This window comes from Leptopilina heterotoma, unplaced genomic scaffold (genome assembly GCF_015476425.1).
Source record: "Leptopilina heterotoma isolate Lh14 unplaced genomic scaffold, ASM1547642v1 Lhet_82, whole genome shotgun sequence".
Lineage (NCBI taxonomy): Eukaryota > Metazoa > Arthropoda > Insecta > Hymenoptera > Figitidae > Leptopilina > Leptopilina heterotoma.
The window spans coordinates 115,187-259,365 of record NW_025111187.1 but is presented as its reverse complement, the minus strand read 5'-3'; the positions used below and the strand labels follow the sequence as shown (position 1 = coordinate 259,365).

At 23.2% G+C, this 144,179-nt stretch overlaps 15 protein-coding genes across 18 annotated transcripts in view; 6 read left to right on the top strand and 9 right to left on the bottom strand.

Moving 5' to 3' along the window:
• Positions 1 to 12,824, bottom strand: part of LOC122511444 (DNA ligase 1-like) — a 29,912-nt gene extending 17,088 nt beyond the window's left edge. Inside the window, exon 1 of the mRNA XM_043626658.1 lies at positions 12,773 to 12,824. Coding sequence (XP_043482593.1) covers positions 12,773 to 12,824 — 52 coding nt within the window. The remainder of the gene's footprint in view (positions 1 to 12,772) is intronic.
• Positions 12,825 to 30,691: 17,867 nt separating this feature from the next.
• On the bottom strand, positions 30,692 to 33,176 carry LOC122511433 (mucin-5AC-like). Its single transcript, XM_043626644.1, has 4 exons — positions 33,047 to 33,176; positions 32,924 to 32,971; positions 31,336 to 32,853; positions 30,692 to 31,177 (listed from the first exon to the last, which is right to left on the bottom strand). The coding sequence occupies exons 1-4, from the start codon at positions 33,096 to 33,098 to the stop codon at positions 31,104 to 31,106; spliced, it is 1,692 nt and encodes a 563-aa protein (XP_043482579.1). The 5' UTR covers positions 33,099 to 33,176; the 3' UTR covers positions 30,692 to 31,103.
• Positions 33,177 to 35,413: 2,237 nt separating this feature from the next.
• On the bottom strand, positions 35,414 to 40,127 carry LOC122511427 (keratin, type I cytoskeletal 9-like). The gene is made up of 18 exons (XM_043626637.1): positions 39,967 to 40,127; positions 39,739 to 39,854; positions 39,596 to 39,640; positions 39,444 to 39,494; positions 39,212 to 39,268; positions 39,043 to 39,105; positions 38,842 to 38,898; positions 38,623 to 38,685; positions 38,410 to 38,466; positions 38,262 to 38,324; positions 38,118 to 38,180; positions 37,994 to 38,038; positions 37,748 to 37,801; positions 37,388 to 37,438; positions 37,240 to 37,284; positions 36,987 to 37,022; positions 36,609 to 36,650; positions 35,414 to 36,168 (listed from the first exon to the last, which is right to left on the bottom strand). The coding sequence occupies exons 1-18, from the start codon at positions 40,013 to 40,015 to the stop codon at positions 35,542 to 35,544; spliced, it is 1,584 nt and encodes a 527-aa protein (XP_043482572.1). The 5' UTR covers positions 40,016 to 40,127; the 3' UTR covers positions 35,414 to 35,541.
• A 2,585-nt stretch (positions 40,128 to 42,712) lies between these two features.
• On the bottom strand, positions 42,713 to 44,679 carry LOC122511426. Its single transcript, XM_043626636.1, has 5 exons — positions 44,540 to 44,679; positions 44,288 to 44,437; positions 43,243 to 43,389; positions 42,977 to 43,092; positions 42,713 to 42,854 (listed from the first exon to the last, which is right to left on the bottom strand). Exons 1-4 carry the CDS (start codon positions 44,594 to 44,596, stop codon positions 42,997 to 42,999), a joined length of 450 nt encoding a protein of 149 aa, XP_043482571.1. The 5' UTR covers positions 44,597 to 44,679; the 3' UTR covers positions 42,713 to 42,854; positions 42,977 to 42,996.
• Positions 44,680 to 58,906: 14,227 nt separating this feature from the next.
• Positions 58,907 to 61,757, top strand: LOC122511443. The gene is made up of 3 exons (XM_043626657.1): positions 58,907 to 59,058; positions 61,061 to 61,253; positions 61,503 to 61,757. Exons 1-3 carry the CDS (start codon positions 58,986 to 58,988, stop codon positions 61,561 to 61,563), a joined length of 327 nt encoding a protein of 108 aa, XP_043482592.1. The 5' UTR covers positions 58,907 to 58,985; the 3' UTR covers positions 61,564 to 61,757.
• Positions 61,758 to 63,482: 1,725 nt separating this feature from the next.
• Positions 63,483 to 70,104, bottom strand: LOC122511428 (caspase-1-like). Its single transcript, XM_043626638.1, has 4 exons — positions 69,894 to 70,104; positions 69,033 to 69,292; positions 67,962 to 68,267; positions 63,483 to 65,170 (listed from the first exon to the last, which is right to left on the bottom strand). Exons 1-4 carry the CDS (start codon positions 69,974 to 69,976, stop codon positions 64,914 to 64,916), a joined length of 906 nt encoding a protein of 301 aa, XP_043482573.1. The 5' UTR covers positions 69,977 to 70,104; the 3' UTR covers positions 63,483 to 64,913.
• A 295-nt stretch (positions 70,105 to 70,399) lies between these two features.
• On the top strand, positions 70,400 to 75,761 carry LOC122511410 (ER membrane protein complex subunit 2-B-like). Its single transcript, XM_043626612.1, has 7 exons — positions 70,400 to 70,737; positions 71,050 to 71,163; positions 71,494 to 71,644; positions 74,430 to 74,573; positions 74,742 to 74,898; positions 74,987 to 75,082; positions 75,190 to 75,761. The coding sequence occupies exons 1-7, from the start codon at positions 70,704 to 70,706 to the stop codon at positions 75,364 to 75,366; spliced, it is 873 nt and encodes a 290-aa protein (XP_043482547.1). The 5' UTR covers positions 70,400 to 70,703; the 3' UTR covers positions 75,367 to 75,761.
• A 152-nt stretch (positions 75,762 to 75,913) lies between these two features.
• Positions 75,914 to 85,536, bottom strand: LOC122511411 (ADP-ribosylation factor-like protein 13B). 3 transcript variants are annotated; one of them, XM_043626615.1, is made up of 9 exons: positions 85,460 to 85,536; positions 78,852 to 79,083; positions 78,703 to 78,770; positions 78,557 to 78,627; positions 78,344 to 78,477; positions 78,127 to 78,242; positions 77,788 to 77,952; positions 77,428 to 77,590; positions 75,914 to 76,145 (listed from the first exon to the last, which is right to left on the bottom strand). In XM_043626615.1, the coding sequence occupies exons 3-9, from the start codon at positions 78,759 to 78,761 to the stop codon at positions 76,119 to 76,121; spliced, it is 735 nt and encodes a 244-aa protein (XP_043482550.1). In that variant the 5' UTR covers positions 78,762 to 78,770; positions 78,852 to 79,083; positions 85,460 to 85,536; the 3' UTR covers positions 75,914 to 76,118. The 3 variants fall into 3 exon arrangements, with proteins under 3 accessions (XP_043482550.1, XP_043482549.1, XP_043482548.1); XM_043626614.1 differs by lacking the exon at positions 85,460 to 85,536 and adding an exon at positions 83,044 to 83,150; XM_043626613.1 differs by lacking the exon at positions 85,460 to 85,536 and adding an exon at positions 80,490 to 80,672.
• Positions 80,772 to 94,079, top strand: LOC122511409 (probable E3 ubiquitin-protein ligase MGRN1). Its single transcript, XM_043626611.1, has 9 exons — positions 80,772 to 81,016; positions 81,380 to 81,498; positions 87,501 to 87,763; positions 87,947 to 88,088; positions 89,386 to 89,589; positions 89,823 to 90,086; positions 90,273 to 90,448; positions 90,809 to 91,097; positions 93,496 to 94,079. Exons 1-9 carry the CDS (start codon positions 80,929 to 80,931, stop codon positions 93,676 to 93,678), a joined length of 1,728 nt encoding a protein of 575 aa, XP_043482546.1. The 5' UTR covers positions 80,772 to 80,928; the 3' UTR covers positions 93,679 to 94,079.
• Positions 94,080 to 94,275: 196 nt separating this feature from the next.
• Positions 94,276 to 97,849, bottom strand: LOC122511413 (60S ribosomal protein L10-like). The gene is made up of 3 exons (XM_043626616.1): positions 97,599 to 97,849; positions 97,011 to 97,316; positions 94,276 to 95,106 (listed from the first exon to the last, which is right to left on the bottom strand). The coding sequence occupies exons 1-3, from the start codon at positions 97,619 to 97,621 to the stop codon at positions 94,779 to 94,781; spliced, it is 657 nt and encodes a 218-aa protein (XP_043482551.1). The 5' UTR covers positions 97,622 to 97,849; the 3' UTR covers positions 94,276 to 94,778.
• A 1,543-nt stretch (positions 97,850 to 99,392) lies between these two features.
• LOC122511432 (60S ribosomal protein L10) lies at positions 99,393 to 101,168 on the bottom strand. Its single transcript, XM_043626642.1, has 4 exons — positions 101,046 to 101,168; positions 100,657 to 100,686; positions 100,018 to 100,323; positions 99,393 to 99,793 (listed from the first exon to the last, which is right to left on the bottom strand). The coding sequence occupies exons 2-4, from the start codon at positions 100,677 to 100,679 to the stop codon at positions 99,466 to 99,468; spliced, it is 657 nt and encodes a 218-aa protein (XP_043482577.1). The 5' UTR covers positions 100,680 to 100,686; positions 101,046 to 101,168; the 3' UTR covers positions 99,393 to 99,465.
• Positions 101,169 to 101,285: 117 nt separating this feature from the next.
• On the top strand, positions 101,286 to 108,701 carry LOC122511424 (aspartate--tRNA ligase, mitochondrial). The gene is made up of 10 exons (XM_043626634.1): positions 101,286 to 101,713; positions 102,621 to 102,872; positions 103,184 to 103,552; positions 103,730 to 103,906; positions 104,738 to 104,917; positions 105,293 to 105,382; positions 105,712 to 105,927; positions 106,208 to 106,414; positions 106,539 to 106,722; positions 108,424 to 108,701. Exons 1-10 carry the CDS (start codon positions 101,618 to 101,620, stop codon positions 108,570 to 108,572), a joined length of 1,920 nt encoding a protein of 639 aa, XP_043482569.1. The 5' UTR covers positions 101,286 to 101,617; the 3' UTR covers positions 108,573 to 108,701.
• A 4,860-nt stretch (positions 108,702 to 113,561) lies between these two features.
• LOC122511425 (WD repeat-containing protein 82) lies at positions 113,562 to 121,081 on the bottom strand. The gene is made up of 2 exons (XM_043626635.1): positions 119,951 to 121,081; positions 113,562 to 113,908 (listed from the first exon to the last, which is right to left on the bottom strand). Exons 1-2 carry the CDS (start codon positions 120,729 to 120,731, stop codon positions 113,739 to 113,741), a joined length of 951 nt encoding a protein of 316 aa, XP_043482570.1. The 5' UTR covers positions 120,732 to 121,081; the 3' UTR covers positions 113,562 to 113,738.
• A 1,229-nt stretch (positions 121,082 to 122,310) lies between these two features.
• LOC122511429 lies at positions 122,311 to 133,494 on the top strand. The gene is made up of 9 exons (XM_043626639.1): positions 122,311 to 122,618; positions 123,205 to 123,439; positions 123,706 to 123,936; positions 124,003 to 124,097; positions 124,170 to 124,239; positions 124,403 to 124,573; positions 127,473 to 128,750; positions 128,889 to 129,115; positions 133,016 to 133,494. Exons 1-9 carry the CDS (start codon positions 122,611 to 122,613, stop codon positions 133,188 to 133,190), a joined length of 2,490 nt encoding a protein of 829 aa, XP_043482574.1. The 5' UTR covers positions 122,311 to 122,610; the 3' UTR covers positions 133,191 to 133,494.
• Positions 133,495 to 135,800: 2,306 nt separating this feature from the next.
• LOC122511431 lies at positions 135,801 to 142,982 on the top strand. Of its 2 annotated transcripts, XM_043626641.1 has the most exons (3): positions 135,801 to 135,955; positions 141,123 to 142,104; positions 142,190 to 142,982. In XM_043626641.1, exons 2-3 carry the CDS (start codon positions 141,199 to 141,201, stop codon positions 142,226 to 142,228), a joined length of 945 nt encoding a protein of 314 aa, XP_043482576.1. In that variant the 5' UTR covers positions 135,801 to 135,955; positions 141,123 to 141,198; the 3' UTR covers positions 142,229 to 142,982. The 2 variants fall into 2 exon arrangements, with proteins under 2 accessions (XP_043482576.1, XP_043482575.1); XM_043626640.1 differs by having other exon boundaries at positions 141,123 to 142,982.
• The last annotated feature ends 1,197 nt before the right edge of the window (positions 142,983 to 144,179 follow it).

Below are 144,179 nucleotides of genomic sequence, written 5' to 3'. Positions count from 1 at the left end.
ATTCAATTCTTTTAAAAAATAAAATTTTTCACATAAATTCAATTATTGAAAAAAAATTTAATAAAATTCTTCGTCAGATTTGAATTTTTTAATGAAATTTCTCGACAAATTTTAAATATTTTCGAAAAAGTTTTAAAAAATTCTGAGAAATTCAGTTATTTAAAAAAAATTGAAAAAATTCTTCACAAGAAGTTAATTATTTTTATTAATAATATTTTTCTCCGCAATTCAATTATTGTCACAAATAAAATTCTTTACAGGAATTCAATTCTTGGACAAATTTTTTAATAAAATTCGTTGCAAGAATTCAATTATTTTCATAGATAATGCAACTTTTATCGCAGAATTTCAATTATTTTTTATAGAATTTTAAATAAAATAATAGAAAATTGCATTTATTCTTAAAATTATTTTTTTTTAAATTCGCCGAAAGAATTCAATTATTTTTATGGATTTTGATAAAATTCTTCATAAAAATTCAATTTTAAGGAATAAATTCAGTTACTTAATAAATTATTTATTTTTGTTTTTAAATAATTGAATTCTCGTAAAATTTCCTAATAAAAATTTATTTAAAAATGAATTTCAGTTAAAAGTTCCAAATTAAAATTGAATATTGTAAGCAGTGCTGCCAGATTAGAAGATATTTCTTCAAATCTGAAGAAAAATTAAAGGAATCTGCAATATTTGAAGAATTTGAAGAAATATTGTAAAAACTTGAAGATTTTTTGAAAATTTTGAGAACGTTGTGAAAATATCAAGTAATAGTGAAAATATTTATAAACATTTGAATGATATAAAAATATAAATTGTTCCATTTATTATTTTGCAAATTAAAAATTTTTATATTTTCAAATATAAACATTTTTTGAATAATTTCAGATTCAAAATTTAAAAAATTTACTTATCATTATTATTATTACTTATTTTAATAAAAATTTTTGATAAAAATTAAGTTATTTTCAAAAATTTTTTTAAAAAATACTTTGGAAGAATTTAATTATTTTTATATACAGTAAAATTCATCATAGAAATTCAATTATTTTCGAAACAATTTTAATAAAATTTCACGAAAGAATGTAATTATTTAAAAATTTTTTTATAAAATTCTTGTTAAGAATTAAATTGTTTTCAATAATTTTAATAACATTCATTGGAAGAATGTGATTCTTTTGATAAATAATAATATTTTTAGCAAGAATTCAATTATTTTGAATACAATTTTAATTGAATTTTCTTGAAAGAATTCAATTATATAAAATTAATTCAATTATTATAAAATTCTTCAAATGACTTTAATTAAATTACTTTAATGAAACTTTGGTGGCAACCCTGTTTTTTTTATTAAAATAGAAGATATCGAAAATAATTGAATTTCATAAATGTGAAAATAATTGAATTGTTTGAAAGAATTTTTATTAAAATTTGTTGAATTGTTTCTAAGAATTTTACTTAATTTTTTAAGAATATTTTTCTTAATCCAACTATTAGAGAATTTAAAGTAGTGCAAATTTGTCAAACACAGGAAAAAAGTATTTTTTATTGTCACAAATCTAAAAAAAAAGTATCCAAATAATAAATCGTAAAAAAAAGTAGCAAATAGTAGATTTTAGTATAGATGAGTACGATGCCTGTGATTAAAATAAAAATTATTTGATACAAGTAAATATTTATTTGAATTATCAGCAAATAATTATTTAAATACAAAGTAATCTGCTATTTGAATGAAATAAATATTTGCATACTTATTCATAAGTTATATGGATGGCAACAAATTGCCAAACGCAGTTTTCCTTGAACATTGCAAAAGAAACGAGCAATTCGGATATTTTCTTGAAAAGAGTGTCAGCTACAAAAGGAGGAATACAGATTTTGCGTTTGTATTCATTGAGTCTAGATTACATAATCCCATAAAAGAGGCCTTCATGCGGACAATTTCTTAAGGGGGCGCGAAAGTGTTTTAAAAGAAGGAGAAGAAGAAGAAGAAGCCAGACAAAACTCACTCATCGTGATTTAATGATTTAACCTCCGGTATACATAGTACAATTTTACAACGTTCCTTCTTAACGACTGTAATATATTTACACGTGTATTTACGACTGTCCTCTGTTGCCCCTTTTAAGCCACGACATGCTTCAAATCCAAAGATTAATCACTATTTCAAATTTTATTTAAATCACGTTCAAAAATTTATTTAAATATTTTTTTTTCTCTCTAAAATTAAGAAAAAAAAAAATTCTCAGAAAGAATCCAACAAAACATTTGAATTAAAATTGATCTTTGTTTTCTGAGAATTTTTATTTTCCCAGTTATGGTAATTATACCCTTATGAGCATATATATTTTAAACTGTAAAATTTGGCAAAGACAAATATTGAGCCGAAGAGTAATAAAAGTTCTTGTTCAGTAGCACAAAGTAACAAATATTATCACGATGTTAAAAAATGTTAAAAAAAAACTATTTCCCACTTTTACGATTTATTTATTACCGCACATATTTTTTCTTTTTAACCCCTACAATTCAATTTTTTTTTCTACGTATTTCTATAACTTTGATGATTTTTAACTATATCTGTAAAATATATTCAAATATAAAAACATATATAATTAACACATAACGAAATCGAAGAATATAAAATTCAACAAAAATATTATTTTACAACCTCATTATGAATTTTGTCTTTTTTTATTATCCCTTTTTTTGGACTAACCTTCGGAACGTTTCTATTAGAAACGAAAAACGGAAATTATTCCCAAAATTTTAATAACATTAAAAATACACATGAATCTGTCAACTATTAAAAATTACTATACAGATTATCATGTCAAAGGTGCGCGTTCCGAGTGAGAGAAAAATTTTTGACAAGTTATATTTTTATCTATAATTTTGAAAATATTATCCAAGAATTTAAAAATGAAAAAACTGTGTATTATGCAAAATATATATTTATGTAGAAAGAAGGAATTTAATTCCCCTTTTTTAGCCTATCGTAAATTTTGGGAAACCGCACGATGGCGGTTTGAAGAAACTTGTATAAGATTCTTCGTTAAAAATACCTTTTGCTTCTTTTGACACTCCCACGAATCAAGAACTTGTCTGGTCTTAAAAAAAAAAATTTAGAAGAAGGAAAAAAAATTAAATCCCACCCAGTTTGTCTTTTCTTCCACCATTTTATATTTATGTTAAAAAGAAAGAAGATAAAGAGGAACAAGATTTTTCAGTTTCTATTATCAAGAGTACAAATCACTTTAGTTCAGAGTGTGCTTAAATTTTTTAATGTTCTCGTATATAATAGACTGAAATATAATCGAGAGAAAAAAATTACAAGAACCATTTGAGGAATTAACTACACTGAAAAAAAATGTATTTGATTCAAATAACCGATTAATTCACTATTATCAATTAAATATTTAATTGAATCAAATAATATTTATTCGAGTCAATTAAATGGTTCAATTCATATTTGCTTCAAATACTGAAATTATTGGTTCAAATACCATTTAATTGAGTCCAATAAATATTATTTGATACAAGTAAATATTTAATTGATAATAGTCAATTAATCGGTTATTTGAATCAATTAAATTTTTTTTTTCATGATTTATAAAATAATATTAGAAAGTAGAAAATTTTTAAAAAATTATGATTAGAAAATGAAAAATATACCCCTTTTGTTTATTATAAATGCTTTCTTCTATAACAAATTTCGTTTCACTGATGATCTAAATTATACAAATTTTTCTCCTTGTTATTTATAAAAAATAGAAAATTGTTAAAAAATTATGATTAAGAAATAGAAAATAAACAATGTTGTTCACAAACTCATTTTTTTATGTTGGAAAAAAAATTACATATTCCCGTTTCTTAATTTTTTTTGTAGAAAATTTTCAATCTTCATAAGGAAATAATTTACATCATTTCTATTTTTTAATTACAATTTTTTTTTTAATAAAATTCAAAATTTTTCAAAAATAAGAGAAAGAAATGTTTATAAATTCAATTTGTAAATTACAAATTTTAATTAAAAATGAAATTGAAAATTTTTGAATTTTTAGAAAATAGAGAAAAAATTTTACTCAAAAAAATGTTCTATTACATTTATTTACGAATTTCTTTAATTGTCAAATTATTCAAAACCGTCAATAACTTCTTTTTTAAATAAATATTTAATTATTATTATTTTTCCATAGGAATAAAGATTTTCAAAATAATTTTAAATTCAAATCTTTTTGAAATTAAACAACTTTAAAAATATTGTTATAAAACATGAAGATATCGATTACTCTGGAGTGATCGATTTCTTCATTTTTTATAATAATTAAAGATGATAGAGAGATAAATTATTTATTGAATAATAACTTAGAATAATTTATTGAATAATTGAAATTAAATTCTTTTAAAGAATTTTATTACCAAATTTTTAAATAATTTTTAAGAATAGTTACATTTTTCAACAGGGTGTCTATAATATTTTCGTTCAACAAAATTCCCGCTTTTTTCCTGATTTTTTTCTCATCAAATTTAAATTTATTTGATTTCGAATATAAATAAATCTACTTTCCAAATTTTTTATTAGAATTTTTATCAATAATTAAATTCTTTTGACAAGTTTCTTTAAATTTTTTGTAAATAATGTTTTATAATAGTTTTAATTAAAAAATTTGGAAAATAATTGAATTAAACAAAGAATTTAAAAATTTTTAAAAAATAATTTTGTTTGTTCATAGCTATAATTGAAAATTTGATTAATTCAATTTTATTAAAATGTATCGATACTAATTGAATTTCTGCAAATAATTTTAGTATTTATAAAAGTAATTGAATTCTTCTATATAATGTTATTACATATTTATGAAAATAATTAAATATTTGAGTAGAATTTTATTAGAATTTTTGAAAATATTTTAATTATGGAGAACAATTTAATTATTTATAAAGATAATTTAAATTTTGAGAAGAATTTAAAAAAATTTCTAAACATAATTATAAATTTCTGCGAAGAATTTTACTGCTTTTGAAAATAATTGAAGAATTTTTTAGAATTTTATGGAAAATTTGTGAAAATAATTGAATTTTTGTGAAGAATTTTTTTTTAAAATAATATTCAAAAGAATTTAGTAATTCTGAAGAATTTTGCTATTTATGGAAATAATTGAATTCTTGAGAAGAATTTTTTTACAGTTTCCAGAAATATAATTGAATTCTTTCTTTCGCCGAATTTTCATAAAATTTTTAAGAATAATTACATTTTTCGAGGAATTCGATTAAAATTGTATTAAAAATAATTGAAATTCTGCAATCAGTTAATACTATTTATGAAAATAATTGAATATATTGCGAAGAAATTTTTTAAAATAAATTTATAATTACGGTGACTAACTTCCCTTGATTATTTTCGAAACATTTAAATAAAATTCTTTAAAAGAAGTTAATTATTTTTAATAGAATGTAAAGAAATTTCATTTATTTCAAAAATTTTCAATTATTTGTTTATAAAAATTCAATTATCTTGAAACAACAGAATTGAAAAATTTAAAAAATCTTATTTTTCAGAATTTTCAAAAAAAACTTTGCGAAAATTCAATTTTATTAAAAAATTTTAAGTGTGTATCTTTTTTCAAATTAACTAATACAAATTTTTATTATTAATCTCCGCACAAAGAAACATGAATACAGTAGAATATGAGTCTTTATAAAATTCAATTATTTATCAATTATTAAATTAAAATACTTTGAAAATTCAATTTGTTAAAAAATCTATGAAATTCTTTTATAAATTTTATTATTTTCAGTTGAATTTCACAAAATTTCTATTAATTCGATAATTTTTTGTTAAATATATTTATACATACTATATTTGAATCAGTGACTGATTTTTTTTCTATCAAATTAATTATTTTCAACTAATTCAAATTTAGAGAACAGTATAAAATTGTTTAAAAGAGAATTGATATTCTGCGATGGGTTTTATTATATTTATGAAAATAATTGAATTATTGAAAAAATTTTTATAAATTTGTAAATAATTGAATTCCAGTAAAATTTTTATTATTTCTAAAAATAATTAAATGTTTGCGTACAATTTTATTAAAATATTTTTTAATTAATTGATTTATTTTTGGGTAGTTTAATTAAAATAGTAGGGGTATTAAAAATTATTGAAATAAGATATAATATATACGATTTTGTCTGCATTTTATGGTATTTTTTCTATTGTTACATACAATATTATAAGAATGAAGCTGTAAAATATAGAAAAAAGAGAAATATGAGTTGAGAACAAAAAAAAACGAGGGGGAAACAAAAACATATTGAAGAAGATGAGAATAAAAAAGAAATTTAAGGTGTCCGACACTATATCCGAAATAAGAAAGAAGGCGAGCAGTAAAAAAGAAGTGTAAAAATTGAGGCGCGAGACAAGGCTGCAGTAAAATTGACGTGTGTTATATATATAAGACGTCAAGAAAATACCGCGAGAGAAAAGATAATTGTGTAAGTGGGTACCACTCGTGGTTATTCCTCTTATTAAGGAAGAGGAATATGAGCTTCTTTAACTACTTTAATCATCTCTCTAACAACTGAGGGTGAAACGCACGTATACACATTATATGCATACCTTTACGAAAAAATAAATCTTTTTTTCACCTTCACCATATTTTCGAATATTCAAAAAAAAAAATCGACTTCAAGGACCAAAGAAAGTCCCTTCAAAGTATGGAATAAAAAAATCTAAAAAGTTATTTTAAAATAATTTTTGAAAACGTTCTTTGAGAATTTTTAAATCTATTTATTTACAATTCAATTTTGCGAAATTTCATCGATTATTCGGAAATTTTTCAATTAAATATATATTAGAAAATAAAAACTTCAAAATAATTAAAAAAAAAAAAACATTTAATAAAACTTTTTGAAAAAAATTAATTGTACAGAATTGTTTATTAAAAGTATCTTGACAAATTTTAATAAGATTTTTAAAAATAATTTCTCGTTTCTTAAAAAATTATTAAAATTGTATTAAAAACAATTGAATCTCTCCAAAGAATTTTATTAGAGTTTTTGAAATAATTCAAATCTCTGAAATTTTTATTATTTATGAAAATAATTAAATGTTTGCCTAGAATTTTATTAAAATTTTTTTTAAATAATTAAATTACTTTTAAGAATTTTTATTAAAATAGTAGATAATGAAAATCATTGAATTGAGCAAGATTTTTTAATATAATTGAAATTAGGACAAGAATTTTATTCACATTTTTGAAAATAATTGAACTTTGAAGAAGAATTTTGTTATTTATAAAAATAATTGTGATTTTAACGATTTTTTTTAAATTTTGAAAATAATTGAAATTTTGATAAGATTTTTATTAAAATTTTTGAAAATAATTAAATTTCGGAGAAAAATTTTATTATTTAAAAAGATAATTGAAATTTTGACTAGAATTTTTGTAAATTTTTTAAAACAATTGAATTTCAGCGAAGAATTTTATTATAAAATTATTTTAAAAAATAATTGAAATTAAAACAAGAATTTTATTCACATTTTTGAAAATAATTGAACTTTGAAGAAGAATTTTGTTATTTATAAAAATAATTGTGATTTTAACGATTTTTTTTAAATTTTGAAAATAATTGAAATTTTGATAAGAATTTTATTTTAAATTTTGAAAATAATTAAATTTCGGAGAAAAATTTTATTATTTATAAAAATTATTGAAACTTTGACTACAGTTTTTGTAAATTTTTTAAAACAATTGAATTTCAGCGAAGAATTTTATTAAAATTATTTTGAAAAAAATTGAATTGTTGCAAAGAATTGCAATAAAATTTTTGAAAATAATTTAATTCTTTGAAGAAATTCAATTAAAAATTTTTTTTTTAAATAATACTTAAATTCTAACAAATAAATATTGTAGCAAAGATTTAAAAAAAATTAAATTTCTTTGATGAATTTTAATGAAATTTTTAAGAATAATTACATTTTTTGAGGAATTTCATTAAAATTGTATTAAAAATAATTAAAAGTCTGCGATGAGTTTTATTTATTTATGAAAATAATTGAATTTCAAAAAAGAATTTTATTATTTATGAAAACAATTGAATTCTTTTGGAAAATTTTAATAAAGTAGTAGATATATTAAAAATCATTGAACTTTGAGAAGTTTTTGAAAATAATTGAAATTTTGACCACAATTTTATTAAAATTTTTGAAAATAATTGAATTTCGAAGAAAATTTTATTATTTATAAAGATTATTGAAACTTTGACTAGAATTTTTGTAAATTTTTTAAAACAATTGAATTTCAACGAAGAATTTTATTAAAATTATTTTGAAAAAAATTGAATTGTTACAAAGAATTACACTAAAAGTTTTGATAACAATTTAATTCCTTGAATTCAATTAAAAATGTTTTAAAAATAACACTTAAATTCTAATAAATAAATTGTAGCAAAGGTTTTTCAAATAATTTAATTTCTTTGATGAATTTTAATAAAATTTTAAAGGATAATTACATTTTTCGAGGAATTTCATTAAAATTGTATTAAAAATAATTGAAAATCTGCGATGAGTTTTATTTATTTATGAAAATAATTGAATTTCGAAAAAGAATTTTATTATTTATGAAAATAATTAAATCTTTGTAAAAAAATGTTATTATTTATAAAAATAATTTGTAAATAATTGAATTCCTGTTAAATTTTTATTATTTATGAAAACAATTAAATGTTTGTGTAGAATTTTATTAAAATTTTTGTTTTAAATAATAATTGATTTCTTTTGGAAAATTTTTATTAAACGCTGTATAAAGAAAGGTAAGAATTTAGTACCAATTTTGGTATACTAAATCGTAATTTGTTTTAATTTTAATCCCGAAATCAGCTTTAATTTAGAAACTTTTTTTTAACAGTGAAGTATATATATATATATTAATATATATATTAAAAATCATTGAATTGAGGAAAGTTTTTGAAATTTTGCCAAGAATTTTATTAAAATTTTTGAAAATAATTGAATTTCTAAGAAGAATTTTACTACTTTTGAAAATAGTCGAATTTTTGTAATGTAATTACTTCAAAATTATTAAAAAGAATTATTAAAATTTTTCAAAAATCTACGTTCTTTACTATTTCTAATGAAATTCATTCAAAATTGAAATTTTGCAAAATTCCAAATTAAAACCTTTTGAAGTTCATGCGAAAATTGTAAACGCAACTCTTTTAAAATTGAATTAATTTTGAAATGTTTAAGTAAAATTATAGATTTCAAGAATAAACACATAATAACTTTAGAAAACAACAATTTTCCAGGATTTCAATCAAATTTCCCCGACTTTTCCAGGTTTTTTAAGGTTTATAAAATTCCCTGAAATTTCCAGGTTTTTCAGGTTTCCAGGTTGCGTGATGACAACCCTGAAAATCTATATATATACTTTTTGAAACAACTCTTTCATCACTTTCACTGATTTTCCATAGTAAGTGACACAAATATCTATTTTTGCATTGAAATTGAAGTTTTAACATTTTTTTAATTCGATCGTAAGGAACACAATAATGGAAAATGGACCCTCTCTTAAATAATATCCTCTTTACAGGCTACCGCAATGTCTATGTCAACCACTTGCTGCTAGGTTGTCGGTTGTCGTATAACTCAAGAGGTGCTTTCATGATGTTGATTGCACTTCTGTGCGCAGCTATACGGTTATATGGCTACAACAATAATTGAATACATCAACGAGTTACCGCATTGTCATGTCTTTCTTACCCTGAATTATATGCGCAGGCCGCACTTTTTTTCTCCCTTCTGACTCTCCACTTAAGAACGCGCACGTGAACATGTATATAATTTTGTTGTAAAACGTATATATACGCGCACAAAAACGTATACACCGCACAAAACAATATACAATTTCACATAATGAAATTACAGTAAACGAAATTTTTTTTCATTATATACGAAATGTGTTTCACGGTGAAAATTCTAGGTTACATTTTTGTTTGCATTAAAGATTTATTTTTCATTATTTCACATTAAAAACACTTTTTCAAATACTTTTTCACTGAAAGACTCTATGTGTTTTAAAAAGTATTCTAAATTCAATTATTTTCAATATCTATACTATTTTCATAAAATTTCGCAAAAAAATTAATTATTTAAAAAAAAAATTGATAAAATTCATCCACAATTCAATTATTTTCATAAATAATAAAATTTCCACGTGAATTCAATTAATTTAGAATAGAAATTCAATTATTTAAAAAAAACATTTTTTTAATAAAATTCTAATCAATAATTCAATTAATTTTATAAATAATAAAACTCATAGAAGAATTTTCATTATTTACTATTTTAAATTAATTAATAGAAAAATTCAATTATTTTCAAAAATAACAAAATTTTTCACAGAAATTCAATTCTTTTTAAACATTTTAATAAAATTTTTCGCAGTAATTCAATAATTTTTGAAAATTTTAATAAAATTCTTAGCAAAAATTCAATTATTTTCATAAATAATGAAATTGATCGGAGAATTTCAATTATTTTTAATACAAATTTATAGGAATTGCTCAAAAACTTAAAGTAATTATATTCTTAAAAATTTAATTTCAATTCCTCGAAAAAATCAATTATTTAAAAAAAATGTTTTTTTTTTAATTCTTTGGTAGAATTCAATTATTTACAGAAATATTAGAATTTTTCATAGGGATTCAATTATTTTTAATTATATTTAAAAAAAGTTGTTCGAAAGAAATCAATTATTTCAAATACAATTTCAATTAAATTTTTTTGAAATAATTCAATTATTCTTTTAGATTTTAATAAAATTCTTCCGAAGAATTCAACTATTTACAGGTAAATAATTCTTTAAAAGAATTTAATTATATCGATAAATAACAAAATTTTTTACCAATAATACATAATAGTGCATCAATAGTATTATTTTTAATAAATATTAATTCATTATTTTTTTCACATGGAAATAAACATTTTCAAAAAATTGAAATTATTATATAATATTATAATTATTATTATAATTATTAGAGAACAAAAGTTCAGAAACAGAAATAAAATAATAAACAGAATAAATGCATAGATTAGTTAAAAAATTTCGACAATAACTTCTTTACTATTTTATTATTATAAATTATTATTATATTTGAACCTATTATATGAATATTGTTACTATAACTTCTTTAAAATTATTTTTAGAATTTCATTTCAATTTTTCGAAATTTCAATTATTTGGAAATTCTTCAATTTAATATATATTAGAAAATAAAAAATTCAAATAAGTTCAAAAGGATTGGAGTTAAAATATTTTTAAAAAATTTCTTCTACAGAATTATTACCTAATTGAAAGTTTAAAAAATTTAGGTTTCAAAAATTTCAATTTTAAACCATTTCAAGAATTCAATTATTTCCAAAGAATTGAAATTATTTGTAACTCCTCCGAAATTCAATTATTTTTTAGAGTTTTTAACTTAAATTTCTCTCTAAATCAATTATTTTTAATAATTAAATAATTAATAGTTAAATATACGCGTTAAAATATTCAATTAATTTCAAAAGAATTGAAATTAAAATTTTTAAAAGAAATTAGTTTAACAGAATTCAAATAAGTATTAATTTAAATAAGTATTAAAAGTTCAAATTTTGAAAGATTTCAATGTGAAACTTTTACGAAAATTCAATTATTTCTTAACAATAAGTATTTGTAACTCCTCCAAAATTAAATTATTTTTTAGAATTGTTAACTTAAAATAATTTTCTAAATCAATTACTTTTAATAATTAAATAAATATTTTAAAAAATTCAACTACTTTCAAAAGAATTTGAATTAAAATTTTTCGAAAGACTAGGATTTTCGAAATTTCTATCTAAATTTATTCAAATTTGCTAAAATTTTAAATTTAAATCTTTTAAAATTGAATTATTTTTGAAATTTTTAAGTTAAATTATTCACTAAATAATTTTTTAAGTAACAATGGTTTGATAACTCTTCAATAATTAAATTATTTGAAATAAATGTTTGTCAAAAATAAAAACAATTTAAGTTTTTTATTATTCTCTAAATTTTGAATTAGTTAAATTAAAAATAACTAATTTGATAGCAAAAAGTCAGTCACTGATTCAAATACTAATTAATATTTCACTAATGAGGTATAGTTGATAATAACTAATTATAAATTAAATTCACTTTTAAGTTTTGTAAAAATAACATAAATTTTTGGTAATTAATTCAGTTAGTAAAATTTTGCTATATATATTTATTTACTAACAATTAGTAATTGTCTACTAATATTTAATTCTTTTTTTACTAATTTATGAAGCAAAAATTCAGCCATGGTTTTACTAATTAAAGATTATTTTTAACTGCGATTTAGATTTAGACTTTTAGAGAGTAAAATTCTTGGTAGTTTCAAAGTTTTAAGGCAAATCCCTTGACTTGTAGCAACCCTGTTTTAATTTCATTGTAAGATATATTTTGAACAAAGCAACTTTTACTGTAAAAATAGTAAAAATTGCCAAAAATGGGCAAAAGTTTCTGTCAGTGTAACTTTTACTTTGAAAATAGTAAAAGTTGCCTGGTTCCTTTTCCCCGTGCAGCAATAAATAAGACATAAATAAGTAATACAGAAATAAATAATGCAGAAATAAATAATAAAAAAATAAACATAATTGATAAGAAATTTGCAATAAAAAGGATACAAATTCTTTTTATAAAAAAAAAAGAAACATGTATAAACGAATAAATTCTTTTATAATGCCTCTCACGTAAGGAGATACGACTCCATGCAGCGACAGTAGCATTTATGGCCGTTGCCATCGTGAATATTTATGCGTCGACCATCATTGTCTACATAATAGTGGGACTGGCAAAAGGGAGGAATATAAGATGAAAAAGAAAAAGAACTGGACCCAATCCCCGTAGGCCAACCAAGACAGAAAATATAATAATGGCCAGTTGATATACCATATACCTCTCTCACCTTTTTTTCAAACTTGAACCAAAGTGATACGCCCATAATTTGGTCGAAGAAAACGAAACAAAAAAAAAAAAGAAAAAAAAATGAAAAAGGAATGATACCCTTGAATGTGGCATCTTGATGTGCTGTTAAAAAACCAAGATCCTAAATCACATTTGACTTTGGTAATGGGATTTCTCTAGTTGAGAGAGAGAGAATACACTCTCATCCTCTTCTCATCGACTTCCTCTGAGAAATAAAAAGCTCTATTCGATAGTAAATTTACCTCTATCTCAAATGCCTATCTTTCTCTTCTCTCTGCATGATTTTTTTTAGAACGAATACTCTTTAACCCACAAAAAAAAATACCTGACTCAATCTATTCTTTCTACTTTTCAAATTTAATCATTTTTTATTTTATTTTCTATAAGCGTGGAGTTATTTTTCCCAAGGATACTATGGCTTCAAAACAATTAATTTCGTTTACGTTTTCATTTGCACAATTTAGAGAAACACTTATCGAAAAATGTGGTCTATACGAAACCATATTTATAATTTCTTTAAATAAATGCGCGAATATAAATTTTATCAGGGACCCTTACGTAAGTTTAGTTTCTTTGTCTCACCAAGAAACTAAATTAAAAATTAAATAAATATTTAAATAAATAATATTATTATTAGAGGTGTGCAAAAAGCTCGAATAGCATGGTCGAGCTCGAGCCGGGCTCGAGTTTTAGTTACTCAAAAATATTTGAGTGCTCGAAAAATTCAAGTGCTCAAAATTATTTTAGGTTTAATACTGCACGTGTCGGATGGAATTTGGTTCAAGTTCGGATTGATTCTGCTCAGCTCTGCTAGAAAAACGAAAAGCTTGAAATACTCGATCGAGCTTTTTGCACAACTCTAATAAAAAATTTAATTTATTGCAAAATATAAACTGAATTTAGTTTCGTGTCAACTAAAAACTAAATTAATAAATTGACTTTAGTTTCGTGTCGACTTGAAACGAAACTAAAAAAATTGAATTTATTTTAGTGCAGATCGAAAATAAGTGTCTGAGAAACTAAAATATTTAGTTTCGATTGAAAAATCACGCAGCAAAACACAAAATATTTAAATAAATAATATTATTTTCGGACTTTACTTTCAAGTCAACACCAAACTAAACTAATTTGATTAATTTAGTTTTGGGACGACACGAAACTAAATTGAACGTAAATTTTTAATTTAGTTTCGCTTCAGAATCGGTCTCTGAATTTTATATGAACTTTTGGTATCTAATTTATTCAATTTGGTATCCATATTTGGTATCACTTTGAGTCAATTTGGTACTAGTTTGACTCAATTTGGTATTAGTTTGATTCAATATACCAATTTGATTCAATTCGATTTTATTTGATCCAAATTTCTACTTTCTATTTCGTAAAGATTTAATTAAATTTGGTATCAATTTGATGTAAGTTTGATTAAATTCAGTAATAGTTGGATTCAATTTGGTATCAGTTTGGTACAACTTGATTTCAATTTGGTGTCAATTAGATTAAATTAATTTCATTTGATTAACATTTTTTCTATTTATTTGGTACCAATTGAATTCAATTTGATATGAAGTTGGTACCAGTTTGACTCAATTTCGTATTAGATTGACTCAATTTGATTCAGTTTGATTTTATTTGATCTAAATTTTTACTTTATATTTCGTAAGGATTTAATTAAATTTGGTACAAGTTTAATTAAATTTGGTAACAGTTTGATACAACTTGATATCAATTTGATTGAATTTGCTATCAATTAGATTAAATTTATTTTCATTTGGTCAAAATTTTTACTATCTATTTGGCAACAATTTAATTCAATTTGGTATGAAGTTAGTATCACTTTGAGTCAATTTGGTATCAGTATGATTCAACTTGATTCTATTTCGTATCAATTTAATTAATCTAGTTTCATTTGATCAAAATTTTTACTTTCTGCTTGGTACCTGATTTAATTGAATTTGGTATCAATTTGGTAAATTTAATTAAATTGATGCCAAATTAAATCGAAATAGTACCAATTTGATTCAGTTTGATTTCATTTGATCCAAATTTTTACTTTCTATTTGGTAAAAATTTAATTAAATTTGGTATCAGTTTGGTACAACTTGATATCAATTTGATTCAATTTGGTATCAATTTAATTAATCCAGTTTCACTTCATCAACATTTTTACTATCTACTTGGTACCGATTGAATTTAATTTGGCATCAATTTGGTAAATTTAATCAAATTGATGCCAAATTAAATCGTACTGGTACCAATTTGATTCAGTTTGACTTTATTTGATCCAAATTTTTACTTTCTATTTGGTAAAGATTTAATTAAAATTGGTGACAGTTTGATTAAAAACAGTAACAGTTTGATTAAATTTGGTACAAGTTTAATTAAATTTGGTACCAGTTTGATACAACTTGATATCAATTTGATTGAATTTGGTATCAATTAGATTAAATTTAGTTTCATTTGATCAAAATTTTTACTATCTATTTGGTACCAATTATTTAATTCAAGTTTTTATGAAATTGGTACCAGTTTGACTAAATTTAGTATTAGATTGACTTAATTTGGTAACAGTTTGATTCCATTTGGTATCAATTTAATTGAATTTGGTATCAATTAAATTAAATTTAGTTTCATTTAATCCAAATTTTTACTATCTATTTGGTACCAATTTAATTCAAGGTTTTATGAAGTTCGTATCAGTTTGATTCAATTTGGTATTAAATTGATTCAATTTAGTACCAGTTTGATTTAATTTGGTATTAATTTGGTGTTTCATTTAATCCAGATATTTACTCTCTATTTGGTAAAGATTATTTAATCAAATTTGGTATTAATTTAGTATCAGTTTGATTAAATTGAGTAACAGTTTGATTCAATTTGGTACCAGTTTGATACACCTTGATATAAATTGATTCAATTTGGTGTTAATTAGATTAAATTTAGTTTCATTTAATAAAAATTTTTACTATGTATTTGGTACCAATTAAATTCAATTTGTTATGAAGTTGGTACCAGTTTGACTGAATTTGGTATTAGATTGACTCAATTTGGTACCAGTTTGATTCCATTTGGTACCAATTGAATTCAATTTGGTATGAAGTTGGTGTCAGTTTGATTCAATTTGGTACCAGTTTGATTAAATTTGGTACCAGTTTGATACAACTTAATATCAATTTGATTTAATTTGGTATCAATTAGATTAAATTTAGTTTTATTTGATCCAAATTTATACTATCTATTTGGTACCAATTTAATTCAAGTTTTTATAAAGTTGGTATCAGTTTGATTTAATTTTTTTATCTTTAAAATGAGAAATACTATATTCTTTAAAAAAAAAAAAAATTGCTGTATACCCAAACTCATAAAACAAACGCAAACACGTCTCTTTTATGGAAGATAATATATTTAAATCTTAATTTGATGAAATATGTGTCTCATCGAGTTGAAATAATGACGATTCTTTAGATGTAAGATTTGTGTGTGTTATTGTGCACACACAACAATTAAGTGACTAACATTTATGCCTTTCATAATTGCCTTCGTTAAACGAAGAGAGTGACCGAGGAATTAACTTGGTGGTAATAACTATGCGGCTATTTATTAACACGTGAAACCAGTCGCTCCCCACACGAGAGTCATTGAATCTTTTAACTTCTACTTTTTAACAAATATAAAACATTATTCCAATATATTGATTACAAATTTTATTTTACTGAATTTAAAGGAAATGTGATTTGTATATTAAATATTTTCTATTTATTTTATTCTAATTCTATATTCTGTAAATATTTTTAAAACAACCAAAAATTTGGTTAAACAACCAAATAAAAACACTGCTATAAAATTAACCAAACATTATGATTCAACCAAAAATTTGCTTCAGATGATTAAATTCTTTCTTCGAACGCAAAATTTTTTAAACTGTACCAAATTATTTAAATCAAATAAATATTTTTTTAGATTGAACAAATTTTTTTTACAGAAGTTAAAAATTGAATAATAATAATAATAATTCTACAACAAAATAAAATATTTGATTTAAATAACAATTTTTTTCTGTGAGTATACACTACAAATTTTTTTCAATTCAATTTTTCACTTTTATAATTTTGCAATTATAACGAATAGCAGATTTTTGGGAATGATATATATCAGAGATATTATAGTCGTACCAAAAGCATAGATATATTTCTTTAATTTTTTTTTTTTATTATTTGCAGCAAAACCGCGCAATGAAACCAAGACGCAATAAATTCCGGTGGTTTGCGAGCATGTTGGTCGAATGAGAAAAGAGATGGTCCTATGTCAGTGGCTGCACAAACAGAGTCTGTCTGGTCAACTGTATACAATAATAATTGTTTTTATGGCCCTCCTACAACCTCGAACTCGAAGGGTGTCCAAAAAGAGAAATCTCGCGTTCTTCTTCTTTGCTTCTTCTATTTTTTTTACTTCATATATTATATATATATATATATATATATATGTATTCACTTGTATTCTCTAAATGTTTTCAATATTATTCTGAGAAAAAATTCCAAACTCATCTTTTAAAAAGAAAAAAAAATGACCCACTTGTTCGATTTCTCTATTCCTCACAATTTTACGAATTATTAGAAAAGTATAAATTTTTTAAGAGCAGGTTTAAAAAAATAGTTTAAAAATTTTTTTAAATGTTTAAAAATGATGTCGGAAAAAAAACTTTTATTGAAGGTTTAAATAAAATAAGATTAAAGGTTTGCACCAAAGATAAATAGACATAATAATAAATAAATGATTAATTTGTAAATTATTTTTTGCCATAAATTATGAATCACGAATTAATTTTCTGAAAAAATAAAATAGTTTATTAGATTTTTATTAAATTATTTTGGCCGATTTTTTCAAAATGTAGGAGTGCAGTCTGGGTCTGAGAGACCCTTTCCTCTATATAGTTTAAGTATTAAGTATTTCTAAGTATTTTTATAAGATATAATTTTTATCAAGTACTCTCTAAATTTGAAATAGAAAAAATGTTTACTAATTTGAATTAGTGACTAATTTCATGCTTTTGAATTAGTATATTTTATTAATAAATTAATTAATCTTTTATTAAAAAATAAGTAGAAGTTATTATTTATTAAGAAAATTTATTAATTCACAATTAAAAAGTCAGTCACTATTTTCAAATTAGTAAACATTTTCACAAATTCAAATTTAGAGAGTAAATTAAAATTTTAAGTTTATGTATATTTTAGTCAAATGTGACGCGCTTTGAAGAAAGGAACCTAAAAAGCAAATCTTTTTAAGGTTATGTTTGTGTTATTTTTACAACTTTTGTTTAATTCAGTTATAGTTTTTGTTTAATTCTCTAAAATTAAAATCAGTTTCTATTAATTATTTTATTTGAAATGAAGAGAGAAACTTAAACATCGGTATGATTTTTATTTAGAGTTGATCCCCTTGATGTATTTTTATTCTAGAAAATACAAACATAACCTAAAATATTTTCCTTCTTAGGTATACATTTCATTGGAGCCCATGTCCCATATTCTGAAAATTATTAGTACTTCTATTAATATTATTTAAAATCCTCCCCCCTGATTGTAATTACCCCAAAATTCCTTGTGGTAAATTTAACCACTTGAGATAAAACAAGAATATTATAAAGAATTGAATACTTTTTAAATAAATGTTTCTTGTACAATTTTGTCTTGTAAGAGAAAAGGGTCATAATAAACCGAGGACAGGCGCTGCGAGCGTTATTGATTTCTTTGTGGGGTGGAACTCGATTCAATAACCTCAGTTTCGCGATACACATATATATGCGTGTATGCGGAATATTTGTATGTACTTCAATAACAATACGCGATATTACTCGATATTAAGCGCTAATAAAAATTAATATAAAGGGAATATTATAATTATTCCTTAATTGTCATCACCCATATATATAAAATTTTTTTTCGTCAATATTTCTAGGCACACGTAAAATTATTTAATGTCCATTATAAAAAGAACATTTGCTTATGCATGCGAACAACAAGGAGTCTGGAGGATAGTAAAAAGGACTCCTATATAGCACTTCTAGAGTGCTATACAGATATATGTCCCTCCATAATACTACTCTTATGCAAAATTCGTACATTCCATATTTTGCAAAATGTGCAAAATAAGAAATGCAATTTTTGCAAAAATAGAAAAAAAAAATTTATAAAGGATAATATCTTTTCTATTAAAAATTAAAATGCGGAACATTACATATAAGCATTACATATGCCAAATTTGATTGAATTCTGAATTTTGTAAATATCATCAAATGATATAATTATATAACAAGCGAACAAGAGTTTTTACCTTCTTATTGAAAAATAAATTTCTTTTTTGTTATAATTTTTTGACAAAAAATTTACCTTTTCTTATTTCCATTTGTTGTTTTAAAAACATCATTATTTAAAAACTTTATAATAATTATAAAAAACAAAATACAATAGATCAATTCCAAGTGAAACGATCAAGTAAAAATTTTAATTTTCTGATAATATATAGCTTAAAAGTCTGATGTAAATGTTTTTCTATATAAAAGTAATAAAATACTAAAATATTAACTTTTATAAAAATTAATTGTGAAAATTATGGGGATTGCAGTTATGCCGTTTTCAGCGAAATTGTTAATAATTTCAAATCAGTATAATTATAATTTCGACAAAATTTACTGAAAAAATCTCAGCTTTCCAATAAAAATGACAAAAAAAATAAGAGAAGGTGTAGTTTCTGTAAAACTTGAAAAATAAGGTTTGTTTTTGAAAAAAGTGGTTAAATAATTTTTTTCAAATAGCAAATTAAAATAGAAAGAAACAAAATTTCTTTGTGAAAAAATTATTAAAAAAATAGAATTTATCTTTCAAGAGAAGTTCAAAACTCGTCCCTTCGTGATATACATATATGTATACATGTTGGATATTTACAAAATTCATTATCACATATTCGTATGGCAAACATTCATTTCTTTCAAAACTAGTTTGAATGAAATGAAATTTTTCTTTATTGTTTTGCCGAAAGTACTGATAATATTTAAGTAAATATCAATAAAATTGTTAAACTAATTTTAAACTGAACTTTTAAAATTTTTTAACGTTTCTATAAAAAAACTTTTTACTCTCTAAATCGAAATAAGTGAACAATAAACCACAAATTCACATTAGTATAGGAATATTCAACGAACTTTTAGTAAAACATTCTCTCTAAATTTGAATCAGTTAAAAATAACTGCGATTTAGAAGCAAAAAGTCATTTACTAATTTAAATAGTAATATTTCTACTGACAATTAGTTAAAAATAAATTATTGTCAGTCAAAAATAACTGATGTTTCAGTAAATTTTTTTTTGACTTATTCAATTGGTCAAGATTAAATAATTTTACACTTATTTTTTACTGAAAATCAGTTATTTTTAACTAATTCAGAAGCAAAAAGTCAGTCACTGATTGTCAGTTAAAACTATGATTTTTGATTGATTCAAATTAAGAGAGAATGATATAAGTTGTTCTAATTGTTTTTTACTAAAATTTTATTGATAAAAAAAGACTGAAAATTAGAAATAATTCCTGCTATCAATATGAATTATTAATGACTCAATTTTCACTAATTTAGATTAAGAGATAAAAATAAAAAATTAATAAAAAAATTGTTTCTATAAATTTTTTTGCTGTGGCTATAAGTCTATGAGTGTGATATAATAACAATTTTAAAAATGTTGGTATAATTTGAAATTCTCAGACTCTGACATCTGTGAGCGCATATCATAACATTTAGAGCTTGCTGAGGGTAAGGAAGTTTATTTCTATCCATTGCCGGATGAAAAGAAGTCAACCGGTAACACTGTATTTCCAGAAACTAGAAGACTATAAATTGGAAAATGCGGTAGTAACTCACGTTATAACATTACCTATTCACTATCACTAAAAGTTCTCCATGATATATTCTATACAGCATTAATTTGAAAATTAATTAATTTTTTTAATGAATTAGCAAAATACAAAATTTTTGTTCTTTTAATTTTTTTAATTGATTTTCTTCAAAGTTTTCTATACAGTTTGTTAATTTTTACAACATTAAAGAAGTTTCTTGGAATTAAAAATTAATCAGCAAACTAGACAACTGTTTTTCGAGCGTTTTTAGGTCAAAGTCATAACTATCTGAAAAATATCTTGCCCTTGAAAATCCCATGAAAGCTAGTGATTAAATTTGTTTTTTAAAATGTACCTTAAAGATTTTTAAAGCATTTTGCCATTCAAAGCAATTTTCAGATTCTTGAAAAAAATTATAAGCAAAAAATAACTAAGAGAATTGTTTTCAGATCATTTTCAAATCAAAAGCGACTAGTGCCAAAATATTTGTGCTAATGGAAAAATGGGCCTAAAAATTATTCATTTATAATTTAAAAATAGAGAAGATTATTTTTTTCGTTTTTTTATCCTTGAAATATCAGAAAAAAAGTGTAAATATTTTATTCTTATATAGCTCGATAGACTTTTGAGCAGAGAAAATAAAAGAATGAAAAAGGGGTTGGTTTGTAAGAAAGGTATATACTTCTATATATATATATATATATATATATATATATATATATATATATATATATATATATATATATATATATATATATATATATATATATATATATATATATATATATATATATATATATATATGTATATACATGTCGTATATATTGAGCAGTCCAATGAGAAGTTTTAGAGTCTGCTCAGCTCTACACTGCCAGTTATTACCATCCATAAAGTTTTACGAACCGAAAATATCAAGCATTACTCCTATAGGATATTCTACACGTACATTTTTTATGTATTTTAAGTTTTCTTTGACTTTCGAAAAGAACAGCAATATCTTAAATATAATTTCACTCAGGGATTATAAAAAAGAAGAGAACTTCGTTGAAGAATCGGATTTTATGTAAAAATGACAACCTTTGTCAATTTGTAGTACTTTAATTAATGTATAATAAGTAAAAAGTTAAGTGAAAATAAGTTAAGGGGGGGTATAGTTAATTCGGTAAAAAAACGCATGTTTTTTAAAAATTTTTTTAGCGATACCCGCAAAAAGATTATTTATTTTATCGCTTTGCATATAATATTGAAAAAAGTCCAGTCAAAAGTCCAATGAAAAGTCTAGTGAAAAGTACAGTAAAAAGTCCAGTTAAAAGTTAAGTAAAAAGTCCAGTAAAAAGTACAATAAAAAGTTTAGAAAAAAGTCCAGTAAAAAGTACAGTAAAAAGTCCAGTGAAAAGTCCAGTGAAAAGTCCAGTAAAAAGTCCAGTAAAAAGTTAAGTAAAAAGGACAGTAAAAAGTACAGTAAAAAGTCCAGTAAAAAGTCCAGTAAAAAGTAAAAATTAATAACTAAATTATTAAAAATAATTAAATTAAATTTACTTTAATAAGGTAAATGTACCAATTTGTCGAGAATGGTTTCAGTTGTCGGGATAGCAGACTTTGTATTTCATTTAAACATTATATCACATTGTAAATGTAGTAAGTAATAAATAATTATTTTAGTGTGCGTTATAAATGTAACGCACAAGTAATATTTATATTACATTAACAATCAAATGAGACATTTTAGAAAAAATATATATTGGTTATCGCCATGTTAACTTTGACAAATGGGACACCCTAGCTAATTTTTGTAATTGCCATATTTTAAATTTAAAATTAAATTGAATAAAGTATTAATTAAATTAATTAATAAAATAATTAATTTTTATTCATTTTAGTCTGCTTTTATTAATTTGAAAATGTAAACATACGAAATTTTTGTAAAATTAGAAGCTTAGTTTATACAGAAAACAAATAAATATTACATAATATTTAATTGATTTTTGTCCATGGCTTTTACACCCCTAAGACCTGGTTTTCTAATAAGTCTAACAACTCTTAAATTTAGTTTAATTTCCAAAAATTAACATTGTTTATATTTTAAGTATAGTTTTCTCCTTATGTACAAACATTTACATTTATTACACGTTTATTTTACCTGGTTGTAATACGTTCGAAAAGTTGTTCAAATTTTTATACTCAGAGCAACTCAAAATTTAAAATTACAATAAAAACTATATTACTATAGGTGCAACATTCAAACTATAATCAAAAGTTGCGTATTACCTAATTGTACTTATAATCTAAATGGCTGATAAATCGGTTTAAGTTTTTAGATAAAAGTCAAATGGCTTTTTCACCCCGTTCTACTCTCTTTATTATATTTATTTTAATTAATAAATTAATTAATATAATATGTTATGTTACAATTCAAGTAAAAAGTACAGTTAAAAGTCCAGTAAAAAGTTCAGAAAAAAGTCCAGTTAAAAGTTAAGTAAAAAGTCGAGTTAAAAGTCCAGTTAAAAAGTCCAGTAAAAAGTCCAGTTAAAAGTTAAGTAAAAAGTCCAGTAAAAAGTACAGTAAAAAGTCCAGTAAAAAGTCCAGTTAAAAGTTAAGTAAAAAGTCCAGTAAAAAGTCCAGTTAAAAGTTAAGTATAAAGTCCAGTAAAAAGTCCAGTAAAAAGTCCAGTTAAAAGTTAAGTAAAAAGTCCAGTAAAAAGTCCAGTAAAAAGTCCAGTAAAAAGTCTAGTAAAAAGTACAGTAAAAAGTTAAGTAAAAAGTCCAGTAAAAAGTAAAAATTAATAAATAAATTATTAAAATTAATTTAATTCAATTTACTTTATTAGGGTAAATGTGCCGATTGTAGAGAATTGTTCCAGTTGTCGAGTTAGCAGACTTTGTATTTTTTTTAAACATTGTATTACATTGTAAATGTTATAATTAACAAATAATTATTTTCGTGTGCGTTATAAATGTAACGCACAATATATATTCATATTACATTAACAAACAAATGATACATTTTAGACAATATTTATTGGTTATCATTATGGCAACTTTGGCAAATAGGACACCCACTGTATTTGGTATAATAAACATATTTTAAACTTAAAATTAAATTGAATAATGTATTAATTAAATTAATTAGTAAAATAATTAATTTTTATTAATATTACGCTGCTATTATTAATTTGAAAATGTAAACATGCGAAATTTTTGTAAAATTAGAAGGTAAGTTTATGCAGAAAACAATTGAATTTCACATAATATTAATTTGATTTTTGTTAATGGCTTTAACACCCCCAAGACTTGTTTTTCTAAAGTCTAACAACTCTTCAATTTAGTTTAATTTCCAAAAATTAACATTGTATATATTTTAAGTATAGTTTTCTCCATATGTACAAACATTTACATTTATTACACGTTTATTTTACCTGGTTGTAATACGTTCGAAAAGTTGTTCAAAATTTTATACTCAGGGCAACTCAAAATTTAAAATTACAATAAAAACTATATTACTATATGTGCAACATTCAAACTATAATCAAAAGTTGCGTATTACCTAATTGTACTTATAATCTAAAGGCTGATAAATCGGTATAAGTTTTTAAATAAAAGTCAAATGGCTTTTTTGGACCTTGGCTTCTTCACCCCGTTCTACTCTCTTTATTATATTTATTTTAATTAATAAATTAATTAATGTAATATGTTAAGTTACAAGTTAAGTTACAAGTTAAGTAAAAAGTACAGTAAAAAGTCCAGTAAAAAGTCTAGTAAAAAGTCCAGTTAAAAGTTAAGTAAAAAGTCTAGTAGAAAGTCCAGTCAAAAGTTAAGTAAAAAGTCCAGTAAAAAGTCCAGTTAAAAGTCCAGTAAAAAGTCCAGTTAAAAGTTAAGTAAAAAGTCCAGTAAAAAGTCCAGTTAAAAGTCCAGTAAAAAGTCTAGTAAAAAGTCCAGTTAAAAGTTAAGTAAAAAGTACAGTAAAAAGTCCAGTCAAAAGTCCACTCAAAAGTCCAGTCAAAAGTTAAGTAAAGAGTCCAGTAAAAAGTCCAGTAAAAAGTTAAGTAAAAAGTCCAGTTGAAAATCCAGTTAAAAGTCCAGTAAAAAGTCCAGTAAAAAGTCCAGTTAAAAGTAAAGTAAAAAGTCCAGTTAAGAGTTAAGTAAAAAGTCCAGTAAAAAGTCCAGTTAAAAGTTAAGTGAAAAGTCCAGTGAAAAGTCCAGTAAAAAGTCCAGTTAAAAGTCCAGTAAAAAGTCCAGTTAAAAGTTAAGTAAAAAGTCCAGTAAAAAGTCCAGTTAAAAGTCCAGTAAAAAGTCTAGTAAAAAGTCCAGTTAAAAGTTAAGTAAAAAGTCTAGTAAAAAGTCCAGTTAAAAGTAGAGTAAAAAGTCCAGTAAAAAGTCCAGTTAAAAGTCCAGTAAAAAGTCTAGTAAAAAGTCCAGTTAAAAGTTAAGTAAAAAGTACAGTAAAAAGTCCAGTCAAAAGTCCAGTCAAAAGTCCAGTCAAAAGTTAAGTAAAGAGTCCAGTAAAAAGTCCAGTAAAAAGTTAAGTAAAAAGTCCAGTTGAAAATCCAGTTAAAAGTCCAGTAAAAAGTCCAGTAAAAAGTCCAGTTAAAAGTAAAGTAAAAAGTCCAGTTAAGAGTTAAGTAAAAAGTACAGTAAAAAGTCCAGTCAAAAGTCCACTCAAAAGTCCAGTCAAAAGTTAAGTAAAGAGTCCAGTAAAAAGTCCAGTTAAGAGTTAAGTAAAAAGTACAGTAAAAAGTCCAGTTAAAAGTCCAGTAAAAAGTCTAGTAAAAAGTCCAGTTAAAAGTTAAGTAAAAAGTACAGTAAAAAGTCCAGTCAAAAGTCCAGTCAAAAGTCCAGTCAAAAGTTAAGTAAAAAGTCTAGTAAAAAGTCCAGTAAAAAGTTAAGTAAAGAGTCCAGTTGAAAATCCAGTTAAAAGTCCAGTAAAAAGTCCAGTAAAAAGTCCAGTTAAAAGTAAAGTAAAAAGTCCAGTTAAGAGTTAAGTAAAAAGTCCAGTAAAAAGTCCAGTTAAAAGTCCAGTAAAAAGTCTAGTAAAAAGTCCAGTTAAAAGTTAAGTAAAAAGTACAGTAAAAAGTCCAGTCAAAAGTCCAGTCAAAAGTTAAGTAAAAAGTCTAGTAAAAAGTCCAGTAAAAAGTTAAGTAAAGAGTCCAGTTGAAAATCCAGTTAAAAGTCCAGTAAAAAGTCCAGTAAAAAGTCCAGTTAAAAGTAAAGTAAAAAGTCCAGTTAAGAGTTAAGTAAAAAGTCCAGTTAAAAGTTAAGTAAAAAGTCCAGTGAAAAGTCCAGTAAAAAGTCTAGTAAAAAGTACAGTAAAAAGTTAAGTAAAAAGTCCAGTAAAAAGTAAAAATTAATAAATAAATTATTAAAATTAATTTAATTTAATTTACTTTATTAGGGTAAATGTGCCGATTGTAGAGAATTGTTCCAGTTGTCGAGTTAGCAGACTTTGTATTTTTTTTAAACATTGTATCACATTGTAAATGTTATAATTAACAAATAATTATTTTCGTGTGCGTGTAAAATTAGAAGGTAAGTTTATGCAGAAAACAATTGAATTTCACATAATATTAATTTGATTTTTGTTAATGGCTTTAACACCCCCAAGACTTGTTTTTCTAAAGTCTAACAACTCTTCAATTTAGTTTAATTTCCAAAAATTAACATTGTATATATTTTAAGTATAGTTTTCTCCATATGTACAAACATTTACATTTATTACACGTTTATTTTACCTGGTTGTAATACGTTCGAAAAGTTGTTCAAAATTTTATACTCAGGGCAACTCAAAATTTAAAATTACAATAAAAACTATATTACTATATGTGCAACATTCAAACTATAATCAAAAATTGCGTATTACCTAATTGTACTTATAATCTAAAGGCTGATAAATCGGTATAAGTTTTTAAATAAAAGTCAAATGGCTTTTTTGGACCTTGGCTTCTTCACCCCGTTCTACTCTCTTTATTATATTTATTTTAATTAATAAATTAATTAATGTAATATGTTAAGTTACAAGTTAAGTTACAAGTTAAGTAAAAAGTACAGTAAAAAGTCCAGTAAAAAGTCTAGTAAAAAGTCTAGTTAAAAGTTAAGTAAAAAGTCTAGTAAAAAGTCCAGTTAAAAGTTCCATAAAAAGTCCAGTTAAAAGTTAAGTAAAAAGTCCAGTAAAAAGTCCAGTAAAAGGTCCAGTAAAAAGTCCAGTTAAAAGTTAAGTAAAGAATCCAGTAAAAAGTCCAGTAAAAAGTATAGTAAAAAGTCCAGTTAAAAGTTAAGTAAAAAATCCAGTAAAAAGTCCAGTTAAAAGTTAAGTAAAAAGTCCAGTAAAAAGTCCAGTAAAAAGTCCAGTAAAAAGTCCAGTTAAAAGTTAAGTGAAAAGTCTAGTAAAAAGTCTAGTAAAAAGTCCAGTAAAAAGTCCAGTTAAAAGTTAAGTAAAAAGTCCAGTTAAAAGTTAAGTAAAAAATCCAGTAAAAAGTCCAGTAAAAAGTATAGTAAAAAGTCCAGTTAAAAGTTAAGTCAAAAGTCCAGTAAAAAGTATAGTAAAAAGTCCAGTCAAAAGTTAAGTAGAAAGTCCAGTAAAAAGTCCAGTAAAAATACAGTAAAAAGTCCAGTAAAAAGTACAGTAAAAAGTTTAGTAAAAAGGGTCAGTCCATTATATTTCACCTGAAGTCGTTGCGGCCTATTTTTAAAAAAATCTCATAATTTGTAAAAATAATGTTTAATATCCATAAAATTCATTTTTGAAAATTATTTTATAAAATTTTTTGAATTTAACTTAGAATTATAATTTTTAAGTTGAGTTGCACAGAAAAAAGGTTTGATTGACAGTTTTGAAAATTTAATATAAAAGCATGGAAATACTTTAGATAATGCAAATTTCTTGATTGATATTTGCTAAAAATGAGCTAATTTACTTGTATAAATAGATTATTATGTAAACATACCCAAAATAATAGATAAAAATTTATTTTAAAATTTACCTATGAAATGTCAAAAGTCTCTACATTTTAATAACATTTTTCTAAAAAGTTTATAAATATAAAAAAATTTATTACTATTTAATGTAGAGTATTTTCAATGTACTTTCATAATATGTGCTAACTTTTTAATTTTATAATATATAAATATGAAAAATTTTACCTTTAATATTGAGTGTTTCATGATTTTCAGTGATTTTAATCACTTATTTCTTCTCAGGTGCAAGACTAAAAAATACAATTTTTGTCTTAATATTTAAGTTTGACCTTCTTTTCCACTCTATTAAATTTTGGTGATGGAGATCGAGCTACTTTTCAGTTTAAATTTAGTTTAAAAAATCTGCTGAAAAAACGAATTTGTTGGTTAAAATGCAAGTAGATTTTTGCATGACTATTGAGATAGCCAACTTCAGTGTTATAAAATTACTTGCATTTTAACCAACAAATTCGTTTTTTCAGCAGATTTTTTAAACTAAATTTAAACTGAAAAGTAGCTCGTTCTCCATCACCAAAATTTAATAGAGTGGAAAAGAAGGTCAAACTTGAATATTAAGACAAAAATTGTATTTTTTAGTCTTGCACCTGAGAAGAAATAAGTGATTAAAATCACTGAAAATCATGAAACACTCAATATTAAAGGTAAAATTTTTCATATTTATATATTATAAAATTAAAAAGTTAGCACATATTATGAAAGTACATTGAAAATACTTTACATTAAATAGTAATAAATTTTTTTATATTTATAAACTTTTTAGAAAAATGTTATTAAAATGTAGTGACTTTTGACATTTCATAGGTAAATTTTAAAATCAATTTTTATCTATTATTTTGGGTATGTTTACATAATAATCTATTTATACAAGTAAATTAGCTCATTTTTAGCAAATATAAATCAAGAAATTTGCATTATCTAAAGTATTTCCATGCTGTTATATTAAATTTTCATAACTGTCAATCTAACCTTTTTTCTGTGCAACTCAACTTAAAAATTATAATTCTAAGTTAAATTCAAAACATTTTATAAAATAATTGTTAAAAATGAATTTTATGGATATTAAACATCATTTTTACAAATTATGAGATTTTATAAAAAATAGGCCGCAACGACTTTAGATGAAATATAATGGACTGACCCAAAAGTACAGTAAAAAGTCCAGTGAAAAGTCCAGTAAAAATTACAGTAAAATGTTTAGTAAAAAGTTAATTAAAAAGTCCAGTAAAATGTACAGTAAAAAGTCCAGCAATAAGTTAGGTAAAAAGTCTAGTGAAAAGTACAGTAAAAAGTTTAGTAAAAAGTACAGTAAAAAGTCCAGCAAAAAGTTAAGTAAAAAGTCCAGTTAAAAGTTAAGTAAAAAGTCAAGTAAAAAGTACAGTAAAAAATTTAGTAAAAAGTTATATAAAAAGTTAAGTAAAATGTTAAGTACTCAGTTAAGTAAAAAAGTTAAGTAAAATGTTGACTAAAAAGTGAAGTAAATATCTCCCGTTCTATTTAATATTTTTTATATCTGTAAATTTATAAACCTAACACCCTACCGAGTTTTTTTATTAAATTCGATTTTCGCGTGTTTTAAATTTCTTATAAATCTTAACTCAAATTTCCTAAGTTGTTACAAATACAAAATGTCTATTTTTCATAAAAATATAATTTTTGTATAAAAATATTTCTTTTTTATAAAATACAACTTTTTCTTGCATAATCTTTCAATTTATACTTTATCAGATGATTTTAACTGACTATAAACGATTTTTTAAAAAATTTTAATTTACTTATCTTTATATTTTTTCTAACGTTAGGGAGTAACTGGGGTGTCCAGACACCCCAGACGTATTTTAACGGGAGTTAGAGCTCTTCCTAGAGCAAAACTTTTGGCGGCACTACACACAGGAAAAAAAAAGTCTGACTCCGTTTACACCTTAAATTCAGCCCATGTATTTCACATAAGTCTGTCCTTGTTTAACGGGGCTGACTCCGTTTACATCATAAATTCAGCCTCAAAAAGAGGCTGAAAGTAAAACTTTTTTTTTAGTGTGCAGGTGTCAGCAGATAGAGGTTCAAAGTAAATTATCAACGGGTTTTGAGCGTAAAAAAATTATTAGTTATGCCAAGGGAATACCTTGAATTTTGCTTTTGGTGTCCAGACACCCCAGTTACTCCTTCTAGGGTTAATACAATAAAAAAAATTGAACAGAAAAAAGATACATTGAATATAGCTGTGAATTTTTAGAGACTCCTCTTATAATGTAATAAATGTTCACCTTTTAAGTGCAGAAGATTTTAAGCAGCCATAAATATTAAAATCGCTTTAAAGTGATACCATTGTCAGGCAGTAATTTCGAGAGAGAGATTGATAGTTTAAAATCGTTTTTTAAGTTTCAGGGGTCAATTCACAATGTGTAGGCAGTGTAATTTATAGGATAAGTATTTCTTAAGAAAGTGTTATCCAAAGCTACCGACAGACATAGATTTACTGTAAAGTAAAAATTTAACAAGCTTCTCCACACCTAAAACTGAACTTTTTTACGATCTACAAATTGCATCGTTAGGACAGCATGAAATATGTGTATATATATAGTTACATCTACCATAATATCCAAGTTTAAAACTAAAGGTCAAATTTGATTTTCAATTAACTTTTGTAATAGTATTTAATTTCAATTTCTTACAATATAAATTTATTATCATAAATACGGACTAAAATATTTTAGTTAAATATATATACTACGAATATACTACCTATATATACTACGAAATTATATTGTTTCATTGTTTTTACAATTTGTGGTTTTGAATAGAAATGATGGATTCAGTTAAAAATAAACACAGAAATATACGACTTTCCGCAATTTATTTAGTTTTACGATTTCTATAATTTTTACTTTTAGATCACTTTTATCTGAAACCTTTTACATTAGAATAATGTTTGGTTGAACTTTAGCCTTGATAGTATAATTTTAAATCCTACAACAAACAATCTTGCTTTAAAATAGCTTAAAAATTTGTTACATTTCAATCACTACAATTTTAAGATATAAACGTTTTCAGACTCCTTTTTTTTGTATGATTTTTCTTCTTACTTCTTCATAAATTTTTAAGGATAAATATTAATATTCAAAAATTAGAAAAACAATTTAACTGAATGGAAAAATTATTTAACATTATTATTTAAAAATAATTTTTTTTCTGTAAAGATAATTCTAAAAAATAATATTGTTTACTTTTATCATATCGTAAGCACGATTTTTAGGTGCGCGAGTATTCACGACACTTCTTGCAATAATAATCCTGCAATTTATCAGCATCCTTAGCTAAGATTCCTTTAAATAAATTAAATATCAATTAGAAATGATTAGAAAATATTTATCCTAAAAATCTAGTATTAGATAAAATTAAAGAAGCAAAAGTATATTTAAGCATAAGAAGATAAGATAACATTTTTACAAAGTTTTTAACTGAATTGCATCAATTCAGTTACCTTCTGAAACTTTTGTTTTTGCTGTAAGAGTAGTGGTACCGGCTGCAGATGATTTCGTTGTTGCTGAATTAATTGCTGTTACTATATTTCCACTTCCAATTTTTGCTGTGACCGAAGTAGTTTCTGTACGTAATATTGGGGTGCTGGTTGTACCAGAAATATCAGTTTGCTTTGTAGATAACAAAAATTTTCCAGTAGTACTTGGTAAATATGGATCAGTTGTAATTGTTTTACCTGAAGAAGACTTGGTTGTTGCTCTATTGCTTGATATTATTGTATTCCCACTTCCTGTTCTTGTTGCAAATGTAAGAATTTCTGTACCTTTTGTTGTGAGTCGACTAGTGCCAGAAATACCAGTCTGTTTTGTAGATAACAAAACTTTTCCTGTAGTACTTGGTGAATATGGTACATTTTTAATTGTTTCATCTGAAGAAGATTTGGTTGTTGCTCTATTACTTGATGTTATTGTATTCCCACTTCCTGATCTTGTACCTAACATAGTACTTTCTGCACTTAATGTCGTAAACCCAGTAGTACCAGAATTACCAACGAGCCTTGTAGATGACAATACTTTTTCAGTGGTACTTTGTGTGTATGGTACTATAGTTATTGCTTCACTCGAAGAAGGTTTTGTCATAAGCACTGTATTTGTTGTTTTTATTGTATTCCCACTTCCTGTTTTTGTTGCAAACGTAGTAGTTTCTGCAACTTTTGTTGTGAGTACACTAGTGCTAGAAATACCAGTCTGCTTTGTAGATAACAAAACTCTTCCAGTAGTACTTGGTGAATATGGCACTGCAGTAATTATTACACCTGAAGATGATTTCGTTCTTGCTCTATTAGTTGATGTTATTGCATTCCAACTACCTGTTCTTGTTGCAAATGTAGTAATTTCTGCACCTTTTGTTGCAAGCCCACTAGTACCAGAAATACCAGTCAGCTTTGTAGATATCAAAACTTTTTCAGTAGTACTTGGTGAATAAGGCATTGTTGTAAATATTTCACCTGAAGATGATTTTGTTGTTGCTTTATTAGTTGCTGTTATTGTATTCCTACTTCCTGTTTTTGTTGCAAACGTAGTAGTTCCTGCACCTTTTGTTGTGAGTCCACTAGTGCTAGAAATACCATTCTGCTTTGTAGATAACAAAACTCTTCCCGTAGTACTTGGTGAATTTGGTACTGTAGTAATTGTTTCACTCGTTGAAGATTTTGTCATCAACTCTGCATTTGTTGTTTTTATAATATTCCCACTTTCTGCTCTTGTTGCGAACGAAGCAGTACCTGCACTTAATGTTGTAATCCTACTAGTAGCAGAATTACCAACCTGCTTTGTAGTCAATACAACTTTTTCAGTAGTGCTTGGAATCTCTGTTGTACTTTTGACTATACCATTTCTTGTCACATAAGAAGAAAATGCAGCACTTATTCCAGGAAGTGTTGTAGATTTTTTATAAGTTTTCAGTTGAGTACCAGTAGCTTTTTCTGTTTTCTGATTATTTTCTGTCGTTTCGTCTACATCTAAAAATTACTATTTATTAATTACCAAAGAACAATATAAAAATAAATAAAATATGTTTTTCTTATTTACATTTACAAATGCACGTTGTTGCTCTTTCTGTTGTAGGTGCAGCTTTAACTGAAAATTTTTAAGTTACTTAATATATAAGTTTAGCAAAATTAAAGTTTCTAAAAAGAGACAAATGTTTCTCACCATATGAAGTAATTACTAACAATTGGAATGAAAATATAATAATAATATGCATATTTATTGATAAAAATATATTTTATCTAAAATAAATTGCTATTTTAACACTTATCACAACTTAAAATAAAGTAGTAACTGTTGCATTTTGAGCTTATTATATCAAGTTTTTCATGAATGTAATCACAATTTTTTATTGAATTTATTATCAAATTTATGCAGTTTCTTTTCTTACCTTTGAAAGTTTATTTCTATGAAAACAATGAAGAAAATAATTCTATTCATTAGTAAAAACGTTCACAGCTTTTGTTATAAATTGTTTTACGTGTTAAAAAGTAACTTTTTTGACAATAGGCAAAGATAAAAGCAAAATTTTTATAAATACTTACTGTTTCATTAAATTATTTTAACACGATGGGATCTTTTGCAAACTAATAGTCTCTGTATATCCTAATATTATTATGATATTAAACAAAATGTTAACGCGTTACGAAGAAAAGTACTCTCTAAATCTGAATTAGTAGTTTTCTACTAATGAAATAGTGCGGATTCGTTTACCAATTGATTTAGTAACAGTTTTTACTAATTTATAGTAGTTTTTTTACTAATTATTAGTAGAAAATTTACTAATTTGAATTAGTAAAAAATAGTTCTACTAATTGAATTAGTAATTTTCTATTAGCAATTAGTAAAAAACTACTAAAAATTAGTAAAAAAACTACTAAAAATTAGTAAAAAATGTTACTAATTCAAATTGGTAAACGAATCCGCAATAATTCAGATTTAGAGAGTAGAAGGAAAAAATCGAGATTACGTTTGTAATTTTTTAAATGAAAATACACTAAGGCGATCAACTCTCAATATAAACGACTGATATTCAAGAGATCATTACATCTAAAAAAAACTTGTTGCTTCCTCATAAAGGAAGCTTTGTATTAGCAAAATTTTGGATTTTCATTTTTTGACATATTTATAAATTTTTTTTTATTATGCCTAATACTTTAGTACTTTATATATGCACAGGAACTCCCCGTATAAATGTTTTAAATAAATAAATAAAAAGTTCTATGTAATTTCAGCTCAGAAGTCCAAAAAACGTATTTAAAAAAATTGTCCGGATGTGTGTGTGTGTGTGTGTGTACTAACATTACATTTACCTCAATATCTCAGAACCAGAAAGAGCTAAAGGCTTCAATTTTTTTAATTGTAGGTCTCCTCGAAGGACATAAAATGAGAGTATTTTCAGCCCGGTTCATGAAGTTTAACTAATTTTTTTTGCATTTTTAATTTTTCAAAAAAACGTTTTTTGACCATAACTTTAAAAAAATGTTAGGACACCTATAAATGTTTTTCTTTAGTTTTGTAGAGTTTTTCAGACGCATCTTTTGAGGCATCACTGAACATTTTTCGTCCATATTATCCGTAGATATTAAACTTTTAAAAATCTAAATTTTTGGAAAACAAGACTTTTTTGAAAATTTTGTTGAAAAATGTAAAAATAATTTTTAAAGTATCATTTCCAACCTGTAGAGCATTAAAAAACGCTTCGATTGACCTATTTGTCAACTTGATTCGACCAGAAATGACAAAATTATTGGTATTTTAAAAATAAAAAAAAAATTGTCGAAAATAACATTTTAAAAATTTTTTTATTTAAGAGTTTTTCTTTAACTATTACTTAACGAATTATTTGTTTTTAATCCATATTACTTATAACAAAAGAAATATAAACAATTATAGAATAATGACAATTAAAAAAAATAATTAACTTTTAATGAAATTGGCTGAATACCAATTGACGAAAATATAAAACATTCTATATTATTTATTTCTATTATTATTATCTCTATGAGGAAGCAAAGTTTTCATGAAATGAACACAACGAGATTTACGAAAAAAATCGTACAACTTGGCAGCGGTTTTTTGGTTTTAAATTAAATACAAAAACTTTTAATTAAGATAAATATAACAGAATCATATATAACCTTAAAATGATTTGCTTTTAAGGTACCTTTTTTAGAGCGAGTCACAGATTGAAATAATGTTTCATTTTATAGTAATTATTATCTTCTATCTATTTAATTAGTGGGACAAAGATAAAAATAAACACAGAATAAATAATTTTAGAAATTGTTGCTTCATTTTTATTGTTGGCAAGATGCATTAATTGGTAGAAGATTCGCAAAAGGCAGCAATAAACGGAGGTTCGAGTCCTCGCAGATGCACAGTGCATTCTGCCACGCAAAATTAATTCAGAAAAAAGTATAATATATACTATATATATTTTTAACATTAATTGTTTCTTTAAGTTCTGTCGATATTCAGTAATGATAAGGATAAAGAGGATACAAGTTCAAAGATTTATCCAAAGAAAAATTTCTAATAAACTGTTTTATTTATTTCAGAAGATTAATTCATTTTTCTACACATTAAAATTCATAATTGACGTAAATACATAATATTAATGGTTCAGTTATAAAAGAGAAATCTTAAATCAAGAAAATTTATCCTCCAAGGGATATTCCATTACCGAGACTTAATCCTCCAGTACCACCGCTTCCAAGACCCAATTTACTAGCAAGTCCTCCACTACTTCCAAGACCCAATTTGCTAGCAAGTCCTCCACTACTTCCAAGGCCTAATTTAGAAGCAAGCCCATCAGTTCCAAGGCCCAGACTGCTTCCAAGTCCTCCACTACTTCCAAGGCCTAATTTAGAAGCAAGCCCATCAGTTCCAAGGCCCAGACTGCCACCAAGTCCTCCGTTACCTCCAAGGCCTAATTTACCACCAAGTCCACCACTTCCAAGGCCCAGACTGCCACCAAGTCCTCCGTTACCTCCAAGGCCTAATTTACCACCAAGTCCACCACTTCCAAGCCCCAAACCAAGTCCTCCGCCACCTCCAAGGTCTAAATTACCAGAAAGCCCATTACTTCCAAGGCCCAGACTGCCACCAAGTCCTCCGCTACCTCCTAGACCCAATTTATTACCAAGTCCTCCGCTACCTCCAAGACCCAAATTACCATTAAGTTCTAGACCACTTCCAAGACCTAAACTTCCACCAAGTCCTGCGCTACTTCCTAGACCCAGTTTTCCGCTCCCAAGGCCTAAGCCCAAATTACTATCAAGACCCTATAACACAAGGAAAGTAATATTTTATTTCTTTATCTTTATTACTCATTTATTTACTAACTGCTATTTATTGAATTTTTGGCAATTAAAAATTTTTTTTTTTTCATTCGAAAAATCTTATCTCCTCTAGGGATCGAACCCTGGATTTACAATTACAAGTCAGAAGCTCTAACAACTCTACTACGCACTCTCGTGAGAAATTTAAATTCGATTCTTAACATATAAGATACAAGTAAAAATTTGGTATTCTCAAATTAATTGGTTATCGTAACCAAAAATTATGGTCGACTGAAATAAAGTATTTCAATTTGGTACTGAATAGTTTATTTCAGTCAACATCAGTTTGGTACGAAACCAAAATTATCTTAAAAAACTAAATTCGATTAATCACCAAAAATAAAATGGAACTTTAACTATAGTTATTAAAAATAAATTCTCACCAAGTCATATTTAAGGGCATCTTTGCTCAGTTTCTTCATGAGCTGCAAAAAAAAGTATAATATATTTAAATACCTACATATAATTAAAATACATTTTTTATAAAATTATATTACGATTTTATCTTACAATGTATTATATGCACGGAAAAAAATAGAATAACTTTTACTGTTTACAAAATAAAATCTAAATTTTCTGTAACTTGTGCGCATTTTCGTTTTGCAACTTTTAATATTTTCGGAGTAAATTTTACTATACGTTCGAAGTACATTTTACCAAATTTTTTTTTAAATGTACTTTAAACGTATAGTAACTTTTAATTAAAAGTTAATTATTTATCTTTTCGTGAGTGTATATTTAAAAATTTATTCAAAACTTACTTTTCTGATGAACTTGGGTTTCTTATGATGATGTTTCTATTTAAAAAGATTGAAATCAAATTATTAATTTTTTCATTACTTTATATATTAAAATTTATATTTATATATTAAATTCATATATTAAAAGTAAATATATAAATTTAACGTATGACAGTAAATATAAGTAAAAGTATATAATAAAATAAAATAAAAAATATATAATAAACGTAAATAGAATATGTAATAGAAAAGTACTATTTTCTTTCATTTTTACCTTTTTTTCTTTTTTATCGTCTGAAGGCAAATCAGGAGTGCCAGGCTAAAATAAAAGTAGAAATTCATTGTATAGTCAAAAACAAAGAAAATGAAAATAATGAAGAATTCTAATAAATTACTTGTTTTTTAGTAGTATTTATTTTTACCTGAGCTGCATTAGATTCATCACTTTCTTCAGATGATGAACTGGAGCTGGACTAAAAATGGACAATTTCTTTAATTAAAATGAAAAAAAAATGTTTAAAAATTGAGGTTATGTTTGTAATTTTTTAGAATCAAAATACACAAAACCGACTAACTTTCAATATAAATCACTGATATTTAAATCTTCATTATATTTAAATTAATTGATATAAAACCAGTCGTTAATTTTAAACTATAAAACAGAAACTTTAAATTAGGAATAAAGAAAACAAACATAACCTTAAAATGATTTAGTTCTTCAGAACGCGTCACATATATTCTGAAAAAGTTGAAAATTTCTTTATAATTTTTTTTCTACTTACTTCACTACTTTCTGATGATTCTGATGATTCTGATGAAGACGAATCAGAACGCAACTAAAAGTGTAAAAACAGAATTTTTATTATAAAATAAAATAAATTATTTAACAATGAAAAAATAATGTAAATTTAAATTCAATAATTTACTTCAATAAATTTAATATTTAAATAATAAAATAAAAAATAATCCAATAGAAATTAAACTAAAATTTAATAATTTATTCAAAACAAGAGAATTAAAAGTCTTACTTTCTTATAGGCACAACCGTACAAACTTTTAACGAAATCCTTTGTCTGAAAATAATAAATTAATATTAGTTATCCTTAAATTTTTTGACATTTTTTTTTGTAATGTTAACAATCAAAAACTTACTGATTTCGTTTTATCTTTAATTTTATCCAATAAATCTGACAATTTCTGAGCACTAATTTCACGCTGTAATGTGAAAAAATATTTTTTATTTAAAAAACTTTAATATATTGTTGTTAAAAATCTTAAATACTCAATTTTTTTTACCTTCTCTACTGCATCATCAATTTTATCTTTTAAATCCTGAATATCTTGCTTAGCTTTATCTTTCTAAAAGAAAAAAAAAATTCAAAATTTTATTAAAATAATAAGAATTATAGTGGGGTAATAATATTATTATATAATTAACACTTACAGCTTTATCGACAAAATTTAAAGATTTATCTAAAAGATCTTTCTTGAAATCCAAATCCTATAAATAATAATAAATGATTTATTATAATTAAATACATTAATTTATAAATCTAAAAATATACTAATATTATTTGAAATATTAAATTTTTGAATTCATATCAATTTTAATAATCGAACAATTTATATTTTTTTAAGGACACCTATAATTACTCACTTTTTTAATTACATCCTTGATTTTATCGGCAAGTTTATCGAGGTTAAGATCTAATTTACCTAACTGTAAAAAAAGGAAAAAGATTTTGTATTATAAATTAATAATATAAGTTTCATATTTTTCAAATTATTTTTTATTTAATAAATAAAATAAATAAATTAATAAATATTTTCTATGTTAAAAATTTTAAATTAAAACAATCAAATAGACATAAAATACCTCCCCGAGAATATCCTTAAGATGATCCAATTGTTTGTCATTCAATTCAATTTTTTTCTGTTAAATAAAAATTCATTAAGTGTATTAAAATAATAATTAGGTAAGAAAAATTATTTTATTTTATTGAAAATATTCTGTATTATTTGAAAAAAACAATGTTTTATATTTCAGATATTTTAATTCTTTCCTTTTGTTTCTTACTTTTGATAATAAATCCTTTAAGTCTGTTTTTAAATTTTTAACACAGTCTTCTAATTTGTCTCCCTGAAAAAAATATCATTGAGTATATTTTATAATTACTAAGGTCATTAAAAAATCTATTGTCATAATTATGTTATAAAATTTTTTAATTTTAAGTTAAAATACTTACGATATTTTTAATTTTACGTTTTAATTTAAGGGAAGGCATCAGATACTTAGGATGTTTCTAAAAAAATTATTAGTACATTATTAATAAATTATTACAATTATTGACATTATTTTATAATTATTATTTATAATATTAAATTATTTTTTTGGAATAACTTATAAAAAAAAAGAATAATGAATTTTCTCTTAAAAATAATTACAGTAAAATTTTATAAAGCATTCTCAAAACTTACCAGTATAAACTCCGCATATTTCTTTTTTATATCAGAAGGTATTGCTTTTAACTGTAAATATTAAATTATTTACATTATAATTTTATGTTTGAAAATTAATTTTTATCAATAAAGAAAAATTGTATTTAAATTAAATTTATTTAACTACTCACTTTGTCTTTATATTCATCTAAAATTTCACATGGGCATTTCTTTTCCTGTAAATAAAAATTTTGAAGAATTATTAAAATGACTTTTTATAAAATTTTCACAGAGAAATTTAATAAATGGAGGTGTTTTTAAGCTCAATACTTACATTTGTCTGCAATTGATCAATAGTTAATTTGTCTTTCAGTTCCTGTATATGTTCTGGGCTAAGTTTCAATTCACTTAAATACTTATTCTCAGTTATCTTATCCAAAAGTGAAGAAGCTATCAAAAAATTAAAAATTATTATACTTAATATTTTATATTATATTTCACAATTTTTGTTATACTATATTTCGTTATGTACTAATATTTTTAAAAATTTAATTTTTCTTACAAGTTACAGCAATCACAGTTAAAATCCCGAATAATATTAAGGACTTCATGTTTAAAATTGCAATCCGCCAGTTAAATTAATTTTCAATTTATTTCAACTTTGGTGATTTCCGAATACCAAACTTGTATTAGAAATTATTTTTTTTCTTTCCTTTATATAGGAAGTTGAAAATATTGTCTTATTAATTCACAACAACGTTCGTTTACTTTTTTATCTCAAAACAATTGAAAAAATTTAAAGAAAATCTATTGTCGAAAAAAAACAACAATAAAATATCGTAAAACCAAAAAAAAAAACAATAAACAGAAGATTACGATTGGAATAAACATCTTTTAATAGTAAAATTGATAAAATTTAAATCTATTCAACAGAATTAAAAAAACGTGATAAATTTAAAATTCTTTTTTATTCATTGTATTAGAAAAATATCATTGTTTCTTTCTTTTCTTTTGCAAAATTTATGACATCAGACGAAAATAACAATAAGGTAAATTGTATACGCACTTATATATTATTTATTTTTGCAAATATTCCTATTTCTGTGTGACCGTTTTTTTTCATAAAAAATAATTCTTCGGCACTTCCCGGTCATGAATCATTTTTCCCGGTCATAAAGAAAAATTCTCAAAAATTATTTTCAAAATTTCAATCCATTTATTTCCTAAAAATTTTAACTAAAATTCATTTCTAATTCATTTATTTTTACTATTTCTTATAAGAAAGTTCCTTACAAAATTCAATTAGTTCAAAAAAAAAAAGTTGACCTATAAAACTAAAATATTTCTTAAATCCACTTATTTACAATTACAAGACAATTTCATGTTTCGAATAATTTGAAAATTTTTCAATTAAATACATATTTTAAAATATAACTATAATTTAAAAACAAAATGTGAATAAAAATATTTCAAAAAACTAACTTATTTAGAATTTTTCATTAAAATTTTTTAAAATTCAACTTTTCCAAAATTTTAATTTGAAACTTTTTAAAATTCAATCCGATTCAATCTATATTAATATAATATTAGTAATATTTATTTAACGTATTCTAAAATTTGAGAATAAGTTTTGTCATAATATTAGTGCAAAAAAAAAATATTTATAAATTAATATATTTTTTACTATTTTATATGTGAAATTTTTTTCTATTTTAAAATATAACATTTTTCATAACATTTTATATTAATTTTTATATTACTTTTTGTAACTTTTTGTGATTTTGATTTTTGAAATAATTTCATTTCTGCTTAGAGTTGTATTAAAATTTTTGTAAATAGATAATTTAATTGTTTTGAAAAATTTTATGGGACATTTTATAAAAATAATTATATTCTTTTTGAGGAATTCAATTAAAATTGTATTGAAAATAATTATATTGTTACAATTGAATTCTTTCGAGAAGTTTTATTATAACATTTTTATTTCATTTATGTGAAGAATTTTATTATACGTATATGAAAATATTTGAATTCTCGCAAATTTTTTCAATGAAATCAATTAAAATTGGAATTAAACAATTGAATTGTTTTAAAGAATTTAAAGAATGTTGTTAAAGTTGATTTTTTTAAATTTTGAATCTAAAATGATTTTATATTAAAAATAATTTTTATTAAAATAATTTAATTTCTTGTCTTTACAATAACATTTATACTAATTTAAAATTATTTTATTAGTTTCATTATTGTTATTATTTTGTTTTTTTATTATTATTATAGTAATTATTTGAATTTTACTATCATTAGTAATTATTTTGTTTTAAGTATTATTATAGTAATTATTTTGTATTTATTTGTATTTATTATTAATTATTTATTATTGATTATTTATTATTTATTATTTATTTATTATTATTTAATAAAATAAATAAAATTTAAAAGTTTTTTTCCTGTCAAATGAATATTGAATGCTTAAAGTTATATTATTTTCTTGCATATAATTGAAAAAGTCTTAAGCATTATATCCATTGTGTTTTTAAAAAAGATTATTTCTCGATACGAACTAATCACATATTTACTCATAAATGTTTATGCGGGTGTATGAAGAAATTCTTTATTCATAAACATGTTTGTCTTGCTCATATACATTTACGTAAACGTTTTAGAAATATTTACGCGCTGATTTGAAATAAATTTATTCTAATTCATCCAATGATATGCACCAGTTTTTTTTTAAAAGAAATCAAAAGACCTACTTTTTTTATGTTGGCTTTAGTTTTAGTTGATAAAATTCAACTATTCTTTGGTAGTATATATACAAGTAAGTATTTAAGTGAAAACCTGTATTACATCAGATATATTTAAAGAAAAATGTCACATAATTATTTCTCTGTGCTTATATTTATTACAATTATTGTCTTCATTTCGTGTGAGTAAAAAATTTAATGTACTTATTGAGAAGTGACCTCTTTGCGCTGATAAAACTATTATTAAAAACGTAATTAAATCAACAGAAGAAATTTATTTAGAATAAGCAAAAAATTATTTTCTTTTTCGTAATTTATTTTTATTATTTTGATAACGTGTGTTATAATTGGTAATGAACTTATTTTGAATTTAAAAATTTTAAAAACTTTATTATAACAAAATTACCAAAAATACAATTTTTGATACTATTTGTTAAATAGTTATTTATTGTATTTATTATTTAGATACATAAATGATAAATATTTATTAGATTCTAAATTTTATGTTTGAAAATTCCTATAGGTTCAAAATTTGAAGATTCAATAAAGAAAAGAGCATATCCTGAAAAAGGGGAAGTGGAAGATGTTTTCACAGATAGAGAAAAGGAATCTAATCATGTAAAGTGGATAGGAGGCTTTTTACCACAATTTACCACTGAAATTCCACGTGATCCTCTCGACAAAGATGAAGATGTCAATTTACGGCCTATTAAAAATGATAAAATGCCAATGTCATAAAATAATTATATTATTATGAGCATATGTTTCATTGATAAACAATTTTTTATTTAATCAAACCAAACTAAAATTCTATAGTTTTTAGAATACCTTCAATAGTATATACGTATTTATAAATTTTCAACACAGTGTTTAAAATAATCTTTAACTCCATTTGTTAATGATTTAAAGGCAGAAACAACTTTTTCATAGCAGACATGAGCATCCTGAAAATAAATACTTAACTGTTAGGAATTCTATTATAAAAATTGATTATTATTATTATCAGTATTATTATTACTATTTTATTATTATTTTTATTATTTTTATATTATTATTTTTATATTATTATTTTTATAATCTTAAAACATTTATACCTGAACATTATTTAGATGATTTTCTGTTATATTGCACTGATCCAATTCATCATAAAATTCATCAATATAGGATAATAAAGCCTTTGAAAATTGATGAATGCATTCGGAAGGATTTTTCCCTGTTTTCCTTAAAGTATCAGTTTGAAGCTATTTAAAAAAAATACAAAATTAACTTATAAAATCTATATTAATAATAATCGTTGTATTCCGGTAATAATCTGTTCACGGTATGAAGTTAGTTGTTGATTGCTTTCTTGATTCCTAACTTTTTTAAAAAATTTTCTTTCCAAATATTTTCAATTTTAAAATTAATGTATTGAAAATAATTGCGAATTCTTGCAAAGAATCGTATCAAAAAATTTCAAGAGATTAATTGAATTCCTTCGATGAATTTTTTTATTTATAAAAATAATTGAATTCTCGCGATGAATTTTATTAAAAATTTTTTAAAATTCTAATTAAATTTCTTTGGATTTTTTTAAAATAACAGATAGTTTCTTGAATAATTTTAATTAAAAACTTTGAGAGCAATTGAATTTTATTAAAATTGTATTGATAATAATTGAATTTCTACAAAAAATGTTAATATTTATAAAAATAATTGAATTCTTGTTAAGAATTTTACTATATTTATAAAAATAATTGGATTCTTTTCTGAAATTTTATTAAAATTTTGTCAAAAGTAATTGGATTTTTGAAAAAAATTTTATTTTTTATAAAAATAATTGAATTCTTCCAAAGAATGTTATTATTTAAATATATAAAAATAACTGAATTCTTGCGAAGAATTATATTAAAATTTTCGAAAATATGAACAATAATAATTAATTTTGTACTTAGTAAGTGAATTTTTAAAATTTTTAATATGAAATTATTTTAAAATTTATATTTGAAAATAAAAAATATTGTAATTTGCATAACAATAATAAATTGAAGAACATTTTCTGCGCTTATAATTTACTATAGTTATATTTAAAATATAATAAAAAATTAAAATTTAAAATTTTTCCATAATAAAAACATTATTTAAACAAACAAATCCTACTCGAATTTCTTTTATCACAGGATGTGTAATTTGTTCCATTTGTCCTATAGTCGATAATTCTAAATTAAATAAATCCTTTGTCATCCATTCCGATTTATTAAAATGAATCCCACTTTTTTCCTTTTGTTTCTCTTCAAAACTTAAATCAGCCTGAGAAAAGATTGAAAATATTTCAAAATATATTGTTGGGTAAAAGAATTTTTAAAAACATTTTTTCTCTCACTTTATATATCATTCATTTAATGTACTTACCTGACTAAATTGATAGGTTTGAAATATTATAAGAATGGCAAAAATTATGAAATTCATAATTTTTATAAAAAAATCCAATCGAATGATAACTGCACAAATATTTAACGTGTACTATTATAAGCGTGTGCTATTATAAAAACTTAAGGTTGACAAATAAGTTATCAATTAATTATCTCAATGATTGTCTTATCGGCAATGAGATAAAAATTTAATCACATATGAGAATTATAAGAATAAGAACATAAAAATTTCATTTTATTTCGAATTTAATTAATGTTATAATAGAAAAATAAATAAATCTTGATATTCTGCTAGTCAAGTGGGGTATAAACAACTAATTGTCTTACTGTAAGGTTCCGTGTTCGAATCCTTGCAAATATGGAATTTTTTTTTTAATAATTTATCAATTATTTTCCATAAGACATGATTTTCTTGCTATCATCAGATAATGAAACTTCCATTCAAAGTGAAATTAATAAAAACCTTTTCAAGAATCATATCTAAAACTTTAAAAGAATGTATTCACATCGTATAGCTTTTCAACTTTCATATTAAGTTTATATTTCTTTATAAAACCTTCAATTTGAGGAGATTGCAAAATAAAATTTCCATATTCTCTTTATGAGGATAATAAAACATTCAAGATTGTATATCTTCGAAATTATCCCATAAATAGATAATAAATTTTAAATATTTTCCTTTATTATTGAACGGTAGCTGCTGTGAAGATAATTAAATTTTTTATTTCACTATTTTTCCAAATAGCGTCCCACATGAATGTAAATTTAATTTACAATCTAAAACTATTTCCAATCATTGAATTTTGAAGAATACAATTTTAAATTTAAAAAAAGATCACTTTCTAGTTAATGAAATTTTTTCACATTCAATGTAACTTTTTCACTTTTTTTTCAAAAAAAAAAAAAATATTTCAGAATAAGAAGTAAAATGTTACTCCATTTTGAACGATCAATATCTTTTTTTTTATATCTCCCGGACCATTCAGTTTCCCCTTGGAGATCATAATATTTCACGCCCATGAAGCAACATGGCTGACGATAGTCACCATGGAAACACCATCAGATTACGCAACATTTTGAAATTTTTTCTCTAAAAATTAAAAATTACGATTTTAGTTTGCCAACAATTTGTTCGTGTGCGCTTCATTTCGCAATACAATAAATACTTTTAAATATACTGTTTATTTTTTGTTATCAAATTATTGTTTCCTTTCGTTAAAGAAAGAAAAAAATCAATATTTTTTTTTGTTTGATTCTTTCTTACAGAACATTAAAAATAGGTTGAAATTTAAATTGTTTCTGTTTTAGTGAAAAGAAAAGTGAATATAGTGAATAAAGTGAATTCACTTTATTTATTATGCAAATTACAAAATTTTTTATTTTCAAATACGAATTTTTGAATAATTTTAAATTTAAACTTTATAAAAAAATTCAAGTATTAACTAATTTAGTAATTAAATATATTCTTGTTTGTTAATTTCAAAAATTTTAATAATATTCTTCGCAAGAAATCAATTATTTTCATAAATAATAATATTCTTCGCGCAAGAATTCAATTATTTTCATAAACAGAAAAATTCTTTGCAAAAAATTCAATTATTTTTAAACAAAATCTTAATAACATTTTACGAACGAATACAATTATATTCTAAAATTTTATTAAATCCTTCGAAACAATTTAATTATATTTATAAATAGTAAAATTCTTTGCAAAAATTAAATTATTTTCAAAAAAATTCCACGAAAAAATTCAATTTTTTTCTAAAATTTTAATAAATCCTTCGAAACAATTGAATTAAATTTATAAATAGTGCAATTCTTTGCAAAAATTCAATTATATTTAAAACAATTTCATGATATAATTCAATTTTTTTCTTAATTCGTTATAAAAAAAATTCAAAAGAATTCAATTAGGTATTTACTAAACTTTTTATAAATTCTTCGAAAAAATCCAATTATATTTATAAATTAGTAAAATTCTTTGCTAAAATTCAATAATTTCCAAAAAAGTTCCATGAAAAAATTCAATTTCCTGTCTAATTTTTAATAATATTTTAAAAAAAAATTCAATTATTTTCTAAACTTTTAATACTTAAATCCTTCGAAACAATTCAATTAATTATTTATAAATAGTAAAATTCTTTGCAAAAATTCAATTATATTAAAAAAATTTTTACGAAAGAAGTCAATTTTTTTCTTTAGTTATAAAATTTTTCAAAAGAATTCAATTATTTTCTAAAATTTTAATCAAATTTAATAATTAAATGTTTAATTTCAGTTATTAAAAACAAGATTATTTTAAAAACTTGAAAGAAGTTGTTCATAAAATTAAATTATTTTCAATAAATTTTAAAATAAAATTATTAAAGAAACTCCATTATTTAAAAAAAAATTCAAAGAAATTCAACAAAAAGAATTTAATTAGAATTTTATTAACTCTCTAAATTAGAATAAGTAAAAATGCGTTTACTAATTATATAGAATTACTGACTGACGTTTTGCATTTGAATTAGTAAATTTTACTAATAAATGGTAATTTCTACTAATTTGTTAGTAAAATTTACTAATTATTCTACTTAAGTAGAAAAGAAAAGAAATGCTACTAAAGCAAAAACTCAGTCACTAATTCTAATTAGTAAACATTTTTACTAATTTTCAAAAAATTAAATTCTATCAACGAATTTTAATAAAATTTTTAAGAATAATTTTACATTTTTCGAGAAATTCGATGAAAAGTGTATTAAAAATAATTGAAATTCAGGAATAGTTTTATTAATTGTGAAAATAATTGAATCCCCCAAGAAGAATTTTATTACTTTTGAACAATATTTAATTTTTGCGAAGAATATTATTATACTCTTGAAAATAATTGAATTTTTGCAATAATTTTTAACTTTTACAAAATTGAATTTTTTTTCCTGTTTTTAATTAAACATCTTCTATAAATCCAATATTTTTCATAATTTTTGAAAAAGTTTTTTAAGAATTTTCAAATTCATTTATTTACAATTCAATTTTTCTTAAATTCTTCAATTAAATATATATTAGAAAATAATAACTTTCAATAATTTCCAAAAAAAATCCGCAATTAAAGTTTCTCAAAAAAAATTAATTCTACAGAATTGTTAATTCAAATTTTCAAAGTTTTTAATCTAAAACGCTTTTTAAAATTTAATTATTTCTAAAAATTTACGCTCTAATGCTTTTAAAATTTATTTATAAGTCTAAAATTTTAACTGAAATCCATTTTTAAATTAATGTTTATGACAAAATTGTACTAGAATTCAATTATTTAAATAAAATAATAATTTATTGAATAATTGCATGTTTCTTAAAATTGAATTTTCATAAAGAATTGTATCTATAAATTTTCAAATAACTGAATTCTTTTTAAGAATTTTAATACAATTTTTTCGATGAATTCGATTAAAATTGTATTAAAAATAATTGAAATTCTGCAATGAGTTTTATTATTTTATGAAAATAATTGAATGATTGTGATGAAAAAATTTATTTAAAAAATTTGTAAATTATGAAATTCCTGTAGAAATTTTATTATTTTTTGAAAATAATTAAAAGTTTGTTTAGAATTTTATTAAAGTTTTTTTTAAATAATTGAATTCTTTTGGAAAATTTTATAAAAATAGAAGATATATTAAAAATCATTGAATTGAGGAAATTTTTTTTTAATTAATTGTATTTCGGAGAAGAAATTAATTATTTCTATAAAGATAATTAAAATTTTGATGAGAATTTAAAAAATTTCTAAACACAATTGAATTTCTGCGAAAAATTCTTTTTTTTTTGAAAATAATTGAATTTCTGCAACATTATTTTCATCCATTTTGAATCAGATTACGTACTTTATTGACCTTTTTTTTAAAAAAACGGACTTTTACGGACTTCAATAGCAAAGTTACGGACTTTTACGGGATTTACGGACCTAGTTCGAGCCCTAAGAAAGTAAAAATTAATAATAGTTCTATTGATTTGAATATATACGTGGATTTAAATTACAAAAATAATTCCAAAATTTTATTGTTAAAACTGCATTCTTAGTTCTTTTATAACTAATTTTTTAAATTTTTTTTTTCTATTTTTAATAATAGAATTAATGCAACTTTCGAAATTCAGTTGAGGGTCAAAAAGAGTAGTCAATTTATACAAAATCTATTAATATTTACAGAGCGGATGTATTTATAAATTTCAAGACAAAAACATCCGGAACAGGGAAAAATTTATCCTACAATTATAATCTAACTATAGTATATATAGATGCAATGTTCAAATATATTTTTGAATTATTTATTAAACAAATAGATAAGAGAAGAAAATGAAATTTAAGAAAGAGTCTTTCTCAAGGAAAAATTTATATATGTATAGAAATTTTATTATAGGTGTGCATTATCAGAAAAAAAGAGGGTGAAAAAAGCAGTAGAAACCGTGGCATGCATTGCCAAAGTCATTTCTTCTATCCCCTTTACAACTTTATAACTTTCAACCATGCATCGTTTGACAGTAGAATCATCCGCACCAGGACCACCTTATTTCCTCACGTGTATAGATATATATGTACGTTGTAAAGTCTCTAGGTTATAGGTAAAGCTATCTTGTGCCATTCTTTTTTATGACTCATCCCGTTAAGCCATTATATCCGATCCGTCATTTCAAATATATTCCACGGATCTTTCAGGAAAAAACGAACAAACTTGATTCCAATCCCTTTTATTGCCCCTAGTCCATCTGCTTTCGCGATTCTCAGCATTGTTTGAAGTTATAAATCAGCCACCCATTATTAATTCTCGTTTTTATTCTCATTTTCTTACTATATATAGAATTAACTATAGGGTAAGTCGGGGGGAGATGGCCATAGTTTTTTTAAAGTAGTGCAAAATTGATAAAAAAGCTTTTTTTGTCTAAACTTTTATTGATAATTAAACATTGAACACTTAACTTGAAAATAAAGAAACATAAAATAAAATATTTTCATTGCAACAATCTTAAAATTTACATTTTCGAAAAAGTGCATTTGGCCATTTCTCTGGAATGTCCGGGTGAGATGGCCACATGTGTTCGGGAGAGATGGCCACTACCTATAATTTTTGGCTTTTATCTTAAATTTAATTTTTAATCGTTCACATCACTTTCCTCTTTTTCTGGTCGCATTTTGAAAATTTTTCATGGGGTTCAGAGCAGTTTTCATGTAGCCACAAGTGTCAAATTCTGCATTGAATTCAATCTTCAATTAATGTCGTTCGGTTGTAACTTTTAGCACAACCTACAAATAAATCTCCATCTCTGGTGTCAATTAGATCAATTATTTTGTTCTCAGACATTTTTAATTTGCTTTTCTTTAATATTTCTCAAGTATCTAACATTAACATAAAAAAATTTTAAATAAAAGTCATTAATGGCCATCTTACCCAAAAATTCATGATAAAAGTAAACATCAAAATATTAAATAAATAAAATAATTTTTCCTTTTATTTTTCGTTTATATCGAAGCGTGGGTTATACACTACTCAATAAAACTTAAATTTAAAAATTATGTTAACAAATAACAATATAGCAACAAGAAATCTGAAATTTTCAAATTATTTTGGACCCATGCAAAAAAATAAACAAGGATTACACTTACAGCTTCATTATTTTTCATCAAATTATTCTTTAGATTTATTATTAATCACAAGAGGTTGAAGAATAATTCATAAAAAGTGATATTTTTTTACAAATTCTGTAAAATATTGAAACTGGCCATCTCTCCCATATGGCCATCTCCCCCGGACTTACCCTATAGGATATAAGTAAGGGGGAGATGAACGTAGTCTTTATATAATTATTGTCAAATTTATAAAAAGTCTATTTTTAATTTGAACCAAAACAATATAAATTTAAATTAAATACACTATTCACACAAATAATATTTTTAATTATAAATGTAGCATAATTTGGTGACTCGAGGTACAATTTTGTATATTATATCTTTAAATATTTTCTTTATAAAAAATTGTCAATTCTGTAAGTATTAGCAAACTTCGCACTCGATAATTAATTTATAAAAAAGTAGCAAAAAGTATCTTTCAAACTAAAAAAAAGTAGTGAAAAAGTAGCTATCGAAAAATTAAACTTGCCGACCAAAAAAAAATCGTTTTAGAAACTGACAAAAAATCCATTCTATATTTTCTTTTCCTGACTCTTTCATAATTTTCATCAAAAATATTTACTTCTTTTTTATCCTAATAATAAATTGAATTATCCTATTGCAACGAATTTTGATATTCATGAAAGAATTTAAATATTTATAAAAATAATTTAATTCTTGCGAAGAATTTTATAATAAATTTTTAAATACTTTATTTCCTTTGACTAATTTTATGCAAAATGTAATTTAAACAATTGAATTCCAGAGAAATTTTTATTATTTATGAAAAACATTGAATTCTTACGAAGATTTTTACAAAAATTTTTAAAATAATTGAATATTGTTTGGAAATTTTATGAAAATAGTAGATATATTGAAAATTGTTGAATTGCGAAAAATTTTTGAAAATAATTAAATTTTACAAAGAATTCTATTAAAATTATTGAGAATATACTTGAATTATTAAATTTTTTAAAAAATAATTGAATTCCTAAAAGGAATTTTATTATTTATGAAAATAATTGAATATTCTTGCGAACGATGTTATTAAGATTTTTTAAAATAATTAAATTATCAAGAAAAAATTTATTACTTTTAAAAATAATTGAATTCTTGTGACGAATATTGTTATTTAGGAAAGTAATTGAAATTTGCAAAGGAATTTTTTAAAATGCCTCAAAATAGTTGAATTTTCGGGAATAATTTTGTTATTTATCGACGTAATTGAATTCTTTCGATGAATTATTTATGTAAACAATTGAAATCTTGAAAAGAATTTTATTAAAATCTAAAGAAATAATTAAATTATTTAAAAAAAATTAATTAATGACATATTTAAAAATATTTTAATTGAACACTTATTTATAATTATATGTATGTTTATTATTAATATTGTATTTAAAATAATTGATTTCTTTCGAATAATTTTATGAAAATATTTGTAAATAATTGAATTCCTGCTAAAAATTATAATATTTTGTAAATAATTGAATTCCTTCAAAGAATTCTAAAAAAATTTTTTTAAAATTGATTTTTTTGAGGAATTGAAATAAAATTTTTAAGAATAATTACATTTTTTGAGCAGTTCCTGTAAAATTGTATTAAAAATAATAATTGAAATCCTGCAAAGAAATGTATTATTTATGAAAATAATATTTTATTACAATTTTCAAAAATAATTAAATTTCTGAGAAGAATTTTATTATTTATCAAAAGTAATTGAATAATTGCAAAAGATTTTATTAAACTGTTTTAAAAAAATTGAATTTCTGTAAAAAATTTTGCTATTTTTTAAAATAATTGAATTCTTTATAAGAATTTTATAATAATTGTTTTAAATAATTCATTTTTTCGAAATATAATAAATATTATGAATTCTTATTATGAATTCTTCAGCATTGTTTGAAGTTATAAATGAGCCACCCATTATTAATTCTCGTTTATAATTATTGTAAATTTTTTTTTTTTTTTTTTTTTTTTTTAACTATTGAATATAGAAGCAGTGCTTTTTAAATTTAATACACACTGAAAACAATTTATTTGATTCAAATAATCAATTTACTATAGTCTATTATCAATAATAAATATTTACTTCCCAATGGGAAATGCCAGTGTAGTGCCGATGTTCACCACTGGCTTAGTACTCAGACGATTGTTCGGCGTATTCTAGCCGAGCCTCGACAATTAGTGCTGGCGCAGTACAGAATTTTTGTTTCGCCAAAGCTTAGACAAGCCACGGCGGCAAGTGCTGGCTGAGTATAGAAAAATTGTTCACAACGCTCTTTGCCAACATTGCTTTTTTGACATAAACTTGAAAAAAATTATAAAAAAAGTTTATAAATGTTTATAAATATAAATTTATTGAAAAAAATTAATATTTTACTTTTCAGTTGTTCATTTTTTATTCTTATTAAATTTAATAATAACAATTTAACACAATTGTCTAACTTTGTAAATAATACATTATTTAAACAAATTAAAATTATAAACAAAATTTAAACTTTAATCTCAATAATAATTTGGTTCCTATTAAAATACTATTATACTTCTTACTATGAATAAAGTAATTTAATTTAATTACTAAAAATTTAGTTTAATTTATTATTTCTAACGTATCCCTATTTTTTTCTCATCTTTGACTCAATAATTGTATGTCTGAATGATACTGAGATATTAATACTTTTCTGTACACACGTGTCGTTAGCATAGTGGTTAGAGCGTTAGTCTGTAAGTCCGTAGGTCGTAGGTTCGAATCCCCTCGTCAGCAATTTTGTTTATTTTCATAGGTTTGCGATATTTCTAGATTCCAATCGTTAGGTACTAAAATATGAAAATCTAATGCACACTTACTGTAATTGTTTATTATTTAATTTTTAAATGTTATAAACAATTTTTTTCTACTTCATTTACTATATTCATTGTTAGTCTCCATCTTTAATACAATTTCTTTAAGAAGAGAAATATTTTATGAATAATAACTATTTATTAATATTATTTACCATTTTGTTGTTAAATTATTTATAATTATGAATTTACGACTAATTAATAACAATACGGCATTTATTGCGGCAATATTCCCAGCCAGCACTGGTCCAGTGCTGCGCCAGCGCTGTCTGGCAGCACTGACAGACAGTACTTCGGCAGCGCCAGACGGCGTTATCATCCCAGTGCCATGCCAGTGCTGGCTCTCAGCCTTGCCGCCAGTGCTGCCAGTGCTGGCGCAGTACTACGCCAGTTGTAAATTTCCCATTGGGAATTCAAGCAATTAATTTTTATTTAAGTCAACTAAATTGTATTTGAATCAATAATTTCAGTATTTCAAGCAAATATTGTAAAAGAGACATTTAATTTATAAAAATAAAAATTATTTGATTCAAGCAAATATTTATTTGATAATAGTCATATGTAATCGGTTATTTGAATCAAATAAATTGTTTTCAGTCCATACAGAATATTCGTTCAACTTTTTAAAATCAAAAAAAGTATTTTTTTAACATAAAAAAGCATAAAAAAAACCCTAGAACTTAATAAACAGTTCATTTAAAAATAAATTTAAGTGTAACTTAAATCATTAAACTTATTTTTCATATTTCAAAAATAATGATGTGTTTATAACACCGCAGTTTAATTGAAAATAAAATAAATACATTTAACAAAAAAAAAAAACAATTTTCAAAGTGAATTTAACTCAATAGATAATGAAAAAAAATGGAAAAATATGCTTATTCAAGCACCGTTTGAAAGATATAGTAGATAACCTACAGATATTATAAAAAATCCTCTGATAGGTGGAATGGATCAAAAATTATATGACGAAGGCACCAATCGAACAAGATTCCAAGAGGGGAATAGGGTGCTTATGGAAACTTTCATAAAATTTTCCTACACCAATCAGAAAACTGCCAACTATAGTCTCTACCAAGGGGTACTTCTCCTGTAGCTAAAAAAGTAATAGCGCACATTCCCCAGCGAAATAACCTTCTTACTATATGACTTTCATCGGATACCAACATTATCCTAAATTAATCTCGTAAATGGACTTACACGCATACAATACCAATATTATGTAACACTGTATTAAAAAATTTATTGTCCTTCTCAGAGGAAAAAAAATCAAGCCCTTCCAAATTTGATAAGAACAAATTTAAGTAAATTAAACTTTTTTCATTTTTTGAGCCAATTCACTAATCAATATAATTCTAAGTTTTTCTACAGGTTTACCACAAAATTTTAATTTTATTTTTCCCTGGATTTCCAGAAAAAATTTTGACTTTTCCCCTAACCCTGAAGAATATTTTAAATTCACTAAAAAAAAATGTTCCATTACATTTATTTACGAATTTCTTTAATTGTAAATTTATTTGAAAACATCAATAACTTCTTTTTTAAATAAATATTTAGTCATTATTATTTTATTTTATATAGAAATTAAGATTCTCAAATTCAAACCTTCTGAAATTCAATTCTGAATTTTATTTGTGAAAATAATTGAATTCCAGAGAAAAATATTATTATTTATTACAATAATTAGTTTCTTATGAAGAATTATATTCAAATTTTTTTAAATAATAGATTTTCTAAAAATTTTTTAAAACTTTTTAAAAATAATTAAATTTTATCTAGAAATTTCATTAAAAAATTGAAAATAATTGAACTCTGAAGACAAATTTTATTAAATTTTTTTTACATTATTGAATTTCTGTGAAATATTTTATTTTTGAAAAGAATAAAAATACCTATTTGGGAAGAATTTTATTAAAATTTCTTAAATAATTGAATTGCTTCAAAGAATTTTATTTTTTACGAAAATAATTTAATTGTTTCGAAGATTTTTGCAAACATTTATGAAAATATAATAGATGAAGATGGAGATATTTTTGTTGATCAGAGTCAATATATTGTCAAAGATGCTTATTAATTGTCAATGAACTGATCAGTATAAAACTTTGATACAATTATCTAGCAATTATCTACAATTATCAATTATCTACAATTATTTATTATAATTCAATTTATGAAAATAATTGAATTGTTAAGAAGAATTTTATTGAAAATAGTGGAATTTTATTAAATTGCAATTTTATTAACTAAATCTTGTAAAAAATTTTGTCAACATTTTTTTAAATAATAGAATTTTTAAAAGAATTTCATTTAAATTTTTCGAAATAATTGAATTTCTCAGAACTATTTTTTTCAATTCTCTGAATATATTTTAATTCTTTCGAGAAAATTCATTAAAAAACTGGTAAGTAATCGAGTTCATCTTAAATTTTTATTAAAATTTTGTTTTAATAATTGAAATATTTTGGAAAATTTTATTAAAATATAAGCCCAGTAAAAAAAAACTAATTCAAATGAATTGAAACGAATTAACATTTTTGGTAGGCTCCAATTCGTATTTGTCACAAAGCGGGATTCACGAAAGCTCTTTGTGAATTCTTCTTAATTCATTTCAATTAGTTTTCGTTTACTAGGAGATATTAAAAATAATTGAAATGGGGAAAATTCTGAAAATTAATTGAAATTTTGCCAAGAATTTTATTAAATTTTTTGAAAATAGGGTAAGTCTGAGGGAGATGGCCAGTTAAAATATTTTACAGAATTTGTAAAGTAATATCACTTATTATGGGTTATTCTTTAACCTTTAGTGACTACTAAAAAATGTAAACAACAAATTGTTGAAAAATAATGAAAATAAAAATGTAATCCTTCTACATTTTTTGCTTGGGTCCAAAATAATTTGAGAATTTCAGATTTCTTATTGCTATAATGTATTATTTGTTGACATAATTTTGAATTTTAAGTTTTATTGAGTAGTGCGTAACCCACGCTTTGATATAAACAAAAAATGAAATAAATAAAAATAAATTTTTAATGACTTTTTCCCAAAATATTGATTGTCTGATAGCGTTCGGGTGGACCTAATACTACTTAAAAATTGAAATAAACTTTTCTATTCTTCAGGATTGTGTAGGGCGAGTCCCTACTAAAACTCTGGTAATTTTCAGACGATTACAATTATTAAACTTGAAAGAAAGAAATTTTTAATGACTTTTTCCTAAAATATTGATTGTCTGCGATAGCGTTTCGGTGAACCTGCCATCACTTAAAATATAAAATAAAGTTTTCTATTCTTCAGGATTGTGTAAGGCTCAGTCCCTACTAGAACTCAGGTAAATTTCAGACAATTAGAATTATTAAATTTAGAAGAAATAAATTATTTTTATCTTTTTTCCCCAAAATTTTGATTGTCTGATAGCGTTTGGGTGTTTGTGCCACTACTTAAAAAGTATAATAAAATTTTTAAATTCTTCAGGATTGTGTAGGGTTAAGTCGCTACTGGAACTCCAGAAAATTTCCAGATGATCAGAATGATTATATTTGGAAGAAATAAATTCTTAATGACTTTTTTCCAAAAATTTTGATTGTCTGATAGCGTTCGAGCATCATATAATAAGTTATGACTTATGAGCATACATGAAAAGTTATGGTGATTTGAATTATAATTATAAAGTTTACATGTTGTTAAGTCAAAATGGGATCAATCATCAGTAACTATCCCAAATCTTCATCCTAGCCCATGCACGCAATAACAGAAAACTTAGGGCACCTTTCAAGCTTCATTTTGGCTCCACCTAGAGCATCATATCTAGCATGCATGAAAAGTTATGGTGATTTAAATTACATAAAGTTTAAACTTTATTTACCTAGAGCATCATGTCCAGCATACATGAAAAGTTATGCGGTGATCTAGGTGCCCCAAGTTTCTCATATTGCGTGCATGGGCTGGTGGAAAATATAAAGAAAAACACTTAAATAGTTTTAAAAAACTATTGAATATAATAAATTAATAATCCTAAATTTTATTTATGTATAATTTGATGTAAGCAGTTGTTTATTTATTGAAATATTAATGTTTCAAAAGAGTGATAAAAGTTCCACTGCACGATGTATGTGTGTGTAACATCGATAATGTAATGAAACGTTGACATGCAGCCGCGCGCAATCTGCATGACAGATGGCGGCAGCGAGATTTGTCTATGCACTCGGTCAATCCATTTTCCTGCATTTAAAAAATTAGACAAGTTTGAGTATTATTATTAATGACCATTAATTTTTCTGTAGAGGCTGAGACTAAGTGTTCTAAATTTCAAAAATTGAAAATTCTCTGTATTTATGATAATGAGCGCAACAAATAGAAAAATTGCTTTTAGTAAACATCAGAAGGACTTTGAAAATTAGTTTTATTTGACAAAAGTCTTTATTTTCTTATAGGGTTAGAGACTAAGTGTTATATTTATAAAGATTAAATATTCTCGACATTTTTCAATTGAAAAACGAAGAAGAAAATATATATCATTTTTGAAATAGGAGGAGTTTAAATCTATTTTGTATTTTCCAAAAGTCTTTATTTTCTATGTTGCTATTAAACTCAAGTATTTGTAGACATATAAAAAAACTTCAAGCTCTTCCTACCTATAAAAAACAAAAATTTTACTCCTTTCTTCATTTTAACCAATTTTTAGAATATTTAATTATTTAAAAACATAACATTCAGTTTTATTATCTTAAAAGAATTAAAACTTTTGAAAAATAAAAATCAAAGTCCAACTCAAACTATTTCTAAAATGCTGTTTTCTTATTCGTTTTTCAATTTAAAAATGTCCAGAATATTTAATTTTTAAAAATGTAACATTTAGTCTCAACCTTTAAAAAAATAAAGACTTTTGGCCAATAAAAAAAAGATTAAACTTCTCCTATTTCTAAAATGCTGTTTTCTTATTCCTTTTTCAATTTAAAAATGGGGAAAATATTTAATTTTTAAAAATGTAACATTTAGTCTCAACCCCTAAAAAGAAAATAAAGACTGTTGACGAATAAAAAAATGATTAAACTCCTCCTATTTCTAAAATGCTGTTTTCTTATTCGTTTTTCCATGCACGCAATGCGAGAAAAGCTAAAGCACCTTTTAAGCTTCATTTTGGTTCCACCTATACAGCATCATATCTAGCATACATGAGAAATTATGGTGCTTGAATTACATAAAGTGTAAACTTTATATAATTGTTATTTACGGTTTTAAGTCAATATCATCAAAAACTCAGTCCGTACTGAAAATCAGGTGATTTGTTGATGACAGAAAATTTCCGATGAAAGAATCAACTTCCTGAAACATTTTCTGGAAATTCTTCCACATGGGCGCAGTAACTCATCAAAGCAGGGACCGGCATTAAAATCAAAATGCTTTTGTCTCTTTCTATTTGGATAGATTTTGAATCAATTTGGTTTTTATTTGGATTTTTTTTCTTTTCTATGCTTTATACTCATAAAAGAATTCCTGTAAAAATTGTACCACTATCAGTTTTCAACAAATAGAAATTAAAATTTGAATAAAACTTAATTGGCATGTGAGGAAGAAATGTATAATTATTAGACATAAATATAGTTTAAAACTGTGCTTAATAAAAAATGAAGTTTTACAACTTTCATCAAAATGTCGCTATCATATTATTAAAATTTTGTTTATCTGTAGTAATTTGCACCTTATTGTTTAAAATTTTTTTTATCGCTTTTGTCATAAATTTTTGTTATTACAATTAGAAGAAATAGCAATAAATTTTAATGTAATTTAGTACTGGTTCTTGATATACAGCCTGTAGTGCAACTTATCTCTCTCTATACATACTCGTTATCCTAGTATGTAGACTAACAGATTACTTAAAATTAATATATCTATCAACATCAATATAAGCTACAAGCCAGTACATAATTTTCAAAAAATATAATGCATTTCTATCCATTATTGATGTTTTTATTATTACTTTTAGTACATGAAATTGATGTACAATTCTTAAGTCGTAAGTTCATAAACTTTTCTTTGATGTTATAATAAAGAATTTAGTTATTTAACTCTTTAAGGCTGGAAGAAAAAATATTTTACACAGTTTTTAAAGCTATCACTCTTCACGATTTTGTTTTTTCTATTAAGAAATTTGCTAATTAATTGAGAAAACGTTTATTGTTTTTAGCCAAAAAGCCTTTAATAAAGAAAATGGGTAAATTGATGAATTTAATAAATGTAAAAGTATGAATTTTGTCTGGGGAGTTGTTGTTGCTACTTTTTCCATTAACCTTAGTATTATAGGGGAGACTGGGGCAAAAAGTTAAGGAGGATGGTGACTCAAATAAAAATGTTAAGAATTTTTTAAAAATTTGGAAAAACTCGTTGTTAACAATGTGTAAATTATAGAACAATTTTTTTAAAAATTTTTTACTGTCCCATTTTTGAGAATTTAATTGTTGAAATTGCATGTTTTTATATGGGCTCTTATGGGGAGTGTTATATGTGAAGTGCACTATTTTGATAATAACTTGTGTAAAAAAGTTAAACTTTTTTTAAAAATCATACTCTTTTAAAGTTTAATACTTTTGGAATAATTTTAAAAAATAATTGAGTAAACTGACGTAAAATTACAGATTTTCTAACCTCTCTAACATAATACACAGAAACGTGGCAACGTCGCAATGTAATCATATACGAATGAAATCTTATTCAGTGTTACCAACACTGTTTCTAGCATGCATATGGAATGCGCTGTTGTCACGATCTCCATGCTCATAAAATTTTTTTACCTAATTAAATAATTATTTTTAAAAATATTTTTTAAGAATAATGAATTGGAATTATTAAAAATACTATTTTTTATGTCAAATATTTTAAGTATTGCATATTTCACTTATAAAATATATATTAAAACAGTTGGTATTTGCAGTTTTAATCCCATATAAAAGCATGTGAATTCCCCTCTCGCCGCCTGCCCCGAAAAGACAGTCACCTGGTCACCATCCTCCTTAAACTGTCAAAACAGTTAAAATTCATTATCTTTCGAACGGAAATAATAGTTAGAATATTGCAACACCTATATCAGAAAATAGTTTTAGTAGGCTAAAAATAGAATTTAACATTTTGCCCCAGCAAGGGGCGAAAAGTTAAGAAAACAAATTTTTCAAAAAGGACAAAACATGTATTTTATGCGAAAATATCAGAAACTTTTTTATTGAAAGTTGTAGGGGACAAGTTGCCCTACAATAGTCTCCCCTACTGTAAATTTTATTTCTTCAGATTGTATATTATTATTTAGAAGTTGCAGAGAGTTAATTGTAACCTTAAATTTTGCACTTTTTTAAAAACATTTTAATTCATTAAAAAACAATTTATAATGTTATGTACCTTCAAAAAAACTTATTAAAAGCATAAATCATTTTATGATAGATCAGGAAATGGTGCAATTATTAAAAAAATATATTATTGTTGTTGATATAAATAGAAAAACTTAACATGAGAAGGTGGGAATTGAATGAAATTCATTGTGTATCGTCAGAAAAGCGACGTTTCGTTGGTTAATGTTTGCCAACCTCATCGGACTAAAATGTATTAAAACAGAAAACACTTTGAATATTTTTTACAGAGGACTAAAACACTATTTTTCGCAAAACTACTAAAAATTAATAGTATCCTACCTAATATTGTATGAATGTTGACTGAATATCGCTCAATATATCTAACCTCGCTGGGCGAGGTCCTGTCAAGTTTCAGGAAATCTTCGGTGCTGTGTGGAAAACGTCGCTTTTTTGTCGATACACATTGAATTTTAATCAATTTCCACCTTCTCATGATCATTTATTCTATTTATATCAATTAAATTATGAAAGGATTTAACTCGGTACTCAATCATAATATTACTTTTAATTATTTAAACGAAATCGAATAATTTTTAACGAAAAAATTTCCCCATTTTTTTTAATTCTATTACTTTTATCACAATGATCCTAATAATTCTATCTTTTTCGTATACGAAGAAGATCTATTAAAGGGAACTAGAGGTCACGCTGCATGGCAAAGATGTTACACGTGTGTTAATGCTACGCATGTTAAGTATGGAAGATGCATGGCAATGTTCGACACATGCAAAAAGAATATACCATACGAAAAGGTTGATCATAAAGAATGTAAACAAGGGCCTTATTATTGCTGCTATGAAAATTATTATAGGTAACAACATATTTAAGTTCTTTTTATGATTATTTCTATTTTTTATTTTAATTGCAGATGGTCATTATACATTAAAATTTATTGATTGCTTTTTGCGATCAGCAGAAAAAATGTACTTGTTTGTAAAGGAAGCAATAACATTATTTAATTCTTTAGAAAATATTATTCACAAATCGATTAACTTTAGCATATTTCTATATACAGAAGAAAAGTTGTTTAAACCATTTCTAAAAATTTTATAATTTAAAGGCCTAATGAGATTCCTGTAAAAAGAAATCAAAACCCATATCCTTCAGACTTGTGCAAATAATAAGGCTGGTTCCGACATTCTCAAAGTAGTGGATATTATTATTGGCATAAAACTTTTCTCGGAAAGATCATCCACATTGATCAATTGATTTTGCAGTTGACTATTGTTTAAAGTATTTTATGCAACCAAAAATTGTAGTGCAAGTTACTGCAAACTATATGAAACATGAATTTTATAATTTACAACAAAATCAAAAGAATTATGTTTATTACCTTCTCTATAAATGTCATTCCTAATTCTTGAAATCCAAAAATTGAAAAAATTATTGGCAATTGTTTTATCTGTTGGCGTAAGTCATTTATCTGAAAAGAAGTTATAAATCCAGATGTTTATTACATGAACATTTTGCTTCCTCTTTACGATCAGCAAAAAAATTTGCTTCCTGGTGGTGGAAGCATCAATAGTTTATTTAATTTTTAAAAAATTTTTAAAACAATTTAACATTATGCAAAGAATAAGATTTTTTATTTGTTTTCAAGTAAAGAACAACATTTTATTGTACACTTGCACAAATGCGTTGCTCACGAGCACTTGGCTGAGAGAGAAATTCCCCCTCCATGCGCAGCGAGGCGGAGTGAAGCAGGCATAGCGCCCGCATGGAGGGGGAATTTCTCTCTCAGCCTCGTGCTCGCGAGCCACGCATTTGTGCAGGCCTGTTGTACAGCAACATAATTTTGAAGAAGGAATTGAATTTTTATTAAAAGTGTGAATTTTTCGGCTTTAATTGTGATTAATTCTATAAATTCAAATACAATATATATAAAATACTATTAAAATAACCACATTACTACGAAAAAGAAAATTAAAAGGTTTTGGGTGGCTCCTTTCAGGAATTCTGACTCTAAGGCTTCCTTTATGAGGAAGCAAAATGTTTGTCATTATCAGAGAAACAATATTAAAGGGTCCAATTCTCATTGGAAGACAATTACTTTTCATTGTAAGTAAATATTTTATTGAAAAAAACATTTTATTTAAAAATAATTGTTATGAAACTTTAATTCAATGGAAATATCCTATGGCCGGTTTGCCCCACCGAAAACGGACCGGTTTGCCCCACAGGCCCATTTTGAGAATAAATGTTTGTCAAAAAGAAATGCTTTGCAAATTCATCAAAGTTTTTGGTGGTAAATATTCCTGAGGTGTGTACCTTCAAAACCCAAGACCTAATATTTGGAAACATTACACGATTTCCTCATAATTTCCTTAAGGGGATTTGAACCTTGATGACGTCACAGTTTGTGCAAAGCATTAGTTTTAAATCTGTGACGTCATCATGGTTCAAATGCCCTTAAGAAAAAATTCGTAAAAGTGTAGAAAAAAACTAAAAAAAAAAAACTTTTGCTCCCTTCGTCGCACAAACGCAAGCTAAAACTGTCAGATTGAAAAAATAAGGTATACTAAACATGGTTGTTTTAAATTTGTAAACAACACTTTTTCCAATTTCGACATTTCGGAAATATTGAGGGGGGTCCGGTTTGCCCCACTCTCCCCTAAATAAATTAAAATAAAATTTTTTCACATTTCATTAATTTTAATTTAATAAATATTTTGAATTTGAATATTCTTCCAATTCTTGAAATATTTTCTAGAATTTAAACTAAAATTCTTTTTCAAAGCAATTCTTGTCAAAAAGTTGTAAGAGAATTTGAATAGAAATATTTCGAATATTTAATTTATTTAAATAGAAAAATAAAAATATATAATAAAATAATTATAAAAATTTCAACTGTAACTCTACTTGTAGATTTTTTAATTTGAGAAAGAAAATTCATAGACTATTCAAGACTTTCATGAATTAATAATATCAGTTTTTGTGAAACAAAAATTTTAATGACATTAATTTATCGGAGTGTTTATTGAGAATCTAACACAAAATTTGAATATTTTAAGGTTTCAAAAATCACAGAACAACAATTTTTTTTTATACAACGAGTATGTATTTGGATTCTATAAAAAGTACTACGTTGAGCTAAAATACATTCATTAATTTTTTTTCCATAAAAAAGATCACGACTTCGCTTTGATGTTTTTAGATCCTAAATATATATTCATCTAAAAAATGTATTTTGCATCACATTCAAATTCTACGTCTAGTTTTAAAGAGCCTTTGGCAATCGCAAAAATATGCCATTATTGTAAATATTTTCCATCAAAAAGTATAAACATTTTTATCAAAAATTTTAAATGAAATCTTTTTCTATTGCATTTTCTCACAATATATATGTATAATAACGCTGTTCGATGAAAGGTATCTTACGCCGAGAAAAATTATAAACTATATTTATAAATGTTTTTGACTTGAGATGATTAGAAATTAATTTTTTTTAGTGGTCTCTTTGTTCCCTGTGGTCAAATAGCCGTAGAATTTTAATCATAAATCAAGTAAAAACTTTTTTAAATATAGAAATAGAAATTTTTCATATCAACTTTGAAGTAGTACTTCTATAATCTATTTAACATAAAAATGATTAACTAACTTAAATCATTATAAAGCACCATACGGCTTTTTTCTGAGCAAAACATTTAAGTAGATTCAACTCTTATTCACAATAATAAATTTTTCTAAATGCCTTCGTTGTACAAAAGTTATAAATGCAAAACTTTGAAAAATTACAAATGGTATAAGGAAAAAAAAGTATAGTAATAAAAAATCTTACTACACGGTTTAGGAAAATCACAATTTAAGAGTATTGGGTAAAATTGACATTATAATTGCACTATTTTATTTTTTTTTTAATATTAAGAGGATTAAGAATATGTAGTTATTTTTTAATTTAATTCCCTTCTATCCGCTTTTCAAGATTTTCAATTTAGTTACGGAATATAAGTCAATTACAATTATTAAAATTTTTTTTTTTAAATTTTTATATATATATATAAAATTGCATATATAATAGATATTTAATCTTATGGCAATACAGACATTGAAAGCGCAAAATAATTCGGTAAATTTCTAGAGAAGATTTTCTCAGATTTTCTATTTTTACTCTATTTTGTTCTTGTATTTTTTAATATTTTTATTCTTCTTCAATGAAGATGAAAGACAATGGTATACTTTTATAATATTTAACCAAGAAGGTTTAAATTTTAGTTTTATAAGTTATTTACTTTCACATTTAGATATTTGTCGCAATTTGAAATAAGGAAAAAAATTCCTTTAAAAAAGAATTTCTTCTAATAATTATAGCAATATTTGAAGTAAATAAAAGATTACCAAATTTTTTCTTCTTTCTCCAAAAAAAATAAAAAATCGAATTATTTTCATGCCACTGTGAAATTAGAGAAAAAAATATTGATTCAATTCCAATCAATTTTGTTTTAAATGAAAATATATTGAATAATTTTAGAATTTATGAACCAATTCCATTTGTTGGTTTTTGTGGGAATTTCACCAATCGAGTGAGCATTGAAGTAATGCATGGAATTTGTTTTTGTTGATGCATATTCTCATTGTCTGGTGTATTTGACTCGAAATCCATTGCAACACGCTGACAGACAAATGTTAATAATGTCAAGAGATCGTAACGATTGCCATTTTCACGGAATTCCGTGCATAAAGCTTGCATAAACCAAGAGCCACGAGTTGTATTCCTCCAGGAATAAAAACCTTTACAAAAAATCAATTAAACTATGTTAAGAAATGTACTTTCAATGTTAAATTATTAAAACTATGCAGATGAATATGAACAGCAATAAATAAAGTATTCAGTGCTTGAACTAGTGAAAGTATTTAAAAATACAGACTTTACGGACCAAAAATGAAAAATTACGGACTATTTATGAACCAATTACTGACAAAACTATAATCAGGCCGAGTCAAATAAGAGAACATTTTACCTAAAACTATAAATTCAATTCAATTATTATTTTCAAGAATTTTTAACTAAAATTCTTCTTTAAATCGATTATTTTTAATAATTTTCAAAACAGTTTTTTGACAATTTTCAAATCCATTTGTTTACAATATTCAATTTTACGAAATTTTAATTATTCGTAAATTCTTCAATTAAATACATATATTAGAATACAAAAACTTTAAATAATATAAAAAAATCCAATTAAACTTTTTCAAGAAAATTAATTTCAAAATTCAATTAGGTATTTTAAAAAATTTTTATTAGAAAATTCTACTAGAATCCAATTATTTAAATACAAAAATAAATAATTTATTGAATAATTAAATGTTTCTTAAAATTCAATTCCCATAAATAATCATTATCAACAAATTTTTATAAAATTTTTAAGAACAATTACATTTTTCAAGAAATTTGATTAAAATTCTATTTAAAATAATTGAAATTCTGCAATGAGTTTAATTATTAATGAAAATAATTGAATTCCTAAAAAGAATTTTATTATTTACGAAAATAATTGAATCCCCGTAAAAATGTTATTATTTATGAAAATAATTGAATAATTGCCAAGAAATTTATAAAAAAAAATTTGTAAATAATTGAATTCCTGTAAAATTTTTATTATTTATGAAAATAATTAAGTGTTTGCGTAGAATTTCATCAAAAATTTTTTTTAAATAATTGAATTCTTGTAAAGAATTTTATGAAAATAGTAGATATTGAAAATCATTGAATTGAGGAAAATTTTTGAAAATAATTGAATTTCGGAGAAGAATTTGATTATTTCTAAAGATAATTGAAATTTTGATGAGAATTTAAAAAAATTTTTGAACATAATTGAATTTCTGCGAAAAATTTTATTACTTTTGAAAATAATTGAATTTTTGCAATCATTTGTAATTTCTCTAAAATTATCCAAATTATATCGTACAATTTACGAACTTTTCGTTCTGAAATGAAATTCATCTTTAAATCAATTTTTATTAGAAAAGTCTACGAGAATTCAATTAGTTAAATACAAAGATTAATAAATTATTATTAAATAATTGAATGTTTCTTTAAATTCAATTCTCAAAGAATTTTATCAACTTTTAAATAATTAAATTCTTTTGACGAATTGTAATAAAATTTTTGTGAATAATTACATTTTTCGAGAAATTCGATTAAAATTGTATTAAAAATAATTAAATTCCTGTGAAAATTTTATTATTTATGAAAATAATGAAATTATTGCGAAGAAATTTATAAAAAAATTTATAAATAATTGAATTCCTGTAAAATTTTTATTATTTTATAAAAATAATTAGAACTATAAAATTTTATTTTATTTTGAATTTTATTGAATTTTTTTTCAATAATTGAATTGTTTTGGAAAATTTTATTGAAATAGATATTAAAAATCATTGAATTGAGGAAAATTTTTGAAAATAATTAAAATTTTGCAGAGAATTTTAACAAAATTTTTTTAAATAATCGTTTTGGTACGAAAAATTTTATTACAATTTTTACAAATAATTCAATTCTTTCAACGAATTATATTAAAATTTTCAAAAATTGCTACCAGTCGGGTAGCAGTGAGTGGCCCAGAGGCGCTCACTGCTCACTGACTGGCAGTTGCGCGTTCCTCCGAGCGTCGGGCGAGTTATTGGATCCAAGGCCTCAATTCAATTCTTTCAACGAATTATATTAAAATGTTAAAAAATAATTGAATTGTTACGAAGAACTTTATTAATTTTTTTTAAATAATTGAATTTTAGCGAAGAATTTTAGAAAAATCATTTTAAATAATTGATTTTTTCGAAAAACTTTATAAAAATTGTGTTTGAAAATAATTAAATTCCTAAAAAGAAATAATTGGATTCTTTCGAAAAATGTTATTAGAAATTTTATTTAAAATTGAATTCTTTCATGAAACTTTATTAAAATTGTATTATAAATAATTGAAAATCTTTGAAGAATTTTGTTATTTCTCTAAATAATTGAATTTTTCAGGAATTTTATTAATATTTTTGAAAATAATTGAATTTCGAAGAAAAATTTTATTATTTATAAAGATAATTGAAATTTTGATAAGAATTTTTAAAAATTTTTGAACATAATTATATCGTTAAATTTACGAAATTTTCTTGCTATTGCAATCAAATTATGAACTTTACGGATCATTTTTTTTTTAAATCTGACTTTTACGGACTTTAAACAAATTTACGGACCTAGTTCGAGCCCTGAGTATTTCTTAAAATAAATATAAATACCTAATAATATATAATAATTAATGTTATTACTTTTGATTAATTAATATAATAATAATTTAAAACAATATAATAAAAAAACAAGCCTCGGATTTACAGTAAGGTGCCTGAATTTGAAGTAATTAATTTAATTACTTTAAATTAATTTAATTTTTATTATAATTAAAAATAAGTTTTCATTCATTACGATATAATCCGATTTAACCAGATCAAATATAATTTTATTCTGATTTAAATCGTAATTTTCAGTAATTATTAATTAGTTGTATATATGCGATTATTATAAACTTATTACCTGGAATAGTGGAATAAGCAATTAGAAAATCTGCGTGGCTTGGAATACGGAATGTACTGTTAGGCATTCCATCAGTTTCGGTTCGTTCTTTAAGGGAGATTCCACCGTCGAGTTTATCGCCCTGACAAGCTTGAATGAAGAACAATTTCGGCTTACCAGCTAACGAAGGACACTTGTCAGCAGTGAAATGCATCCAAATTGAATCGGCTTTATAAGGCGTGTCATGAGCATAAAGTAAACCTAATTCCCCATGCGAGAGAACCGCAACGAGCACGCAATCATGATTTGAATGATCCATTTCTGCGACTATTTATAAAATAATAAATTCAAATTAATTTAGTCAATTAAATTTTTCTTTTATTAAATAATATCGTTGTCAATTGTAACTATTTAATTTTTAAATAGTAGTTTAGAATTTTACTACTCGGTAAAAGATAATATAAAATATCAAGAAAATTAGGTATTAATCCTCCAAGTTAAAATGTGGAAATAAAATTTTATTTCATCGATAATTTGATTCCTTTGTTTTTATAATAAGTTCATTGACCCACAATTTTTGTACGTTTAAGCATTTATATTTATAAATTTTGTCAGTTAACTTAAGACGTTCGTGTTGATCGCATTTTATTTTTCAAATATATTATACGGTAAATTTATATATGTTCAATTTATCATGATTGACACAAAAATTTAATTTCTTTTTCTGACTTTTCCCTGATTTCCAGGCAAAATTTTAACTATTTTCCTGACCCTAAAGAATATTCTGATACACTATAAAAATTATTAGATACTAAAAAAATGTTCTATTATATTTCTTTACGAATTTCTTTAATTGTAAAATTTTTTGAAAACATCAATTGTTTAATTTAAAATAAATATTTAATGATTATTATTTTTGACCAAGTGATAAAATCATTATTTTATATTATAAGAATATTGTCTGATTAAAAAAAAAATTTTTAATATAGTTAAAATTTTATGTTTTATTTTCACATTTTTGACTAGGAGGTTTGATAAATTTTCTGAATATTTAATATTTTATTTGTCACCCATAAATGAAAAATATTTTACCTCTTTCTAAATTTTTGACAATATCTCGATGAGCCAAATTGTGGAAATCATTGACTTCAAAGCCAAGATTGCGCAGTGTATTAACGACATTTTCGCAGTCAACATTCGTTCCACAGCGTTGTTTCAAATGGCTGACATTAAAAAATTCATGGTTAAAAATTAGAGCAACACCACGTTTTGCATGACTCATATTATAGTGGGTCGCATAGCGCTCGGTTGGAGCCGTACGAAGAGGTCCTGGAAGAGGAGACACTGCATTTCTAAAAGAAGTACACAATTTAACAGATTAAAAAAATAGATATTTCGTACTTGAAAAAATAATTTTCTAAAAACAAATTTTCCAAAATTGTCAATAGGAGAAAATATTTAAAAATATTCCTAGCGACTTTTTTGTCTCATTTAATAAATTGTCAAACGAATTCGATCTTTTAATAAATTTCTATAACAATTGGATGTTTTAATAAAGCAACAATCATTTTAGAAAAATGAACAAAGTCCTTTTTTTTGTTATCTACAATGTATAAATTTCTCAACAAATTGTTAGCAAGTGTTTCATCTCGTGTCATCTACTTGACGAAATCTACTCTCGAAGCGTTTTTCCATTGTCTTGGAGAAAAAATCAATAAGCACGTAAACAAAAGAGTCTCTTTGAGAAGAAAATATTTCTACGCAAAGCAATTTAACAAAAATAAACGTAAAAATTATTAAAACAATCGAAGAAGAATACGAATTTTAAAACAATTTAGTCCTTGAAATTTATATGTCATAAACAGGTTTATACAGGACTTTCTATACACACAATGCATGGTAAAAGCAATATGGATGGGAAAATAAAAATTACTAAGCATTTTTTAACCTTACCTGCTTCCATAGCCAAATGCATCGCCAATATCACTGTTGTTAACTGGAAGATTATGATTTTCTTCTTTTGACACTGTGGCCATTTTTTTCTCACTTTATTTATTTATCGAAATGATAAATTAGATTTTGCTTTCAAGGGAAATGCACAGGAGTCACTTTATTCAGTTCGTTTGCCTTTCGATTCATCAACAATAACCAAATTGCTACTACACTGTGTAGTAATTACGCATGCGTAGACAAGTCAAGTTTGTCGATCGATCACGTGATGTGTCATACATGGATGAAATTATATCAATAACCATAAATATTTTATTTCTTAGCTTATTTATATTTAATAGTCTTCTTTAAGAAATTTTACAAAATTCGTAATATAAGCATAATATAATAATCACTTATATATTAAAAAATTTTACTAATTTTAAATTATTATTTATTTTAAATTTTTATTTTCAAAACTATGCATTGGCGCCATATTGGCAATCCTGATTCTAACCTAACCTTAAAAAATCTATTTAGTGCAGTTGTCATCAAAGTTAAAAGGATATTGCAATAAAATCATAAAATTGATTGTAGAACAATTTTACAGTTAATATTTTGTTAATTTGTTTATTAATTCATTGATTATTAACTCTGATATTAATAAAGAATTATAGATTTGTTATTTATGTTTTCTAACAAGGATAACATAGAAAATTAACCATAATTTTTGACATCTCGAGCTTAAAATCCACAGATTTTTCGAAATTTGTTATATTTGTTATATTTGTTACATTTGCTTTAGACGAATAATTATTATTAAATTTTGAAATTATGAACTCGAATTATGATGAGTTAAGCTGGACAGGTAAGTTTTCTTTTACTTACACTTTTCCATATTAACTTTAGTTGAGAATTGATAATTGGAATAAGAACAACCCAACAACAGAATATTAAAGCCACGTTGTTGCTTATTAATTAGTTAACACTTTTATTTTCAACAATCAATACAATTATTTATTCGAATCTTAAAAGTTTAAATTTACTCCAATTTTTTAAGTTTTGACCTTATAATTTCTTTTTCATAAATATTCAATCAATAAGCTTCTCTTGAAACTAATTTTCTGTTAATTATTAGTTTTATTATATAAACAATTACGATATTTTACTAATATTGTAGAAGTTCGTGACATCTTTCGAATTTGGCGAGAGAATTCTGAACGTAAAAGTAAGGATGTTGTTGACTTATGGGAATCGACATTGAAATCGAAAATAAATAATCTTGGAAATGAGAGTAAGTGTAATTTGTCAATATTGTAACAAAATTTTACTTTATATAAATACAAAAAGATAAATTGAAAAATTGAAAAAAAGAAAATTTATATCTCTTAGAAAATTAATTAAAACATCCAAAAATACAAAATTGATGTTAATAAAATAGGTAAAATATTAAATTACAACAAATATAAATTAGAAAATCAATCAATCAATCAATCAATTATATATTTCAATATAATTAAATAATCGACAATTTTTTTATTAATTTGGATTATAATTTATATTTCTGAATTAATTATATGTTAAAAATTGTCACGAATTGGTAAAAAAGAAATATATATTTTAGAATACTTGGTTTTGGAGCAAGTTTGCATAGCAGCTTTAGATTGTTATCGTCTTGCCTTGGCCGAACAATGTTTAAAAATTCTGATGAATGAGTTTCCTGGAAGTCTACGAGTTCACAAATATCATGCAATGCATTTAGAAGCTTTAGAAATGTAAGTGAACTAAATATAACAAATTTTTCTTGTTATTTTATTCGGATATTTGGATTTTTTCGACCATTTTCAAAAAATGCATATACCACTAATTAATAATTATTGAAAATAACGATTTAAATCAGAATAAAACTATATTTGATCTGGTTAAATCGGTTAATATCGTAATTAATTAATAATTAATTTATAATCGTATTAATTAATAAAAACTTATTTTTATTTGATTATTTTAAATTCAACAGCCTTTATAAATATTTAAAATATTTAATTTATCATTAAATTCTATCTATTTCTAACAATAATTAAACTTTACAAAATTGATATTAAATTTATTTTAAATAATTTAATTCTTTTAAAAGAAAATAAATATTTATAAATTATTTAGCGAATAATTTTAATTAATAATTCAAAAAATAATTGAATTTTATAAAAGTATTGTTAGAAATTTTTATAAATAACTAGCAAATTTTGTACAATTTCAAATTCAAAATTTAAGAAAATTCAATTATTCACTAATTAACCAACTAATTATTATTATATATTATTTTCAAAAACTTTAATAAATTCTTTACAGAAATTCTATAATTTTCAATACAATTTTAATGAAATTTCTCGAAAGACTTCAATTTTTTTAAAATGAATTTAATATAATTCCATATAGGTAACAATTGAATTATTTTCAATACAATTTAAATTAAATTCGTCTAAAAGATATTCAAGAATATAATTGTTTTCATAAATAATAAAATTCTTCTGTGAAATTCTAATATTTTCAATAAAATTTTCACAAAATTTTTTGAAAAAAAAACAATTATTTAAAATGATTTCTATATAAAATTCTTCACAAGAATTCAATTATTTTTATAAATAATAAAATTCTTTTCAGGAATTCAATTAATTTAAAAAGTTTAATAAACTTCGCCGCAACAATTCAATTATTTTTAATACAATTTTCAATAAATTCCTCGAAAAATGAAATTATTCTTAAAAATTTTATTGAAATTCTTCAAAAGATTTCAATTATTTTCAAAAATGGTAGTAAAATTCTTCGTCACAATTCAATTATTTTCAAAAAATTTTAATAAAATTCCTCGTTGACATTTAAATACTTTTAAAAATTTGTTGAAATTCAATTATTTTCATAAGTTATAAAATATTTCGGAAAAATTCAATTATTTTTAATAGAATTTGAATAAAATTTCTTGTTATTAAATTTTATTTTTTTTTATTTTAATTATAAACGGGGCATAAATTTAAATACAAAATAATTGTTGAAATTTAATTATTTTTGAAAAGTTTAACGAAAATTTGTTGATAGAATTCACTAATTTTTAAATATTAATTAGTTTTTAAAAATTATACAAATATTATTTCAAGAAATTCAATTACTTTCGAAAAATTACATTACTATATTTGTAAAAAACTAATTCTTAAAATTGTTTTATCATAATTTTTAAAAATTCAATTATCTTCCAAAAAAGTGAATTAAAATTTTATAAAATTTACGTTTTTAGACTAATTAAAATTTCTTAGAAATCATGTTCATGTTTATAATAAAAATTCTACAAAAATTTTATTATTTTCTTTTATATTTTTTCACAAATTCAATTATTTTTAGATGATTTTACCAAAATTCAATAATTTATATGAAAAATTTTCAATTGTATAAAATTGAAAAACTAGAGTAAGTGTGCCAATTATGGCGCGGTTCTGGTTTAGCCGTCTTTGAAATAGAAAATTCAAAAATTATAATGAGAGAAGTAAATTTATGGCTTATTAAACAAAAAGCTAGTGTCATTCAGATAATAAAACATTAGTAAAAACTTTATAAAAATTAATTGTTTAAACAAATTAAAGCAATAAAATTAAAAACGTCAATTATGGCGCGATTGAGTCAATCTTGGCGCGCCAATTACGGCGAGAAAAATAACGTGTATTTAGAGGTTGTGTTGCGCGCCATAACTGAAGCACGTGCATTCAATAAAAATGTGCCAATTATGGCGGGGCGCAATTTTTGTTATTAAATAATTAAATTAATAATAGTTTAAATGTGTTTCTTTTCGTACAATGATATCGAGTTAGGTCGAAAATAACTTTTTCAAACATTTTCAAATAACTAAATTATTCTAAAATAGTAAATAATTGTATTTTTCACAAAGTCGCTATAATTGGAGCACCCGCCACAATTGACGCACTTACCCTATTATCTTTTAAAATTTATTTTTAAATATTTTAAAAATGTTTTTAAAAAATTATTTTTAAGAAGTTCTTAAAATTTTTTTAAAAAATTTTATATCTTCATAACTTTTACAGTTACAATTATTTTAAAAATTGAATTTTCGTATTCAAATAATTGTATTCTCGAAGAATTTTTGGAAAATTATTAAAATATAATTTGATTTAAAGATGAAGTTTAATTAAAAATTCTATAAAATAAATGAATTTTTAAGTTGTAATTTTTAGAAATTATTAAATTTGAGGTTTTCAATTGATGTTTTTAAAATTTTATTTACCGCTGACAAATAAGTATTTAAATATTTATTTAACAAAAATAATCAGGTTTTGAATAATTGAATTTAGAAATCTGTGAATAATCAGAGAAATACAAAATAAAATTTTTGCGTCAACACTGAATTAAATAAACAATTTTTTCGCCTTTTTTGTAATTTTAATCGACTAGAGCGACTAATTTTTTCGTCTCAAAATCGATCCGAGGCCTGTAATTGTTAATTTTCAAATAAGAAAAGCTAATTATGAATTTAATTCATCTATTTTTTTTTTTTAGGTATGACGAAGCAGTGGAAGTATTAGACTCAATAATTAAAAGAGATGAAACAAATGCAGCTCCAAGAAAAAGGCGAATTGCAATTTTAAAAGCAAAGGGACAAATACCGGAAGCTATTAAGGAGCTCACGGAATATCTTAAGAAGTATGTGTTCCAAAATTTGTTCCACTTTTAAACATTTTGATGTTTATATCAATTTATTGCCTTTTTTTATTAAATGACTTTTTTTATTATTTTTAATTTCTACTTTTTTTTAAATTAAAAGCTTCACTGTTTTATTATTGAATTAAAATTAATTATAAACTTTGTCAGATTCATGAGCGATCAAGAGGCTTGGCACGAATTATGCGATTTATATTTACAAGAGCAAGATTATTCCAAGGCAGCATTTTGTATGGAAGAACTTATACTGCACAATCCCCATAGTCATTTAATTTATCAGCGATACGCGGAGATAAAATATTCTCAGGTTTGAAATACATAAAACATAATACCTATAAAGTGATAAATTTATTAAATTAATTTTTCTTCTTTAAACATTTCTTCTATATTTTCAGGGAGGATTTGAAAATATTGAGCAAGCGAAATCGTATTTCTGTCAGGCAATCAAATTGAATCCAAGCAATATTCGAGCTCTTTATGGATTATTATTGGTAAATTTTCAAAAAATACTTGTTAATAATTAATTAATTAATTAAAGTTATAAATTCCATTATTTATTTATTTTATTATTAAGTAATAAAAAAATGATCTATTACAGGCAACTAATCATATCGCCTCGTCAGTGAGAAGTACGGCATCGAAAAAGAAAGAAGCAATAAAATTGAGTGAATGGGCTATAAAAATGCTGGATGATTTATACAAATCGAAAGTGGATGAAGATGAAGGTATCAAAGTAGTAGAAGATTTATTATCTCAATTACAAATTGAAGCTTAGTCAGAAAATCGGTAATTTAGGTAAATATTTCAAACAACACACACACATTGATACACAACAACAATAAAAAAAAGGGTAGAAGCACTAATTTACATTATCCAAAGGTATAACGTTTTCTATCCGCATTTTTATAACTGTACAAAGTAAAAGTACAGATAGGTTCAATAAGTGTAAACCACTCTCTGTTTAAAGTACATAGGTGTAATTATTATATAAAATTAAAAAAAGAGTGACTGTTGTTTCTTTGTTACAAATATTGTACTAATCGCTATTACATTTTTGAAGGAATGATTACTGAGGGGGGAGAAAAAAATTTTTAAAAAAATGTTAATGCGAAACAAATCTTGATCAATTATCTCGTCTCATTGTCATTAAATATACTTCGTTGTTTGAAACGTTTCAGTTTTCTTTCTACAAACTCTCTCTCTCTCTCTCCTTTTCTCTTTAACAGCCAGTTTTTTGCCTTCATGATAAAAAAAACTAAAATTATTAATTTACTCTATTTCATTAATAGATTTTTAATCATTTTTAAGATTAATCTTATTACATTTTAGTATTTTTTTTATAGTAATAGATTTCTCTGTACATTTATAAATCTTACTTTCATTTTTCAACATTAATATTTCTCCTTAAGTATAAAAATTACCCTGAGATTTATATACATATACATATATATATTGTAAGAAATTATTTCTTAGTATAAAAATTATTTCAGTCTCTGGAAAAATTTGTTGGCATTCTGCTGGAAATAATTACTCAATTGTCGGTGCTACGGAGTTCTGAAAATTGTTAGAATTTATTAGATTGAACGTATTAGGTAGTTTTTCAAATAATCAAAAAAAAAAAAAAAATTAAATGTTATTCAGGGCAAATCTTTCAAAAATTATTTTTAAATCATTTTTTAAGATAATTTAATTTTTCAAATATATCTGATACAGATAATAAAAATTTTTTTTGAATAATTGAAATTTGATAAAATTTATAATAGAAAATAATTAATTTTTTCAAGTATTTTGTTAAAATTTTTGAAAATCAACTTTTCAAGAATTTTAATTGCAAATTTTTAAAATAATTGAATTATTAAAAATTTTAATAAAAAATCTTTAAATGTTTTTCATAAAAATGAAAATTAATGAAAAATTAGCTTCTAATTTTTTTAAATTCAATATTTTCAGTATTTTCAATTAAATATTTCCGAAAATTCAAATACATACAAAAAAACAATATTTTAGAGAAAAAAAGTCTATGATCAAAATTTTTAATTAAAATTCATCATAAAATTAATTAGTTTTTTTAAATTATAGGTACAAAAATACTTTTAAGAAATTCAATTATTTTCGAAAAATTACATTAAAATAGTTTTAAAAACTAATTTTTAGAAAAGCTTTATCATAATTTTTTAAGATTGAATTATCTTTGAACAAAGTAAGACTGTAAACTTAAAATTTCGGAGAAATCATGATATTTATAATTAAACTCTTAAAAAATTTTGATTATTTTTATTTATATTTTTCAAAAATTAAATTATTTTTGAAAGATTTTTACCAAATTTTAATTGATTGGAAATTTTTTCATTTAAAAACTATTATCTTTCTAACATTATTTAAAAATATTTTTAAAAACTTAATTTTAAGAAGTTCTTTATAATATCTAGAAAATAGGTATTATATCTTAATAACTTTTACAGTTACAATTATTATAAGAAATTGAGTTTTTGTATTTAAATAATTGAATTTTAGAAGAACTTACGAAAAAAAATTATTTTAAAAAATTCTTTTAGAGATGAAGCTTAGTTAAAAATTGTAGAAAATAATTGTAATTATTAAAATTTATAAAGTTTACTCATTTTCCGTAAACTTTCATATTTATGTATGTAAAAAGAATTTTGTCAGGGAAAATAATGTAATGTCTGTAAATTGTCAGGAAAATTGATAAACTGAAACTTGTTACCACCCTGGTTATTTTTTCTTTTGTTTTCTTATCAATCTCTTTTTGTTTACCTCCTTGTTAAATATTGTAAATTTTCATGATTTAAAAACTTGTTTTGATATATTTACTTACCCGATCTTTGAGAAATTCCCTTATGGGTTTGAAAGGATTGGATCTGCCTGCTTTTGATAGGAAGGAAGACTTTGCGGATAATTTCCTGTATTTTGGAGTTTCAGCTCGTTTTACTCGACTATTTAAAGTGTTGTACTGTCTCAGAATTGTCTCGAGTAACCATCTGTAATAAACAAGATTTAATTAAAATTTTTAAAAAATCTATCTCTTTTAAATCAATTCTTAGTAGAATTCAACGATATTTGAATTATTTAAATTGAAATTTCAAAATACTTTGAACGTAAAACCTTTTGAAATCCTAACTTCACTTGAGAACAAAATATCTCGATGATTATTATTATATAATGGAGATTATTTTACCTGTATCCTTCAATAATTGCAATTTCTTTAATATGTGTGTCTTCACAAGAGCAAATTTCCACTCTCGTTGGACATTTCATCGAATTTGCTAACTCTTCTACATTCAAGTTATCGACAATATCTAATTCGTCGATTGCTCCCCTTAGGTCTTGTTTATTTGCTAATCTGTTAAAAGATTTTTCTTTTATTATTAAAATTAAATTTTTATTAAATATTGTCAAATTATGATTTTGATTTGATTTTGATGAAGAATCATTTATTTTCAAAAAAAAAAAAAAAGAATTCTAATGTAAAATATTTAAATCGAAATCTTATATGGCAAAAATAATTTTTTCTTACAGTAAAACTGGTTTTCCAGAAATATGTACATGCGTTAAGACATCGTTTAAAACTTCCCTGCTTTCAGTAAGTCGTGGCAAATCACTAGCGTCCACGACATAAATTAATCCATGAACCTAGAAAGAAAGAAATTGTAAATAATTCGAAAAAATTATTTTTAAAAGTAAAAAATAATTTTTTTGATTAAAATTTAAATAAAAGTAAATTATTTCCACACATCACTGTAATAGTTTTTCCAAATAGAACGAATATGCGGTCCTCCTCCAATGTCATAAATTTTTATTCTACATGTCTTGTATTTTAATGTCACTGTACGAAATCCAATTGTTGGCAAGACAATTTGACTTACGTCTGAAATTAAAAAAAAATTTATTTTTAAATATTTTTATACTATTATTATATTTTTTATTAAAGAATAAATAATACTTACTACCGCTAATTCGATTCAGAACCGAAGTTTTGCCAGCATTGTCAATTCCAGTCATGAGTAAAACAATAGTTCTGAAAAATAATAATTTTTTTTAAAATCAAAAAATTAAAGTAGATATTAATTATTATGTTAATAAAAATATATACTTTTGTGGATATCTTCTACGGCGAAATTCTTCGATCGTTATTCGTACACAGTTACCCATTTCCAAGTTCTAAAATATTATTAATTGAATTTAATGAAATATTATATTGTTGAATTTAAAAAAATTTCTTTATTTCTAAATAAGAAATACCTTGTTGTATTGAGTCTTTTTCCTTAGTCTTGAGATTATATGTTGAAAACTTAGATTTTAGTATTTTACTGTAAATTAATGATAATTTACAGTTTAAATAAAATGCACGTGTTACAAACATTTAGCTCGTTTTCTATATTTGTGTCAAGTTCTTCGGAAACATGTTGTCAAGGAAACGCATAATCACTACAAACATTTCCAGCACCCTTATTGTATTCATGGGGGCCAAAAACTGCAATCAGAAATAATTATACTATTAAATTTGGAAATTATGAACTTGAATTATGATTAATTAAATATTTATACTTTATAAATTATTATATAATACTTTTAAATATTAAGGAGATTTTGTACAATTTTTAACCAAAATTCTTCTTTAAATCAGTAATATTTAATAATTTTTGAAAAAGTTCTTTGAGAATTTTCAAATCCATTTGCTTACAATTCAATTTTACGACATTTTGACTATTTGAACATTCTTCAATTAAATATTAATATTAGAAAAAAAAAGTTCAAATAATTTCAAAAGAATTGGAATTAAAACTTTTGAAAATAGATTGTCTTAAAGAATTGTTAATTAAAAGTATTGAAAAATACAGATTTCCAAAAATTTTAATTTGTAACCTTTTAAAAATTCAATTATTTCTTAAAATTTAAGCTTTAGTGATTCTAATATTCAATTATTATCTAAAATTTGAACTGTACAAAAATTAATAATTTATTGAATATTTGAATGTTTCTCAAAATTGAATACTCATAAAGAATTTTATCAACAAATTTTCAGATAATTAAATTCTTTTGACGAATTTTAATAAAATTTTTATGAATAATATTACATTTTTGAAGAAATTTGATTAAAATTGTATTAAAAATAATTGAAATTCTGAGATGAGTTTTAAATATAAATTTATGAAAATTATTAAATTTGTAAAAAGAATTTTATTATTTACGAAAATAATTGAATTACTGTAAAAAATTTAATTACATATTTATGAAAATAATTGAATTATTGCGATGACATTTATAAAAAATTTGTAAATAATTGAATTCCTGTAAATTTTTTTTCGAAAATTTTATTGAAATTTTAAATATTGAAAAGCATTAAATTCAGGAAAATTTTTAAAAATAATTGAAAATTGACCAAGAACTTTATTAAAATTTTCAAATAATTGAATTCTTTTCCCGAATTTTAATAAAAATTTTTAAAATCCCTGTAAAAAAGTTTATTATTTATGAAAATAATTGAATTTTTGCAATCATTTGTACCTTCGCCAAAATTCAATTTTTTTTAGTGTTTTTTACTAAATTGTTTCTACAAATACACTATTTTTAATAATTAATTAATACATATCAAAAGCTTTAGCTAATTTCAGAAGAATTTGAATTGAAATTTTTGAAAAATCGTGGAAAAATCATAATAGTGTAAAGATGTAAATATAAATTTTGATGTTGGAGGTATTTGTTTACAAAGTGAATTTTACATTTTGACAGTATTATTAAACAATATTCAGTACGCATTTTATTTATGATTATATTTTATTTATTATTTATTATATTATTAAAAAATTCAAATTATTGTGGTAAACAAACATCCCTAACCTATAAAGTTATATTTAATTACAAATTCAGAGAATTTACCAATGTAATTGAATCAAATACATAACACATTTAATTAATAAAACACATTTAATTTTTATTTCATGTCAACAAACGTGTTTCACGTCCAAATTATGAGTAAAAATGATAAAGGGATAAAAATAAAGATAAAAATTTTTTATTGTGTCGTCTGCTCTGTTGTCCCTGCGACGTCACCGAAACATTGTGCAGAAGCCTTAATTAATTATATTTTGACAGCAGCTACCCATATCTGCATTCTCAACTTGCATACAACTTCATAGAGAAGAAAATAAGAAATTTCTCTTTAATTATAGCTAACTTCAGTTGACCTCCCGCAGGTCATAAAGAAATGATTGAAAATGGTATTTTGTTGTGATTAGTATAAAAATACATTAAAGTAATTTTGAAATTATTGATACACTTACAATTTAAAAGAAAGAAATTGCAGTGACAGAAAAAAATGGGATCCTTAACGAGCCGACAAAATGCTGGCGTTGAGGAAGTTGACATTGTTTCGAATCATGCATACAAATATCCTCCTCGTTCTGGTCAGTATGTTTCGTAAATTTTTTGACATTTCCTCTTTATTTCTTTTACATTTGTTTACTTTCTATTGACAGATTTTTTTTCTCAATGTTCTTTGTTCGCATTAAAATTTTGCTTAAATAGAAACTAAAATGTTAAATAAAGTATTTATTTCTTTTTCTATTAAATTAAACAAATCATTATCAAGGTCATAATCGTTTTATTCCTTTGTTTTTCTTTTTGCTACTGAGAAAATTTAATTGTTTTTATATTAGATGAAATGAAATAATTGAAATATTATAAATTAAAAGTTAATTTTGAATAGATTTTTATTCTCTTTGGAATTTTAATTATTTAATTTTTTTTTAATAATTTAAACAAATTAGGTAATTATTTTGGAAGCCACTTTATCATGGGAGGTGAAAGATTTGACACACCACAACCGGAAGCCTACTTGTTTGGGGAAAATGCAGATCTTAATTTTTTAGGAAGTCGACCAACACCAGTTAGTATTTTTTTTTTTACAAAATAAGAAAGAAAAATTCGTTAATATTTACAAGAATCTCAGGCTTCACACTCATCTACTATTTACTACTTTTTCTTAAATTCGTGACACTAAAAGCTACTTTTTTATTTTTATTGCGAATTTGAGAATTTTTCAAAAGAAATCAATAATTATTTAAAATATTTTAATAACATTCGTCTAAAAAAATTCCCTTTTTTTCCAAAAATTTTCGTAGAATTTGTTATAAGAATTAATATATTCTCGCATAAATATAATAAAATTAATTCCAAGAATTAAATTATTTTTTATAAAATTTTATTTAAATTAATCGAAATCCTAATTGAATTATTCTTTTAAATTTTAATAAAATGATTAAAAAACAAATTCAATTTATAAAAAAGTCTAAAAAATTCTTCGCAAGAATTCAATTATTTTTAATACAATTTTAATCAAATTCTTTAAAAAATGTAATTATTCTTAAAAAGTTTTGTTAAAATTCTTCAAAAGAATTCAAATATTTTCAAAAAATTTGATAAAATTCTTTATAAGAATTAGATTTTAAGAAATAATCAATTATTCTATCAATAATTTATTTTTGCATTCAAATAATGGTTGCTCATTAAGAGTAATATGTGCAGTATGTGTTCTGTGTAAATTCCCATAAAGTGCAATGTCAAACATGGATTCTGAAGATCTACCTTCATCTATAGAGCCCGAAGGGCTTTCAAAAATTCTACTCTCAATTCAGAAGCAAGTGAAAGAAACGAATGTTAAACTAGACTCTATGGATTCTAATATACAAGAAATAAAATGTGATAATAAAACTTTAAAGACAGATATGAAAATCTTTAAAAAAAAAATATGATTCTCTTTCAGAGGAGAATAAAGTGTTAAGTGAAAGAGTTTTACAATGCGAAAGTAAACTGAACTTTATTTTGCAAAAAGAAAGAAGTAAAAATGTAGTGATTTACAAAGTGCCAGATACCGCTCTTGAAAATGAAAACCTTCATAATACTATAACAGATATTGTCCATAAGGTAAATAAAAATATACCAGCTGTCGCCATCACTGAGGTCAAAAGACTTGGAAAAATTGAAGGGTCACGACCGATTTTGATTACGTTTAGTAATGTAAGTTGGAAATCTCTACTCTTTCAAAATAGGAAAGAATTAATGGATTTGAACTATAGCATCGCTAATGACCTTTCAAGAGAGGAGAGGGATAGACGACGAAAAAACTTTGAAATATTACTAAAATATAAAGAGTTCTTAACTGAAAAGGGAAAGGTCGCATACATTAGAGGCTCAAAAATTTCAGTAGATGGGAAAATACTGGATGCCGAAGAAATTAAAAGAAAAATAGGATCAATAGAAACCACAGAGGAGAATGCATCAGCAGAAAATTCAGATAGTGATGAGTCCACCACATCTTTATCCTCCACAGCTAGCGGGACAAAAAGAGGAAGACCAAAGGGTTCTAAAAACACACTTCATAAAAAACAAAAAACTTCCAAGGTCAACACAATTGAAAACGCTTTTAAAACACCTCTAATTCCACAAAAGCTGAATCCTATGATGAACCACACCGCAAAACCGATCTCTACAAAAAAAACATAGCTCATCTCGGACGAACTTAACCCTAGAATAATCTTCTGGAACGCGAAAGGATGGGCTAACTGGATGGATATTACCACACTTCTTAATGTCAACGATATTGTGTGTGTCACAGAAACATGGTTGATTTCTCCCCCCCAATACTGCCCCCCCTACAACTTTAGTTTGATTACGAGCCAAGCAGTGAGAACGGCAGAGAGAGGAAGGGCGAGCGGAGGATTACTCATAGCGCTAAATTCTCGTAAATATAAATATAAAGTAATTAAAATTTCTGAACAAATTATATTCGCTGTTATTAACTCTACAAATTTCAAATTTTTACTCGGAGTCACTTATTTAAAACCAGATTTAAATCTTGATACTTTTTACTCAGAATTGAATGATATATTTACTTTGATCAATAATGATTATCCGAATCTACCTTTGTTTTTTGGAGGCGACTTTAATGCTAGAGTAGGTGACTTAAATCAATTACGCGAGGAAATGTTTCCGGAAAATGCACATATTACACCATTTAGATCTAATCTAGATAAATGTATTAATAAGAGAGGAGAAGAGTTGGTGTCGTGCATGGAGGATAATGGATGTATAATTTTGAATGGTAGATCACCGGGCGACTACCTTGGTCAATACACTTATATTTTAAATAAAGGAAAATCGACAATTGATCTTGGCTGGGTAAATTTGTTCGCGATCCCTGAAATAAAAAATTTTGAGGTAATCCAGATAGTAACGAGGTCGGATCATTTTCCAATTTTTATTACACTAGAAAGAAAAGAAAAATATAGACAACATGCAAATAAAATAAAATGGAGAAGTGATCTAGCCCCTGAATATTTTGAAGCAATGAATTCTCTTCCGTGCAGTACACCAACTAATCCCCTAAATATCGATCAAACCTCGGAGGAGTTGATATCCATAATAACAAAAAAAGCATGCTCTATTGGAATGTTATCTAAAAAAAATAAAAAAACAGGTCATTCAAAAACTTGGTATGATAAAGATTGTGTATTGCTAAAAAAAAATGTAAATTTAATGTTAAAAAATTGTAAAAAAGATAATTTTGTTTGTGAAAAAAACATTGAAGAATATTACAGGATAAAAAAATTATATTACAATACACAATTGGAAAAAAAGGAGACACACAAAAATCTAGTTCTCGACCAATTAATATCTTCTAGAGATTCCAAAAGTTTTTGGAAAATAATAAATTCTTTTAGAAATAAATATAACACAAAAAATGAAATTAACACAGATACATGGCATAAATATTTTAGTGAATTTTTCCAACTAAATGATATAGATAAAACAGAAAATAAAATAGTTGAAATCCCTTTTAAAAGTTACAACGAATTATTGGAAACAAATATTACGAAAGAAGAAATTATCTCCTCTTTAAAAAATAGTAAAAACAACAAATCTCCCGGCTCAGATGGAGTCACCTTTGAATTTTTAAAGAATCTCCCAGAGAACTGGATTAATTATGTGAGTCTCCTTTTTAATCAAATTTTACATGAAGAAAAATTTCCGAAAAACTGGGGAAAAATAAACTTAAAAATGATATATAAAAAAGGCGATATGAGTGATCCTAACAACTATCGCCCGATAGCTTTAGTTAACTGCATAACAAAGGTATTTACACATGTGATTACTGATAGGATTGTGTTGTGGGCCGAAAGGGAAAATCTAATTCCAGAATTTCAATCTGGATTTAGGAAGAATAGAAGTTGCATAGACAATATTTTCGTTCTTAATGCATTAATTCAGAATCGGCTCAATATGAACGGAGGAAAATTGTATACATTATTTGTCGACTTCAGTAATGCTTTTCCTTCCGTCTCGCATAGTTTGTTATGGAAAAAATTGTACAAAATGGGAATGGGCTATAAAATAACTAAAATTTTAATAGATTTTTATTCAAAAGCCACTGTTGCTGTCCAAAACGATGGGGAAACTTCTACACCTGTAAAAGTACCTAGAGGTTTACTCCAGGGAGAGAAGAGCAGTCCTATTCTATTTTCATTATTTATGGCTGATTTAGAGGACTTTTTAAGGGCGGAAGGAATAAGGGGGGTTTCCATGGGGCATAAAAATGAAATTATTTTACTGGCATACGCAGATGACATTGCATTGTTTGCGGATTCCCCCGCAGCATTAAATAAATTATTAAGAGCTCTTCTGAAATACTGTATCAAAAATTGCTTAGAGGTTAATGAAAAAAAAACAAAAATTATTATTTACAAAAAAGGAGGTCGATTATCAATTAAAAATACTAATTTTATGTATGGTAACAAAAAGATAGAACTGGTTAAAAAATATACTTATTTAGGAATTCCGCAATATTATACCTCGTCTTCTGAAGAGGCCTTAAGGAATGCTTCTTCATCTGCGTCTCTGGCTATAAATTCTACACTGTCACTTATAAATAGTATGAAGCTAAACACATGGAAACCAATCCCAAAACTATTTAACAGTCTAGTAACTAGCACGTTTTTATATGCTATACAGGTGTGGGGCCTTCGAAATCTTAATGAAATAGAAAAAATTCAAGTAACATTTTATAAAAAACTGCTCTTACTACCCCGGAGTACGCCTAACTATGCAGTTAGATTGGAGATTGGAGTGCTAAGACTATCATATAAAGTTTTCAAATTGACACTAAATTTAATTGAAAAAATTTTAAAAATGAATGATGATAGATACCCTAAAATTTGCTTGCTAAGATTAATTAGTTTAACAAAATCACAAAAGAATAATATGAAATACAATTGGTGCTCCCAAGTAGAAAAAATGTTTGAAACTATAGGAGAAACAATATCTTGGAACCTCGAATTTGTACAGAATAACAAAGAGCGACTTTTAAAACTCTACGAAACCTTTCTGCGCGCTGAAGATGTGCACTCTCTCTCAAACTCCGGCTCTCTACAACTACTCCCTCATCTCTCTATGAGAGAGGGACAGCAAAATTATTTAAGAAATAAAGTACCACTTCCATTTATCAAAATTTTTGCACAAATAAGATTAGTAAATAAATACAGTTTAAGATTAGTACATAATAAAAAAGTATTACAATTAGAAAAAATTTCCTGCTGTGGAGAACCGGTGTTGAAGGGGAGAGAACTTTATCATTTGTTAATAGAATGTGAAATGTACAGGAATGATAGATGTAAATATATATGCGATAATGAGGATATATCTATAATTAAAGACTGCTGTATTGATCTTCTGAATTCTCCAGACATTGAAAATATCAAATCAATATTTTATTTTATTAAAAGTGTGTTTAAAAACCAAATGTAAAACATAATATAAGAAAATTATAAGCAACGAAAATGGCTCAAGCGAGACTCTTTTGTATGAACCTGTGGTTCAAAACATAATAAACTACTACTACTACTAAAAGTGTTGAAGTATAAGAATTTTTATATATAATTAAATTTCGAAATATTTAATCTTTGAAAAATTTAATTTGTTGTAAAATTGTAAAAAAAATTGAAATATAATTATTTTTAAAAATTATTAATCTATTATTTTTCTAGAAACTTATTGAAGTTTTGAATAATTATATTTAAAAAATAAAAAAAAAAACAATTGAGGCCTTGGATCCAATAACTCGCCCGACGCTCGGAGGAACGCGCAACTGCCAGTCAGTGAGCAGTGAGCGCCTCTGGGCCACTCACTGCTACCCGGCTGGTATTAGCGCGTGCCTTCGAGCGTCGGGCGAGTTATTGGATCCAAGGCCTCAATTGATATTTGAAAGAATTACAGTTGTAATTTTTAGAAGAAATAATGAATTTTAAAAAGCTTTTAGTTTAAATTTATTAGAAATTTTAATTTCTGTTGAAAAATCAATGAAAATAAGTATTTAAATATTTATTTAATAAAAATTATTCAATTTTCAATAATTTATTTTTTGAAATTTTGAAAAATAATACTTAGTCTTTGAAAAAATTGTAATTAAAAATTTTCAAATATAGTTAAATTCTCGTAAAAATTGAAAATTAGTTTTTTAAATTTTCTACTAATTGTAATTTTTGTCAAATTTAATTAAAATAAATTTTAAAGAATTTTATTTTTTCCCTTTTAAAAATTATTTTTAAATAACAAACAGATTTTCGAAGGATTCTAACTAAAAGTTTGGAAAATAATTGAATTTCAGAAAAATTTAGAATTGAAGTTATAAGCAACGAAATGAATATATTTATTTTTTTAAAACTTTTTAAAATTAATTATTGAGTGCGAAGCCTGAAGAATTAATTTCACATTAAAAAATATAGCAATTAAATTATAATAATAAAATAGAAACAAGAATATTAACACTTTTTTTTAAATATTGTAATCAATTTTTTGTTTTTTGTCTCGAAATTAAAATGATTTATTTGTCAATAGTTTCCATATCCACCGCCGCAAGCAAATGATCCAACAAAAACATTGAAAAGTTTAGTTTATATAAGAAAAGAATCTCTTCGTCTCGTTCGCAGTGTTGACAATGCCGCGACTTCTCAACAAACGACAGATATTAAACATTTCGGCGATGGGGATCTTGATAAAAAAATGAGATTTAATATTGAATTCACATTTGATTGTGACGTTAGATGTGCAATTACGATTTATTATTTTTGCACCGAAGAAGTCACCTCGAAAGGAGTCGTGTAAATAAAAAATTGTTTTAAAATTATTTCCACTATAAAAAGAAGTTTATTGCAAGAAAATTTACGTTTGCTATTTAATTTTTTTTTGTAACTTTTAGAATTGAAGAATGTTTTTTATAAGAAAGTAATTTTTATAAATTTTTTTATTTTTATATTCTTCTTATTTAATGTTTCTTCTTTTAGATACGTTTCTCGAGATCCATCCTTGAATTCTGATACGTATCATTATAAAAAAGGTGCGAATCAACAATTTTGTCAAGCTTTACACGTATTTGATCCAACACCATTCACTGACGAGGAATTATTATACAGCAGTGATCGGGAAGTAAGTAACGAATTGAAAAAGTAACCAAAGATTAAATTTTTAACTACTTTTTGTCTCTAAAAGTAATTTTTTTCTATAATCAGGGTTGCCATAGGTCAGGGAAATCAGGAAATTCAGGGAAAAGTCAGTAAAAGTAAAATTGGTCAGGGAAAAGTCAGGGATTCTTAGTAAAAGTACTGAAAAAAATTGAATTTTAAAAATTCATGAGAAAACTCTGAATTTTATTATTTTTTTGTTTGCCTCGTAAACTATGAAATTACCACGAATTTCAATACAAAACCTTCCATTTTTTCTATTTCTGACAATAATTTATTTTTAAATAACTTAATTTTACAAGAACTATAATAAAATTATGATTTATAAATTATTTTAATAAATAATTTTTACAATTTTCATAAATACTAGATTAATAAAAGAATTTTAGTTAAAAATACTAAAAAAATTTAATTTTGGAAAAGTTACAAATAATTCCAGAAATTCAATTATTTTCAAAAGTAATAAAATTCTTCGCAGAAATTCAATTATATTCAAAAATTTTAAAAAATTCTCGTCATTTTAATTATCTTTCAAAAGTAATAAAATTCTTCGCAGTTCAAAAGTTATAAAAAATTCTCGTAAAAATTTCAATTATCTTTATAAATAATAAAATTCTTCTTCGAAATTCAATTATTTTAGAAAAACTTTAATGAAATTCTTGGCTAAATTTCACTGGAATTGAATAATTTATAAAATTTTTAATAAATTTCTTCGAAATAATTCAATTATTTTCATAAATAATAAAATTTTCACAGGAATTCAATTATTTAATATACGAAATTCTATAAAATTTTTCGAAAAATATCAATTATTTAAAAAGAATTTTATTTATTTTATTTTATTTTATTTTATTTATATTTCAAAAAGGTTTGAATTTGAATGTTTTGATGAATTTTAATTCCTACGGAAAGATAATAATGATTAAATATTTTATTTAAAAAAGAAAGTTATTGATGTTTTTGAATAATTTTACAATTTGTAAATAAATGTAATAGAACATTTTTTTTGAGTATCTAATAATTTTTAGAGTCAGAATATTTTTTATTCAGAATATTCTTTAGGGTCAGGGAAAAAATGAAAATTTTGTCTGGAAAAGAGGGAAAAGTGATGAAAAAATAAAATTAAATATTTGTGGCAACCCTGATAATATTTTTTTTATCCTTTTCTATTTTCATTCGATTATTTAATTTTTTTTTTTTAGTTTAGTTTTTAGCCTTTTTTTTCTAAATTTCTAACGGAAAAAAATGATTAATTTATATAGATAATTCCAATCGCTATTCATTGTGTGGCTGAGGAAGGTTCTGACGATCCTAAACAATCGCATACAACAATAGCTGTGATTGAAAAACATTCTGATGGATCGTACGTTTTGAAGGCCCTCAAACAGAAATTATTCGTCGATGGACTTTGTTATTTACTGCAAGAAATTTATGGAATCGAGAACAAAAATACAGAAGATGCCAAAGTATTTAATTTTTGTAAAAAAATATATATAAAATACTTGAATAGTTTTTTGCTTTTTTTTCTAACGATTAGAAGAAAATGTTATACAAATTTTTTTAGTATTTAAAAAATTTATGTTTTTAAATTGATAGAATTTTATTTTAATATTTCAAATAGCGTTTATTTTGAAGATAAATGGAATTTGCAAAAAAAAAAAGATGAAAAGATAACGAAATATGGAAATTAATTTTCTAGCAGGTAAATGGCGATGAAGATGCAGAGGACAATGGATCCGAGTGTGTGATTTGCATGTGTGACGTACGAGATACATTAATTTTACCATGCAGACATCTTTGTTTGTGCAATGGTTGCGCGGATTCCCTTAGGTATCAAGCAAACAATTGTCCCATTTGTCGAGCTCCATTCCGCGCTCTCTTACAAATTAAAGCTCTTCAAAAATCATCGGGTTCGATAATATCGAATCCTGTACCGCCTCCGCCTCCACCCGGCTTACCAGAGGTGATAATTTTAATTAATTAATTTAATTAAAATTAAATTATAAAAATTATTTTCTTTTTATTTTATATTCTATTTTCTCTTTTTCGTCTTTTTTTTTACCTAATTTTCAAAAGTAGAAAATAATATGAATTTCAATTCTTTTTTCTTAATTTTCAATTTTATTTCTCTTTAATATATAAAATATAGGGAAGCTGTGAAAACATTCCATTAGGATACGAAGCAGTTTCGTTAATTGAAGCTTTGAATGGACCGTACATTCCTAGAGTAGCGACAACTGTTTTGCCGTGCTCTGAATCTCCTGACTGTCCACCTGACAATGCGGACACAGCAACAGCAATTCAAGCCGCAGAAGTCCTTAATCGGTATGAATTATTAAAATACAAACATTTTTGTATAATTTAATCATTTTTCAAATTTTTAGTTACAATTAATTCTATTTAAAAATAGAAAATGAATAAAATATTTAAAAATAATTTTTTAAAGTGAGAAAGTAAAATTCTTTGAAATATAAAATTTTTCAAATTTTTTATTAGTTTTTGTTTAATAAATACTTAAATTCTTATTGTTAAATACTTATTTGGCCATCAGGAATTAATATCTGAACTAAAATTCTGTTTCAAATCAATTCTTATCAATAAGTCCTTTGAGAATTCAATTATTTAAAAACAAAAATAAATGATAAAATAATTGATTATTATAATTAAAGAAATTTTTTTTTACAGTTCAACAGAACGGACTCCAGTGTCGAAACATATTGCCTCTAAAGAAACGTTGGACATTTCCTCGAGAACAAGTGGAACTCCCTGTACGACACCCGAATTTCGAATGTCTGTCTTATTGGCGAAGGGCGGCGAGAACTCGACAGGATCACAAAAATCAGAGCTTCACAATCGTTCGCCGGCCGTGAGGGCAAAAATTACCGGACATTCACGATTGGAAAAGTCGAATCTCAATCGAACAAGAGACACTCTTCGTCTTGTCAATGAAAAACAACCCGTTTCACTCTATGAGGTAAAAATTAATAATATAAATCATTTCTTCAAAAATTTTAATAACATTTTTTCGCAAGAATTTCATTATTCTCATAAATAATAATAATTTTTCAGAGCAATTCAATTATTTTCAATACAATTTTAATAAAATTTCTCGAAAGATGTATTTTTAAAAATATTATTTAATTTCAATTATTTTCAACAATTCTGATAAAATTCTTGTCAAGAATTCAATTATTTTTATAAATTGTAAAATTCTTGTCAAGAATTTAACTATTTTTGTAAATAATAAAATTCTTCTGAGAAATTCAATTATTTTCAATACAATTTTAATAAAATTTCTCTAACAGGGTTCAACTATTCTTAAAAACTGTAATAAAATTTTTCTAAACAATTCAATTGTGTTCTCAAAAGTTTTTAATAAAATTCTTTGTAAATTTCAATTATTTTCAAAGTTTTCAATTAAAATTATTTAAACAAATTTCATTATTTTTACGAAATTTAATGAAATGCTTAAAAAAATGTAATTCTTTACAAAAACTTTAATAAAATTCTTTACAAAAACTTTAATAAAATTTTTTAAAAAAATTTAACTTGATATGAAACAATTTTAATATAATTTAATAGGAAATTTATTAATTACAATTAATAATAAACACGATTATTTAAAATAAATAAAAGAAAATCTTCATAAAATTCAATTACTTTTAAAATGAATAGTAAAAAATTTTTAAAAACTCCATTATTTTCAAGAAAATTGAAATAAATTCTTCAATACTGCATATTATTCAATATTGCAGAATTTCAATTATTTTTTATACAATTTTAAACGAATTCCTCGAAAAATGTAATTATTCTTAAAATTTTATTAAAACTCGTCAAAATAATGCAATTATTTAAAAATTTGTTAATAAAATTCTTTATGAGAATTCAATTTTGAGAAACATTCAATTATTCAATAAATTATTTATTTTTCTATTAAAAATAATTAGGTATTTAAAAAGAAATATTATTAAAAAATTCGTCTCAAGAAATCAATTATTTTCAAAAGTAATAAAACTCTTAGCAGAAATTCAATTATGGTCAAAAGTTTAAAAAAAAGTTGTAGTCAAAATTTCAATTATTTTTATAATCATTAAAATTTTTCTCTAAAATTCAATTATTTTCAAAAATTCTAATAAAATTCTTGGCAATATTTCAATTATTTACAAAAATTTTATTAAAATTCTTGACAAAATTTCAATTATTTTCAAAAACTTTTCTCAATTCAATGAAATTTTTTTTACAGAGATTTAATTATTTTTAATACATTATAAAAAAAATTTTTTTTAAAATTTTATTAAAATTCATCAAAGAAATTCAATTATTTAAAAAGACGTTTCAATAAAATTCTTTGGAAGAATTAAATTATTTTCAAAACAAATAAAATTCTTCGCAGAAATTTAATTGTGTTTAACAATTTACAAAAATTATCGTCAAAATTTCAATAATCTTTAAAAATTTTTCTCCGAAATTCAATTATTTTCAAAAACTTTTATAAAATTCTTGGCAAAATTTTTATTATTTTCAAAAACTCTTACAAAAAAAAAGTTTCAAAAACTCTTTTCTCTTTGGAGAAATTCAATTATTTTTAATAAAATTTTTATTAAATTTCCTAAAATAAACTTATTCTTAAAAATTTTATTAAAATTTGTCAAGAGAATTCAATTATTTAAAAATTTGTTCTCGTGGATTTTTCTAGTAAATATTCATTTAAAAATGAATTTCAGTTAAAATTTTAGATAATTGAATAATGAAAAGCATTATAACGTGAATTTTTAGAAATAATGGAATTTTGAAAAGGTTTCAAATTAAAATCTTTTAAAAAATTTGAACTTTTGATACTTTTAATTAACAAATTCTGTAGAATTTATTTTTTAAAAAAGTTTAATTGAATTTTTCTTTAATTCTTGAAGTTTTTATTTTCTAATATTATATTTAATTGAAGAATATCAGAATATTCAAAATTACGTAAAAATTAATATTAAAAATAATTGAATATTCACGAAGAATTTTATCATTTTTGAAAATAATTGAATTCTTGCGGAGAATTTTATCAATTTTGAAAATAATTATATTCTTATGAAGAATTTTGTCAATTTTAAAAATAATTGAATTATTTCGAAGAATTTCATTCAAATTTTTTGAGAATAATTGAATTCCTGCGATGAATTTTATTAACTATAAAAATAATTAAATTCTTGACAAGGTTTTTAAGGAAATTTAGAATTAATTTTTCCCAAAAAGTTTAATGGAATTTTTTTTTTAATTATTTAAAGTTTTTAATTTCTAATTTATTTAGATTATGTAGATTGATGTTTTTAAATTGAAATCTTTGAAATTTTAACTGCTTAATATTTTCTTTGGGATATTTTCAGTATTTACAAGGACAGGGACAGGACGAGGACAGCGAGGCTGAGAAATTATCTCCTTTACTCGATGCTGCAACGAGTACAGAAACTTTAGATACTCACAATCATCGAATGTGTGATATGGACATTGATGACGATATGCAAAATGGAGAAAGTGAAAATGGCGAGGTGACGTGTCACTCGCGTTAGTAAAAACTCAAATCTGGAAATAATTTTAAATGGCGATTTTTTCCATTTTTTCAATCAAACTTTTTAAAAAATTTAAATGATTTTTTGAAAAAAGTAACAGAATTCTAGTTACTTGCTAACAATTTATTATCCACCACTGTTAGATTTTTAAAATATTCAATCGCGCATTTAATTTGGGAAACAATTCCCCTTCTTAAAAAAAAACTAAATCGTCCATAATTTTAACTATAAAGAATAAAATAATTTCCTCTCAGTTCTCAAATGATATTCTTTACAATTTAGAAATATTAATTACTCAAAATCGAGCCTTTGATACGTAATTATAATGCCAGTAGATTAAAAAGATTAAAAATCAAGTTCGCAGTTGAATTTTTATCTATTGAAAAAATTTTCTTTCTAGTTTAACTCAAAACTTCTATTTATATGTATTTTTTATATAACAAAATATTCTCTACCGCCGGTAATTGTACAGATTATTTTCTTTTTTATAAACTATAAATTTGTTTGCATAATATAATTAGTAATTATATTTCAAAATATAACAAATTGAAAATAAATTCATATTTTAAGATATATTAATTTAAAATGTGTTGTTTCTTTTAATATTTTCTCAAGTTTTAATTCCGTTCTTATTTTCTTCAGTTTTAAGAATTATAATTTTAATGGACGCATAGAAATATTTAAAGCTCATTATTTATATTCTAAGATTAGAATTGGTAATATAAAGAAAAATGAATCAAATAAGACTGCCCTGTATTTCGACTGCATGGTACTCGATGCAATTTGTAAATTATTAGAAAAAAAACTGTAAATATTGAAAAATCTCGACGAATTTAGAATTTTTTCAAATACTTTGAAAAAGTTTGAAAACTGCTTGCAACTATATAAAGTGCATTTTTTCAAAAAATTACGAAAAAAAATGTATTAGTTTAGTTAATTTTTTTTTTTATTTTAATTTACCTAATCGTTATTATAAAATTTATATATATTTTTTGTTGTAGAAGTTTAAAAAAAATCGACTGTATTTAATAAGGTGTTTTTTTTGTAGATTTAATAAAATTTTATTCATACTGATATAAGTAGAAATAATTAATTATTTTTTACTCAGTCATGTTTTCACGGAATTTCTTCCAGTTATTTAATGGACCATGCTCCGGTAGATATTTCACAATACATCCATCGGGCGCGAGACGTCCTTTTAATTTTAAATCCTCATATTCGACACGATCGTATTTAGTGAAGCCCCATTTTTTGGAGACGTAGATTTTCTGTCTACCGGGAAATTTAAATTTTGCACGACGAAGTGCTTCAATTACTGCTGCCTTGTGACGATCAGATGAGCGAACACTCATTATTGGCTGACCAATATGAACGCGTGCAACTGTTCCCTGGGGTTTTCCAAAAGCTCCTCTCATTCCCGTTTGGAGTCTGGAAATTTTTATTTTCTTATCTGTTGAGTTTTATTTGAAAATAACAATTAAATTATACGAAATTTCGATTATTCGTAAATTCAACAATTAAATTTATATTAGAAAATAAATAAATTATTCAATTATCTAAAATTTAACTAAAATTCATTTTTAAATGAATATTTACTAGAAAAATCCACGGGAATAAAATTATTTAAATACAAAAATAAATATTTTATTAAATAATTGAATGTTTCTTAAAATTGAATTTTTATAAGGACTTATATCAACATATTTTTAAATAATTGAATTCTCTTGACAAATTTTAATAAAATTTTTAAGAATAAGTTTATTTTTCGAATATTTTATTAAAATTTTACTAAAAATAATTGAATTTCTCCAAAGAAAAAAGAGTTTTTGAAACTTTTTTTTTTATAAAAGTTTTTGAAAATAATTGAAATTTTGCTAAGAATTTTATAAAAGTTTTTGAAAATAATTGAAATTTTGCTAAGAATTTTATAAAAGTTTTTGAAAATATTTGAATTTCGAAGAAAAATTTATAAAGATTATTAAAATTTTGACGAGAATTTTTGTAAATTGTTGACCACAATTAAATTTCTGCGAAGAATTATATTACTTTTAAAAATAATTGAATTCTTGAGACGAATTTTATTAAAATGTCTTTATAAATAATTGGATTTCTTTGATGAATTTAAATAAAATTTTGAAGAATAATTTCATTTTTCGAGAAATTAGATTAAAATTGTATTTAAAAATAATTGAATCCCTGTAAAAAAAATTATTTATGAAAATAATTGAATTATTGCAAAAAATTTATAAAAAATTTGTAAATAATTGAATTCCTGTGAAATGTTTATTGTTTATGAAAATAATTAAATACGTCTGGGTAGAATTTTATTAAAATCTTTTTAAACTAATTAACATTAAAATTAAAATTAAAATTTTTAATTTAAAATTTTCTAATAAAATAATGTATTTTCAAAAATTGAACTATTTTCAAGAAAATTTGAAGTAAATTTTTTTAAAAAAATTAAGTTTTTTAGAAGCGACTCAAAATTCAAATTTTCAAAAATTTTAATTCAAAACGTGTTGACATTTAATTATTTCTAAAAACTTTTAATACGCAATATTCAATTAATTTTATAGGAATTTTTAACTGAAATTATTCTCTAAATTAATTTTAATTCAAAATTGTTTGAAATTGGAAAAGTCTGTGAATTTTATCAAAAAGTATTGGAAAAATATTAAATTTATAAAAATGATAAGAAAATTCTAGATTTTTGTGTCCAGCAGCTTTTGAAAATGTTAAAAATATTTCATTCTTCTTAAATTTTTTTTTGTTTGACTTTAAAACTTTAAAATCAACACGAATTTTATTCAAAAAACCAAAGTTTTTCTTAATTTCTGACTATAATTTATTGAACTTCACAGAATATGAAATTGAATCTAATTAAAATAATTTAATTCTTGAACAACAATTACAAATTATTTAGGAAATAATTTTTCTTAAAAATCCCAAAAATTGAATTAAAATTAAAATTAAAATATTAACATACCTAAATAATAAAATTCTTCAAAGAAATTCAATTATTTTCTGTACAATTTTAATAGAATTTTATTAAATTTTGAAAAAAAATTGAATTGTTACGAAAAATTTGATTAAAATTTGAAAGAATAATGGAATTTTATTAAATTTTTTTTAAGCAACTGAATTAAATTTAATTTTAAATTTAAAAACAAATGTTAAATGATAATTATAATTGATTAATAATTGAATTTTTAGAAAATTTTGAATCCGAAATCATTCAAAAATTGAAGTTTATATTTGAATATAATAAAAAATTTGAAATTCTCACGTAACATTTACAAGTTGACAATGAAGAAGGATAAATTGTTTCTTACCTATCAGCTCCGGCACACGATAGCATTTTATTAATTCGAATAACGTGGAATGGATGCAATCTCATTCGAATGTGAAATTGATCTTTTCCTGCATTTTTCACCATATATTTGTTCGCACAAATTCTACCCGCTTCAAGGGCCTCGGAGCTCAATTGTTCATATTCGCCGGAAACTAAATGAACGCACAGTGGAAAATCCTCCACAGTTGCTTTCTTTTTTCCCAAGTCGAAAATTCTTATTTTCGGATCGGGAACACCACGACAGAAACGTGACTTTGGATATGGTTTATTTTTACAATAACGATAACTGAAAATTAATTTTTATAAGCACAAAGTTTAATTTATTAAGTTCGTTTCTATTGTCATAAAGCCTTTAATTTCGAAATTTATATTAAATTATTGAAATATAATTAAAGTAGATTATTAACATTGCATAATATAATTATTAAATATATATAATATTTCATATAAAAATATAAAGTTTGAATATAAATTAAACTTTTGGAGGTTATATTTCGAAATTTGCAATAATGAAGTAAAGTGTTTGTTTTTTCAAGAAAAAAAATAAGGATAATGAAAAATAACTTACCATCTAGCAGGTCGACGACCCATTTTCACCTGGTTTATAAATAAATAAAATTTTACTCCAAAATCTATTAGATTGCACTTGAAGAATGAATATTTAAAATTAACTTTTAATAAAAAGCAATTTTTGATATTGCAGGATGTTACTTAATAAATCGAAATTATGACGTTCACCTATTCTTGGTAATGTCTGCTAAAAAGAGGGGAAACTTTTCTTTTTATAATTTTTTAAATCATTGTTTTGCACTTACTAGTAGAAGTACCAGATGGCACTGGTACAATTGCAAATATTAAGAAGCTTTCACAATAGATGCAATTTACATCAAAGTATTTTCAGAAAAGTGCAATTTCATTGCAATACTGCCAACATGAAATATTTCTAATTAGAACAAAAATTAATTAGAAATTAGAACAGAAATTAATTAATTAGAACCAAAATTGCCTTCTTAAAATGCAATAGTTACTTGATATGTTACTTACCTTCAGGTATTTTTTTAAATTCGCGTCTTTAAATTTTCCAATTTACAAAATACACTGTCAGGGTTGCAAAACTTTTATCCTGTTCTATTACATTTATTTACGAATTTCTTTAATTGTAAAATTACTCAAAAACATTAACAACTTCGTTTTTAAATGAATATTTAATCATTATAATTTTTGTGAAGAAATTAAAATTTTCAAAAATTTTTAATTCAATTACATATAAGAATATTATTATAAAACAAGAAGATATCGATCACTCCGAGTCTTCGACTTGGAGTGATCGCTTTCTTCATGTTTTACAATAATTAAAACTTGATACTATCATTATTTTATATTATAAAAATATTTTTACTGTAATTTCTTCAAAATTATTTTCATTTCTAGAATTTTAAACTAAAATTCTTTTTTAAAACAATTTTTTAAAATAATTTTTGAAAAAGTAGTAGATTTATTAAAAATCATTGAATTGAAGAAAGTTTTTGAAAATAATTGGAATTTTGCCATGAATTTTATTAAAATTGTTGAAAATGAATAAAAATAATTGAATTTCTAAGAAGAATTTTACTAATTTGGAAAATAATTGAATTTATCTAATTAAATTTATTAATTAATTTCTAATTAAAATTCTTCTATAAATCCATTATTTTTAATAATCAATTAAAAATATATATTAAAAAATTTAACTAATTTCAGAAGAACTAAAATAATTAAAATTTCTCAAAAATTTACATTCTTTAAGACGGATTTCTAGTTAAATTCATTGAAAATTGAAATTTTACAAAATTTCAAATTAAAATCTTTTGAAATTCATCTGTACTTATGAAAATTGTAAACGCAACTTTTTTAAAATTTAATTAATTTTGAAATATTTATGTAAAATTAAATTTCAAGAATAAACTTTAGAAAATAACAATTTTCCACTAAGTTAAAGTCCACAACGTTTATCAACGAAAAAAATTTATTTAATGCATTCAAGTATTATTTTTATTTCAATATTTAATTGTAAAATAATTATTATCAAAATATAAACATCAGTCTTTCTTTTCTAAATAGTTTTTTTGTTAATATTGCTGCGTTATTTTTAATTAATTTATTAAGTGAACAATTTTTTTTTCGTTGATCAACGTTGTGGACTTCAACTTGGTCAATTTTCCAGGATTTCGATCAAAATTCTCTGACATTTCCAGGTTTTCAGGTTGCGTGGCAACCCTGCAGAAAAAAGTAAAAAAAAAAGAAAAAGAAGAGAAATACTTTCTTATGAGGGAGCGAAATGAAATATTTAAAAAAGATAAAGTGAATGAATTTTGTTACTCAATTTTGTTTTTAAATATCAACGTGATGTAAAAAGTTTCACTTTTATTGATATTGAAAAATACAAATATTTATACTTATTCAGATAGTATTTCACGGAACTTCTTCCAGGCGGCTAGAGGACCATGTTCCGGTAGATATTTGACATTGCAACCATCAGGTGCAAGACGGCCATTGTTTTTCAAATCCTCATATTCGGCACGCTCATATTTAGTGAAGCCCCATTTCTTGGAGACGTAGATCTTTTGTCTGCCTGGGAACTTGAATTTCGCACGACGCAATGCCTCGATAACCTGAGCCTTGTAACGGTCGGAAGAACGGACGCTCATGATTGGCTGTCCAATATGAACACGGGCAACGGTTCCTTGAGGCTTTCCAAAAGCTCCTCTCATTCCAGTTTGAAGCCTAAATTATTAAAAATTTCAATTTTATTCTCTTTGGAAAATTTTAGATACTTTCGCAGACAAATTTCGCTTATTTCTTTTAAAATATATATTTAGAATCAAAATGTTATTTCTCTTTAAAAATAAAAATTATTTCACAATAAATTGGTACAACTTACACAATATTAATAATGAATTTGAATGAATAAAAATAATTGAGTGTAACATAAAAGAAAATTTTCTCACCTATCAGCTCCAGCGCACGATAACATTTTATTAATTCGAATAACGTGGAATGGATGCAATCGCATTCTTATGTGGAACTGATCTTTTCCAGCATTCTTCACCATGTATTTGTTCGCACAAATTCTACCCGCTTCAAGGGCCTCGGAGCTCAATTGTTCATATTCGTCCGAAACTAAATGAACGCACAGTGGAAAGTCCTCCACCGATGCTTTTTTCTTTCCCAAATCGAAAATTCGAATCTTAGGATCGGGAACACCACGACAGAAACGTGATTTTGGATATGGCTTGTTTTTGCAGTACCGATAACTGAAAATAAGACAATTTTTACAATAAATACTTTAAAAAGCAGAGAGTTATTGCTAGATACGCAAAGGAATATTACAAAAAATATAAAAAATTTATTTTCAATTCGAATCAAAATAATAAATAGTTCGGAAAGGAATTTTACTAAAACTCCTAAAAATAATTATAAAATTAAAAAGAATAATTAAATTTTGAGGTTATGTTTTCCTCGCTATAAACTTTTGCACCAAACTCAGAATATTCAATATAATTAACAAGGAAATAATTAATTAATTATTGATGGTACTAGACTTTGAAAAATTTCTTATTTTTCCAAAAAAAATAATTAAAACTCACCATCTAGCCGGTCGGCGACCCATTTTTGACCTAAAGGTAAAAAAAACAAAAAACTTCAATTAATCTCAAATATAATACATTACACTTCAACTTTATATAATTTTTAACACTCCGAAATAGAAAATATAACGAAAAAATAGAGGATGTTTCAAATTCACGTGGAGTAATATGAGAAAAATTTCATCTTCAATATTTAACGTTCACGTGACGTGTGAATCCTCTGTCAACAATAAGGTTGAAAAATTGCAAATAAATTACATACAATGGAAAAATTAATTAACACTATTATCCCAAGTGAATTGAAATTAAAAATTAATGAAAACAATTGGTATTTTACTACACTAATTAATAATTTTTTCACAAAAAACAATAAGCCAGACACAACTTACAATTCTTGTCAAGCGTGGGTTCACGAAAAAAGAAACGGAACTGGATTTTAGCGGAGTGATGAAATGGGTTGGAACCAGGGTTGGATTAGTAGAATAGTAATTTATTCTGATTCGTCGATTAAAGTTTCTCTGTAAATTACCGTCCAATCAAAATGCAATATTTGGAATTCTCAATGCATTACCTACCGAGTTCTGTTTATTGCGACCTACCCAACTAAATTGTCATTTCGATATCTCGAATTAGTTTAAAAAGTAACATATGATCAGTATTTTTTAAGATTTTTTATAAATAAATTTCATAAATTCTAATAATTTTAAATGTTTTAATTCTAATTTATTTAAAAAAAAGGAATTGCAATTTTTCCGTTTCTTGATTACAATGGATTAGGATTATGGTACATTAAAAACAAATTTGACAGAAGTAGAGGTTACCTCACAAATATTTTATCTATAGAGAAAAGATAAATATAAAAACAGAGATAAGAATATTTTACGAATATTGGTTTTTTAGTGTTTAAAATTTTAATTTGTTTAATTAACGGTGAAATATATATTTAACAAAATATATAAATATGTTTATACGAAATCGAATAATTCAGAGGTTATGTCAACAATGTGTAAAAAATTTAAAAAGAAAACAAAATTCGGTTTTAAATGTATATTTAAAGGTAAAAAAAACTTTATTATTACTTATTAATTCATAGTCTATTATTTTATTACACTGTTTCATTCATTATTATAATAATAACTCAAACTGTTTTTTAATATTGTAAGACAATATTTGTAATTTTGTTCTACTTATCAAATAAATAAATGGAAAATCAATAATAATAATTGAAAATACCATTGTTATTAAATTTTTTATATGGAAATTCATTTGTTTATTTGTCAAGCTAATTTCAAATCTTAATTTTTTAAAATAAAATATTTACCTATTTGCATTTTTCCAGAATTTTTCACGAAACAATTATTATTAACTAATAAATTTATTATTTATTTATTATTTAACTATTTCGTATTTCATTCTTTTATTTTTTCTGTCTGTCCACTTTTTAACAAATAAATTATGACTATTATATTTTTTATAACAAATTTCGTTTGACTGATCTAAATAATGCAAATTTTTCTCTTTTTTATTTATAAAAAAAAGAAAATTGTTAATTGTTAAAAAATTGTGATTAAGAAATAGAAAAAAATATCCATTTTATGCATAATTTTTATTTCTTAATAACAATATTAATATTGTTCACAAACTGATTCTTTTCTTTGGGGAAAAAAACATTATTTATCAAGAATTTTTTTTTTTAATAATTGAATTCTTTTTGGGAAATTTTATTAAAATAGTAGATATTGAAAATAAGTAGATTTGAAAATAATTGAAATTACGACAAGAAGAAACATAAAAATTCAAAGAAGATCAAAATATTTTCTGATCGATTTTATTTTATGACCATTGAATTCTTCTGAAAAAAATAACTATAAAAATAATTTTATGGAAGATTTGAAACATTTTCTTGATATAGTGAAAAAATGTAGGCGTCCCATTAATTGCTACAATTCTTTTTTGTTTTTCAGACTGAAAGGCAAATTTGTGTGTCAACAGTAAATTGGCAAAATTATGGTTTGGCTAGTGAGAAAGTTTCGTCATTCGAAAAAAATTTACCAGTAAATAGATATGCAAAAAGAAGTCACACATGTGGTGAATTGAGAATGGAAAATGTTGGAGAAACTGTCACACTTTCTGGATGGGTAGAATTTCAAAGAATGGGAAAATTTGTCATTTTACGTGACGGCTATGGATCGACACAACTTCTTGTCCCCGAGGAGGTATTTTATTAAAGGAAAAATTCATTTATTTCCAATTTTTATTAAATTCTGACTGAATATTTGTTATTAACTAGTAATTATTAAAATTTGATTTCGAAATATTGAAGCAACTTGTTCTATTGTATTAGTTTTATTATTTTCCTTTAAACAAAATGAAAAGGAGAAAAAAGTTATTGAAAAGAAATAAATTTTCATTTTAGAAATTTTTTAGTTTCCTTTTGTGATAAAAATAAATATTGTTAACTATTTTTCGATGTTTTTAGCTTTCATTTATTATTCTATTTTGTAAGTTAATTTTAATTGTCTTTCAGCGAGAAGATTTATTGAAGGTGACAAGAGATTTAAATTTCGAAAGTGTTATAACGGCGACTGGTCGCGTTGTCGAAAGACCCGCTGACCAAGAAAATAAATCAATGAAAACAGGGAAAATTGAAATTTTAGTTGATTCGGTGAATATTTTGAATGCAGCAAAAGCACAATTACCATTTACATTGAGGAAATTTAATAAAGCCAAGGAACAATTACAAATGCAATATCGTTATCTTGCCCTAAGATTTCCCGAATTACAGCGAAACTTAAGATTAAGATCGGAAATTGTTTCCAAAATGAGAGAATACTTGTTGAATCATTGTGGCTTTGTTGATATTGAAACTCCGACACTTTTTCGACGAACTCCCGGAGTGGGTAATTTATTATTATTATTATTATTATTATTATTATTATTATTATTATTATTATTATTATTATTATTATTATTATTATTATTATTATTATTATTATTAAAAATACTCAAAGAATTTTCAAAATTCAAATTTTCCAATTTGGTAAAATTTATATTTTTCTTTTAATAATTCTAGGGAGCACAGGAGTTTGTTGTGCCGACAAGACTTGAGGGAAAATTTTACTCCCTTGTACAAAGTCCTCAGCAATTTAAACAATTGTTAATGATTGGTGGTTTCGATAGGTATTTTCAAATTGCACGTTGTTACAGAGACGAAGGTTCCAGATCCGATCGACAACCCGAATTCACACAAGTAAATTTTTCAAATTAATTATAATAAAATAGTAAATAGTAAATAAATAAAATTCTTTGCAAAATTTCAATTATTTTCAAAAGTTTTTTGCACTCCAATGATTTTCAATATTTACTATTTTCATAAAATTTATCAAAAAATCTAATTGTATGTATTTAACAAAAATTTTGATAGAATTCTACAAAAACATTCAGTTATTTTTAGAAATAATAAAAATTCATTTAGGAATTCAATTATTTTCATCGCAGAATTTCAAATATTTTTAATACAGTTTTAAATAAATTACTTGAAAAATGCAATTCTTAAAAATGTTATTAAAATCTGACGAAAGAATTCCATTTTAATAAACATTCAATTTTTCAAAATTTAATTAAATTCTTCACATAAATTCAATTAACAATTATTTTCATAAATTATTATTATTATTTATTATTATATAATATTTTTAGAGTGAATCAGAATATTTTTAAGGATCAGGGAAAAAGTCCAAATTTTGTCTGAAAATCAGGGAAAAACAATGTTAAATTTTTGTGGCAACCCTATTAAATTTCAAAAGACAAATTTAATTAAATTTCATTTACATTGAAAGTATTTTTTATTTTTTGGGTATTAAATAATTTTTAAACTGAAACGGAATATTTTTTAGTCAAGGAAAAAATCAAAATTCTGTCTGGAAAACAAAGAAAAGTCAGAGAGAGAAAAAATCAAATTTTTGTGACAACATTGTAAATTTAATATTTAGTATTTAAATATATATTGAATATAAATAAATAATTTAATGGTTGATTATTTTGCTTACTTCAGAATTAAATTGTAGTTTTTTTGTTTCAGTTGGACATAGAAATTTCATTCTCGGATCGGGAGCAAATAATGGAATTAGCTCAGGAATTAGTGGTCTATTGTTGGCCGGAGGAATTAGGTCCTATAAAATTACCATTTCCTCAGATTACTTTTGCGGAAGCTATGGAAAAATATGGCGTTGATTCGCCGGATTTGCGAATTCCTAACGAGGTATAATTTCCTTTTGATATTTCTGACCATAAATGATAGAAAATGATAGAAAATAAATAAACATTTATCGACAAATACAATTTTTTTTATTACTTCATTTTACTTATTTATATTATTTATTAATTATTTTTATGTATTTATTTCTCATCTTATGTATTTTTTTCTCAATCTTTTATTCAGTTTTGTAATTGAAAGAAAAATTTAATTAATTAATTAAATAAAATTAATAAATTAAAAAAATTAAATTAATTAAATTTTTATTGCCTTTAGTTAATTTGAGATTTAATTTGATTTATAAGTACACGCAATTTGAGAGATTTTTTAAAATTACTTAAAAGTGTGAACATTAATAAATTTATTTTTTTTTCTATTTAGCTTCAGAATATAACGGAATGTTTCGATTCTAAATTTTCATCTAAACATGATAAATTCGGAGCATACGCTGTCGTTTTTCCAAATTCTGGTGTAAGTATTTCTTTCTTTTCTATCGGAAATAAAGTAATTTTACCTTTACTATTTCCTTTTCGTTTAGAAAAAAAGATTTTACTCATAAAATAAAATGAGACAAAAATATTAACTTCTGAAAATTTCTTTAAATATAAACGGTGATAATAAATAATACAAATTAAATATAACATTTCGCTCTTTAGGAGTAAAATATTTTTTCTTATTATATATTTTTGTTTATATTTTTTAGATGATTTAATAAATGAAAAAAAAATAATTTCCTTGTAATGTACGATATTTTTTTGAATATTTCTCTTTCTAGAGTTATAAAATTTTTCTAATTTCAGGAATGTCTCACAAAGGCAAATAAAGAGAAACTGTTCAGCATAGTAAGAATGTATTTCAATAATACAAAATTAGTACAATTGAAAGTTTCGAAAGATAATTTATTGGAAAAATTAACGAAACTTCTCTCTAATGATGCTGCGAGGAATATTTTAGAAAAAATTGATTTTAATGACGGAGACGTTTTATTTTTGGCATATGGAGACAAAACAAATTCTGTGCGTAATTAACAAATTTTCATTTTCTAATCATTGTTTACTCACATTTTTTTATTTTATTCTATTAATTATTTTATTTATTATTTATTTTAGGTTTTATTTATTTTGCTCCATTGTTTATTTTATTTCATTATTTATACTATAGTTTTTAATTATTTTACTCTATTATTCATTTTATTTAATTATTTTTTCTATTGTTTTGTAATTTTTTGTTTTATCAAAAATTTCCCTGTAAAAACTGATAATTTTCTTTAAAAAAGAATATATTTTTTTTTGTTAGCAAACTGTTGCTGGTAATTTACGCGTTCAATTTGCAAATATTTTGGAAGCAAGTGGATATAATTTACGATCTTCAGATTATAAATTTGTTTGGGTCGTGGACTTTCCTCTATTTACTGTTGAGAATGAAAATTTAAAATCCACTCATCATCCATTTACTCGTCCTCATCATGATGATATGGAGTATTTGTCCACTGATCCCGAAAAGGTTTACAATATAAACGTTTTTTCAATTTTCATTTCTGATGAAATTTAGCATTAAAAATTTAATTCATTAATTGAATTTTCTTTAAATTTATATAATAACTTTTATTTGTTCTATGAAAAAATAGGTTCGAGGTTTGCATTACGATTTGGTGATGAACGGTATTGAAATCGGAGGAGGTTCAATTCGAATTCACGAACCAGAATTGCAGACAAATATTTTAAAAATGTTGAATATAAATACGGATCAGTTGAATCATTTAATTGAAGCTCTATCGAGTGGTGCTCCTCCTCACGGTGGAATCGCTTTGGGTAATTAAATATTTTCCCCATTTTCTTTCCTTTTTAATCGTTTTACAACTACAGGGTTGCCACGCAACCTGGAAAACCTGAAAATGTCAGGGAATTTTATAAACCTTGAAAAAACCTGGAAAATTCAGGGAATTTTGATCGAAATCCTGGAAAATTGTTATTTTCTAAAGTTTATTCTTGAAATCTAATTTTACATAAATATTTTAAAATTAATTAAATTTTGAAAAAGGTGCGTTTACAATTTTCATAAGTACAGATGAATTTCAAAAGATTTTAATTTGAAATTTTGTATGAATTTAACTAGAAATCGTCTTAAAGAACGTAAATTTTTGAGAAATTTTAATTATTCCAATTCTTCTGAAATTAGTTAAATTTTTTAATATATATTTTTAATTGATTATTAAAAATAATGGATTTATAAAAGAATTTTAATTAAAAACACTAAAAGAAATTGAATTTTGAAGCAATTACAAATGATTGCATAAATTCAATTATTTTCCAAATTAGTAAAATTCTTCTTAGAAATTCAATTATTTTTATTCATTTCCAACAATTTTAATAAAATTCATGGCAAAATTCTCGTGGACTTTTCTAGTAAATATTCATTTAAAAATGAAGTTCAGTTAAAATTTTAGATTATTATTGAATATTGAAAGCAATATAGCGTAAATTTTTAGAAATAATTGAATTTTGAAAATGTTTCAAATTAAAATCTTTTAGAAAATTTGAACTTTTCATACTTTTAATTAACAAATTCTGTAGAATTCATTTTTTAAAAAAGTTTAATTGAATTTTTCTTTAATTCTTGACGCTTTTATTTTCTAATATATATTTAATTGAAGAATATCAGAATAATCAAAATTACGTAAAAATTAATATTGAAAATAATTGAATATTTACGAAGAATTTTATCATTTTTGAAAGCAATTTATTGAATTCTTGCGGAGAATTTTATCAATTTTGAAAATAATTGAATTCTTGCGAAGAATTTTTGCCAATTTTAAAAATAATTGAATTATTTCAAAGAATTTTATTCAAATTTTTTGAGAATAATTGAATTCCTGTGAATAATTTTATTATCTATAAAAATAGTTAAATTATTGACAAGATTTTTTTTTTTTTTTTTTTTTTTTTTTTTTTTTTAAAGAATTTTAGTTTAAAATTCTAGAAATGAAGACTTGAATTGAAATAGTATCAAGTTTTAATTATTATCTTCTTGTTTTATAATAATATTCTTATATGTAATTGAATTAAAAAATTTTGAAAATTTCAATTTCTGTATAAAAATAATAATAATTAAATATTCATTTTAAAGCGAAGTTATTGATGTTTTTGAGTAATTTTACATTGAAAGAAATTCGTAAATAAATGTAATAGAACAGGAAAAAAGTCGTTTTGTCTGGAAATCAAGGAGTTTGGTAAAATTAAGAATAAAATTAAAAATTTAATTAAAATTAAAAATAAAATTTTGTAAAATATAAATGTAGTTTCAAAAATCTGGAAAAATTACGTTTTTTAACTTGGAAAACCTGGAAAAGTCAGGGAATTTGAAATGAGGAAAAGCGTGGCAACCCTGAACTAAAATGTTATTTTTCGTTAATTTAAATTGAAGTTTTGGTCAATAGAAATATAATTCTTCTAGTATTAAAATACAATTTTACTTTTTGAGAATCATTTAATTAAATTAAAAAAAATTTTTAGGTATTGATCGTTTTGTTTCTCTTCTTTGTAAATCGGCAACAATAAGAGAAGTGATGGCTTTTCCAAAAACTTTGGAAGGCAAAGATTTAATGTCAGACGCACCAGCGGCAATTTCCGAAAAAGAAAAGTTACTTTATCATATAAAATAATAATTTCTAATTATTTTTATCATTTATTAACTGATTGGTCGAATTTTCAGGTAAGTTGTTCGTTTTTCCTTTTTTTTCATTCAACCATAGAAAAAAAACTATTATTTAGTTTTTTATATTATCAATAAAATATTCATTTTTACCAAAAATCGTTTGCAAATAATTTTTAAGGTAAACAATAAACTATTTTCTAAAATCAAAATTTAAGAAATAAAAAAAGAAAATGTTTACAACAATGAATAACAATTTTTTCTAATTTTTGAGGCGATGAAGTGAAATAATTTTCAAGACGAGAAATATATATATATATGGGGTGTACAAAAAACGATTTATTTTAGAAAAAACTTGTGTGCACAATCGTAAAATTAGTTTCATTTTTATTTCACTCTTTTTTTTATGAAATATTCATACAAGAGAATTATTATTTTATTAAGAAATTAATATTTATCAACGCTGTAAAAATTTAAGAAAAGAGATAATATTGAATTTATTAAAAAAAAAAAAATAAATTCGATATTTCTTTATTGAAAAAAATATCGAACCTCATGAATTTAAATATTTTTGACTTTTTTTTAAATATACGATTAAATACGTTTTTTTAAAACCACGCGATTTTTTTTATTCTTTAAAACTCACATTACGTGAGTAAACAGGGAATTTTTTTCTTACAATATATTTATGAAAATTCGTGCGATCTACAAAAATTTAAAACAACACTTGTTACTTAATTCTAAAGTTGCAAAAAAAAAATACTATTTCATATTATAAATGGAAGCAACAATTCATTTTTGAGACTATATTTATAAAAAGGAAATGATTTTTATGAAAACTATCGCCCCATTATTAATTAGAAGCCAATAAGGGCGATACAAATTAATCAAAGTATTTATTACCTGCTAATTAATAATTATTAAAAAAAAAAACATTCTTATAATATTATACGAGTAACAGCCACTTATTTTTCACTTACGTAATAATATTTATATGAAATATTATTTATCTACATTTGTAACGCTTTAATTGTTTACAATTTATAAAAATTTTCCAATTTTTTTTTCTTTTTTTGAAATATTTTACGAGATAAATTTTATAAATATTTTACAAATATTTATCAAATTAAATTTATGAAGAAAATTAATTAATCAAGAAATTAATTAATGAAGAGAATTAAATGAGTCCTATAATTAAGAAACAAAATAAAACAATTTCAATTTTTAGAGACTAATAAGTTTCTAACATTTATTTGTTTACATTTTTTTTTGTAAATGAAAATATTTTAAAAAGTGAATTCATAAATTGTAATTAAAAATATTTTCCTTCGTTTGAATTTAAATTTGAGAAAAAATATTTTTTTATGTGACAAAATTTGTATAAAAATGAAGAAATATTAAAATTTCAGTTATAAACTTTGTTCAATAAATTTGAAAATTAGAATTTCCATTTTTTTTTAAAGAAAAAATTTGAAAAGTGAATTCAAAAATTGTAATAAAAAATCTTTTTCTTCTTTTGAAATTAAATTTTCAGAAAAACATTTTTTTTACACCAAAAAATTAGTAAAAAAAATATTAAATTTTAAATAAATTTGTGAATATTAATTAGAACATTTTTTTCAATTTGAAAAAGATTTAATTTTTTATTGTATCTTAATTATGAAAAATTGACTGAAATATTATAATTAATCTTTCCTGTCTTTTTTTTGTAAATTCTAAAAAAAGCAATTTTATTTGTAAATAAATTAGAACAAAATTTTATTTTTTTTATTTTATAATTTAGAAAAATGAATTTTTTTTCTAGAAACAAATTACTTTCTTTCTCTTTTGTTTGTACGTATATAAAATAAATATAAAGAATTTACATAATAAAATGAAATTTAAAAAAATATTTTACTCAAATTCATAATTAACTTTTTTTTTCTTTTTTTTTTAAACAACAAAAACTTGTCATTTTCTCGTTATATTTTTAATAACATTCAAACAGAATTAATCATGAAATTCAATTTTCATTCGTTTTAACTCACAATTTTTTCATTCACACTCGCAAGTACATAAAATCGTAAATTAATTTAAAAAAAAAAATATTTTTTTTGTCTTTCTCTCATTTCTCATCGATAATCAATTATTTTTGCATTGAATTGAACACTTATATTATATATATATTTTTTTAAGTAAACATGAGCTTTTCTTTGCTTCGGAAGTTTGTATTGTTTATAAAAATACTATTTTACAAAAACTCACACACGGGATTTATGAAAAAAAAAACATTTGAATATTATCGCCTTAATTGTAAAAACTTTTTAGTTACAATGCCTTTATTATTTTTTTGTGGAATTCTGAAAATTGTAATAATTTTTGACATTAGTCAATATTAATAATTAAATGAATATTTTAATTAATAATAATAATTTTTCTTTTATTCTGACAGTTTAACAAATATTTTCTTTTATTTCAGAAATTGTTTGAATTATTGGTATAAATAATAATTATTTCAAATACATTTTATTAACAATTAATTCGGTGATTATGCAGTAAATAATATTTTCAAATACGTGAGAATTAACAATAACAATAATAATACAAAATAATAATTATAAAGTTTAAATTAAATTATTATTAATTAACATCTTTTTTTTTTAATTATTAATGTCAATTTTTCAAAATTCTATTCACAATTTTTTTTTTATGTAAAACATCGGAATATTTAAATTTTAAATATTAAATATTAATAAAAACCACAGTCAATGAATTTTAGAAATTTCCTTTTTTTTGCATTATTGATTAAAATTTTTATCTATTTTCTCATTTTTAATCGAAAGGCTTATCATCTCGGCAGTAAATATTGAATTCTTGAACACTTTGAACACAGAATAAGAAAAATAGACAAGACAAAAAATTGTTCTACATAAATGTCTACAATCTTGTAACACGGAAGCTGAATTAATTAATCACAAGATTCGCAGTTTTTTTTTTATTTTTTTTTTTAATAAAAAAACTGCAATTGTTAGTGTATAATGAAAATAAATTGGATATTGAAAATAAATGAATTTTCGAATATTTACAAAATCCAATTTATTAAATTAATAATTATATATAATTAATTATTGTTAAAAATTCTCTTTTAAAAAATAATGTTTTCATCTGATTGATTTTATTCAATGACAGTGAAAATACTTTCGAAAGGAAAAATCTACTTTTTTTTTCTCTCAATAATTCAATTGTTTCTTATTTCAAACATTTCTAAATCTAAAATTCCGTAGTTGGATTGTACGTGGCTTTTAATTGACACAAAATCAAGTTTTATTCTAAGTTTGTTTTTCATTTCTAGATATAATACAAAAAAAACATTCGCTTCGCGATCTATTTCTAAATTTAATGTTTGCATTTTGCACACCAGTGAATATTTTAGTCAAAAAAATTATGAACTAATCTTATAGACAATTTGAATATTTTCCTCTTATGAAAATAAATCCCATTTTTTTTCACGAATGAAGAAAGAAAAAAAATAAGAGGAAGAGACTAATTGTCGTAAAGACTTTTATTTTGTTGTTTCATTTTCAAATATGTAAATTTTAATGAATTTCGTAGAGAATTGGGATTTTTTTTTTTTTGACAAAATGCAATACATAGAAAATTGTAAAAAAAATCATTTAAAAAATTGTCGGAAGGAGAAAAAAAGAAAGAAAAGTAAAGTAACTTAAAGAAATGTACAAAACGAATATATATAAATATATACACCAGAAGAGCAATAATTATCATGCGCAAAAAAATTTTTTTAAAATAGCAAACTTCATGAAATCGACGAAAATATATATAGACTTTTTTTTTTTTATTTTTTTAAGGGGAAAAATCTTAAACTATTTTACAAAAAAAAAAAAGTTCTCGATAATGAAATTGTCCTTTTATTGATGAAACGTTAAATAATGACGCTAAAGACGTCTTTTTTTCTATTTCTAACTTTAGAGTCAATAATTAAAAGTGTAAAAAAACAGTTTCTAGACGTAAAGAAAATTAGAAAAATTGAAAAAGACGTCTTTAGCGTGAAAACAATAGATTTTTTTTTTGGTTTTTGGAATGAAGTCAAGCAAGATTGCCGTCTATTGAAAAAATCTACTTAGAAATTGCTAATTAGGGGAGGAAAAAAATTGTCTAAAATTAGCTGGAAAACAATATTATCGATCGAAAACTGAAACTTTGAGCAATACAAATATTATTTACAGGGAATTTTACTCGAATTTCGGTTCTCGTCGTTGTTTTTTTTTCTCTCTTTTTAGACTTTCTTTCTCAAAATCTTCTTGAAAGGAAATAAAAGTGTTTTTTTGGGAAAAAATTTTTTTTATATTACTAAACAGAATTTATTTATACATTAAATAATTTTACATTAAAGGTAAAAATTTACGAAATTTCTTCTAATTTCATTTATTTACTACTATAATCATTTAATAATTAATTAACCATCTTTACAATTTAATTTTTTTTCTTTTCTAAAATCACGAGAAGAATTTTCTTTTTAAATACAATGTTTTTTCTCTGAATTTTTAAAAAAAAGTTTTAGAAATTATGTTTCTTTCGTAATGAATTAATTAATTTCGTAAAAATGAACTAATTCTTTTTGTTTTAAAAAAAATCATTTCAATAAAGATTATTTTTGGAATGATGTTTATGTGGAAGATTTTGAGAAAGATTAAAAAAAAACAAATATATAAATACAGAGAATGATGATTCTAATTTCTGCAAAAGGAGCAATTTGTAAAAAAAAGATTAGTTTAGAAAATTCGATATTGTAAAGAATTAATTGAAATTAACGGAAAATAGACGCAGTACTTAAAAAAAAATATTCGGAGAGCACGCGACTTTTTTTTCCCCCAACGTTATCGACGTCTCTTTCGTAGGTTCATCCAGAAAGGCGTCTCTAACCATTCTCGTTAGAATTTCAATATTTTCTCTCTCCTTTTCCTTATCCTCTTCATCATCTTCATCATCATAATCAATTTTCTTTTGTCTTTCCTGTCCAATTTTTTTTTTTCTTTTGCTGTAAATCACATTGCTTGCTAGATTGACTTATTCTCTCTGCACTTAATTAAACATTTCTTTTTTTCACGATGACGAAACATGATCTTGCGAGCAAACTCTTTTTGAGAGTTTACAATTTTTTTTTCTTTCTTCTTGTTTTTTACGCATTTGAATCCTCAATGGTGGGCAACCAAAATGCCATATTTGTACAAGCCGATGCCAACATCATGTATTTTGGATTAAACTGGATACATTGTACTGGTCCTGGATGATCGCCATTCAGCATACAAACTTTAAAACCATTGTCTGCGTTCCAAACGTGAACTCGTCCTGAAAAATAATTGCTCAATTAGTTATTTTTATTTTAGAAATTTTCGAGAGAGACAAATTTTTCTATTTTTCAGTTTCAATGTATAAATTTCAATTTTATTGCTTAAATGTAATTTTCTGTTTGATTGAATTCTTATTGATTTGAACTATTTATATATACAAATAGTTTATTTAATTTGACTTTTCCTCCTTTTTGTTATTTCTGAACTTTATTTTTAAAATAATCCATTTATTTAGAAACATTTTTCTATGTTTATGTGAAATTCTTATTATTTTTATTTTATTATATTTATGTACTAGCAAATGTTACACGCGGAACGTAATATTCAATTTATTATTATTATTATTATTATTATGCAAAGAACAATATTTTTTATTTTCAAATATGAGTTTTTGAATAATTTCATATTCAAACTTTAAAAAAATTCAATTATTAACTAATTTACTAATTAATTATTCTTGTTTATTAATTTCAAAAATTTTAATAAAATTCTTCACAGGAATTCAATTTTTTTCATAAATAATAACATTCTTCGTAAGAATTCAATTATTTTTTATAAATAGTACAATTTTTTGCAAAAATTCAATTATTTTTAGATAATTCTAAAATTTTAATAAAATCCTTCGAAACAATTCAATTATTTTCAAAAAAATTTTACGAAAGAATTCAATTTTTTCCTTAATTTGTAATAAAATTTTTCTTAAGAATTCAATTATATTCTAAAAAATTTCACGATAGAATTGAATTTTAAAAAAAATTTTAATAATATTTTACGAAAAAATTCAATTATTAGAATTTATAGAATTTATAGAATTTTAATAAATTCTTCGGAAAAATTCTATTATATTTCTGAATAGCAAAATAATAATAATAATAATAATAATAATAATAATAATAATAATAATAATAATAATAATAATAATAATAACAATAATAATATAATAATAATAATATTTTTCGAAAAAATTCAATTATTATCAAAAAAAAATTCCACGAAAGAATTCAATTTTTTTCTTAATTCGTTATATAATTTTTCAAAATAATTCAATTACTTTCTAAAATTTTAAATATAATTAAATGTTTAATTTCAATTTTTAACAAACACGATTATTTTAAAAAGGTCAAAGAAATTATTCATAAAATTCAATTATTTTCAAAATTTTTAATTAAAAGAAAAATGATTAAAAAAAAAGTTAAGAAACAAAATAGCAAACAACAATTAACTTCAAACTGCGAATAGATTACCGGAATACAACGATATTCCCCTATTATTAAATATAGAAGATTTATTTGACTAGATATGTTAAATTTACATTATTTTGTAAATTATTTTAAATATTTCAAAAATGTTCAAATAGAAAAAAATTTGAACATTCGGAAATAAAGTACAATCAATATTTGTAAATATTGTCTTTAAATAGCTGCAATTAAAATTTAATTTAGTTGAGTTGAAAAAAAATGTAAATATATGTATAGGTCAGATTGGTGAAATAATTAAAAAAACGAAGAATAAATGTAACTATGGGTAACGACCTGTAGTGGTGTGAATTAATGATAATTTAAAACAATCATAGTAATATTCAAAGTTGCAATGAAAATGTTAATTAAGAAACAGCGCAGTAGCTATACAAATAGTAATTATAATTGATAATTTTTCTTTTCTTTCAATACAAAGTATATTTCTTTTTTAATTAATGGATTAAAGAAAAATCTAATATTTAAATTTCAAATTTTCTTACTATTTAGATTACTTAAAACGAAAAAAGATTATTATTTTCAGAAATTTTTTACTTTATTTAGAAGTAAACAAAATTTTATTTCAAGAAGTTTTTTTTATTTTATCTATAATAATACTTGAAAATTGTTTCATTAGAAACCAAATATTTTTAATTTTCTATTTTTTGAGGTTTTTCTTTTCCGACGTAAATATAAGTAAAATGAAAACTATTTTTTAATGTTTACCAATATATATGTAACATATTATGCGAATTTATCTTTATAGAACAGCTATTTGATTTATCAGTAATGATAAACAATTTGACTGATTCTTGGATTTAAAAATACGACGCAAAATAAATGAACGTAAAAATCGAATCTACTTCTCAAAACTCAGAATTACCGATTTGTATTTCTTTTAATCTATTATTAGTATTTCCATTATTATTGTATTGATTATTATTACTATTAATAAATTGTAGTCAGGATTATTCTGGACATAATAGTGAAATATTTTTATTTCAAAATTTTATTATTAGGTACTATTATTTTGATTATTATTATTTATTTTTTAAAATTATTTATTTTTTTTATTATTATTATTATTAGTAATATTACTATTGCATCAGTTTTTTGGCGAGTAAGAAAGAATGAAAAATAATAATAAAAATAAAATAAAAAAGAATTTAAAAAAAAAATGTTTTTACGCATTAACATTATACTTATAATGTAAAAAATATTGATTATTTTATTATAGAAAAATTGAAAGTAGAATTAAAGAAAAATAAAGTTCCACGTGGATTTTATTCGCAATGTACACGTGGACTTTCTCAATGTATAATTATTATTTCGCACATGCGTCAATAATCGCTGCAACTTTTTTTACTCAGAGTAATATTTGTTTATTATTTTTATTCTTCAATTTTTTTATTTACATTGAAATCGTAAAATAAATAAAGTTATGTATTTTAAATTAGATTTTCATTTTTTTAAATTTAGCTGTCACTTAGTGTATAAAAATAACATAATTTATAATAAATCGAAATAAATAAATAACATTATTTATTAAAAATAAATAATATAATTGTTTCATTAGATAAATGAATAATTATGCAGTAATTATTTAAATAATTGATTTATTCAAATATTTAGATAAAAAAACTTGTATATTATAAATAATTATTCAAGTTTAGAATTTCAATAATTCATTAATTCACGGCAATAATAAAAATAATAATAAGAATAATTAAGAATTATAATAGTAAAAAAAATAATAACTGCAAAATCAATAATTTTTACGATGAAAATTTTAGACTTTAGCGAAATAATAAGAATTTAAAAAACTGTAACTCATTTATAAACAAAATCAGTTCTTTCAATTTATTTTTACTTTTTTTAGAATCAATATTTATTGATTTTTTAAAACTCGTTTTTTTTTATAATAAATAACTAGAATTCATTCAGAAGTCGTAACTGAAAAAAACTTTGCTAGAAGCAATTAGTAATAAATATTTAATTTACATTTTCATATTTATAAATTGTTAATTTAAAGTGTAAATGGAAATTAAAAATTGCAACAAGAATCTAACTTCTATATTTATAATCGTTGTATTCCGGTAATCTGTTCGCAGTTTGAAGTTAGTTATTCTTTGCTTTTTTGTTTCCTAACTTTTTTTAATAATTTTTCTGTTCAAATATATATTGTCAATTTTAAAATTAATGTATTAAAAATCATTGAATTCTTGCAAAGAATTCTGGCAAAGAATTCTAGCAAAAAATTTGAGAATAATTGAATTCCTCATAGAATTTTATTATTTATGAAAATAATCGAATTCTCGAGAAAAATTTTATTAAAATTTTTAAAAATCCTAATTGAATTTTTTTGAATTTTGTTTTAAATACAAATGAAGTTACTTTAATAATGTTAATTTAAAATTTTGAAAGTAATTTAATTTTATGAACAATTTCATTCAAGTTTTTAAAATAATCGTGTTTCTCAATAATTGAAAATGAACATTTAATTATTGAATTTTATTAAAATTTTTAGAAATAATTAAATTTTTCTCACAATTTTATTACAATAATTTTCTAAAATAATTTAATTTAAGGAATTTTATTAAAATATAGAAAATGATTAAATTCTTTTAAAGAATAGATACAACTAAAGGTTTTTATTAGAGTTTTTGTAAATAATTAAATTCTTTTGAAGAATTTCTTTGTGTTTTTTTTAAAAGAATGTATGTTTTTTTTGGAATAATTTCAATTGAAAATTTTGAAAATAATTGAATAAAACAAAGAATTTTTTCAACTTTTTAAAATAATTTTTGCGATGAATTTTACTTCGAAAGGATTTCTTGACAAGAATTTATTTCAAATTTTTGAAAATAATTGAAATTCTGTAAAGAATTCAATTATTTATGAAAAAAAATTGAATTCTCAACAAGAATTTGTTTAAAATTTTTGAAAATAATTGAAATCCTCCGAAAAATTCAATTATTAATTGAAAATAATTAAAATTCTGTAAAGGATTCAATTATTTATGAAAAAAAATTGAATTCTTGACAAGAATTTGTTTAAAATTTTTGAAAATAATTAAAATCCTCCGAAGAATTTTATTATTTAAGAAAATAATTAAAATCTTCCAAAGAATTTTACTTTTTATGATGATAATTGAATTTTTGCGAAGAATTTTATTAGAAATTTTGGAACGTTAATTGAAATTCTTTGAAAATTTTTATTATTTATGAAAATAATTAAAATCTTGCAAAGATTTTTATTAAAATTTTTTTTTTAAATAATATAATTGTTTCGATGAAAATTTAAATTCTTTGTAGGAATTTATTTAAGATTGTATTGAAAATATTTAAATATTTAGGAAGAATTTTATTAAAATTTTAGAAAATGAATTCTTTCCTAAAAATTTTATTGATAATATTAAAAAAAATTTTATAAAAGAATTCAATTATTTTGAAGACAATTGAATTGTTTTTTAAAATAATAGAGTTTCTTTAATAATTTTAATTAAAAATTTTGAAAATAATTGAATTTTTTGAATAATTTCTTTGACCTTTTTAAAATAATCGTGTTTGTTAAAAATTGAAATTAAACATTTAATTATATTTAAAATTTTAGAAAGTAATTGAATTATTTTGAAAAATTATATAACGAATTAAGAAAAAAATTGAATTCTTTCGTGGAATTTTTTTTGATAATAATTGAATTTTTGCAAAGACTTTTACTATTTATAAATATAATTAAATTGTTTCGAAGTATTTTATTAAAATTTTTAAAAAATAATTGAATTTTTTCGAAAAATATTATTAAAAATTAAAAAAATTGAATTCTTTCATGAAATTTTATTAAAATTGTATTAAAAATAATTGAATTTTCGCAAAGAATTTTACTAATTCAGAAATATAATAGAATTTTTCCGAAGAGAATTTATTAAAATTCTATAAAATAATTGAATTTTTTCGAAAAATAATATTAAAATTTTTTTTAAATTCAATTCTTTCTTGGAATTATTTTGAATATAATTGAATTTTTGATAAGAATTTTTATTATTAATAAATATAATTGAATTACTCGAAGAATTTATAAAATTTTTAGAAAATAATTGAATTCTTTTAAAATATTTTATAACAAATTTAAAAAAAATTGAATTCTTCAATGGAATTTTATTAAAATTGTATTAAAAGTAATTGAATTTTTAAACAAAAATTTACTATTCAGAAATATAATGGAATTTTTTTTAAGAATTTATTAAAATTTTCTTGAAAATAATTGAATTTTTGCAAAAAAAATAAAAAAATTTGTTATTTATGAAAATAATTGAATTCTTCCGAAGAATGGTATTCAAATTTTTGAAAATATAAACAATAATAATTATGTACTTAAGGTCATGTTATTCAGTGATATAATTTATATAATTCAGGAAATAACTATTGTTTTGCAAAGTTTTTAATTCTTGAACCTAACCTCACTTTTTTATATTGTTATAAATAAAAAGAATTTTCTATAGATTTAGTTTTTATATGAAATTTCGGAGAAATTTTTAAAATAATAATAATTACATCTTATTTTTTAAAATAACGTCTCTAAAAGTGATGAATTTAAAATTCCTTTTTGTAAAACAAATAACTTTTTATGTGTCAATTGTACAATTTTCTGGATTTATTAGTAAATTTACTACATACTTTGAAAGTAAATAAATTTTTTTCTTAATTTCCTACTTTCATAGGCGAAAATTTACATAAAATCCAGAAAATTGTAAAATTGACACATTAAATGTAGAGTGAAATGTTAAAAAAAAAATGTTTTCTCACCATCAGTGGAACCACTGAAAACAAATTGCGAATCGGGACTAAAACTAGCTTCAACTGCAATTCCTTTATTATTTAAATGTCCAGTGAATGTTTGTAAAGGAGTTCCATGAAAAGCATCAACGAGCCGAATGATGCTTCCATTTGTTGATATTAAAATTGTCTTTCCATCGCGACTAAATTTCAAGCCAGTCCAATCACATTCCTTTTCCTGTTGCAATTTAAATGTAATGAATGGTCCCTTGTCAAAACTTCTGAGATCATATAATTTGACACACTCTGAATTAACACCGGCTGCGAAAATTAAACCCTCAGGATCATAAGCCGCAACTGGTCGTCCAGAAACATTCATAACTCCATGACAATTGGGCGATCTCAAGTCCCAAAGTCTTAATGTTTTGTCAAGTGAACCAGACAAAAATGTATCGTCAATTGGACTAATGCATAATGAAACAACTTTCTTTGAATGACCAGGAAAATATCTTATGTATTTATTATCATGTAAACTCAAATAGCGTATTGTGTCGTCAATTTTTGTACTACTGTGAATTGCGGTATTTTTTGCATGCGTAAAATGTATTAAATCGACACCATATTTTTTTGAATTAACAGTACGCATTTGCGTTCCTTTTTCACAGTCATAAATGACAATTTGATCATCCTCGGAACATGAGATGAGTAATTCTCCATTATTAGAGAAGTCAATGCTATTGATACGGTCGGTGTTCTCGCGAAATATTTTCGCGACTTTGAAGCTACGCACCACATGGTCAACGAGCTTCATTTCGAAAGAAGGGCGGGTTGCGGGCCCTTCCTTCCTTCCTTCTGCGCTTCCGCTCACCCTTCCTGATTTCGTTAAAATTTGGATGAAATATTTGCCTCGCGGCGCGTCCTGATACGTCAAAATGCAGTAATGATTAATCACTTAATAATTCGTGAATAATAATTATTCACGAGATAAACTATTTGATTTACACGTTAATTTATTTTTATCACTGATTTTTATTTAAAAAGATTTACTTTCGACAAATTTTTTGATTGAAACTTTTGATAAAGGATACTCCCAAGAGTTTATTCGTGAATTTGTCTCTTGTCCCGCGTGTACTTATACTAACACCAATACTAAATAAATTCCAAGAGCGACGCCGAGAATTTTAGAATAAAACAGCGCTGTCTGCAGGTAAAAGTGCGGAAGCTTCTGTGCGCCACCTGGTAAATACCAGAGATGGGTAGGTGATTCTCTACATGCATAAAGGGCTTTCTACAACTAAAGGTGCTTCTATACCTCCGGTGGATTGGTCAAGCAATCGGCTCGATGAATTTTCACGGTCGGAAAATGTACTTTCATGGCGGGTATTTTTGAATAAATAAATGTTGAAAAGGTTTTTACTTGAAAATTTATTTTAAAAAATGATTTTATCATAGAAATTCTTTTGAAATTTATGTTAAAAAACATGTTTTATTTTAAAAGTTATCAAATTTTAATTCAAAATGTTTTAATTTTCCAAAGAAGTGTAAAAAGCCTAATGTTTTTGAAATGCTAGTACAGACTGTTGGTTATGAATGTACATAACCTAGCGTTGTGTTGTCAGTTCATTATTATTTAATATAATAATAATTAAATCATTAAATTTAGAATATAATAATATCACAAGCACGACAACACAACGCTAGGTTATGTACATTCATAACAAACAGTCTGTATCGTCTGTACTAGCATTTCAAAAACATTAGGCTTTTTACACTTCTTTGGAAAATTAAAACATTTTGAATTAAAATTTGACAACTTTTAAAATAAAACATGTTTTTTAACATAAATTTCAAAAGAATTTCTATGATAAAATCATTTTTTAAAATAAATTTTCAAGTAAAAACCTTTTCAACATTTACTTATTCAAAAATACCCGCCATGAAAGTACATTTTCCGACCGTGAAAATTCATCGAGCCGATTGCTTGACCAATCCACCGGAGGTATAGAAGCACCTTAAACGTAAAAAAATATTTTCTATTAGCTTCATTAATTAAAAAAATTAATCAAAAAAACCTATTAAAATAATGTTTGAGTGTTTTTGATTTATGAAAAAATATAACAATATTTATTAAATTGTTTAAACAATTAAATAATGTTTTTATTAAAAAAAATGTCAGAATTGTCCAGAACGGAAAATGTACATTTTCCGTTCTGGACAATTTTGACATTTTTTTTTAATCAACTGCCCAACTTTGCTCGGAAAGTTTCGAAATTTTCCACCAGCATGGTTGGGAAGTTGACAAAAATTACTCATTTCCCCCAGTGGCGCATTTGTCAACTAAAATTATAAAATTTTAATTAATTCTCCCCACTATATTCTCAATTTCTTCTGATTTCGAGAGTTTTCGAGTTTGATTCAATGATTGAACAATGATTTAATATTAAATGTTGTTTTTATTCATTAGATTCATTAGATGTCTTTATTTATCTTTATTTCCCAGCAGTGATAGTTTCTAGGGAATTAGAAATAGGATAATACAAACAAATTTTACACTTCTTTTGCAATTAAATTTAACAACGAAATGTTTATTTTGTTCATTGTGAGAAAGACAATTATTCATCGAAGGGATTAAAAAATATAGATTGTAAAATTGTAATTGATACATACAAGCAGAGTTATAAATATTCGACATGGCTAAGTATGAAAAAAATTTTAAATCAATAATTTTTATATTTATTGTTATTTAAAGCATATTTATATTTATATAAATATTTTAAATTCATTTATATCTGTGGCGGAAATTTTGTCTATTTGTTTTTTTTCTCATGTGATAACACATTTATTTTTTTTAAATTGTGTTTTAAAAAGTATAAGTGAATATGAAATGTAAATATTTGTGTATAAAAATTTATAGTTTAAAAGAATATATTAACAATCGTAATATTTATTTAATTCTAATTTTATTTATATATTTTGTTGATATAGACAATTTTTTTTATCAATTTCATTTTTTTATCAAGAAAAACATATTTATATGTATGTTTTGCGTCATCTTAAAATAAGTGCAATCTATTCTTGTCTTTATTGTATTTAAGATATTTGTTTGTTTTTTTAGCAGAAAGACTGTAATTTTAAAAATAATATTCAACTTTTAACATATAATTTACATGTAAATTTGTTTTATGATACACGTAATAATAAATAAAAATATAATAATAAAACAATATATAAATAAACACAGAATAATAATAATTTTATTAAAATGCTGCTATATTTTTTTCCAGAGAAATGATGATAGTATTTGTTTACAATACAGTGAAATGCACAAGTGAGGAAGATGATCCTGCTGAATCTGTTATGTATTTTCATCCTTCGTGGGTTTCTCCATCTCAAAAATTACTTTTAGCAGGTCAATTAATGGGAGTTAATCAATTTTTGACGACATCCTTCTCCTCACCTTGTCTAATTTCACTAAGAGGGGGGAAATTCGTTTTAAAGAAATTAGGCCAATATGTTCTTGTAAGTTTTCACTTTATTTAAGAAATTAATTTTCAGTGTTGCCACATCTCAGGGAATTCAGGGAAAAGTCAGGGATTTTTAGTAAAAATTTGTTTAAAAATTTCATTTCAGTTTTTATTTGAAATTATTGGAAGTTTCTATTTTCTTATAATATATTTAATTGAAGAATTTGTGGTAACTCTGATTTTATAATTATATAAAATAAATAATTTAAACTTTCATTAAAAAGGATTAATCTATTCAAAAAACAAATTTTTTCATTTCAGGCAGTAGGAACAGATAGAAATATACAAGATTGGATTTTACAAAGGCGAGCAAGCACTTTGGAATCAATATTAAAATTTTTTCATTGCGATATTGAAACTATATCAACGTCACTTAATAATGACAAAAATAAATTCACCGAAAAATTATATCAAATGTTTGAAACATACTTGCCTATATTACAATACAATTCAAGTTTATTTTTTAGTAATCCATCTTTAAAACTACCAAGGGTTCGTATTTAACATTCTTTCAAATAATAATTAATTTTTTAAAATAAAGAAATATATTATTTACAGAGTGCAAGTCATGTTTTTTTAGAAGCAATTCAAATTTTACAAAATTGTCAGGAAATCATTGGAATTATAGGCGGAGCTCTTTTTTACAATAATAAGTAAGTTCATTTCTCATTCTACAATAAAACAAAATTTAGTTATCAATTATTAAAAATCAACTTCAATTACAGAGTCGTAGCATCTCAGTTAAGTGCTGAAATTACTAAACAGCTAGTCATAACGGATCCTTATCGAATTAAGGTAATTACATTTTTTTAATAAATTTCTTTCAAAAGGTTTTACATTTAAATTATTGGAAATTTCGATTAAAATAAATAACAATAAGTTTTTAAATATTTGTTTAAGAAAAAAAAATATTAAAGTTATGCTAGTGTAGTTTTAGAAAAAATATTTATTTCTCTAGACACCAGCTGAAAAAATATCAACCATGTATCATTTACCTGTTGGAGTACAACTTTTGTATGTTTACATTGAACAAAGTCAAATTGGCAAAATGATTCATAGTGCAAATCTTGAGCGGAGTTACAGTTCCCATTTAGCAGCATCAATAAAAAAAGTACTGCACAATAAAAAGGTGAGATATTAATATTATGTATACAAGGCTGGAACCTTGTATTTAAAATACAAGAAAGTATTTAAAAATACGGACTTTACGGACCAGAAATGAAAAATTACGGACCAATTACTGACAAAAATGTAACCAATCCGAGTCAAATAAGAGAACATTTTACTTATAAAAAAAAAAAATTTTCATAAATATAAAACACGAAGATATCGATAACTCCGAGTCTTCGACTCGGAGTGATCGATTTCTTCATGTTTTATAATAATTAAAGATGACCGAGTGATAAAATTATTTACAAGAATTTTTAACTAAAATTCTTAAGTCGATTATTTTTAATAATTTTCGAAAAAGTTTTTTGACAATTTTTAAATCGATTTGTTTACAATATTCAATTTTACGAAATTTCAATTATTCGTAAATTCTTTAATTAAAACTTAAAATAATATTTAAAAAATTCAATTAAACTTTTTCAAAAAAATTAATTTCAAAATTTAATTATTTCTCAAAATTAACGCTATATTGCTTTTAATATTTAATTATTATCTGAAATTTTAACTGAAATTCATTTTTATGAAATGTAAATAAATTTTTATTAGAAAATTCTACTAGAATTCAATTATTTAAATACAAAAATAAATAAATTATTGAATAATTCAATTCAAATTTTCTTAAACTGCAATTCTCATAAAGAATTTTAATAACAAATTTTTAAATAATTGAATTCTGTCAACAAATTTTAATAAAATTTAAAAAAATAATTACTTTTGTCGAGAAATTTGATTAAAATTGTATTCAAAATAATTGAAATTCTACAATGAGTTTTATTATTTGTGAAAATAATTTAAAGAATTTTATTACTTTTGAACAATATTTAATTTTTGCGAAGAATATTATTACCTACTCTTGAAAATACTTGAATTTTTGCAATAATTTGTAACTTTTACAAAATTGAATTTTATTTCCTGATTTTAACTAAACATCATCTTTAAATTTATTATTTTGAATAATTTTTGAAAAAATTCTTTAAGAATTTTCAAATTCATTTGTTTACAATTCAATTTTACAAAATTCAAATTATTCGTAAATTCTTCAATTAAATATATAAGTATATTAGAAAATAAAAACTCTAAATAATTTCAAAAAAAGCCTCAATTAAAATTTCTCAAAAAAATTAATTCCACAAAATTGTTAGTTAAAAATATGAAAAATTCAAATAAAGATTTTAATCTGAAACCTTTTCAAAATTCAATTATTTTTAAAAATTTACGCTCTAATGCTTTCAAAATTCAAATATAATTTGAAATTTTTACTGAAATCTTTTTTTAAATCAATGTTTAGGAGAAAATTCTACTAGAATTCAATTATTCAAATACAAAAATATTAATTTATTAAATAATTGCATATTTTTTAAAATTGAATCCTCATAAAGAATTTTTTCGAGGAAATCGATTGAAATTGTATTAAAAATAATTGAAATTCTGCAATGACTTTTATTATTCATGAAAATAATTGAATTTCTAAAAAGAATTTTATTATTTACGAAAATAATTGAATCCCCGTAAAAATTTTATTATTTATGAAAATAATTGAATGATTGCGAAGAAATTTGTAAAAAAATTTGTTAATAATAAAATTCCTGTGGTATTTTTACTATTTTTTGAAAATAATTAGAAGTTTGTATAGAATTTTAGTAACTTTTTTTTTATTAATTGAATTCTTTTGGAAAATTTTATGAAAATATGTAGTACCTACCTTAGATATTGAAAATCATTTAATTGAAGAAAATTTTTGAACATAATTGAATTTCTGCGAAGAATTTTATTACTTTCAATTATTTTTCATTATTATTATTTTATTCAATTATTTTCGTAAATAATCAAAATCATCGCATAATTTCAATTATTTTTAATACAATTTAAATCAAATACTTTGAAAAAAGGAAATTATTCTTTAAAATTTTATTAAAATTCTTCGAAAGAATTCAATTATTCAAAAATTTATTGATAACATTATTTATGAGATTTGAATTTTAAGAAACATTCAATTATTCAATAAATTATTTATTAACATCTATTTTTAATAAAAATTTTCAAAAGAATTCAATTATTAAAAAAAAAATTAATAAAATTCTACGCAAACATTTAATTATTTTTGTAAATAATAAAAATTTCACATGAATTCAATTATTTAAACTTTTCTTTATAAATTTCTTCTTAACAATTTCATAATTTTCATAAATAATAAAATTTTATACAGGGATTCAATTATTTTTAACACAATTTTAATCAAATTCTTCAAAAAATGTAATTATTTTTAAAAATTTTATTAAAATTCGTATAAATGTTTCAATTATTCAATTATTTGAATTATTTAAAAATTTGTTTATAATAATTCTTTATAAGAATTCAATTTTAAGAAAATAATCTATTATTCTATAAATTACGTATTTTTCATTTAAATAATTGAATTCTCATAGAATTTACTATTAAAAAATTGATTAAACAATAAATTTCGGTTAAAATTTTAGATAATAATTAAATATTAAAAGCAATATAGCGTGAATTTTTAAAAATAATTGAATTTTGAAAAGGTTTCAGATTAAAATCTTCGAAAATTTGAATTTTTCATATTTTTAATTATCTATTCTCTGGAATTCATTTTTTTTTTTTTTGAGAAACTTTAATTGCGGATTTTTTTTGGGAATTACTTAAAGTTTTTATTTTCTAATATATATATTTAATTGAAGAACTTACGAATAATTGAAATTTTGTAAAATTGAATTGTATAGTTTTAAGTAAAATGTTCTCCTATTTGCCTTGGACTGTTTATATTTTTGTCAGTAATTGGTAAATTAAAATTTGCATGTTATTATTGTTGGTTCATAGTGATAAATAAAAATTGTTTTTAGAATTTTAAGAATAACTGTAAGGATCAACCACTTCTTATGAAACGAGACATTTCACGTATTTTCACTGTCCCAGAAGAGGGAGAACTCGATTCCATAAGTGATAATTCTTTTTCAAATTTTACCGCACATCCATCTGAAACATGCAATTCTCCAATTAATCAGAAAGAAGAGTGCAAAAATGAGAGTATAAAGCAACAATTTCCCGTAACGCCAAGTGTTTGTTGTACTCCTTTAAAAGATGTGCAACGTATTTTACATGGAACTGCTGTTTCCATATGTAGCACAACAGACGAAGCAGAAATGTCTAAAGAAGCCATAAATAAATCTGATGAACGAAAAAAAGATCCTAATGATATTCCAGATATCGTGAAAGAAGCACTTTTATGTAAAAAATTAAATAAATTAAAAAATGCCACTTCCAGTGATAGATTTATCAAATTCGAAGATAGTAATAAGAAAAGTTTAAGTTTAATTGATATTAAACATCATTCGAGTCAAGATTTATGGGAATCGTCACCAGAATTAAATAAAAATTTGCCATTAGATTACAAATCGTGTACAACACGAAGAAAAACATTGCCAAATAAAAGGTATTTCAATACAATAACAGATCCTAATTTTCCGGTGTTTAGAGCTGATGGCGTACAAGTGACTCATTCACTGTACAATCAGTATATTACTTCTCACTATCAAGAGTTGAATCAAGATACTGAGATCAGTTTGGCTTCCAAAACTTCTAAAAAGAAAAATAATTCCACGGAAATGGGAAAATTGAAGAAAGATATGAAGCAAAAATCAAAGGTTTCATCTAACGTAAAATTACAAAACATCAGTAAACAGGAATTGTATCGTAGTTCTTTAAGTCTTCCATTGAAACCTCTTAATGTGCTCGACACTGAAGAAAGAAGTAAAACATCAAACTCAAACAGTGTATTTGAAAAACAACGTAAACACGAAGGTTTACAATTAACTCCTTTAATGTCAAAACTAAGCCTTATTATAGATGAAAATAGAAGTGGAGTTTATAGTAGAGACAACACACCCAGTGAATTTAATGATTTCTCTGGATATTCTGCGCTCTCAAATAATTTAATTAAAAATAAATTAGACTCTTCTGTTATAAACAATGAATCCAATGAAGAAATTGAAATGGATTTAATAAAGAATAAAAGTTCTGTTCAAAAAACTGAATTATTCTTATGTGGACATCAAAATATGGTCTTGATGTTATTATTAGAAAATGGAATGTGCTCAGATCCAGAACTTATACATTCTCTGGTGAGTATTTATTTTTATTCTATTTATTACAATTGAAATTCTTAATTTTTATTGCAAAGTTAATATTTAAAATTCGTATTAATAATTAATAATTGTTGAAGGCCAAAATTTCTTCATTAATTACTTATAAATTTTTAGTGGAGGACTTGCATTAATAATTTGGGGAAATTGGAAATATGTTTACAACAGTGTCTAGATCCATTGCCAATAACAGAAAATAAAGAATTATACAGTGTACTCTCAGTTAATTCCGAATGGGATACTACCTATCGTTCCGGATTGTGGGGTGTTACGGAACTCGACATACTGGCAACACTTCACAATAGGTTTACCAACAAAAATAATCTCACAGAGATAATAATAAGGTAAGAATTTATTATTTACTATTAATAGGAGCATTGTGACTGTCTGCAAGATACCGAAGTCTATAATATTATACCACTGATGCGACGAACCAAAAGAATTTACAATCGCTACAGATTTATCAATCGAAATAACAATTTATTAATATTAAAGACGAATTAAAAAATTATTCAGACAATTACGTCAGATACGTAATCACAGGGCTCGAACGAGTAAATTTATTTAAAAATACGGACTTTACGGACCGAAAATGAAAAATTACTAACCAATTACTGACAAAAATATAACCAGTCCGAGTCAAATAAAAGAACATTTTACTTAAAAATTTAAATTATAATAATCATATTTTATAATAATTAAAGATGACCAAGTGATAAAATCATTTACAATTCAATTATTATTTACAAGAATTTTTAACTAAAATTCTTAAGTCGATTATTTTTAATAATTTTCGAAAAAGTTCTTTGACAATTCTCAAATCGATTTGTTTACAATATTCAATTTTACGAAATTTAAATTATTCGTAAATTCTTCAATTAAATAAATATTAGAAAATAAAAACTTAAAATACTATTTAAAAAATTCTAAAGTTTTAACTGAAATTAATTTTTAAATATATTTTTATTAGAAAATTCTACTAGAATTCAATTATTTAAATATAAAAATAACAATTTATTGAATATTTGCATTTTTCATTAAATTGAATTCTCATAAAGAATTTTATCAATAAACTTTTAAACAATTAAATTCTTTTGATGAATTTTAATAAAATTTTTAAGAATTTTTTTGAGGAATTCGATTAAAATTGTATTAAAAATAATTGAAATTTTTGCAATAAATTTCATTATTTGTGAAAATAAATGAATCCCTGTAAAAATGAATATTATTCATGAAAATAATTGAATTATTGCGAAGCAATTTATAAAAAATTTGTAAATAATTGAATTATTGCGAAGCAATTTATAAAAAAATTGTAAATAATTGAATTCCTGTAAAATTTTTATTATTTATGAAAATAATTAAATTTATTTGAAATAATTGAATTCTTTTAGAAAATTTTATTAAAATAGTAGATTTTGAATGTCATTGAATTGTAGAAAATTTTTGAAAATAGGGCTTTTAAAATTTTGCCAATTTTTAAAATTAAACCTTTTCTAAATTCAATTAATTCTCAAAAATTTATCCTAAAATGCTCTTAATGTTCAATTATTATGTAAAATTGTAACTAAAATTTATTTTCCAATTAATTTTTATTAGAAAATTCTACTAGAATTCAATTTTTTAAATATAAAAATAAATAATATATTAAGTGAATGTTTCTTAAAATTGAATACTCCTAAAGAATTTTATGAAATAAATTTTTAAATAAGTGAATTCTTTCGACCAATTTTAAACAAATTAAAAAAAATAATTACATTTTTCAAGAAATTTGTTTAAAATTGTATTAAAAAGTAATTGAAATTCTGCGAAAAGTTTTATTATTTGTGAAAATAATTGAATCCCAAAGAAGAATTTTATTATTTTTGAACATATGCATTAAATTTCTGCAATAATTTAATGCAAAAAAATAATTTATTGAATAATTGAATGTTTCTTAAAATTCAAATCTCATAAATAATGTTATCAACAAATTTTTAAATAATTAAATTCTTTCGACGACTTTTAATAAAATTTTTAAGAATAATTACATTTTTCGAGAAATTTGATTAAAATTGTATTAAAAATAATTAAAATTCTGCAATAAATTTTATTATTTGTGAAAATAATTAAAAGAATTTTATTACTTTTGAACAATATTTAATTTTTGCGAAGAATATTATTACTCTTGAAAATAATTGAATTTTTGCAATAATTTGAAACTTATTTTACAAAACTGAATTTTTTTCGTGTTTTTAATTAAACATCTTATACTATTTTTGATAATTTTTAATAATTTAAAATTTTCAACCAAAGGATGAAGACTATTAAGTAAGTAAAGTGTTTTTGGAGAGCCCAAAAATAATGATGCTAAATGCCATAAAACAGAAGAAAAAATGTTGAATTTTAAGAAATTCGGTTTTTCGAATTTTTCATAATTTTTAATAATTTTTGATTTTTTACTAAAGGGTGGAGACTATTAAATAAGTAAAGTGTTGTTGAAGAGCCCAAAAATAATAAAGCTAAATGACATAAAAGAGAAGAAAAAATGTTGATTTTTAGGAAATTCGGTTTTTCAAATTTTTGATAATTTTTAATAATTTAAAATTTTTAATCGAAGGGTGAAGACTTTTAATTAAGTAAAGTGTTTTTGGAGAGCTCAAAAATAATGAAGCTAAATGCCATAAAAGATAAGAAAAAATGCAATGAAAAATTTTCGATAAAAAATAATGGCAATTGTGGAAAAGTTTTTAAACAGTTAAATGTCAATCTATTTAAAAGTCACGTTGTTACAATCCGGAATTATGTCTAGATAGCGGAAATTAAAAAAAATAAAAAAAAATTTAATAAAATTCTACACAAACTTTTAATTATTTTCAAAAAATAATAAAAATTCCACAGGAATTTCATTATTTACAAATTTTTTTATAAATTTTTTCGCAATCATTCAATTATTTTCATAAATATTAAAATTTTTACGGGGATTTAATTATTTTCGTAAATAAAATTCTTTTTAGGAATTCAATTATTTTCATAAATAATAAAACTCATTGCAGAATTTCAATTTTTTTTAATACAATTTTAATCCAATTCCTCGAAAAGTGTAATTATTCTTAAAAATTTTATTAAAAGTCGTCGAAAGAATTTAATTATTTTAAAATTTGTTGCTATCATTATTTATGAGATTTGAATTTTAAGAAACATTCAATTATTCAATAAATTATATTTTTTTTGCATTATAAATTATTGCAGAAATTTAATTATATGTTCAAAAATAATAAAATTCTTCTTAGGGATTCAAATATTTTCACAAATAATAGAAATAAATGAAAACGACATTAAAAATCTACTATTTTAATAAAATTTTCTAAAAGAATTCAATTATTTCAAATAAATTTAATTATTTTCATAAATAATAAAAATTTTACAGGAATTCAATTATTTACAAATTTTTTATAAATTGCTTCGCAATATTCTATTATTTTCATGAATAATATACATTTTTACAGGAATTCATATTTTATTTTCACAAATAATGAAATTTATCGCAAGAATTTCAATTATTTTTAGTACAATTAAAATTTTTTTTAAATTCGACAAAAGAATTCAATTATTTAAAAATTTATTGATAAAATTCTTTATGAGAATTACATTTTAAGAAACATGCAATTATTCAATAAATTGTTATTTTTGTATTTAAATAATTGAATTCTAATAGAATTTTCTAATAAAAATTGATTTAAAAATTAATTTCAGATAATAATTGAATATTAAAAGCAATATAGCGTGAATTTTAAAAAATAATTGAATTTTGGAATAAATTTTTTTGAAAAAGTTTAATTGAATTTTTCAAATATTATTTTAAGCTTTTATTTTCGAATATTTATTTAATTGAAGAATTTACGAATAATTGAAATTTCGTAAAATTGAATATTGTAAACAAATGAATTTGAAAATTGTCAAAGAACTTTTTCGAAAATTATTAAAAAATAATCGATTTAAAGAAGAATATTAGTTTAAAATTCTTGTAAATAATAAGTGAATTGTAAATGATTTTTATCACTCGGTCATCTTTAATTATTCTAAAGCATGAAGAAATTGATCACTCCGAGTCGAAGACTGGGAGTTATCGATATCTTCTTGTTTTGTAGTTATGGAAAAATTTAATTTATTGTTTTAAGTAAAATGTGTATTATTTTTAATTTACAAAATTGCATATTATGTTCTGTAATATTATGATTATTGGGAATGTAATCTCTTCACAGGAGTGATGATGCAGTTGTGTATGGAAATCAGTGTGGAAATGTTGAAGTTTTTTATCAACAAACTTCATCATCTAGTACTTATGGTGGACTTCCAACTCCCGCTGATCTAATGGGTATAGTACCACTCAAAGCTAAACGAAGAATTGAAAGAGATCATGATATTATATTAATGTAAACTAACAGAAAATCTTATACTGTATTGCAGTAAAACGATTTCTTTAAGCTTAATAATTGAATTTCATCAAAATCACCATCTGACTAGATGAAACAAAATGCAATGATACGCCATGCCATTTTAATATGGAACCAAAAACTCTAATTACATTTTTATATATAAAAAATTTTTTATAAAGATAGAGAAACTCGTTTTCGCTTATAAGTGAATCGATAATTATTGAATAGTTTTATTTATAGAAAATATAGGCTGAATTAATTTATTGTATTTATGTGAATGTTGGTTGTTAATTATTAATGTAAATTTTATGTTAATTAAATTATTTCTTATAAATTATTAATATAAGTTTTGTATAATCTGTGTTAAAATTATATAACAGTAATAATATATATTAATAATTATTAGTTCATTTAATACTGCCCTCTTCTAAATTAAAAACCGAACAATACACCTTAGTTTTTCCTGTAACAAAATAAATTATTAAATATAAAATTAATAATTATATTACTATTATTTAAATAAGTCAATTCATGTAGCAAACTAATTCAATTATTTCAAAAAAAATTGATAAAATTTATCCAAAATTAAAATATTTTCATAAATAATAAAATTTCCACAGAAATTCAATTATAATTTATAATAGCATTTTTAACAAAATTTCGAAAAATCAAATATTTAACAAAATTTTTATATAATTCTTCACAATAGTTTAATTACTTTCACTAATAATAACATTTTTCATTGAAATTCAATTTTTAAAAAAGTTTTTGATAAAATTCTAAGGAAGAATTCAATTTATTTTCATAAATAATAAAACTCATCGAAGAATTTCAATAAGTTTTAATAATATTTTTAATTTATTAATCAAAAAATTCAATTATTTTTACAAATAAAGTTTTCTACAAGAATTCAATTATTTAAAATAAAATTTTCATAATATTTATTATATTTCGAAAAAATTAATTATTCAAACAATGTTTATAAAATTCTTATGAAGAATTCAATTCTTTTCAAAAATAACAAAATTTTTCACAGAAATTCAAATATTTTAAAAACATTTTAATAAAATTTTTCGCAATAATTCAATTATTTTCATGAATAATTCTTCGAAAGAATTCAATTATATCGATAAATAACAAAATTATTGCTGAAAATTTAATTATTTTGAGGCATTTTAATAAAAATCTTTGTAATAATTCAATTATTTTTATAATTAATAAAATTCTTCTCAGGAATTCTATTATTTTGGAAAATTTAAATAAAATTCTTTGCAACTATTCAATTATTTTTATAAACAATAAAATTCATCGTAGGATTTCAATTATTTTTAATACTATTTTAGAGGAATTGCTCAAAAAATGTAATTATATTCTTAAAAATTTGATTTCAATTCCTCGAGAAAATCAATTATTTAAAAAAATGTTTTTTTAAAAATTCTTTGGAAGAATTAAATTATTTACAAAAATTTTAGAATTTTTCACAGGAAGTCAATTATTTTCAAATATTTTAATTAAATTGTTCGAAATAAATCAATTATTTTAAATACAATTTTAATTACATTTTTTTTGAAATAATTCAATTATTCTTTTAGATTTTTTATAAAAGTCTTCTCAAGAATTCAATTATTTACATAAATAATTTTTCGAAAGAATTCAACTATGTCGATAAATAACAAAATTATTCCGAAAAATTCAATTATTTTTAAGGCATTTTAATAAATTTCTTTAAAAAATTCAATTATTTTCATAAATAACAATATTCATCACAAGAATTCAATTATTTTTAAAAATAATAAATTTTTTCTTGTAAATTCAATTATTTTAAAAAATTCTAAAAAAATCGTTCGCATGAATTCAATTATATTCATAAATAATAAAATGCTTTTTAGAAAAAAATTAAAAAAATAAAATAAAATGCTTTTTTTCATTTATTTTAAAAAAAATTTTAATAAAATCCCACACAGACATTCAATTATTCTCAAAAATTTTAATAGAATTCTTTGTAAAATTCAATAATTATTTTAAAAAACTTTTCGCAATTCAATGATTTTTAATATCTATTATTTTCATCAAATTTCCAAACAGAATTCAATTATTTAAAAAAAATTTTGTAAAAATTTTCGTAAGAATTCAATTTTTTTTCATCAATAATAAAAATTTCCCAGAAATTCAATCATTTAAATTAGAATTTGCATAAAAAGAGTCGAAAAAAATCAATTATTTAAAAATTTTTAAAAAAATTTTCACAAGAATTAAATTACTTTTATAAATATATTTAAATTCTTATGTTTAAAATCTAAAATATTGATGAAACATTGGAAAATTTATGAAAATTTAATTTAAAAAATTGTTAAAATAATATCAGTATAAGAAAAAGAAATAATTCATACTTTTTTTTATGAAAATTTTTCAATTTTGCTTTATAATTTTATTATTATTGTGAGAGATATGTTTTAATGACTGTCAATATTTTTTCATATTTGAAAAAATATTTTTTATACGCTTTGAACAATAAAATTTAATATTTTCCATTATCTTATTGAAATACCTGCAAGTTTTTCATTGGTTAAGAATCGCATAAAATTTCAAGATTTTCTTAACATATTATATTTGCTTTTAAAAATTGTTAAATTTCGTGAAATTACAAGATATTTGTGAATGCCACGTATAATTTTCTGCCACATATGTTAAGAATTTGAGCAAGTACGGACGAATAAAGTTGGTCTTACTGCTCCAGAAAAAACAAACAAAAATATCACCAATACTGTAAGCATTCACTTCATATTTACAATAAGACTAAAGTCCGCAATATTTTTAAAAATGAAAAAGTTATATTAAGATTTATTTTATTTTTGCTTAAAATTTATGTTATTTGTGAAATTGTCCTTAAAGAAACACCTAGTACTAATTCATTATTTATGTTGCCCCTCTAGTAATTTAATTTATTAACGTTATGATAAATTTTTCATTTGTTTAAACAAATAATTGTTATTTATTAACTTCTTTTCTATTGTACCTAGAAACATGCAGTTTTTTTTCTAATTTTGCAATTTATCAAATGTAATCTAATAAATAAGAAAATCAGTATTGTTTAATTATTATTGGTTCACATATTTGTCAGTTATTATAATTAGCTTCATAAATTGCAAAATTAGAAAAAAAACTGCATGTTTCTAGGTGCAATAGAAAAAAAGTTAATAAATAACAATTATTTGTTTAAACCTTTAAACAATTGATAAAATATCGATTTGACATTTTATATTTATCGGTTATTATAAGAAGGTCCAAAAATTGCAAATTTAGAAAAAAAACCTGCATCTTTCAAGGAGCAATAGAAAAAAAGTTACTAAATAACAACAATAAATTATTTTTCTAAACAATTGCTAAAATAGCGATTTGAGATTTAACATTTATCGGTTATTATAAGTAGGCAAATTTAATTTAATATTTTATTTACTTTATTGATTTAACAATAAATAATACCAATAAAAACTGCCAAATCTATAGAAATTGGCTTTTCTCTATTTTGTTTTTGGAATTTTTACAAATTAGTAATAATAACTGGAAATGGAAGACGATTTTTTTTTTTAATCAATCGGATACACTTGGAAATTGTTTCCAGTGTTTTTTTTTTTGGTTGCTGATTACGAATATGTTATCAGTATTTCAAAATACAAAATGGTCGATCTAATATGGAGGACAAGTCTTTTAAAAGTTAATGGTCATTACAAGAAAATTGTTTGTAGTGGGTTTTACAAAAAAAAATGCATTTTTATGATTTTTAAAAATGTTGGTGAATTGTAAGCCACTGCCTGAATTAAATTAAAAAAATATTTTTCTTAAGTGATTCTTGAAAATCCTTGTAAAAGCAATAAAAACATGAATGCACAAAATAAATATTTGAACGCAATTTTGCAGGTGGTTGTTGTTTACGGCTTATAGATAATTGTAAAGCGTTGTAAAGATATGAAATGCTTATAAAAAATTTACTTCGAAGGAACAAAAGAAAATAAAAAAAAAATTGTATGATCAAAGTTTGAAATAAATTGTTAAATAATGGAGGTGACCCAGAAATCCCCTATCTCCCCTACTCTCTTAATGTGAATCAGTTAAAAAACATGTTTTTAACTGACAATCAGTGACTGACTTTTTGCTTCTGAATCAATTGAAAATAACTGTTTTTCAGTAAAAAATAACTAAAAAATTAGTTAAACTTGACTAATTGAATAAGTAAAAAAAAATTTACTGAAACATCAGTTACTTTAACTAATTGTCAGTAAAAATATTAATATTTGAAATAGTGACTGACTTTTTGCTTCTAAATCAGTTATTTTTAACTGTAATTTGACTTTGACTTTCAATTCAATTTTTACTATGACATTGATTTTCATTTTCACTCTGACACTAAATTTCACATTCATTTACACTTTGACATTCAAAATCAAAGCCAAAATCATAGAGTGAAAATAAAAATGAAAGTTAAAATCAAATTCAAAGTCAAAATTGAATCGAAAGTCAAAGTAAAAGTTAAATAGTCAATGTCAAAGTCAAAATCAAATCGAAAGTTGAAATCAAATTCAAAGTTAAATTCAAAGTTAAAGTCAAATTCAAAGTCAAAAGTTTCAATGTCAAAATTGAATCGAAAGTCAAACTTAAAGTCAGTGTCAAAATCGAATTGAAAATTAAAGTTAAAGTTAAATTAAAAGCCAAAAAGTCAACGTCAATGTCAAAATTGAATCGAAAGACAGAGTAACAGTCAAACAGTTAATGTCAAAGTAAACATCAAATCGAAAGTCAAAGTTTGAATCAAATTAAAAGTGAAAGTCAAAGTTAAAGTCAAAGATAAAGTCAAATACAAAGTTAAACTCATAAAGTTAAAATCGAATCAAATCGAAGCCAAATTCAAAGTCTAAAATTTCAATTTCAAAATTGAATTAAATGTCAGAGTTAAAGTCAAATAGTCAAAGTCAGAGTCAAAATCGAATATACAATATCAAAGTCAAAGTAATGTTTAAAGTCAACAATTCAACGTCAATATCAAAATTGAATTTAAAGTCAGAGTTAAAGTCAAATAATCAAAGTCAGAGTCGAAATTGAATATAAAATCAAAGTCAAAGTAATATTCAAAGTCAATATCAAAATTGAATTTAAAGTCAAAGTTAATGTCATATAGTCAAAGTCAGAGTCGAAATCGAATATAAAATCAAAGTCAAAGTAAAATTCAAAGCCAGAAAGTCAACGTCAATCTGAAAATTGAATCAAATGTCAAAGTTAAAGTCAAATAGTCAAAGTCAGAGTCAAAATCGAAAATAAAATCAAAGTCAAAGTAAAATTCAAAATTTAAAGTCAGAGTCAAAATCGAATATAAAATCAAAGTCAAAGTAAAATTCAAAGTCAAAAATTCAACGTCTATATCAAAATTGAATTTAAAGTCAAAGTTAATGTCAAATAGTCAAAGTCAGAGTTGAAATGGAATATAAAATCAAAGTCAAAGTAAATTTCAAAGCCAAAAGTAAAATTCAAAGTCAAAATTGAATCAAAAGTCAGAGTTAAAGTTAAATAGTCAAAGTCAGAGTCGAAATCGAATATAAAATCAAAGTTAAAGTAAAATTCAAAGTCAAAAATTTAACGTCAATATCAAAATTGAATTTAAAGTCAAAGTTAATGTCAAATAGTCAAAGTCAGAGTCGAAATCGAATATAAAATGAAAGTCAAAGTAAAATTCAAAGCCAAAAAGTCAACGTCAATGTGAAAATTAAATGTAAAGTTAAAGTCAAATAGTCAAAGTCAGAGTCAAAATCGAATATAAAATTAAAGTCAAAAGTAAAATTCAAAGTCAAAAAGTCAACGTCAAAATTTAATCGAAAGTCAGAGTTAAAGTCAAATAGTCAAAGTCAGAGTCAAAATCGAATATAAAATCAAAGTCAAAGTAAAATTCAAAGCCAGAAAGTCAACGTCAATCTGAAAATTGAATCAAAAGTCAAAGTTAAAGTCAAATAGTCAAAGTCAGAGTCAAAATCGAAAATAAAATCAAAGTCAAAGTAAAATTCAAAATTTAAAGTCAGAGTCAAAATCGAATATAAAATCAAAGTCAAAGTGAAATTCAAAATTTAAAGTCAGAGTCAAAATCGAATATAAAATCAAAGTCAAAGTAAAATTCAAAGCCAGAAAGTCAACGTCAATCTGAAAATTGAATCAAAAGTCAAAGTTAAAGTCAAATAGTCAAAGTCAGAGTCAAAATCGAAAATAAAATCAAAGTCAAAGTAAAATTCAAAATTTAAAGTCAGAGTCAAAATCGAATATAAAATCAAAGTCAAAATGAAATTCAAAATTTAAAGTCAGAGTCAAAATCGAATATAAAATCAAAGTCAAAGTAAAATTCAAAGCCAGAAAGTCAACGTCAATCTGAAAATTGAATCAAAAGTCAAAGTTAAAGTCAAATAGTCAAAGTCAGAGTCAAAATCAAATATAAAATCAAAGTCAAAGTAAAATTCAAAGCCAGAAAGTCAACGTCAATCTGAAAATTGAATCAAAAGTCAAAGTTAAAGTCAAATAGTCAAAGTCAGAGTCAAAATCGAATATAAAATCAAAGTCAAAGTGAAATTCAAAATTCAAAGTCAAAAATTCAACGTCTATATCAAAATTGAATTTAAAGTCAAAGTTAATGTCAAATAGTCAAAGTCAGAGTTGAAATGGAATATAAAATCAAAGTCAAAGTAAATTTCAAAGCCAAAAGTAAAATTCAAAGTCAAAATTTAATCGAAAGTCAGAGTTAAAGTCAAATAGTCAAAGTCAGAGTCGAAATCGAATATAAAATCAAAGTCAAAGTAAAATTCAAAGTCAAAAAGGCAACGTCAATATCAAAATTGAATTTAAAGACGAATTGAATCGAAAGTCAGGGTTAAAGTCAAATAGTCAAAGTCAGAGTCAAAATCGAATATAAAAGCAAAGTCAAAAGTAAAATTCAAAGTCAAAAATTCAACGTCAATATCAAAATCGAGTTTAAAGTCAAAGTTACAGTCAAAAAGTAAATGTCAAAGTCAAAATCTAACCGAAAGTCAAAGTGAGAGCAAAATTGAAAGTCATAAAGATAATGTCAAAGTCAAAATCAGAGTGTAAATAAAAGAGGAAGTCAATGTCAAAATCGATTCGAAAGTCAAAAGTCAAATTACAAAATTGCGGACTAATTGCCGACTGAATTCGTAGACATTCAGGTTTTGTTTTCAGATTCAGGATTTTGTTCGGATTGATATCAGACTAACGCGGATCATTTTTAGACAATTTTCGGTTTAATCCGTACTAATCTGTCCATATTTAATCCGGAATTAGTCCGAAATTTTTACCAGGGATGAATCAATTGCCTCAAAATTTACTTAGAACAGTTGTTTTAAAGAAATACAACTTTTAAACTTACAGAATCATGGATCCCTCTACTGACTTCCATGTACATTTTTGAAAGTTATAAAATTTCTTTTTATGCTTCTTCTTAATTTTTCTCTAATCTGTAGACTCTAACTTATACTTTTTTTTAAAAGGTTTTAACCATTTATGACATTTCTATTCAGAGTTCAATGATTTTGATACAAAATTCCATAAAATCACCCACTGTACCCAAAAAAAGTCATGTAAACTAATATTAAATTATTATTTAGTAATTTTTTAACATTTAATATAATTAATTATTTAATTTCTATTTAGTTTAATATTATAATATAGGAATTATAATTAAATATTAGCTCATTCAGGAAAATTAATGGAATTTTGTTGCAAGCTTTCACGACAAGCTTTTCTAAAGATATACTTTTAAGCTTGCTGCAAGATTATATGCAAAATTAGTATTTGTGGAATATTACAGTGACTGCATTTATACTGTCTCCTTCCGGTTTATTATTAATTTCATTAATTATTAATTTTCTTTTAAAATATTTTTCAGGACAAATAAATTCATCAGAATTTGGTAACAATCACCTTATTATATTCTATTATTAGAGAAATATTATTAACTAATTATGATCAGAATATTGATCATTTGCTTACTAACTGCACTAGTCAAAAGCAGAAATTGTCAATTAGATCATAGATCATTAAAAAAATTGAAAAGTTCTGTAGATGAGACGAAGGATTTTCTGAATAATGATTTGGATTCAAGAAGTGCAATAGTTTTCTTTGGCAACGCAAAATCTGGGAAAAGTACCCTGGTTAATTACTTAATCCCCAATGAATTGACTGCTGTAAGAGATAAATACGGTTCATTAACAATACAAAGAAATGGCCCAAATTCCACTGGACCGATAATTGGTACTAGTTCAACGTCATATACGAAAATTCCAAAAAAGTGGTCTTCGAAAACTTTTACCGAATTCTCTCTCTGGGATCTTCCTGGTTTTGAGGATAATAGAGGAGTATCACAAAAAGTTCTTAATAGCTTTTATATTAAAGAATTGCTGACAAAAGTTAAAATTGCAAAAATCGTTTTAGTTGTCGACCATGAAACATTCAATGAACCCTACACACACTTTTTTAATTTGATAGAATGGGTTAGCACTTTCTTTGGAGATAAATTTGAAAACATTTTTGAAAGCATATCAGTAATTTTAACAAAAGTACCTCATTCAAGTAATGAGGGTAATGTCGATTCTAGTTACACACATCAGGTCATGACTAAACTCCAGGGTAATTTGAAAAATATGCCAGATGGTCAATCAAAGAGATTTGTTGAGTATTTAGTAAAAAACGAAAATCGTATTGGCCTGTTCATGGCACCAAACAAGGAAGGTACTGTCGGTGAAGAATGTGATATTAATATTAAGGAGGCAATTAATAATTCCCAAAATATATCGAACGGTATTCTCGATACTATTAAATTAAGCCTAGATGCAGAATCAAAAAGTTGCCTCCTTTCATCTCTAAACCAGGTGCTGTTAACTCCATATTATATTTATATAAATTATTTGGGTAAGGAAATTAAAATGATAACAACTGACATCTTAAATTATTTAGAAACACTGGAGGGAAACGAAAAGAAAAAATCAGAACTAAAAAGACAATTGGCACTAATGCAATTGGCTTATAATGAACAGGATTTTGCAAAGAAATTTAATTATTTGAAAAATATTAGTGATATTATAAAGCAGAAAATTGAAAACTATGAATTGCAAACAGATTATATTCTAATAATATTTCTTGATGGCATATTGATATCTCATGGGATAACTGAAGTAGATGCGCTTATAAAAATTATACTAAATGGTTTACATGCATTCCTGGAGTCACACAGCATGAAATCTCTTGTACGGGACTCCGAAAAAGAATTACAGAATGTTAAAGATGAATTCAACCGAGTACAAATCGAAGGTGAGAAAGAGATATCAAGGTTACAAACTGAACTAATAAATATATTAGATGCAAAGAAAGAAGGTGGAAACAATACTTTCAAGCATAAATTACTTGTCTTAGTGGGTGGTTTATTAGGAGCTATTGCTTTAATCTTTTTCCTAATTTTCTAACTTGTAATTAAACATAATGCAACATTTTTTCAACAACTCCTATTGAACCACATAATATTTTATTTTATTATATTATTGCTTACTCATGGAATAATTGTTTTCTCGAAAAACTTCCCAATGAAAAATGATTATCATGGACTAAATAATGGGTCAAATATTCTCTGCCAACATGTTTTTTCAATGTCAATTATTGGCAGCCAATATTGGATAATTATTGTCTGAAAACATGTTTTTTTTCTTAAAATCAACTCATTTTTTTTTTTTTTTTTTTTTGCTTTAATTGAAAGTAAGAGAATTTAAAGTCTTAGAATGTAGAGTGATAATTTTCTTTAATCGAAATTTCTTTTTTGCAAATTTTTATTTACTATTCAAGCAAAAAAATTTTTAAATTTAAAAAAAATTCAATTTAAAACCTTCTGAAATTTAATAATTTCTAACAATTGCAACTATAATTCATTCAGAATTCAAATGTTTTCTACAATTTTAAAAAATATTTCCGATAAAAGTTCTCCGAGAATTCAATTAACCAGCGTTGCCACGCAATCTGGAAACCTGTAAATGTCAGGGAATTTTTATAAACCCTGAAAAAACCTGGAAAAGTCAGGGAATTTTGATTGTAATCCTGCAAAATTATTGTTTTCTAAAGTTACTGTGCTTAGTCTTGAAATCTAATTTTTCATTAATTCAATTTTCTTAATTCAATTTTAAAAGAGTTGCCTTTACAATTTTTCTTCGCAATAATTCAATTATTTTCATAAATAATAAAAAATTTATAGATTTACAATTATTTTCATAAATAATAAAACTCATCGCAAAATTTCAATTATTTTTAATAAAATTTTAATGGAATTTCTCGAAAAATGTATAATTATTCTTAAAAATTTTATTCAAATTCATCAAAGAAATTCAATTATTTTCAAAAATTTTAATGAAATTCTTTTTAACAAATTCAATTTTTTTTCAAAAATTCTCCTCCACTCAATGATTTTCAATATCTACTATTTTAATAGAAAATTTCCAAAAGAAATGAATTATTTAAAAATTTTTTTTATAAATTTCTTCGCAATAATTTTATTATTTTCAAAAATATTCAATTTATGTTTACAGAGATTCAATTATTTTTATAAATATGTAATACAATTTTTTACAGGGATTCAATTATTATTTTCATATAGATAATAAAACTCATTGCAGAATTTCAATTATTTTTGATACAATTTTAATCGAATTCCTCGAAAAATGTAATTATACTTAAAATTTTATTAAAATTCGTCAAAAGAATTCAATTATTTAAAAATTTGTTAATAAAATTCTTTATGAGAATTCAACTTTGAGAAACATTCAATTATTCGATAAATTATTTATTTTTGTATTAAAAATAATTAGGTATTTAAAAAGAAATGTTATTATAAAATTCTTCTCAAGAATTCAATTATTTTCAAAAGTATAATAAAATTCTTAGCAGAAATTCAATTATGGTCAAA

Bases quoted from the DNA above. Each gene is read 5' to 3' on its own strand.
- LOC122511433 (XM_043626644.1), bottom strand. From the start codon at position 33,098: ATGCATATTATTATTATATTTTCATTCCAATTGTTAGTAATTACTTCA. The intron at 32,854-32,923 runs GTAAATAAGAAA...AGTAATTTTTAG, and splicing joins AACAACGTGCATTTGTAAAT to ATGTAGACGAAACGACAGAA. The intron at 31,178-31,335 runs GTAACTGAATTG...ATTTATTTAAAG, and splicing joins AAAAACAAAAGTTTCAGAAG to GAATCTTAGCTAAGGATGCT.
- LOC122511427 (XM_043626637.1), bottom strand. From the start codon at position 40,015: ATGAAGTCCTTAATATTATTCGGGATTTTAACTGTGATTGCTGTAACT. The intron at 38,899-39,042 runs GTAAGAAACAAA...TTTATTTAACAG, and splicing joins TAAAGGATTTATTATCAAAA to AAAAAAATTGAATTGAATGA. The intron at 36,651-36,986 runs GTAAGTTTTGAA...TTTTTTTTGCAG, and splicing joins AACCCAAGTTCATCAGAAAA to CTCATGAAGAAACTGAGCAA.
- LOC122511426 (XM_043626636.1), bottom strand. From the start codon at position 44,596: ATGAATTTCATAATTTTTGCCATTCTTATAATATTTCAAACCTATCAA. The intron at 44,438-44,539 runs GTAAGTACATTA...ATCTTTTCTCAG, and splicing joins AAACCTATCAATTTAGTCAG to GCTGATTTAAGTTTTGAAGA. The intron at 43,390-44,287 runs GTAGGATTTGTT...TTTTTTAAATAG, and splicing joins CTGTGATAAAAGAAATTCGA to CTTCAAACTGATACTTTAAG.
- LOC122511443 (XM_043626657.1), top strand. From the start codon at position 58,986: ATGCATTTCTATCCATTATTGATGTTTTTATTATTACTTTTAGTACAT. The intron at 59,059-61,060 runs GTAAGTTCATAA...TCGTATACGAAG, and splicing joins TGATGTACAATTCTTAAGTC to AAGATCTATTAAAGGGAACT. The intron at 61,254-61,502 runs GTAACAACATAT...TATAATTTAAAG, and splicing joins TGCTATGAAAATTATTATAG to GCCTAATGAGATTCCTGTAA.
- LOC122511428 (XM_043626638.1), bottom strand. From the start codon at position 69,976: ATGGCCACAGTGTCAAAAGAAGAAAATCATAATCTTCCAGTTAACAAC. The intron at 68,268-69,032 runs GTAAAATATTTT...TTTTATAAATAG, and splicing joins TGTCAAAAATTTAGAAAGAG to TCGCAGAAATGGATCATTCA. The intron at 65,171-67,961 runs GTAATAAGTTTA...TTTTTTGTAAAG, and splicing joins TGCTTATTCCACTATTCCAG to GTTTTTATTCCTGGAGGAAT.
- LOC122511410 (XM_043626612.1), top strand. From the start codon at position 70,704: ATGAACTCGAATTATGATGAGTTAAGCTGGACAG. The intron at 70,738-71,049 runs GTAAGTTTTCTT...CTAATATTGTAG, and splicing joins TGATGAGTTAAGCTGGACAG to AAGTTCGTGACATCTTTCGA. The intron at 74,899-74,986 runs GTTTGAAATACA...CTATATTTTCAG, and splicing joins CGGAGATAAAATATTCTCAG to GGAGGATTTGAAAATATTGA.
- LOC122511411 (XM_043626615.1), bottom strand. From the start codon at position 78,761: ATGGGTAACTGTGTACGAATAACGATCGAAGAATTTCGCCGTAGAAGA. The intron at 78,478-78,556 runs GTAAGTATTATT...TTTTAATTTCAG, and splicing joins TCTGAATCGAATTAGCGGTA to ACGTAAGTCAAATTGTCTTG. The intron at 77,591-77,787 runs GTAAAATAATCT...TGTTTATTACAG, and splicing joins GCAATTATTGAAGGATACAG to ATGGTTACTCGAGACAATTC.
- LOC122511409 (XM_043626611.1), top strand. From the start codon at position 80,929: ATGGGATCCTTAACGAGCCGACAAAATGCTGGCGTTGAGGAAGTTGAC. The intron at 81,499-87,500 runs GTTAGTATTTTT...ATTTGTCAATAG, and splicing joins TAGGAAGTCGACCAACACCA to TTTCCATATCCACCGCCGCA. The intron at 90,449-90,808 runs GTATGAATTATT...TTTTTTTTACAG, and splicing joins GCCGCAGAAGTCCTTAATCG to TTCAACAGAACGGACTCCAG.
- LOC122511413 (XM_043626616.1), bottom strand. From the start codon at position 97,621: ATGGGTCGTCGACCTGCTAGATG. The intron at 97,317-97,598 runs GTAAGTTATTTT...ATTAATTTTCAG, and splicing joins GGTCGTCGACCTGCTAGATG to TTATCGTTATTGTAAAAATA. The intron at 95,107-97,010 runs GTAAGAAACAAT...AAAAATTTCCAG, and splicing joins TCGTGTGCCGGAGCTGATAG to ACTCCAAACGGGAATGAGAG.
- LOC122511432 (XM_043626642.1), bottom strand. From the start codon at position 100,679: ATGGGTCGCCGACCGGCTAGATG. The intron at 100,324-100,656 runs GTGAGTTTTAAT...TCTTATTTTCAG, and splicing joins GGTCGCCGACCGGCTAGATG to TTATCGGTACTGCAAAAACA. The intron at 99,794-100,017 runs GTGAGAAAATTT...TTAATAATTTAG, and splicing joins TCGTGCGCTGGAGCTGATAG to GCTTCAAACTGGAATGAGAG.
- LOC122511424 (XM_043626634.1), top strand. From the start codon at position 101,618: ATGTTTATACGAAATCGAATAATTCAGAGGTTATGTCAACAATGTGTA. The intron at 103,553-103,729 runs GTGGGTAATTTA...TAATAATTCTAG, and splicing joins TTTTTCGACGAACTCCCGGA to GGAGCACAGGAGTTTGTTGT. The intron at 103,907-104,737 runs GTAAATTTTTCA...TTTTTGTTTCAG, and splicing joins GACAACCCGAATTCACACAA to TTGGACATAGAAATTTCATT.
- LOC122511425 (XM_043626635.1), bottom strand. From the start codon at position 120,731: ATGAAGCTCGTTGACCATGTGGTGCGTAGCTTCAAAGTCGCGAAAATA. The intron at 113,909-119,950 runs GTGAGAAAACAT...ATTATTTTTCAG, and splicing joins TTTCAGTGGTTCCACTGATG to GACGAGTTCACGTTTGGAAC.
- LOC122511429 (XM_043626639.1), top strand. The intron at 124,098-124,169 runs GTAAGTTCATTT...CTTCAATTACAG, and splicing joins GCTCTTTTTTACAATAATAA to AGTCGTAGCATCTCAGTTAA. The intron at 129,116-133,015 runs GTAAGAATTTAT...ATCTCTTCACAG, and splicing joins CTCACAGAGATAATAATAAG to GAGTGATGATGCAGTTGTGT.
- LOC122511431 (XM_043626640.1), top strand. From the start codon at position 141,199: ATGATCAGAATATTGATCATTTGCTTACTAACTGCACTAGTCAAAAGC.